This window comes from Staurois parvus, unplaced genomic scaffold (assembly GCF_062004578.1).
Source record: "Staurois parvus isolate SC_StPar_1 unplaced genomic scaffold, SC_StPar_1.0 ptg000229l, whole genome shotgun sequence".
NCBI classification, from domain to species: domain Eukaryota; kingdom Metazoa; phylum Chordata; class Amphibia; order Anura; family Ranidae; genus Staurois; species Staurois parvus.
The window spans coordinates 3,832,194-3,976,372 of NW_028318025.1; the positions used below are offsets into that span (position 1 = coordinate 3,832,194).

At 41.4% G+C, this 144,179-nt stretch overlaps 1 protein-coding gene and 1 long non-coding RNA gene across 2 annotated transcripts; one reads left to right on the forward strand and one right to left on the reverse strand.

The window, feature by feature from the left end:
* Positions 1–39,901: 39,901 nt before the first annotated feature.
* Positions 39,902–91,090, reverse strand: TMEM161B (transmembrane protein 161B). Its single transcript, XM_089679639.1, has 13 exons — positions 90,974–91,090; positions 83,039–83,114; positions 67,283–67,386; positions 67,036–67,122; positions 64,514–64,611; positions 64,277–64,433; positions 60,429–60,580; positions 57,426–57,486; positions 57,022–57,162; positions 55,831–55,944; positions 50,954–51,128; positions 50,461–50,557; positions 39,902–47,903 (listed from the first exon to the last, which is right to left on the reverse strand). The coding sequence occupies exons 2-13, from the start codon at positions 83,039–83,041 to the stop codon at positions 47,641–47,643; spliced, it is 1,452 nt and encodes a 483-aa protein (XP_089535765.1). The 5' UTR covers positions 83,042–83,114; positions 90,974–91,090; the 3' UTR covers positions 39,902–47,640.
* A 368-nt stretch (positions 91,091–91,458) lies between these two features.
* On the forward strand, positions 91,459–109,884 carry LOC149460469 (uncharacterized). The gene is made up of 3 exons (XR_016313064.1): positions 91,459–91,767; positions 106,437–106,524; positions 109,665–109,884. It is a non-coding gene; the product is annotated as an uncharacterized LOC149460469 (long non-coding RNA).
* Positions 109,885–144,179: the final 34,295 nt, after the last annotated feature.

Below are 144,179 nucleotides of genomic sequence, written 5' to 3' on the forward strand. Positions count from 1 at the left end.
CCTGCACGGGCCTACCACAGAGTGAACCTAGCCTTAAACTACAGAAAATGTAATATTCTTTTTTATATTTGTAATAATTAAAGTAATTGAACAAACAATTTCAAACACTTCCAGAACAGTAATAATAAGTAAACTATTCATAGAACCATGGACACAAGCAACACACCGATGTGCTAATTAGTTTAAGTCCAATAAGTGTATTTATTAAGTTAAGTTTATTAAATGCTCTCATTACTGTGAAAGATTGATCCCAGAATATAATATGAAGCCTTTTCAGTTATTTAGGCAAAAGCCATTATGACAATTGCAACATTTATATTGACATATGTGTCATGGAGTACAATATGTTATGATAGAAGCAAGTGATAGTGGCATGCTTCTAGCTGAGAGACTGCAAAGAGTGGGCAACATCTGGTGGTGTCACTAAAGGATGGTTTAGTTCAGGACCTGCATCACAATACCTGTCTTAACAGCATTGCTTATTATTCGAACCTTTTCGGCAGCTGCTCAGTGTAGTCCTGTCATCCTGTCCTACAGCACTATCTGACAGAAACGGTGATACCTAGAGCATGTCAAGCAACCAACACAGACTCCTAGACCAACAGAGAAAATAAAAGTACATTCATCTAATGTTTCCTTGTGAAAAATGTCCGCTCAAAATTCATGACCAATTATTACAAACAGTCATATTATTGTGCATATCATTTATAATAATATCAGGAATACTAGTAAAGCAGATTTTACTTTATTCATTGAGTTATCGATGGCTTCAAATTGGTTGCTAAGGGTTACTGCACTTTGCACATCCAATTGCTGTTTGCACTACTTTTTAAAGTATGTTAGTCTGTACACCACATAATCATGCTCATAAAATCCAGGTGGTGGTAAATTATATCAATGCGATCTAAAAAAAAAAAAAAAGGTCCATATCTTCAATAGGGCCAGACTTTTTACATTTTTAAATAAAATTGCAGATGTGGTCTTCAAGAGATTAAAAGTCAAAAGTCATGAATCGTATATTATGTTTTTATAAACTGATTTTCCCTTGGGGATACTTTAAATGTCACCCCTATGAGTGCTGCCCACCCTTAGTCCTCATCCATTGATCTTCACTGTGTGGTCCCTCTCTGAGATGCATATATTTTCCTCTAAAAGTGGATGCTTTGTGCTGCGCATGTGCAGGGCTGCTGTTAGAAACCACGGGGCCCCATACAGCCTACCCGACAGGTCCTCCCCCCCCCAAAAAAAAAATAACACAGTTTATTATGCTTCAGTTATGAATGAACACAGTGAGTGATTGATACTGATCACTCATTATGATCATTTAGAAAAAGAAGGGGCTGGCATATTTACCGAACCCTTCCCCAACTCTCCATCCTGAAGGATCCTGTTGTGTGCTTGTAGCTGCCAGTGGTAAGGAGAGGAGGGAAGCTGGCAGCACTGAGGGGATGGGGACACACAGGGGGGCATTGGCAGCAGAGGAAAATGTATGGTGTAAAGGGGGGGGGGTGATGGCTGAGGTGCGGGGGGGATACCGATACGCTGTATGGTTCTCTCTGAAGCAGCTGAAATCCAGGGGGAGGGAGAGGAGAAGCCGCCAGTTTTCAGCTATTGCAGAGGGATCCATACAGGTCAACAGTTCCAGTAATTGCCCCCCCACTGTGCCAGTCACCTTTCCTGCCCACATACTGTACAATTCACCCAGTTGCCTGGGCCCCCCAGCTGGCCTAGGCCCCGTACAAGAGGACTAGTAGTTCCCCCTTATCCACGGCCCTGCGCACGTGCACAAGACCCCCATTCATTCCTATGAGAAAGCCATGCTTCGATCAGAGTGCCTGCTGAGGCTACCACCCTCTCCACCTATCACTGGTTGCTAAGGACCCTGCTGGCTTTACAGTAGATAGTAGAGAGCAGTGACACTGGCAGTGAGTGGAGTTTGATGGGGAAGCTGGAGGACAAGTTCCTCATCAGGTCCGCTCTCTCCTTGCAATTGACAGCAGTCAGTGGACGGATTCTATAGACAATACAATCTGTCTATTGGCTATTAAATCTTCCCACTGCCTGCTCTCAGTCAGAAGGGGAGTGGACCTATTGGGAAACTAGCATCTCTGAATGTGTGGGAGCTCAGCTGCACTGAGGACCGAGTGTCCATATGAACATCATTGCACCTCAGGATGCAGTACTTGTCCCAAATGTAGCTCCCTGTTTCCAACAGGTGCATGAATCTTTCACCCAGATCCACATTTGTCATGGAGAGGCACAAAGGAATTAGACACTCTTTATGAAGTTCCCTAATTATATATTAATAACTTAAAATTACATTCCAGTCAGATTTCACATTTTAAGACAGAAATATGTATGTAAGACACAGGTAGCCAAATTGCCGAGGATGTTTATTCCACAATGTAAAATCCTCTGGTCTGTCTGTTTCAATGTTTTTATTAAAGGTTTTAAGGCCCTTTCACATGGGCGGACTGATCAGGTACACCTGCATGTTTCCCTCTTTAGAGCAGTACATGTAAATGGATATGTGTTCTTTTACACCCACCTGCATCCGATCCAATCCTATTTGCTAAAAACAGATGGATGGGGATCATTCCCCACCCACCTGGTGGATGGGATGACAGTCAGATGTAAACGGGCAGAAAGTCTGTTTATATCCAACTGCTCCATAGAGAACCATGGGCTGTGTCTGTGTCCATATCTGCTCTGAAGAAGCGGAGCGGACACAGACCTGTCATCCACCTGCTTAGCAGGATCAGTGGACAGATCCCATGCTGAGCAAGTGGATTCACTTGGCGGAGTCCACCCATGTGAAAGGGCCCTAACAGAGAAAGTAGTCATCTTTTGAAGGAAAATACAGGTAATAGTCCCACTACACAGGCAGTAAAAATAACAGAGATGGCACATCGGTAAGGCACTGATGATAGGTGCTACATACATCCATAGGTCAAGTTATATGAGGTAGTAACAGAAAGCCTATCAATATGAAAATATAAAATGTGGGCACTCAAGCATGTAAGTAGAACACTTATGGGCTAATACAAAGCATGTGCACAGCTCAAAACAGGCAGGTAATATTGGAAACTGTCTTAGTCATTATTGTGCAATACGACCCATGTCAGTCTATAAAGTGTCATTTTGCCATCAGTGAAGAAAAAGAGAGGGAAAAAAAAAGAACAGTGAAGAAACCATGACCTGTCTGACCAACCTTACCAACACAACATCAGCTTTTAGGATGTGGCTTGCAGACAGTGTATCCAGGGACTCCAAACTTTCTCAAATCAAAGGTGTCTTTCAAAATACTGACCATCTTCTCATTAGTTATTTTCCACATTAATTTCCATTTCATCACCTCCAGATCCACCACTGGACTCTTCCAGGTGGTTGCAAATGCAATTAATCCTCTAGTCTTTCATGTATCTAAAGCAAACCTATAATCTTGCGGGCTGTAAATTCCAGCCTTCGCCCAGTACAGACTTTCTAAATTGTCATTATGTACCATCTGCTCCCGTTTCAGTGTATTTTATAACTTTTGGCAAAGACTATAGCTGTACCCCACTATGCTCAAAATGAATTTGCCATTTTTTGGACCATAATCCTGTATAGTTATGTAGCCCTTAGGCTAGGTTCACATTTTTGTGTTGCGAGAACGCACACAAAATCGTACATTTTCCTGCAACACACAAAAATTAACCCTTTTGAAATTGTTGATGGCAATCCATGTATGATGACACAGTTCCATGCATTTTGATGTGGCACTATTTTTCCAAAGAGTCATGCACTTCTTTAGTGCATTTTAAAATGAATGAACTGGCCTAAATGCAATGCTTGGAAATGAGCAAAAATGCATGTATTCTCCATTGCACCTGGATTGGTGTGAACTGAGCCTGATCATGTGAAGAAATCCCAGGTCTTATGAGATGACAATATATTGCACAAGGAAGTTTACAGTACACTACAAACACAAGAAAAGCAATTGAATGTTAAGTAATATTACAAATATCCAATGCAGCACAGTCCTATACCTTTAACAATGAATCGATGCTGCAAGTCCAGCAACTCATCCCAGCATGCTAAGCTTTGGGACCACACAAGATCCCCTTAATCAAAGTCATAGATGACTTGATGGTGGTGTTGATTCCAATAATGAAATTTTGAAAGAAGAGCAAAAGAGTGATATTGACATATACTACCTGTATGCTTCAGGATAGCATTGTCCATCTTGCCACTTCATCATGCATGATTATGTTTTATATCATATTTCTGACTGTTGTGGATAGGGGAAGGAGGAAGAAAAGAGGTAAACAATTGAAACACTCTCAGTACTGCTAAGGAAATGGGGCACAATGAAGGAAACTTTACGTACTGGCCATTGATGTGAGAACACAAGTTTTTTGACCCAGAGACAGGAAATGTAAACACAAGCACATACCTTGGTCGTAACAACTTAGATTGCAGGCTTGCTAGAGAACCAGCCTCTTGATACTTTTATCCAGAAAGCTCTGATCTTTAGCAGATAAAAGGCTAGTACACAGTTTTTTGCAAACACGTTGCTTTCTCTAGTAGCTGAAAGGTTTGGTAAAGCAGTCATGCTGCCTGGCCTAAAGAAATTGCATACAATAACATGTTCACTTAGTGGGTTTGAATTTTTGAATGCTTTACAATATCAAAAATCAACATATTTGTTTTATATTTAACATCGTAAAACATGGGCAGTACATACATATAACACTTGTCAAAGGTTACAAAAGACATGACTATAAGGAAAACAGTTGTGTAAAATAAATGGGATTAAAACAAAATACTAAAAAAATACTAAATAACTCTTGGGGACAGCAGAGGAGATGTGCAATAAATCCATAGTTAGCAACTGTACTCCAAGCATAAAGAGAATAATTTATTTGTTGTTATCAGATTATATGCTGTTAGAAATCAAAGTGAAGATGTACATAAGGGTCTGTTGCATTCTAAGCTCATTTCTATAGTTATGCTTAGACTTATGTGATACAGATATATTATTATGTCTAGTGACTATGGAACTCATTTATCTATATTTAGAAATCAAACACAGTTATTGAAAACTGTAATGATCCCAGAAAGACCAGAAAGATTATTAACAACTCCCCCATGTCCCAAAAGCATGTTCAAACTCTTTATAAACTTCTTGGTAACCACTCTTGTGAACACTCTTATGATGGTGTAATTGGCATTATGACTTTTTACCTTGTAACTACAATCTTGATATTGTGGTAAAGAAATGCATATAAAATGATATGATGAAAGCCCTACAAGGTGAATAACATAGTTGAACTTGTCAACCTAGCTCTGTCCAATGCATTTAAATCTTTTATAGATCTCCTCAGGGAAAACCCTGAAGAAGTCCATAACAGAGAAAATGTGTGGAACTGAGCTACATGTGATGTTTTTATGTCTTCTAGTGACGCAGGGGTCAGCATGAGAACCCACTGAGTGCAGTGGAGGAGCAGGAGCTAAACAAGACTGCAAATGATCATGCAAATGATCAGGTTAGAGGCTGAAGTGATTAGAGGACTTGCCTTACAGCTGTAGTCCAAACACCCCTGGAGCATGAGAAGCTCATTTTTATTTTGGAAGATACACATGCCCAGTACCTTAAGGTCTGAGGCCCTTGGCTAGTCTATAACACTTAGGTGAACATAGATTGCACTCTGCTCTCCTTGTGAGTTTCTCCAGGTATGGATATTGAGCCCCTCTGGTTGGACCACTTGGGTTCCCTTCTTATTCTGTCCCTCCCTCTTCTCATAAAGCCTCCAAACCTTTCTCTGCCTCTCTTTCATAGCCCCCCCTCCCCATGAGGAGTTGGGCCACATCTGTCTCTCCCTTAATCCTTTTCCACCTCCTATGACTTGGCACTTGTCAGGAGTTGGTGGACCCCCTTTGCCTCTCTTTTCTTCTGCTGCTACTCAGCGAGGCCTTCCCTTTCGCTAGTGAAGAACAATCTCCCTGTTGGCTAAAGTATTACTCTTGATCCTTAAATAATCTCTGAACTAGCTTTTTTGCTGTTTCCTATGGCTCATTTATGCTTGTGCTTCCCACTTTGGAGGCCTCGTTCTGATCTGTTAATTAACCTGCATTATTGTATTACTGCCTGCTGTTCGCAATTTATTTGTGATCGCATGAAAAAGTAGAATAAATCCTTTGTGAAACAAACACCCCTAGAACTGGTGACACAAAGTTGCATGGATACCTAGAGTCCACAGACACACACTTCTGCTAAGTTACTTGGCAGAGAGGCGCTCTTTTAGATCACTGAGGAGATCACTGGTTAAAGATACAGCAGAGGAAAAGACTAGAACAATGGCTGACAGGTGCAGCAGAACCCATCAACCCATCTGAAGGCAGAGGGTGAGGTGGCCAGTGGCTGACCACCAGGAAGGCAGAGGTGTGGTCAAGAGGCAAGCTGAACTGGAGAATGGATAGACAGCAGTATCATGGTCAGGAAGTAAGCCAAGCTCAGCAATAAGCAATCGGTAGAAGCGTGGTCAGGTAGTAAGCCAATGTCAACAATGAAAAGACAGGTAAGCCAAACTCAGAATCAAGTAGTGTCACAAGAAGAAGAATCCAGAAGAAAGTCAGGTCAGCCATGGGAAATCAAAAATAAACGCAGATTTAGGGCACAGAAGTTTATAGAGCAACCTTTTTGCTTCAGCAGTCTTCTTTAAATAGGCTGTCTGGTGCCAAATCTGGCATTAGACATTCATGACCATTTTCCAGCACATACTGTACAGATGTTTGCACAACAGTTCCTCACGCAAACAAGTGTGCCCACATAACCTGCTGGCAAAGATCCTGGCTCTGCGTATTGGTGCACATGCACATCTTCTCCTGAAGGCATCCTGACAGAAATAATGGTAGGTGATTTTCCATCAGTGTTGCAGGGTTAGGCAGTCTGGGAAGTGGGAAGGGTAAATATCCACTATATTCTTTACAGGTACAGACACTATTTACATGTTCAGTTTAATGACAGAGACTTTTAAAGCTGAGCTCCAGGCAAAGAGATAAAAAACACATTTGAATTTTATATATGTGATCATTCCTTTCTACCAGGAAATTTTTTTTTACCACTTTTTTTTGGTCCTGACAAAGCTGAGTGAGATACGCCCATCGGCAAAACGCATTGACGTCATACATCAGATACGTCACTTCCGGTAATGCGCATTGGCGATATGCACGCCGACCTACAAGGAGGCAGCCATTTTCACATGCCATGAGTCATGCAAAGCTGTACAGGCACCATGGAGAGGTTGGAAATCCACGAAATGTCGGCTGATGTAAGCGGTAGTTCCCTGGATCAATACGGCAGTACATGTGAAGGATATTTCCATTTTTTACTACCCATGGCACAGGTGGTGAGTGGACTGTTACAAGAATAATGAAGAAGGCTTCTTGTTACTTATATTATATATACATCAGAGTGAGAGTACCCAGAGTGACTATCCTCATATTATTTGTCTTATTTCAGGATGGGGACATTATGATGCATTATCTAGATGCAAAGCATACAACATATATTGCAACAAACGGAAGAGCTATTGGGCCTCATTCTATTACGAATATCAAAGTGGTTTATAGTCCACATGTTGTGGTGAAGAAACCATATAAAGCAGGGCTCTGCTATTTACATTCATTTTTCCATCAAGACATCAACAGGGACTTTTTCATCTATAAGAATCTTTGCAACTATTTGCGTCTACCACGGGTAGATGGGCCCCAACCACTTGTGCCTTTATAGGGCTGTACTGCATGAATTCATAATCATATCACTGGGGTATATCCCCTTTCTTTATCCAATTTTTTACCCACATTGCCTTGTATAGGCCTAGGGTTATGTTTCTCTCCACGTGGTAACTGTATTTGCCAATATGCATAGCATGTGATATTATATACCTATGGTACAATTTTTTGAAAACACCTCCTATAGGGAGTGTAACCAATGTGCGGTGCTGCAAATGCTCTAGACTAAGTTTGTCACTGCCTTTGCAGCACATATATATCCAGACCAGTCTTGGTGTGATTTTAAATGGTTTTAGGTCTGTGTGTATTGTCTCATACTGAGGTGATGGTAAACCAGGGTGACTGCCCGATTGTCAATCATTAATGTGTAATAAAGCATACTTTTTTGGAATTTTTTCTGAGTATCGCATTCTGTCCATAATGTAGCCGCTTTTTTGTGAATCTCTTTTCACAAATTTCTTTGTTGGTCTGCATATTTTTTGGCTACTGGATGGAAGCCATATATTGGGTGATACAGTAATTTATATTTGAACCTCTAAATCTATTTTTTACTAACCTGTTTATGTTTGTACCTTAATGGATACCTTGGATGGGGCCCTGCTTCCAGAAAGTGTGTGTATGCATTCCCTTTCCCTCCAAGGACTCCCATGACGGGTATTAAGTAAGCTAGATAACACCATCCATGGGCTTCCAAGGGTATCCAGGGATAACAGATCTTTCAACAGCATATGTAAGGGTTGTTCCCAAGTGACATAGATCGAATACCAACAAGCTTTTGTGCAGTATCCGAGTATCCTGCAATGGCCAGGAAAGCAAGAATTCTAGTTAAAGCAGGATTCTTATAATTAACCATAACATCTACAAAAGTTTCATTAAACACTGGAACCTCAGTGTAATATACAGAAGACAAATCTGAACTAAGAGAGAAATTCAACTTTGACCCACTGCAAGCTCTCCTCTTCTCACTTGAGATACCCAACTTAAAACACCAGTCTGGAGAATGTGTTTTACTAACTATGTGAAAGGATATAGTGTTGTTTTCATACGTGGCTGATATATTAGTCAGGGTTACAGGAGATGACCCTTTAAGAAACAGTAGAAATCCTAGAGGGGAGGCTATCAGGGGCATTCTAGCAGTGCTGGGGTTCAATTTGCTAAATATCCAACATTTTTCCTGACCTTTGTGCATCAGTGTATTTAAACATGAGCAATGACAGTGTAAGTTCCCACATCATTAAAAGCAATTTCCCTTTTCTGTCTATCACGGCCATACTGTGAACCACAGATAGAACTTATCACACACAAGTCATCTGGATGATATACTGTATACAGTTAGAAACAATCCACGCTGGCATGCCTTGTACCGGTATTGGAACTACTTTGGAAAAGAAGGCTACAGGTCTTAGCTTGCCACCCTGCTCGAACCCCTGCCATGGTTTTACAGTTGTCCCTTGCAAACAAATGAAACATTTTACAGTAATCAGGAAGTCGTAAACCAGGAGCTGTCACCATTGCAGTTTTAAGATACACAAAAGCATCAACCATTTCATCAGACCATTTTAGAAGATCAGAGTTTTCAGGTGAGGTTGCTTGTCTCAGGATGTTGTCATAGAATGAACAGTCAGGTATCCATTGGTGGCAGTAACCAATCCTACCCAAGAAGGTTAGCATTTCCTTCTTTGTTTGTGGGCGTGGCATACCCACTAGAGCAACAGCTCTCTTGTGACTGATCTTTCTTTCTCCATCAGACAATGTGAAACCCAGGTATTCCACAGTTTCCTTACACCATTGCAATTTCTTTCTAGACACTTTGTGACCTGTCTGTGCTAAATGTTCAAGCAATGAGATGGAATCTTTCTCACGTGACATTTTGTTAGAGTTACAGAGCAATAAATCATCACAATACTGAATTAGGACGGAACCATGACAGGGTGCCCAACTCTGTAAGGTAGCCTGGAGTGCTATAGAGTAGACCGCTGGCGAATCTACATAACCCTGAGAGAGACGACACCAGGTTAACTGGCGCCCCATGTTGTAGGTCCAAGCCAGAAGTACCTGTGTCTCTTCGTCAACTGGGATGGAAAAAAAGGCGTTTGCTAAATCAACAACTGTAAAAAACCCTGTGTCTGCAGAAATGGAGGTAATGAGAGATGGAACATCAGGTACAATTGGGGCAATGGGGACTACCAAATTATTGATGGCCCTGAGGTCTTGTACAAACCTATAGGTTCCATCACTCTTCCTCACTGGATTGATGGGCGTGTTGTAAGGTGATATGATTGGTTTCAATATCCCTTGCTTCAAAAAGTGCTCAACCATTGGGACTATGCCTTCTTCCTTTTCTTTTGACAGTGGGTACTGTTTATGATAAACTAGGGTTGCTCCGGGTTTCAATTTGGCCCTGTAAGGGGTGCACTGTATGTGGCCTACATCCAGACTATCACGGGCCCACAAAGGGTGTTCTGGTGGGAATGTCAACAGGACCTCATCTGAATAACAGTATCCAGGAATCAGAGTCCCCTGACCGGTGAACAGAGCAGTTTCCTCTGGGATTTCCATGGATAACCCAAAATGAGGTGATTTAACAAAAACAACTCCTTCTCTTGTGAGGACCATTTCTATCTGCAACATTCCTATCAGGTCCCTACCCAACAAATTTACGGGACAGGAAGGAATGACCCGGAAAGAATGATGCAGCAATGTCTGGCCTATTATGAAGTCTGCAACTGGGGGGGATGGTGTTTTATATGTTTTAGTCAGTATCCCATTTATTCCCATGGAAGGTTCAGCATCCTGTTTCTCACCCGTGTATAGCTCCTCACCATGGGTACTTTTTGTTGCTCCTGTGTCGAGAAAAAATGGATAGATTTGTCCATCTACCATGAGGGGCACCAGGGGGGCTTCAGTGTGATCATCAGTGAGAAGTGGGAATGCTGGGACACTACCTTCCGGGCCTCCTCAGGCCTGGTGTTGGTTCCAAGGTAGAGGATAGCGCACAGTGGCTTGGGAAGGGGGGCAGGGGCTGTGTGTTTGCTGTGTCTGTTGTAGATGTTGTGGCTTTGGTGGATGTGGATATTGATTCCTCCAGTGGCTCTCCTGGCCACAGTTGAAACAATGAGTGCGCCTAACTCCTCCTTCCTGTCGTCCTTGTCTCTCTCCTTTCCATTTTGATCTTTCTCCTCTCTCTCTCCCCCATTTCCTATATTCTCCAGTATTATCACAGGGTCTGGCATTCACTGGGTTGTAGTGCTGCAAGCTTCCCTGATAATGCATTGCTGTAACTCCCTTTAAATCAAAACAACTTGCTGCATCCTTCTCCATAATCTTACTAGTAAAATCCTTCACTGTTAAATTTGGCCATTCAGAAATCATTTGCTTCACCATGAGCCCAGATTCATTCTTCAAACCAGAAATGAATGTTTGAATGAATAAGGGACCCATTGATCCTTCTGTAGACAAACCTGCTTCTTCCTTCCACATTTTCATAAACCTCTTAAAAAACTCCACAACTACCTCCTTACTCTTCTGTTTACATGCCACAGCTGTGGGGAGAGAAGACCTTTCACTAAAAACTCTCTTCATCTCTGTTGTTAATTGAGTCCACATCTCCTCCCGTCCTACCTCAGTTTTGAGTCTATAATCACTAGCTGCTGTACCTGGGCCTTGAATAGTGCTTATGGTTGGGACCTTGGTCCAATCCCAAGCACTCTCCTGATCATAACCCATGACCCCATCTATGATTAACCTCATATCTTCCTGTGTGAACTGTCTGCCTTTGCATGCACGCTTGAGAAACATTATGCAAGCAGCAGGTTTGTGCTGGGGCTTTGGGGCTCTGTTAATAATATCAATTCTCCAAACTCCAATGGCTTGAGAATCATCTGATTTCCCATAATTAAGTAGGGTAGTGTACTACTAACTTGTGGTTCTGTTTCCCCAGTTGCTCCTTCAGGGATCTCTGGGCAGGTTTTAACTTTACCTTTACCAGCAAGTTCTTTAAGTCTTCCTACTGCTACCATTTTGGCATGTCTGGTGGCTTCAAGTGTTTCTTCTCCCTCCTGCATTGCCTCTTCATATTGTTCCTTCAATGTATCCATTACCCGTTCCAGCGCCGCCTTCGAGACAGTTACCACTTCTTCATCATCTGCATCCCTTGACTCCTTGACCACACTTGGTAAGGGGGCAGATGCCTGGGCCTGAGCCTGAGCAGCAGGAGCTTGAGGGGCTTGGGGCTTCAGGGCCAGTGCAGCTATTTGGATGAGATCCTCATCCTTTGCCCTTGTGTTTCCAGTTGGAAGAACTGGGTATAAGGGGCAGTATGCTGGTGGGGTGTAAGTAACACCGGAAAGCATAGTAGCTGGACGCTTTACTTTTGCCTCTATTGCATGTAGTTGCTTAGGAATAAAAGTAGGTACATTAACTTTCTTTTTCCTCTTTGGTTTCAGTGTGGGCAATACTATCCTTCCTTTTGGCTTCTTCGCTTCTCCATTATCTTCATTGCCGGTCACTTTGCTCCCTGTATTCTCAACCTCATGCCAGAAGGGGGCCCACCTTGAGCCAATTTTCTCCCCCCTCTTTCATCTAAGACTGATCCCAGCCTGGGCCACCTGAATACCACGGGAAGGCAGTTCTATCCTCCAAACAAAGTCCCTTTACCATATCCATATGGAATGAATCATTTGCCCCCTCCCGAGGAAATGGGGAGGAGCTTCCCATTAGCTCAATCCACCCTGCCAGATTATCTACAAAGGGGTTAACAAGAAATCTGTCCCACAGACCCAGGTTACATAAGTTTTACATGTTTCTCCAGGATTGGGAGGAGGGTACTCTTTACTACCTTTTGATCCCATTCTGCAAGTGTGTAAAGTGTGTAAAAACAGTCAGTTATAATTATGGTTCACTGTTAGCCTTGTCTCACCTTACAAGGCCTTCAGCAATCTTACAACTCTATGAATGGCAATCCTTTATTCTATATCATGCAGCGATAGAAAGGGTAAAGTAAAAAAAGAGGTTAGAAGTTCCTCAGATCATCCACTTCCCTTGGTCTTTCCCAAAAAGACCCATTTTACTTAGTCTACCAAAGACAATTTTCTGTACTTCCCAAAAGTACTTCTGTTGTGTCCCAAGCACAACTATTGCGTGCCAAACGCAATCTCAGCTGCTAAAAGCTGTTACTAATGTTAACTTATTAGAGAAATGCAGTGTAGTCAGAGCCGAGGCAAGAAGACACAAAATCACTTACCCAGATGATCACTGCATCCCACCGCTGCCACCATCTGTAGGGAAGGGGTTAATTTAGCCCCTAGGATGATATGAGAGACCCCTCAGAATTCTGGGAGCATACAGAAAGGACCACAGAGGCAGGTTGATTCCAAGTATGCTCGTTTATTGGTAGCATGAAGATCAATTACATACAAAACAGTTAAGGAGGGAGGATGCCCCCCCATCCAATCAGATTATTACAACTGGTACCAATTCAACCAATCAGAACATCATTAGCTAAGCATATTTTATAACATGGTTATATAAAAGTGTTGTGGTCTGCAAAAATCCAAAGTTCATTGTCTGTAAATAGGGTGATTTTAACAAATTTCGGGCAGGTTGACATGACATATTAGAATTAGAATAAACAGTAGCCGAGTAAACATGCAGTATTCATTTTTGTTCAAAGTTCTCTATCTGTGGAGGAGAATACAATGTTAGTATTTTTCAGATTTATTAAAGTAGATTTTAGACAGGCATAAAAGATTAACCCTTTCTCCCACAAGCCATAACATCTGCAAAGGGTTCCTGAGCCTTTAAATGGTCTCTCAGTCTGGTTCAGTAGGAATCACAATCATGGGAAAGACTGCTGACCTGACAGTTGTGCAGAAAACCACCATTGACACCCTTCATAAGGAGGGAAAGCCTCAAAAGGTAATTGCAAAAGAAGTTGGATGTTCCCAAAGTGCTGTATCAAAGCACATTAATAGAAAGTTATGTGGAAGGGAAAAGTGTGGAAGAAAAAGGTGCACAAGCAGCAGGGATGACCGCAGCCTGGAGAGGATTGTCAGGAAAAGGCCATTCAAAAGTGTTGGGGACTTTCACAAGGAATGGACTGAGGCTGGAATCAGTGCATCAAGAGCCACCACACAGAGACGGATCCTGGACATGGGCTTCAAATGTCATATTCCTCTTGTCAAGCCGCTCCTGAACAACAAACAACGTCAGAAGCGTCTTACCTGGGCTAAAGAAAAACAGGTCTGTTGCTCAGTGGTCCAAAGTCCTCTTTTCTGATGAGAGCAACTATTGCATCTCATTTGGAAACCAAGGACCCAGAGTATGGAGGAAGAAGGGAGAGGCACACACTGCAAGATTCTTGAAGTCCAGTGTGAAGTTTCCACAGTCTGTGTTGATTTGGGGAGCCATATCATGTGCTGGTGTTGGTCCACTGTGCTTCATTAAGTCCAGGGTCAACGTAGCCGTCTACCAGGAGATTTTGGAGCACTTCATGCTTCCTTCCACAGACGAGCTTTATGGGGATGCTGACTTCATTTTCCAGCAGGACTTGGCACCTGCCCACACTGCCAAAAGCACCAAAACCTGGTTCAATGACTGTGGGATTACAGTGCTTAATTGGCCAGCAAACTCTCCTGACCTGAACCCCATAGAGAATCTATGGGGCATTGCCAAGAGAAAGATGAGAGACATGAGACCGAACAATGCAGAAGAGCTGAAGGCCACTATTGAAGCATCCTGGTCTTCCATAACACCTCAGCAGTGCCACAGGCTGATAGCTTCCATGCCACGTCGCATTGAGGCAGTAATTGCTGCAAAAGGGGCCCAAACCAAGTACTGAGCACATATGCATGCTTATACTTTTCAGAGGTCCAATATTGTTCTATGTACAATCCTTGTTTTATTGATTGCATGTAATATTCTAATTTTCTGAGATTGTAGATTTGGGGTTTTCATGCGCTGTAAGCCATAATCATCACAATTATGACAAATCGCGGCTTGAACTATCTTACTTTGCATGTAATGAGTCTATCTCATATATTAGTTTCACCTTTTAAGTTGCATTACTGAAATAAATGAACTTTTGCACGATATTCTAATTTTTAGAGTTTCACCTGTATATCACATCCACAGGTTGACACATTTCACTGAGTTTACCAAACATTGGTGGATTCTTGCTGGGGGATTTATTCCCACAATCAGAAATAATCACTTTAAACAATCAGAAATAAGGCAGTTTAAAATAATTCATAACTACTACCTAAGGCAGTTCATGGACTGCATGGTCTATGTTTCACTTGACAGAAGGAAATTCATGTATAATGTGTTAACTTTATTATATAATTTACAAAGCAGCAGACCATATAAATTACATACAGTCATGGCCGAAATTGTTGGCACCCTTGATATTTCTCCAGGAAATCATGTATTTCTCACGAAACGTATTGCATTAACACATGTTTTGCTATACACATGTTTATTCCCTTTGTGTGTATTGGGACAAAACAAAAAAAGGGAGGAAAGAAAGCAAATTCGACATAATGTCACACAAACCTCCAAAAATGGGCTGGACAAAAGTATTGGCACCCTTTCACAACTGCGGATAAATAAGAATGTTACAAGCATGTGATGCTCCTGTAAACTCACCTGGGGCAAGTAACAGGTGTGGGCAATATAGAAATCACACCTGAAAGCAGATAAAAAGGAGAGACGTTCACTTAACCTTTGCATTGTGTGTCTGTCTGTGCCACACTAAGCATGGACAACAGAAAGAGGAGACGAGAACTGTCTGAGGACCTGAGAACCAAAATTGTGGCAAAATATCAACAATCTCAAGGTTACAAGTCCATCTCCAGAGAACTAGATTTGCCTTTGTCCACAGTGCGCAACATTATCAAGAAGTTTGCAACCCATGGCACTGTAGCTAATCTCCCTGGTCGTGGACGGATGAGGAAAATTGATGAAAGATTGCAACGCAGAATAGTCCGGATGGTGGATAAGCAGCCCCAAACATGTTCCAAAGACATTCAAGCTGTCCTGCAGGCTCAGGGAGCATCAGTGTCAGCGCGAACTATCCGTCGACATTTAAATGAAATGAAACGCTATGGCAGGAGACCCAGGAGGACCCCACTGCTGACACAGAGACATAAAAAAGCAAGACTACAGTTTGCCAAAATGTACTTGAGTAAGCCAAAAGCCTTCTGGGAAAACGTCTTGTGGACAGATGAGACCAAGATAGAGCTTTTCGGTAAAGCACATCATTCTACTGTTTACCGAAAACGGAATGAGGCCTACAAAGAACAAAACACAGTACCTACGGTAAAATATGGTGGAGGTTCAATGATGTTTTGGGGTTGTTTTGCTGCCTCTGGCACTGGGTGCCTTGACTGTGTGCAAGGCATCATGAAATCTGAGGATTACCAAAGGATTTTGGGTCGCACTGTAGGGCCCAGTGTCAGAAAGCTGGGTTTGCGTCCAAGATCCTGGGTCTTCCAGCAGGACAATGACCCCAAACATACGTCAAAAAGCACTCAGAAATGGATGGCAAAGAAGCGCTGGAGAGTTCTGAAGTGGCCAGCAATGAGCCCAGATCTAAATCCCATTGAACACCTGTGGAGAGATCTTAAAATTGCTGTTGGGAAAAGGTGTCCTTCCAATAAGAGAGACCTGGAGCTGTTTGCAAAGGAAGAGTGGTCCAAAATTCCGGGTGAGAGGTGTCAGAAGCTTATTGATGGTTATAGGAAGCGACTGATTTCAGTTATGTTTTCCAAAGGGTGTGCAACCAAATATTAAGTTAAGGGTGCCAATACTTTTGTCCAGCCCATTTTTGGGGTTTTGTGTGACATTATGTCATATTTGCTTTTCTGCCTCTGTTTTATATTTGTTCCAATACATACAAAGGGAATAAACATGTGTATAGCAAAACATGTGTTAATGCAATACCTTTTTTGTGTGAAATACTTGATTTTCAGGAAAAATATCAAGGGTGCCAACAATTTCGGCCATGACTGTATGTCAATGAATATTGTCCATATTGGTCCTGAAGAAGCAGATAACATTTGTGAAATGTGTCAACTTCTGGATATGATATACTGAATACCTCCCAACTTTTTGAGATGGGAATGAGGGACACCTATTAGCAAAAGTATGTAGCTATAGGAAACGCCCCCTGCCACACACCCTTAAAGGAGAATTATACAATAAAAGATTGGTTGAAACCACAAGTGCTTTTACTTTTACACTACAATTCCTTTATACTGGCTTTTGACTTTAACAAATGCAGCTATTTAGAAATTGAATGAAAGGTTTAGCACTCGTAAACACTTTTTGAAAGATAAAAAGTGCATTTTATATACAACTATAGAGATCAGACCAAAATAAAGGCTAAATGAGAAAGAAAGAGGGACAGAGGGACTTTGTTCGTCCAAATCAGGGACAGTACCTCAAAATCAGGAACAGTTGGGAGCTATGTATACTGAAATACACTGGAAATTGACATGGTCTTATGTATGGTGTGCATACGTATTTGTGTGTGTATATGTGTGTGATAAATATGAAAAATTTATATTTTTTATATGTATACTGTATTTTTTTTTTATTTCTTATTGTATAAAATATTTGTTTATGGGTGCTATAAAAGTTCCATTTTTCTATACTAATGGTTAGAGTTAAGGAGTACAGTGGTCTCATGCCCCCCCCCCCCCCCCCCCCAGCAGACTGATGATTGAGCGCTGAAATAGAAACAGAGAAAAGTGATGGCAGAAAAAAGTCCAAGTGGTCCATCGAGTCTGACTTTTTTTTTTTTTCAACACATGTATTTTTTGTTTTTTCTTCATTAACTTTTTTTGTCTGAGTATAGAACTATGTTTGTCCCAAGCATGTTTGAAACCACTTACTGTTGACTGACTGACTACCTCTGCTGGAAGTCTATTACAAACACTAACTACCCGTTTAATAAAATAATACTTTCTTAAATTGGTATAGAAATTTCCTTTATTTGGCTTGAGGTCATGCAACAAAAGCAACAACACATTGATATGTCATCAGTTCTGCTCCATCTGCTTTACCCTACTGTCTGTGTGTTCACTGTCAGCACATGTGCATCCAGCAGAGTCTGATTAACTCCATATCCTGCCCCTCCCTCTCCCAGTCAGAGTGCTGCTCTGCAGGGAATTTTAGAGGCTGGCACCAAGATAAAATACATTTAGTTATATTAAAAGAAATTCCCAACTGCATTAACTGTTTACTATATTTGCCCAAGATTAGCTTTAATAAAAAGTTGTTGTTAATGCTTCTAAAGGCAATACTCAAGACATTTAATTACTATTTATTGCCATACTGAAATACAAAAATGATCTTCAAGTATGAGATGTATACATTTTGCCTTTTTTGACTCGCATGTGTTCTGCAATAATAATGTGTGTCAAGGATTGGCTATTTCACTCTATTTTAAGTTCTTCTTTAGCTTAGATGTATTTTTTCCCAGTTAAACAGTGTTAAAAGAAGACATTGTTAAAGTGTGTTCTGGTTTAGATATGAGGGTAGTGAATAGATCACAGAGAATGTCACCTTTTATTTCCAAGAAGAGGAAAATAAAGACATTTTGCATTATATCTCAGTTTTAGTATATGCCCACCAAATATCTAAGATTATCTTTAAGTATGTCCAGCAAGATAAAGATATTTGGATATAAAACATTGTGATTCAATTTGATTCTTTTGGAGCTTTGCTACCTGAGAGATAATTTATCCCTTTTATGTACCTAGAGAGCTAAGAATTGCCCCTTCCCTTTTTCAGCATCTATAGATCTAAGATGCAGGAAAAACTTCCCCTGTAACATAGACTTTCTGATTAGCATAATAGGTCATATGTATCTACTACAGTCTAACAGAACTGAGTAAACCAAATTGAATGAACAGGTTTCCTGGTTATCAACATCAATAAACAGAATATATTAAAACAATTCTATACATTTTCTTTGAATGGCATATGTCAGGAGAAATATATGCAATTGTTAAATTGGCTAATGAAGAAGCAGAAACCCTGCCCTGAAACAAGTATGCCTAATCCTTGGAAACCAGTTATAGAATTTTTATTGGTTCTTGGTGGACAACCTGTGCTGTGGAACAATGCTCTTATGGTCCAGTGCATGCTGGCAATACTGCAGTTGGCTCATAGAAAAGAGGTATCTAGTACTAGGGAACACTTGCCCTGTATTTTCTCATGTTCATATGCAGGGATTTTCAGAAAATAGACAGCAGAAATTACATGGATTTAGTAAGCAGCACAGAGGAACAAGAGAATAGTAAGATGTAAATATGAGAGACTCAGAAATGTCTGGTTCTTAGGGCTGGCAATACCACTAGGCAAACTAGGCAGCCGCCTAGGGTGCAACCACAGCCACTGGTTTCCCTGTTCTCCTGCTTGCTAAGAATTGCATCACATAGACTGTTTTGTACCTCTGGTTTTCTGTTCACTTTGCATTTTATACTTTATTTAATTGAATTGTTGCAAAAAACATCAAGCTGGTACTGTATCTGTAGACCGCCTAGCCGCTGCTCTATCCACGGCTACAGACCCACAATGACTGATCCTTAGGACAAGAAGGACTGATAGTGACCATTATCAATAACAAGCGACTTTTCTTTTTCTTTCTTGTGAGTGTAACAATGCTTGTTTATTAAATTTATATTTTAATACTGCGCTAAGTGGTGTCTCCCTCTGTTTTTTTTTGTCTTCCACATACAGAACTGGCATATTCTGATGATAGCTGCCACTGATGTTGTTGTTTTTTATTGGACTTATGAGAACAATTTTGAGGGTAGCAAGTAGTTGGTTTTGCCTAGGGTGCAAAATAGTCTAGCACTGACCTTGCTTTTCCCCTAACTCATTTTAATGCAAAATCTACTCTTTGACCCAAACGTACCACTAATTCTATCTTTTTGATTGTTTCCCATCAATAACTTTATAAGATTGACAATATAGTGCGACTCATGTTATTTTTTCACAGCAGCAATAATAACTTTCCAGGGAGCAGAGTATTCAAGCAGAACCTACAAACTGACATAGCTGAAGGCTACCTGTGACAATTACAGACAGCTAAAAAGCTTTGCTGATTGGTAACTGTGCTGTGCATGTATTAACAATCAAAATTACTACAAATATAGTATTTTATACTTACTGTAAAATCTTTTTCTCTGAGTTAATTAAAGCGGAGTTCCAGTTGAATAAATAAAAATAAAATTCAGCAGCTACAAAACTGTAGCTGTCGACATTTAAATTACAGACACTTACCTGTCTCTCGGTCCAGCAGTGTCCTCACCACGGCTGGCTTTACCGGCTGTCTTCTCTCCCTGGTGCCAACATCTTCAGTGTGGGCACCCAGCTGTGACAACTTGCGGCTTCACAGCTGAGTGCCCACTGCGCATGTACAAACAGCGCTGCTCTTTGTGAATGGTCCTGCAGTCTTCTGGGACCTGTTACGTGCCTCAGAAGACTATGGGGAGGGAGGAGGACACCTTGTCAAATTTGGGTACCCGCTCCCCCCCTGCTCCCCAAAGGTGTCAATCCTTAACGGGGAGCGGGGACAAGAGCTTAAAGCAAAACTTCCCCTTTTGGGTGGAGCTCTGCTTTAAGGAACACAGGATTCAGAGACAATTAGGTTATACAGCCACCTACAGAAGGATTGGACACTGGCAGTGAAAAAACAGTTACCAGTCTGGTAGAACCCTTCCCACTCTCAGAATGCCTCTGTTTGTAGTGAAGACATAAAAGGATTTGGTATTCAATTAAGACTTCCAAAAGCAGTTCAACTGAGGGGTGATCAACAGTAACAAAACACTAACAACAAAACTAGGGGTTCCCTGCAGCTCAGAGGAACCTAAGGTGCCATTATATGAGGCTTGGACATCACTTGGTAAAACTTAGAGAAAGTGTTAAAAGAAGACCAGGTGGCAGCCTTGCACATTCGGGGAACAGTTGCCTGATGCCAAAAAGCAAGAAGCACTCACAAATCTAGTAGAGTGACTTTTAACAGGAAAGGGTGAAACCTGATCCTTAAGACCATAAACTTGAACAATGATCTTTCTTAACCACTGAGGAATGGTGAAACAAGAGGTTGGTTCCCCTTTTATGGGGATCATTGAGGATTACAATAAGAGAGTCAGCCTTTCTAATAGAAGCAGTGGTTGCAAGGTAAACCTGCACAGCACAAACAACACCCAGACAGTGAAGAGGATTTGCTCTCTGATGTACTGAAGTTAGGCTCTCTGATGTACTGAAGGACACAACTATCTTTTTGTAGGATCAGAAAGGCATCTTTACAAGACAAAAGCATTGAAGAGGTAAGTAAGAGTGGAAAGGAATATCTTTGATAGGTTCAAAAGGCAGTCTTTGAAGAGCCAAAGGAATCAAATTTGAATGCCAATGAGTAACAAGCAGTTGCACATGAGTAGATATATGAGAAACACCCATCAGAGACTAGTTATCTTTAGAATCAGATTGCAAAGGCTGAGATTTTTCCTTTCATGGTACTAGGGGCCAAATACTGATCCATACATCACTGGAAAAAGGTCAGCATACATCCCATGGAATGTTTTTTGGGGCAAAGTCTTCCTCCCTACCTGTGAAAAAAAAAAACTTCCTCCCAGTATGCCTTTCACATGCAATGTGGGAAGCAGACAACCTAGTTTTTAACAGCAGGAAAGTTACTGAATCAGAGGCCCCTGTATCTCAAATCATGCCTTGCCATTAAATTCAATTACCTTAAAGCAGGGCAGTAAATCAGACCTTAAGATGGATGATCCAGTTGATCTGGAAAAGCCCATGGGGTGCCTGCCAACAGTCTGACCAAACCGAAGTAACACTTCCACCTGGCCTAATTTTGAGCTATGAGTATCATCAGAATGCCTTCCATTGCAAACCGTAAAGGTAGACAAAAAAAGGAGTTTCAGGACAGGATATGTAGATCAGGTCATACTTATCCCACAGAGTCACCAGAGCATCCACTGCTGCCCAAGAGAGGATCTCTGCATTTGAAGACAAACCTATCCAGGTGTTGTTGCGTGAATGCCAATTGTCCATGCCTGGGATGTGAACTGCTGACAAGGCTGTAAAGTTCTGCCCAGGACAAAATGTTTCCACTTCTCTTACAGTGGCAAGACTTCTGGTTTCTCTCCAATGATTGATATATGCCACTGAATTTGGATTGGGTTGACCTCCTGGTCAAGAGGTCTAGAATTGTAGGGACAACCAGATTTCCCAGCGTTCCAGATTATTGATTTGGAGGCAGGATTACTGCAGTGGCCAAGTGCCCTTCACTGACAAGGTGTCTAGGATTCCTCTCCAGCTATTTGGGCTGGTATCAGTTTTTAGTATCTTCCAGACATCGAGAGGAAGGATTTTCTCAATCAAAGTTGGATTCACGAGCCTCCACGGCAGTGATTATTATTATTATACAGTATTTATAAAGCGCCAATAGTTTGCTCAGCGCTGTACATTACAAAGGGGGACAGAACATGTGACAGAACAATAACAATACAATGCAAAACATGAGGGGATTGAGGGCCCTGCTCTTTTGAGCTTACAATCTAGGAGCAATGACATATTTTTTGGTGTCAGGTGAATTGGTTTGTCTATGGACTGAATGGAAAACAGAATGTTGAGTGGAAGAGGTCTGGATTGTAACTCAGCAAATGGAACTGCCTCAAAAAGCTACCACCAATGCCAAAAGTCTAATACAGAATCAGAGAGCCAGGTGGCTCCTGGAATATAGAGTCTGCATCTGAAAAGCAGAGTCAGAAGTTTGATAAGATGACTCCTAGATATGCCAAGCAAGGGGTTGTTTCCGGTGAGAACATCTTAAGGTTTAGGATACACTCAAACCTTTTTAAAGTCTGTATCACATTGTTGTTTGGCATCCCTCAAATAGGAGGTCATCCAGATTTCCCACAAAAGGCATGAGAGTGTAGCAAGGGTAGCATGGGGGCCAGTACCTTGATAAACTCTCAATGTACAGAAGATAGACCTAATGGTAGAGTCACAAACTGGTTGTGATGATTGCCCACAGCAAAATGCAGGTAGCATTGATGTACTGGAAAGATGTCTACATAAAAGTATGCCCACCTAATGTCCACAGAGGCTCAAAAGTTACCCTGATAAAGGTGGATTCTATGTGGAACTTTGGAACTCAAATTGGACAATTAGGGCCTTTAGATCCAAGAGGATGCAGATATCCCATATTGGTTTGGGAATGGTGAAAAGATTGAGGCAAAAACCCTGAACAATGGTGATAACACATTGATTTAAAATATTTGCAAGTACAGTATGCAGGTCTGCTAGTCTGTGCAAAGACTTAGGCAGGTTTAATAACATGGAGCAAGGAAAGGGCAGAAAGCAGCCCTTGGCAAGTTTGATAACATAAAGCAAGGATAGATCAGAAAGCAGACCTTAAGCTTGGAGCCCCTGGAAACCCAGGCATTCAAGATATTTTCTGACCAGGTAACCCAGGGCTTGTAGCTGAACTGGGCTTGGAGTATGAAACCTGAGAGTAACAAAATAAACTTTTATTGGCTTCAGAAAGGGAAGGAGTCTTCCCAGCATGAGGTTTATGCTTCTTCAGCTGGGGCAAATGATTACTTCTAACCCCAATGATGTCTTTTATTAGCATGGTTGAGGCAGCTCCATGAAGATATTTACGTTCAAAAAGGTATGCGCAGCAAACCCTTTTTACATTGCTGTTCCACCAACCAACATTTCAACCAAAGAGGCCTCTGCGTATTCCCTAATAGGAAACTCATTCAGGAAATAAGACAGGTTATATCAATTAACCTGTCAAGGCAATAGTGTATAACTGTTGGCATGAGCGCCATGTTCTTTACAATATGAATAGATGCTTGATCCTTTACCATACAGTGCATTCATAAAGTATTCAGACCCCCCTTCACCTGTTTCAATTTTGTTATATTGCAGCCTGATATTACAGTTGTTTAAATTCATTTTTTTCCTCAATGAACTACACTCAGTACCCTATAATGACAAAGTGAAAACAGAATTTTAGAAATGGTTGTAAAGGTATGAAAAAAGGAAAAATTGAAATATCACATTGCATAAGTATAAAAAATGAAAACTGAAATATCACATGGCATAAGTAATCACACCCTCAACAACACTTGAAATACAGCTCAGGTGCCTCCCATTTCTCTTGATCATTGCTGAGATGATTCTGCACCTTGATTGCAGTCCATGTGTGGTAAATTAAATTGATTGGACATATTTAGAAAGGCACACATCTCTCTATAAAAGGCCTCACAGCCGACAATGCATACTGTATTAGAGCAAAAGCCATGAGGTCAAAGGAACTGGCTGCAAAGCTCAGAGACATGATTATTGCAGGGCACAGATCTGGGGAACGCTACAAAAATATCCTACTGTACTGAAGTTTCCCAAGACCACAGTGGCCTCCATAATTCTCAAATGGAAGAAGTTCGGTACAATCAGGACTCTTCCAAGAGCTGGTCACCTGGCTAAACTGAGCAATCGGGGAAGAAAAGTCTTAGTAAGAGAGGTGACCAGGAACCCAATGGTCACTCTGACTGAGCTCAAAAGATCCTGTATGGAGATGGGATAAAGTTCCGAAAGGACAACCATCACTGCAGCCCTCCACCAATCTGGGCTTTATGACAGAGTGGCTAGACGGAAGCCTCTCCTCACACATGAAAGCCTGCTTGGGGTTTGCAACAATGCACCTGAAGTACTCTCAAACTGTGAGGAACAAGATTCTCTGGTCTGATGAAACGAAGATTGAACTGTTTGGACTCAATTCTAAACATTATGTCTGCTGAAAACCAGTCACCGCTCATTACCTGCCCAATAGCATCCCAGCAGTGAAGCATGGTGGCGACAGCATCATGGGAGTGTTTTTTAGCAGCAAGGACTGGAAGACTGGTCAGGGTTGAGGGAATGCTGAGTGGACTAAAGTATAGAGCTATTGACAGCGCTATATAAGTTCCTGAAATAAATAAAGTTATCCTCAACGAAAACCTGTTCCACAGCACTCAGGACCTCAGATTGGTCAGAAGGTTCACCTTCCAACATGACAATGATCCTAAGCACACTGACAAAACAGGAGTGGCTTAGGGACAACTCTGTGAACATCATAGGGTGGTCCAACAATGACTTGAACCCTTTTGAACATCACTGAAGAAACCTGAAAATAGCTGACAGTCTCCATCCAACATGACTGAGCTTGAGAGGATTTTCAAAGAAGAATGGTAAAAAATCCCCCAATCCAGGTGTTCAAAGCTTGTCATGTCATACCCATAAGACTTAAGGCTATAATTACTGCCAAAAGGTGCTTCAACAAATTACTGAGTAAAGGGTCTGAATATTTAAAACTGAACTACACTATATCTGAAGTCCACAAATCAAAAACACTATTTAATTAATCTTTATTATTCAAATCAAACTCCCCCATCCATCCATGTGTCCATACTTTATTCTGTTGAGAAATCCCTTTGGAAAACACCCCCTAGGATTTCTGGCCATGAACATCTTGAGAAAGGGAAGATGGTTTATGTAGCATTTACTTCCTGGAATCCATCTGCCCTTACCTCAGGAAGGCAGACAGGAAGGTGTGCTTAGCTGGGAAAACCACTCCTCTCCTCCTGAAGACTCCTGGGATGTATAACATCATTTGTCTACTAGGAAATAATTGAAGAAATATAAAACAAGTTTAAAACATATAAATATGATATTTTTTCCTATTTACTAATGCTAGCAGCAAAAGGATTAAAAATAGTCAATGCTGATTGAGAGAGTAAAGTTCTGCTTTAAGTATATGTGATATTTAAATGTTTTTCTTTTTAATAAATTCACAGACATTTCTAATTTTCTGTTTTCACTTTTTCATTATGGGGTACTGAGTGTAGATTAAAGAGAAAGAAAAATTAATTTAAACAACTGTGGTATCGGCTGCAACATAACCAAATTGAAAAAAGTGAAGGGGGTTTAAATACTTTATGAATGCACTGTAAGTCTAGGCCATACCCCTAAGGTTTGACAGACTAGCTTAATGGTTAACATGTCTGGAGCACTAGGGTTGCCAGTTCAAATCCCGACCACAACACTACCTGCATGAAGTTTGAATGTTTTCCCTATGCTTGCGTGGGTTTTCTCCTGGTACTTCAGTTTCCTCCTACAATCCAAAGACACGCAGATTTATTAGCTCCTCTCTAAATTAGCCCTCGTACATTATGAATGTGAGTTAGTGACCTTAGATTGTAAGTTCCTTGAGGGCAGAGACTTGTGTGACTGTACAATGTACAGTATATGTAAATTGTTGGCACTATGTAAATACATGTAATAAATACAATAAATAGTTATTAGCCTGTAAATAATTTTGGAGGTGTAAATGGTATCATATTTGGGGAGTTTCATTCACAAGCCAGCAGTATTTGTAAAAGCAGTCTTTATTTTCCAAAAGGCAAACAAAACAGCTTTCACCAGGAAACCCAAACAAAACAGTTCATAAACTTCTGGTATACAAAACAAAACTTCAGCTCACTGCCATAATAAACTAGTCCCACAACAGGGTTTAGAGTTTCTGCTTGCTCCAGGGATCCAGAAAAGTTGCAAATGCCCAGCAGCCTCTAAACTGATCAACAGCCCACAGCCTTTCACAACTATGTTCAGGTGCAATATTCTAGCTAGTGACATGGCACTTAATTGCTCAGCATAATAACTCATTCTGTGGAGGCCACCAAAAAACAGATTTAATAATTGCACCCAATGGTTCTAATACATGAAATCACTCCATATGCATAGCTCTGACTCTTCAGAGACTGGTACATGGCTGTGCCATGGCTCTGGACCTGGAGAGCACTCTGTGGCTAACACAGTACACAAAAGTCTGGAAAGTTTATTTATAAATGAAACAGCGCAAAATAGACCTTCATACAAATTTAGTGAATCACAAAACATAAATGTCCAATAATCATTGGTGCATATCACTGTCAAAAAATCTTCAGGTAAGACACCCCAAAACCACTTGTGATGAAAGCTGAGGATTCCAAACGCTTTTAAGAAACTTCCACCTATCACCCGTGCACACCAACATCAAATACACTCACCAGATTTTGGTGAATGAAAAGCCTTTAAGGATTTTTGGGAAATCCTAAACCCTCTTTGCATCAGATCAATAGTAGCCTGCCCCACCAGGTATGTATCTTCTCCCAGGTCCTCACCGTAATATCCTTGTTTACTCCACCGTATTGGAGAAAAAAAACTTATATAGTGTAATATTGCCAGATAGATATTATAACAGAAGACAGAATCCAGGTCACTCACATTTTTCCAACTTGTAAAAGGCGCATTTATTTAGGCCAACACCAGCCTGATATTAAGAACCAGCAAACAGCCACAAAATCCAGGATTCTCACATCAATAAAAGCCAGTAAGAGCAGAGGAACAGCAGAAGACCAGTCTAAATCCCTCACAAATGGCCGCTGGAATGCACCGCCTGGCGTGCGCTCCACTCACCGGAAGTGACGTCAGACGTCGGATGTGTGGACCAGAATTGCGTCAACGCGTTTCGCCCCTCCCACAGGGCGTTCTCAAGACCTGTCTGGAAAAAGTCTGGAAAGCACCACAGGCAGAGCCACAGTGCTGGAAGGCCACATTCCAGGCAGACCCTACAATCGTATAGTTAAGGTCTGTGTGCAAACTCCAAAGCCATTGCTGAGGATACGCTAATCTGTATAGCTGCATAAAGAAAACATTGCAAGCAGCGTGCAGATGAAGTTTTGATTGAAGCAAACATTATCTTGAAAAAAAAAAAGAAAGGAAATGACTAGTAAAATAGTTAAGCTTTTCTCAGTAAAAAAAAAAAAAAAAAAGACATTCATCCTCTTAGGACACTAGCAAAAAACAAAGGCAGGCTGGGAGTGGGAGGGGTGATAACAGATTGATAGCTGTTTTTTTGTTGGCTGTCCAAATGGCTCCTGTAGGTATACCCCAATTGTCTCTGAATCATGTGTCCTTTCTTATGAACAAAGGACACTTTTCTTTCTTAATTTGGATAGCACAAGGGAGGGTTATAACTCATGTCAGGGTTTCTTTTTGCCATCTGTGTCCCATTGGGAAAGATTTCCCTTCACATCCTATCCCATAGCCAAAACAGAGGGAAATCCTTCCAAACTAGGGCAATCCCTAGTTGTCATTAGTGTTCACATTGGAAGATTTCCCCATTATTCCTGTCCTGGGGATTACCCTAAATTTGGGATTTTCTTTTACTTTTCAATAATGATACTAAATAGGACAAATAGAGAGGGTCACAGGACACAAACAGAAATAAACACCTGACAACTATTCTAATGCCTCCCCACTCTATCCCAAACTACAAAAAAAACCTTTGCCTTTAGTTATACTATGTACAGCTGGTAAAATAAGTAACCATTTTTCTCAGTAAATATATTTCTAAAGGTGCTATTGACATGAAATTTTTCACCACATGTCAGTAACAACCTATGCAATCCATACATACAAAGAAACCAAATCAAATAAGTTCAGAAATTAAGTTATGTGTAATAAAATGGAATGACACAGGGAAAAAGTATTGAACACATAAAGAAAGGGAGGTGCAAAAAGGCATGGAAAGCCAACACACTGGTTGAAATATATCAGTAATTAGAAATCAATGCTGCCCCTTGTCAGTGAAAATTAGTATCAGCTGGTTCAGTTTCAACTGATGGCCTATAAAAAGGTGTCACAGAAAAAGCAAAGCGCTCTCTCAAGACCTTTGCAACCTTATTTTTGCAAAACATACTGATGGCATTGGTTACAGAAGAATTTATAAACTTCTGAATGTTCCAGTGAGCACTGTTGGGGCCATAATCCGGAAGTGGAAAGAACATAATTTCACCATAAACCAGCCACGAACAGGTGCTCATTACAAGATTTCTGACAGAGGAGTGAAAAGAATTATCAGAAGAGTTGTTCAAGAGCCAAGGACCACTTGAGGAGAGCATCAGAAAGACCTGAAATTTGCAGGCACAATTGTTTCAAAGAAAACAATAAGTAATGCACTCAACTGCTATGGTCTGCATGCACGCTCACCACACAAGACTCAATTGTTGAAGAAAAAACATGTTGAAGCTCGTTTAAAGTTTGCTGCACAACATTTAGACAAGCCTGTGAAATACTGGGAGCATATAGTCTGGTCAGGTGAGACCAAAATTGAACTCTTTGGATGCCATAATACACACCATGTTTGGAGGTCAAATGGCACTGCACATCACCCCAAAAACACCATACCAACAGTGAAACTTGGAGGTGAGAACATCATGGTATAGGGCTGTTTTTTTTAGCATACGGTACTAGCAAACTTCATGTGTTTGAAGGAAGAATGAATAGAAAAATTTACCATGGCATTCTTGATAAAAATCTGCTGCCGTCTACTAGGATGATGAAGATGAAACAAGGGTGGACATTTCAGCAAGAAAATGATCCCAAACACAAAGCCAAGGAAACTCTCAATTGGTTTCAAAGAGAGAAAATAAAGCTACTAGAATGGCCCAGCCAATCACCTGACTTGAATGTAATAGAAAATCTATGGAAAGAACTAAAGATCAGAGTTCCTAGAAGGGGCCCACGGAACCTTCAAGATTTGAAGACTTTTGGTGTGGAAGAATGGGCCAAAATCACACCTGAGCAATGCATGTGATTAGTTTCTCCATACAGGAGGCGCCTTGAAGCTGTCACTACCAACAAAGGATTTTGTATGAAGTATTAAATAGATTGAATTTATTTTCTGAACTGTAAACTTAATTTCTGAACATATATATATATATATATATATATATATAAAAAATACTATAATTTTGCAACATACATACAGTTGCAAGAAAAAGTATGTGAACCCCTTGGAATTACATGGAGTTTTGCACGAATTGGGCATAAAATGTGCTCTGAACGTCATCTAAGTCGCAATAATAGAACACAGTCTGCTGAACATAATACTGCACAAACATTAGATGTTGCCATGGTTTAATTACACATAACATGTAAACATTCACAGTGCAGGGAGGAAAAAGTATGTGAACCTTTGGACTTAATAACTGGTTGACCCTCCTTTGGCAGCAATAACCTCAACCAAACGTTTCCTGTAGTTGCAGATCAGACCTGCACAACGATCTGGAGTAATTTTTAACCACTCCTCTTCAGTGTAGCAATATTCTTGGGATGTCTGGTGTGAATCGCTCTCTTAAGGTCATGCCACAGCATTTCAATCGGGTTGAGGTCAGGACTCTGACTGGGCCACTCCAGAAGACGTATTCTGTGCTGTTGCAGGCATTGTTTTGTTGAATTACTTGTATGCTTTGGGTCATTGTCCTGTAGCATCACCCATCCTCTGCGGAGACTCTGGGATTCTTCTTTACCTCATGAAGCATTCTGCGCTGTGCTCTTGCAGTCATTTTACAGGACGACCACGCCTAGGGAGAGTAGCAACAGTGCTAAACTTTCTCCATTTGTAGACAGTCTGTCTTACCGTGGACACATGAACATCAAGGATTTTGGAGAAACTTTTGTAACCCTTTCCAGCTTCATGCAAGTCAACAATTCTTGATCGTAGGTCTTCTGAGAGCTCTTTTCTGCGAGGCATGGTTCACATCAGACAGTGCTTCTTGAAACCAGTAAACCCAAAACAGGTGTGTTTTTTAAGGTCAGGACAGCTGTCAGCAACACATCCAATATCATCACACTAATTGGAGTCAAGGTTGGCTCACTCCTGGCTCCAATTAGCTCTGGGAGAAGTCATTAAGCTAGGGCCTCACATACTTTTTCCTCCCTGCACAGTGAATGTTTACATGTTATGTGCAATTAAACCATGGCAACATCTAATGTTTGTGTAGTATTATGTTCAGCAGACTGTGTTCTTCTATTGTTGTGACTTAGATGACGTTCAGAGCACATTTTATGCCCCATTCATGCAAAATTCCATGTAATCCCAAGGGGTTCACATACTTTTTCTTGCAACTGTACAATCTGAATGTGTAAACATACTAAATCTGAGCTACTGTAGGTTAGGGGCTGCTTTTTGTTTAAGTTTCCTTTAAGCTCTAAAAAGTGACATTAGAATAATTGACAACAAATAGTGAGCACTTTGAAGCTTGGATTCTCAGTAAATCTGGTCAATTCGCTTGTAAAGTGGTCCTTATGGCTCTTTCACCTACACTCACTTATCAAGTAGAGCAAATTACCAGTAACCAGAGCAATATAGGCAAGGTTCCCCCAGGCTGGACAAGGGACCAGTGCTCTAAATCAAAATGCAGAATATGGCATTGACGTGGCAAAGGGTTAGTTTACATCTACTTACTTTTCCAAAAAACATCCTTATACATGACAGTGTTTTAAAAATACTAATATGCTGTGGTCCATTTTGAAAATACAGAGTACATATATGCTTACTTTTTCAGATACTCTCATAATTGTCTTCCCCTCTCCATCCTGCAGATGGCAGAACTTACCCAGCATCGGATGCACTGCCCTGGAAATCCACAAACAACTACTCTTGGTTTTGACCCTACCCACATAAGAGCAGGCCACTCTCATTGCTCATTCATTATTTTTCAGGGGACACACATTCAATGCTGATAAGTTCTGCCATCTACAGGACAGAGAGGGGAGAACAATATGAGCATCTGAAAAAGTAAGCATGTATTTGTAAAACATAGCACAGTACTTTAAAGTATTATTCACTTAATGCCCACATAGTGCATATGTGGCAAAGAGAGTGGGCTTTAATGGCCACACACTGCACATTTATGTCTATGGGTGGCAGAGATTTATGTCTTGAGAGCGCGCTTACTATAGCAAATATCGCTGCAAAAAAGGTATATATCTTACACTATCCAGTTTCAGAAATGTGGACCTACCCTTTACTGGAACAAATTTAAAGAGCCCATCAGTGAACAAGTACCTCCCAGAGTCTCCCAAGCAGTTGAACAGACCACCACCGACCCCTGGCATACTCTGTTCAAAAATTCAAGAGAATGGCCAGTGCTTCAGGAACAAATGTATAAAAGGTGAGTGAGTATTATCCTGGAGATGACTTTCCAAGCCTCTTATCAGATTTCCAATCTACTTATGCCAAATGGCATAAAAAACTGTCAAAATCATCAAATGTGTGTCATCTCATTAAGCAAGCTTTAACCAGGAACTCAATGGCTGTGCAGCAAAGAATGGTCTTGGGAGTACCACCCAACATGTGTTTAACACTCACTGTAAATGAATTCCAGCCTTGTTAACAAAATCAGCATTTTGAATACTTTTCCCATCAGAGGATTCAAATACAAAATGCTATTGTAAACCACCTTCTGAAAATGCCAGTTGCCTGACTCACATGCTAAACCACTGAAGTCAGTGCTTTTTAGCCACTGACGTGAAGTAAGCCTGTTGCCAATGAGGCCAAAAAAAAAAGATAACTCCTTATTCGCAATTTTTTTCCATATTTGCAGGTTGGGAAAATAATGAAGCATGATATCCAGGCAACTTGCATTTGCAGAAGGGGCCAGCAATGACAGCCTCTATATTTCATTGGTTTAAGATCCCAATTAAATAATTTGAGTGTTGGTTTTACTGTAATTCAATGTGCTTAGAAAATTTACTAAGATTAAATACTTCAACTGCCAAATTTGTGAGTATAACTTCAATAACTCTAAAAGCCTGCCCCAAATAACCAGGGATCGTAAAGGCTATTTTTGAAAAAAAATTAAAATAATAAACATTTATACTTACCTGCTCTGTGCAATGATATTGCACAGAGTAGCTTTGAATCTCCTCTTTTTGGGTCCTCTGCAAGCACTGTCCGCTCTTCCTCTCCTCTGAGTGCCCCAATAGCAAGCTGTTTGCTATGCAGGCACTTGTACGGGTCCTCTCCTGAGCCAGGCTGTGTGTGTGCATAGACACAGCACGGCATACCCCACCCCCTCCTCACTTGATTTTATTGACAGTAGCAGGACGGCTCCCACCTCTGTGTCCTGTGAATACAGGAGGAGAGAGCAACACTGCTGCAGATGGGCACAGCATTGGATCAAAGAAAGAGCCAGGTAAATATTTAAGGGGGGGGGGGGCGGGGGAGCCCATTATGCCTTTGGAATTACGTTAATTCACAAGCTGCCTTTTATAAAAGTGCTAGAGCCAAGCCCCTGATTATTGGGGGAGCAGTTTGTTCTCAGAGTTATTATTAATATTATTATTATTATACAGTATTTATAAAGCGCCAATAGTTCGCTCAGTGCTGTACATTACAAAGGGGACAGAACATGTGACAGAACAATACCAATACAATGTGATACACGAGGGGTTCGAGGGCCCTGCTCTTTCGAGCTTACAATCTAGGAGGGAGGGGTCAAAATTGAACTTATTTTACCCAAGTAGTTATGCTTACCTCTTTTCCAGCCCAGGCCAATTTTCAGCTTTCAGCATTGTCACACTTTGAATGCCAATTACTCGGTCATGCAACACTGTATTATAAATTCGGTATCCAAAATAAATCAAATAAATAATGATACAACCCTGTCACACCATCAGAGCATCGTGGAGTTCCGGCGGCCATTTCCTTTTAGGGACGGTTAGTCCTTCCTTTTCCTTTCATACACGTTTGCTTTACTTGGATGCATCCTTAACTCTTTGCTTTGAATAAATTAATTTAATTTTACTACACTATGGGCATTCTTCTGTTGTGACCCCATGCGGGGAGTATCATTTTTCTTAGACGCCCAGTATCCAGTGTTTCTTAAGAGGGAGCCTCCTGCCTTATTCTCAGAGAGCTGCATCCATCCCTATAGGGGAACACTGGACACCCCAGGAGCATCAGCACTTAAGTCCCTGGACCCCAACCATCCTGAGAGGGAGTTTATTCCATCTACTGGCCCAGACGATTATCTGCCGACACCAGGATATTAAATATAATGCACTTAATTAGTGCACGTCCGGTGAGTGCGCACTTCTCATATTAATACAACGCACAAGCCACGGTTTGAAGTTCTGGTGAACTTTTTGCACAACTTAGTCACCTCTGTGGATAGTTGTATATTTACCCTTATTTTATACGTACTTTTATCATTCTAATATATCTGTGATTTACATATACCTATCATTCCATATGTGATTACTCTTCTTGACATAATAGGTTTTTTATATACATCAGTTTTATATTCATATTTTATTGCCTATATGTTAATATTTATCATCTATCTAGATCACTTTACATGATTTTAATACCACTACTAGCGCTGCACTGTTTTGTGATGGGGATACCTGATGTAAAGGGGCACTCTGATGGTGACACCTAATGAAAGGGGGCACACCGATAGGCACACCCAATTCAGACCTCGGCCAGAAGAAAAATTTAGTGACTGGACCTCCTTGAATTTTAATTCAATACCCCTGGTGTATACAGTAGATATGAAAGTTGATCAATCCTGATGTACTGACTAAGTATCTCATTTCCTAAGACCCTAAAATGCCAGGACAGTATAAATACCCACAAAATACTCCTTTTTTGAAAGTTGACACCCCGAGGGATTTAATAAGAGACACGGTGGAATTTTTGAAGTTGTATTTTTTTCCCACATTTCTTTGGAAAATGAAAAAATTAAATAATTGGGGTTTTTTTTTACAAAATTGTCAATTTAACAATATATTTTGTACAAACGGCATAGGAATACTTCCAATTACACTCCAAAATACATTCTGCTACTCCATAGGTGTGAGATTTTTTTTACAGCCTAGCCACGTAGAGGGATACCCAAATCCAAGGAGCATTCATAATATGAAATTCATAATATGACCAATTCAATTAAGTGATAATTCTGCAATATAAAGGGTTGCTGAATACACTGTGAAAAAAAACCCAAATATGTGCAAACTAGAAAATATCAAAAAACAAAAATAAAGTGAATACAATCTTATTGTTAACCAGCTGCAAAAATTACTGTACAAAATATGCAATGATGAATCATTCCCACTACACAGTGCAATACATCATATAAATGTGCAAGTTACACATTAACCAATAATCAAAATAAATACAGTTTATATTAATGATATAAACTCCATCCAAGTGCTCTCGGATAGGTGCCAGGTGCTCATATGCATAAAAAGTGCTCCAGTGCTTGTGCGTGTTTCACCAGAAAACAAAGCCTCTTACCAGACCAAAATGATCTCAAATAAAACAGAGATCAGAAGCACTTAAAATGGCTCAGGATAAGAGAGCCGATGCTCACACCAACAGACCTTTATGCCCTCAAGTGACTCCTTCAGCCATATACAGCAGCTGTGTCCCCTTCACAGGGCTACGTGCTTCAGTCTATCCTCCCCTGGACACTCCTCAGCAATGATGTACATTAGATGCAAAGAAGAAGTCTCATAGCACAATATGTGCGACCTTTAGGTTTTATTAAAAAGTAATATCACTTACAAACACCAGAGGATTCAAGCGGTATATTAAAACCATAGCGCGGCCGCGTGACCTGCCTGTACGTGATGATGTCTCAGTCTCAACTCCGCCCAACAATTTCTCCATACCAGGTATCCTCTGGGATAGATTGGTTGACAATAAGATCGTATGCACTTTATTTTTTGGTATTGCCTATTTTGCACTTATTTGTTTTTTTGCACAGTATATTTAACAACCCTATATATTGCAGGATTATCACTTAATTGAATTGGTATTGGTTTGAATGATCAGGATTTCTTTAAAGAGACAGCCCACTTGTTCATATTATTTTCACGTTTAAGAATCTAATATTCAGGGTTCTCAAGTGCAGCACTCTGGCACTACATAAAATTCAGTGCAAGCTTTTTTCTTTATTATAAATCTTTCAAGGAGCATAAATTACACATCTAATTTCCTGACTACCTATCACACTTTTGAAGACCCTGGAAGCTTCCTGAAAATGACCAATCAGGTTGAAACGCGACAAGGCTTGGTGACGCAACTTCCGCTGACACCATCTCCAGGTAGTGGAACACAACCTGCTTTCGGCGTTGATAGTGGCAATCTTTTTCTCCATCACACGAGCTGATTACCCTAGGAGCTGGTTCCAAAGGCAGTAAAATATTGGATTCATGATGTATGCTGCATATTTTCTGGATAAATGGAACGGTGATTGCACAGGTAAATGCCCCACAAGCGCTGTTGTCCATACCAGGGATAATTGTTCACCTACATACGGTGAGTGTTAGTTTATGTGAGGCACTAACAGCACAGTGAAGTGAAACACAATATTACCATTATAAGGTAATGGCAGTTTTTACACATTGGGACTATATTTGGACTTTTATCATTTGTATCATATTTGTTTTATTTTCTAAGTCACAACTTATGGAATGCTTACACAATGTTTGTGATATGCATGGTTTACTTTTGACTATTTATCATACTTAAAATTACACCTCAGAACACATTCTGCTACCCCTCCTGAGTATGGTGATACCACATGTGATAATTTCTTGTGGTAGACATGACACCCCACTCCAAGTACCTGGCCTGGGATGCTATGACAGATGTTGATGGTCCAGTGGGACACTGACCAAGGGAAGTGGTTAAATGGCAACTCTAGCATTGGGAGGAAACTAATCTCTATAGAAGACACGTGACCACACAATGAAGCTTGACAAGACGATGTTCAGTCTCAGACTAGACTGTGTAAGGGGTTCTTTAATGTTAGAGCTGTAAAGATGTGGCACTCCCTTCCACAGTTGGTGATATCAGCAGAGAGTGTAGATAAATTAAAAAAATTTTCTAGGTGTAAATCGTAGCAAAATAAAATACAGGAACATGGAAAATGGTAGCAACATGCATACAGTACACAGACCCACTCACAGAGGTTGAACTGGATGGACTGGTGTCTTTATTAAACCTTACCAACTATGTAAAGTTATACTCCTAAAAGGGGGAAGTCCCTCTTTGATTTAACCTTAAAGGGATACTTCACCTTTACCAAAAAACTGCATATGTTGATAAGAGATGCCTGTGGCTAAAAACAAACTGTGCAGCTCTGAATAAAGATGAATAATACCCTTAACTATAGGTGTAGGCCATTTACAAACCTAGTGAAGCCTGACTAGAATACTGCCAGGACATTGCTAAGTGAGGCCTAGTCATTAATGCTCACCTCCTCCAGCACAGGGCGTGAGGTCTGACACTGAGCTCAGAGCTACTACATCAGCAGAAAGAAAAAGCATGCGAGGTCTGAATCAGAGAAAAGGCTTACTGCTGTGATGGTGGGGGTAAGAAGTAATTACTAGGTCTCACTTAGCAACATCCTGTAAGTACTTAGCAATGTCCTGGGAGTAGTCAGGTCAGGTTTCACGAGGTACGTAAATGTACTACACCTATAGCAAGGACAATATTCAACTTTAGTCAGAGACACACAGTTTGTTTTTATTCACAGACACCCCTTACCTGCATAGGCAGCTCTAGGGTGAAGGTGAACTATCCCTTTAACCACTAGCCTACAGGGCACTTATACCCCCTTCCTGCCCAGGCCAATTTCCAGCTTTCAGCGCTGTCGCACTTTGAATGACAATTGCGCGGTCATGCAACACTGTACCCATATGAAGTTTTTATCATTTTTTTTGTGACAGCTAGAGCTTTATTTTGGTGGTATTTAATCACCTCTGTTTTTATTATTTTTTCTTAAACAAACCAAAAACCACTGAAAATTTTGAAAAAAAAAATGGGCACTGAAATGCAGCACTGATACATGGTACTGATAGACGGCACTGACTGGCACTGTTAGGCGGCACTGACTGGCAGCTCAGATGGGCACTATGTGGCATTGATGTGCACTGGTAGGCACTCATATGTGGCATTGATACGAGGCACTGACATAAGGCACTGATGGACACTGACAGGTGGCACTACTGGGGCTACACTGATCATCAGGGCACACTGATCATCAGTGCCCTGATGATCTGTGTACATGTCCCCTAGCGGAAAGCCGATTACCGGCTCTCCTCTCCTCACGAGCTGTCAGCATCACAGCTCGAGAAGAGAGAAATGCCGATAACCGGCATTTCCCTGTTTACATATGATCAGCTGTGATTGTACACAGCTGATCACATGACCGGGACGACATCTTCGGCTCTTTCCGTGATTGCCGATCGCCGCGCGCTCCCTGAGCCGCGCATGCGCAGTGAGACTGGGAGGACGTCATATGGCGTCCTCCCAGAACGAGAGAACCACCTTGCGCCCATCATATTACTATATGGCGGGTGGGAGGTGGTTAAAATGTTTTTCTAAACCCACTGAACAGTAAACACGCAACTTGTAGTTTGACCTTGTCACAAGACCCTGGTGTGCTATTCATTTCAACAATTTTCCCACAAGACTATGTTCGTATTTAATATATTTGGTACATTATTTACCTGTAAAATTCTCCTTGTATAGATATCCAGCAGGCCTAAGACTGTTGCTGGGTGCCTCCATCTTGAATGTGATGTCTGCTTCCCCAGCAGATTCAGAGCTGTCCCTCAAGAGACACTAACCTGTAATAAGCTACTTAAAACGAAGTTTAAAAATACAGCCAAAAAAATGGAACCAGAAAAGTGAAGGTCTTCTAGAGAATATTAAAGTAACCCTTTGTTCAGACAGTCATTGCTGACCCACTTCTGTGAATGCCAGCTTCCTGGCTATTATACTGACTCTCTTGCTTCATTACTTTGAGACACTGATCTGGAACAAGTATGGCAATAAGAAAAGTTAGAGTTGGGTCTACGTTTGTGAGTAACAGTATTTAAGCAACTGTATCAGAAAGACACCCAGGAAACTGGCATTGCTAATTCAAGTTCGTAATGGCAGCTTCCACATTTCTCTCAAGAAAGATTTCTTCTTAGTTGTCATTGTACTTACATTTTTATTACTCTTGTATTAGGTGCTGGGTTTATAAGCTCTGAACTTCTGTCGATGGCATCAGCTTGAGATGCTTCTGGGATCATTCAGAAATAATTCATTTAACCACTTGAGCTCCAGAAGGTTTTACCTCCTTCATGACCAAAGCATTTTTTGCTATTCAGTACTGCAATTTTAAATGGCAATTGCATGGACATGCAACGTTATACCCACATGAAATGTATGTCCTTTTTTTTTTACACACAAATAGAGATTTCTTTTGGTGGTATTTGATCACCACTAGGTTTTTTTTACTATATAAATAAAAAAAAAGATTGAATATTTTGAAAAAAAAAATATAAACCATATCCAATCAAAAATCAAATTTCTTTAAATGTAGGCCAAAATGCACGTCTTTGGTAAAATAAAATTCCAATAAGTATATATTGTTTTGTGTGAAAGTTATAGCGTATACAAACTATGGAATACTGTATATATACTGGAATTTACGCAGCTACAGACATGTAATGGCGGTGATCAGCAACTTACAGTGGGACTGTGACAGTGTGGAAGGCTAGATGATGCTGGTTAGGAGGTACACTAACTGATTAAAAGCGACACTAATACAGTCATTAGTGCTAATATTGTACACTGTCACTGTACTAATGACACTGGCTGGGAAAGGGTTAATATCTAGGGGCTATCAAGGGGTTGTGCGCCTAACAATGTATAATGTGTAATATGTGCTGCTTTTAACTTTACTATCTGGCTGTTTTTTCTCCCTACTTTACAGGGAGAAAAAACAGCCAGATGTCTTTTCCCTGTACATAGAGTTCTGTGTTTTGTAAACACGGAACTCTTTGTGTGATTGGACACAGACAATCAGCTAACTTCAACAAAAATCATTGGCTGAAATCAGCTGTCAAACTTGGGTTGTGCCCAACCACAGTACGGGTCAGCAGGGGGCATGCACCCACAGACCCGGAAGCAGGTAGTCAAGTGTGTATACGTGACTGTGTCTGCCTGGCCGCCCCGCTGAGGTAAATGTACTACGGCGGGCTGGGAGGGGGTTAACCTCCTTCTGACCTGCTTTAAGCATGTGTTGCATTTCCACAGACTTGTCTAGGAAAGCAAAACCCATCTGATGCAAACAAAAGCCCACACAGGCCCTACAAAATACCCAATTATTTTCTTTTGAGAGTAAACTTTTGTCTTGAAAAAATAACTCACCAGTTAAATGAACTCTTCTCTTTAATAAATATACTACATTTGTCAGTAACATGCATACAACAAACCTCAGACAATTTTCTTGCAATACTGTGATTCATAAAAAAATACAGCACATATTCTGCCACTGTAACATTTAAATATTTTTCAGCTAATAAACTATCCCATCACCTTGAAAAGCTCACATCAAGATTACTATCTTGTTTAAAATCAAAGATCAGTCTGTAATAAGTAAATTGATTATGTATCCCTTTCTAAAAAAGCATAGCTGACATCTTAAAATAGACCTGTAAAGGAAGAAATATAGGGGAATGCCATGCCTAACCTACTAAAAATGTCAAATACCTGGCTGTTACGATGGCCCACTATCTTAAATACTTTGATTCAGTAACCCAAAAGAAGTATCCAAATCAAGGATACAGTAAAGTCACAACCTCTTATTGGCAGGTCTGTTCCAGTTCAGTTGCACAATGTTTTAAAGTTAGAAGACCAGCATGACAACCAGGTAAGTAGAATTTTTAAGAAAGAGAGGTCAGAGATTGCAGACTCAAAGTTTACTTGAAAACTCCAACTAAAGTGGGTTAATTTGTTTTGGACAGAGCGGGGAAAGGTTTTATTGCTGTGTCCCTATTGCAGAGATTTCCCAACACAGGATGTAAAGGGAAATCTTTGCAATAGGCAAATGAGCAAAAACAAAGATGATTTTAAAAGAGTCTGAAATGGTTAGAACTTCTGAAAATGTTTTTATTGGTGGGTGCAGTTTTATCCTGGTGATAAAAATACTGGAAGTGAGGAAACATCTCCCCTAGCTATAGTAACTGCTGGATCAGCAATTTGTGGACAATGTGTCCCATTTTTCCGTCTGACAGGTATAGAGCTACAGTTGCTTATGTTAATGCAGCTGCTGCACAGGACTGGGAAAGATGCCCAATTGTATTCTTCAGAGCTCCATTTTCTCTGTGGATTGGCAGAATGTGGAATTGTTGAAGGCACTCAGAGCCAGTCAGATGCTGAATGATAACACATTTGTTTTACTATACCACTATCTCACTTAAAGACAGCTCACTAAAATATCTCCTTTTATTAACTAGGAATCCAACTCTCAGCCTACATTCTCCCTGGTTGCACTTGGCCCTCTCTATTTTTTTTCGATGTCTGTAAAGAATCAACACTGCCAGCAGGAAAAAAAATGGGTAGAATAGTAAGCTCAAAAGATTGAGAACCTCTTGGGTAATATTAAGAGATTCATTTTTTTATCTGATTAGAAAACTCTTGAACAGAAAGAGATAAATATAGTCTTGTTAACACCGATAGGTCTATTTATAAAGCAATGGATGTGACTTTGACCAAACATCCATGTGCTTTAAATGTTTGGTGAAAGTCACATTCCTCTACTTAATAAACCCATAAGGCTTTATATACATACTGCAACAATCTGATTGCTCATTAAGTTGCATTCAATCAGGATGATAATTTTGAATAAAAACCAAGAAATTTCCTTAGGGTTGGTACACACCAGATGCATTTAAATTTTTGTTTTAATCTTTAGCTCTGTAAAATGCATATACAAAAAGGAGGGTCTAAAGTATTTGCAGTTTGGGAAAGAAAATGTCCTGCATACTGCATTTTTGGTATATTGACCTGACCTGAGAATGAACCATAATATGTAACAAGAACTAAATAAATGTCTTGGCGCTTGGGTTGTAGTTGCTGTAATTTTTTTCTTTGAGTCAATTAAGAAACACAGGAATTCAGGCAAACAGACAAGTCTTAAGCCTGTACACAATATAACTCCTCTTCGCAGAATGCCTCAGTTTTGTGAGCAAGTAGTACACAAGGTCAGTAAAAACACAGAGGGGTAAGAACAAAAATTCTATTTTCTCCATCTTCCATTAAGGGACACAGGAATTCAGAAACAGATGAGGCTTCCAAAACCATTCAACTGAGAGGTAGGCAATAGCCACTGATGTGCCCTAGAAGAATCCTGTGTACTATTTACATTTTAGAGGTATTTTGAAGGACCAAACACCTGAATCAAGAGCAGATGTTGGCAAAGACTAAGCTTGTGTGGGTGATACATGTCAGAGAAGACCGGTTTCCAGATGGAGATGAACTGTGTTGCTTTAACAGCTGAACAAAGGTTTACTGAGCCAAGTGAAATTATTTGTGTGCAGATTCTTTTCTGTCAAGGCCAGATGAAGTGAAACCTTCTGCAAGGCAGACGACCTGCTAAAAAAAGGTTGCCAGGAAAAGGCAGGGAAGAGAGGGAAGCTTGAATGAACTAACAAGTCCAATAGAAAAAGACCAACAGCTCAACAAAGCAGGCCTAAGCCTCACTTTCCTAACCCTTAGGATTCGGGAATAATGAGGGTCCATAATGAGAAAAGAGGTTGCCTGATCGAAAAACAAATCTTGCAATGAGATAAGATTATGAGAGCTTCACAGCCTAATATCTAAATTGGGATAAACAATTGGCCCCCAAGATTGGTAGAACCCAGGCAACCAAGCCTGAAGTCAACATGAAGGAAGATATAGGGCAAAAAAGTGGCTAGCATATAAATGATAGGCAGGAACAGGGGTATACCATATCCCAGACTGGTGTGCCGATACATGAGAACCAAAAGGAAAGAGTAGGACTTCTTCCATTTAAACACACAGAGGTATTCCTGGGGTTTGAAAGGCCAATTTTTCTATAAATCATTCAACCTAACCAGGGTTAATGGAGCATTTTCTATTGAGGAGTGAAAAGTAAGATTAACACTACCAAGAGCACTAACCTAATTTAGGATAGGTATGAAGGAGGAATCTTAAGGAATTTCTTCAAGAGGTAGCAGATCAGATGCAAAAAAGAGGACCTATCACCAGATAACTGGGTTCTACAAGGGTCTCCGGACTACCGCTAACCCCTACAAGAATATCCACATCAAGTACCCAGCATGGGGGTTAGGGTTAGCACAGGACTACCCTGTGAAGAGAAATTCCTGAAAACCAGCAAAATATGAGTACTTAGGCCTTTTAATGTGAGGAGATCCAGAAAGCATATGGCCCAGGTCACTCAACCCATCACAGAGTTTACAAACCTTCCCGGAGGTGAAGTTCCTGAAGTGGTGATGTTCAATGGAATGCAGGTCAGAGTATCCACTCACAGAAGTATTCCCAGATGAAGCAGGAACTGTTCTGAAGAAACATATGAAGTCCTAATCTGAGACATCTGCAGGTTGCTTGAAAAAAGCTTCTTCAGAGGAACACCACTGGAATGCTAAACCAGAAGGTATGATTTAAAGGCTAACCATGGTCAGGCAGACTCTACCAAACACAGTGCTGGGCACACTTAGAGCAACTGTGGGTACACTGCTGTAGTGTTTAGACACCAATAAAGTCTGAAGTGGACAGGGAGGTCCCTGAAGATGTGGGTAGGCCTCAGCCACACTCTATAATGCTGCAGGAGTGTCCAATAATGACATTTCAACCAGAGAGGGCTCAAGTTCTAGATTAAAGGTATTGGTCTCTTCAGGGGTTACCAGATAAATACCCCCAGAACTACTAGGAGAGTATGGGCTGAGGTCACCCTGAAGCTTAATCCTCACTGCAGTAAAACTGGTGCTGACAAATTTGAATAGGTGCCTAGTGGTGCAATTGGAGAGGTAACTGCCAGCAATTCAGCCCAATCAGAGTATTCAGAAAAAGAGTCACACCTGAGGCTGTGCCACAGCTTTGGACCCTGGAAAAAGCTTGCTGGGTTGAGGAAGGATTATACGGGGACTAGCTCATGATGTTTGTCAGTGTCCCAACTTCCTGTAGGCAGCATTATAACCTGTTTTTGAATTAATTCCTTCAATGGACAGTACAGAGAAAAAAAAAAAAATTTTTAGATGTAAAACAGGTTTTGTAAACCATTGAGTATAGGAAATTGAGCTCAAATTTTAGTAAAATGTGTTTTTTTCACAGATACATTTTGTTAATTTTTCAAGTTATAGAACAAGTCTGCTACCAGAGGGAAAGGAGGACCTGTTGAGTTTAACTTGAGGAAGCTAATTTAAATTAAAATCAGGGCAATCTTTGTATCTGCAAGGTTTACTTTGATTAATAAAGACCAAAAATGTGTTGTTTATAGCAGCACTCGCATTTCACTTTGATTGGCAGGTCAACCTAGACATTTTAATTACAACCACATCCACAATGCCATAGACCACACAAGCGAGGTGGAAGGAAGAATCCCCCCTCCACTGTGTCATTGTATTCTGACAGTGGAGACTCCTCCGCTTTCAGAATACATTGATCAGCGATGCAGCCTACTGACTGATTTTTCTGTTTGTTAGTGTCCTACTGGCTGCAGAGCTGATCAAAGGAAAATTTTCCAAAAAGTCAGTTCGAGAGAAGTCAATCATTAAATCAACTTCTCTGGAAACAGGTACTGCCATAGATGTATTACAATTTGCCCAATCCCCGCTTGACCAGCTGAATTCTGATCAATCTATGGCCACCTTAACCATGGTCTAAGTAATGGCATTGCTGATATTAGAGCAATCAAACCACAGCTATACCAGTTGGCATGTAAAGAATAAGATTTAAAAAAAATTTGCATAGAAATATATGGGAATCTAAAAAATATCTTTTACAGCAGTGTGAAAGGACATTTGGCATAAAGCACTACAAAAAAAAAAATTTAAAAAATGGGATAAAAAACATCTTTGGGCTCATTCACACTGTGCAGAGTTCACTATGTGAAAACACAGATCTCTGTAAGGGCACACAGAAAACAACTGTTTTCTATGTGTTCTGGTCATACTACAACAAAGTGAAGAGGTGATGAAAAACACAGCATGTCTGCATTTTTCCTCACTGCACCACAACGCTCCATGTTGTGCATTTCTATGCATATAAATGATGGAAATTTCAACATGCAACATTTCAATAAAAAGTAGAAAACGTAAACTGTGTCCTGCATTGTAAAAATGCAGCCTCCCATGGCCCATACAGAAACTGCTAATTTTTCTGTGCGGGGTAATGTGAACGAGCCCTTATACATTTAATTCCCATGTAACACATCTCAGTGCTTAAAAATTCAAAATGTCTAAGGCAGGCCATGAAAGCAGCAATTCTGAATCTTGGCAACAAGATTATTCTCAGATTTGGCCAGAAAAGCAAGAACTGATCGTGAAGAACTAAAGCAAGATGAACAAAATCACCTCTATGCCACTAAGATCTTGAAATTGAACCTTGAACTGATCAAATTCTCAGTTTAGGTCTGATTTACCCAAAGAAATACACATAAAGCTAAATAATGCAAGGCCAAAGTGCAATCAATGCTCAAGTAAATAACTGATATGTTGACTTGTGGCAGAACCTTGCATTCGAGGTTTACCTGGATGAGAAATAAAAATGAATAGGACTGTAGAACCCAGCATTAACATTTATTTAAAGAAAAAAAAAACAATATCAAGCCAAGTTCAGACCTAGCTATTAAAAGTAGAATTCCAGCCTCAACCTAACTAGTTATAAAACTGTCACCTCCCCCCTCTTAATACCTATGCTGATTAATCTATGTAAAAAAGATGTATAACTTTCTGATCCCCTGTGTCAATCAGCAGAAGCTGCAGGGGAGAGGAGAGAGTGCTCGGCAATGGCTGGGAATGCATGGAAGCGGTAAAGTCACCCAAAGGCTTCCACGTTCTGCCCTTTGTCGGCACTCCCTCCTTTCCCCTGCAGCAGCTGGTGGCTGACACAGGGGAGCCAGACATCATGTGATCAGATCGGAGCAGGTTGAAAATAGGTAAGTATATCATTTCTTTGGCTAAATTAGTCAGCATAGGTATAGGGAGCTAGGGGAGATTTTTAAGACTAGTTAGGTTTAGGCTGGAATTTGACTTTAAGAAGTACTTTGTAGAAATCAGGAATATGCCCCAGCTCTATATTAAGATATCTGTGGGTACAGGACATAAAAAAACATCTGTTTACACCTCATGAAGTATATATTCTAAATTTCCTCCTAAGCTTACGTTATGGTGCAAGAGGGAATCCAACCAACTAAACTACATTAAAAAAAAAAAAAAAGTCTGTATAGAAGCCTTACCCTGCAAACTTTGCACTGGCTTTATACTGAGATTTGTAAAGCTTGCATTCAAGCCTTGGACAAATTCAAATTTAAAGCAGCAACTTTAAGCCCTGATGAAGAAAGGGGGCTTGACCCCTTGATGTTTTATGATGAAATAAATTCTTCAGGTGTCTCAAGATCTGGTCTGGTGCGCCTGTTTTTTTTCTTTATACTCTCTGGATTCAACTGAAGTGCCCCCTAGAGGCCCTAGTCTGTGAGCTGCCAAAGAGCACCCTTGTGCACCTCAGTACAGTCTCTCTATCTCTTACATGCTGATCTAATGACTTCAGTGCTTTGTTAGTAACATACCTGAAACAAATATGTAACAGGCAGCGCTAGATGCGAATCAGAACGCGCTTAACAAATGAAAGACCCACTTTCACATAAAAACAAATTAGCTTATGCGAGTTGCTAAGAGTCAAATTCTGACCAACTACAAGCACAGTAAATAGGTTTAGTAAAGTTTCCTAACAATAAGTCAAATGGTTCAAATAACCTCTAAGTCTAGGTTCACATTAGTGCGATTTGGTGTACCACGTTTATGTAGTCACAGCAGCCCATTCATTTGAATGGGCTGCTGTGCCTAAGTATTCCTACAGAAAAAAAGGTTGCACCTTTTTTAAAATGCAGTCAACACCGAAACTGCATGGTGCTTTGGCACCATGCGATTCTGTGTTTGGGAAATCGCACCACGTTTTTCAGTGTGAGGGGATGCTTTTAAGAGTTATTGGCACCCCTGCGCTTTCTTTATAGCACTGCACTTTTTGTGCGGCTACAGGAATGTATACAATTTACACTTATTCCTACACTAATGCAAACCTAGACTAAACACACTGCAATTGGACGGCATTTACCAAATATGTTATATGCAAATTTCTACAATTTTTTCATTTGTAATTTCTGGAGTAATATACAAATTGAATGTTAACAAAAGTGATGCATTTATTTATCGCAAGCTTAACCTCTACTCTTACACACAGTCTACGTGAGCCACTACTAGCACCATCACTTCTTGAGTGTTTATGTGTTCAGTGACGTAAAAAGCTTTGTACAGAACAGAATTAGATTTCAATATTTGCCCATACACACACACAAACAGACACACACACACATCCTCAGGCACATAAAGGTCACCAAATAATACACAGTTGTTGACATACATTTACTGTAATATACAGTAGTAATACATTCTGTCCTGCTGGACCTTGTCACTAAAAATGGACAGGTCCAGCAGAAATTTATTAGTCACCTTCAAGCCTCAAATTTTCTTCGTATGGCTCAGATCTCTAACGAAAGATTAAAAAAAGGATTTGCTATCCGTACTTGGTGAGAGGGAAAAAAAATTTAGAATGTGAAGTGCAAGAACCGCTAATCGAAGATGATGTCTTTATAAGAGCATCTCTTACAGTCAATCAAAACAAAAAATAAAAAATAAAAAACTATCTTTACGAGCAATCAGCAGTTAGGTCTTCTCCCTCTGAGGTAATGAAGATTAAGCTCACGACAGTGATTTGATACAATATTTACCCTGAGAATACAGAGAAAACATTGACACAAGACAGGGTGCTGCTGAACCGTGTGTGCTCTAGCTGTTGCAGCTTTCTGTCTCCAACTTGGTCCATGTTAAGGTTACAGATATAAAGTCACCAAATTATGCCACTATTAAATACTGATGATAAAACAAGCCAAAAAGGCTGGTGGAGAAAAGGCAAGCTGCGATCCACCATGTCAAAAATGATAAAAGTCCCCGGAAGAGGAGTGGAGTGAAAATGTTCTTTAAACCCCCTAATGCCACTGTAATTTGGGTGACTGTTGCCTTCATCTTTTCTTCAGGGTATGGCTGTTCAGTAAAACCTGAGTTCGACCCTTGTGATGCCTCCATAGGAGAGTCATAGATGCCCCATGAATGATTACCTAAAAAACATTTTAGAAACAGATAGAAGTATTGCTAAAGCAAACACCACCAAGAAAAAATGGCATTACATTTGTTACAATACTATCAATGACTGAATTTACATAAAGTGGATCTAAACTTAGAGTAAAGATATGCAATCCTATAGGGAAAATCTAGAATAGTTAACTGTGCTTAAGCAGTACCCTGCAAGATTTACCTTTTGTTCCGAATTCCTCTTCAAAGAACACTGCACTTTCTGTGCCTGTAGCCTCAACACTGTTTATCTTTGGTAAGAGATCACCATAGGCACTGTTGCCTCTGACTACTAGTCTCACAATATTTGAAAAGGTTGCTACTGTGCTTCTTGCTAGTGAGAAATCTGTAACAAAGGATCTACAGTGCAACGATCTACAATGCAGAGATCTCTCTGCTGCTTCTTCATTCATTCAGCGGAAATTTGGTTCCTTAACCTTTCCACATGTGTCTTTATTATTACTCCACCATCCTTTCCTAAGTCCTCTATATTAAATCACCAGTCATCAGGGGAAAGCTCTGACATTAAGCAAAGCCCTGCATCTACCATGCAGGACAAGAAGTACTAAGTCAGGAATGGAGAAAAGGTGAGCTACAGGAAGTGTATAGGCAATACTGGTTCTTTGCCCTCTCTTTAACCACTTCAAGTCTGGACACTTTTACCCCCTTCCTGTCCAGGCCAATTTTCAGCTTTTAGCGCTATCACACTTTGAATGACAATTGCGCGGTCGTGCAACACTGTACCCAGATGAAATTTTTAGCATTTTTTTTTTGACACAGATAAAACGTTATTTTGGTGGCATTTATTCACCGCTGGGATTTTTCTTTTTTTTTGCTATATAAATGAAAAAGTCCAAAATTTTGGAAAAAAAAGTGTTTTTCTTATAAAATTTAGCAAATAAATACTCTTTCTTCATAAATCTTGGCCAAAATGTATTCAGCTATCTTTTTAGTAAAAAAAAAAATAATCCAAATTAGTTTATAACCAAAAATTATAATTTTTAAAAATATTTTTTAACATTTTTTTTTATATATTATTATTTATGGGTTTTTTTAAACATACTGTCACCCTAGCAGTACAGTGTCACCGTAGTGACACTGTACTACTTGTGGGGGGTGATGAAGATTTTTTTTTTTTTACACCGATTGCTTTTACACCCATAAAGGCTGTAAAAGCAATCATTTCTCCTTCTCTCTGGCTGCATTCTTGAAGCCATTGAGAAATACTGTGTGAGCTGTGATTGGCCACAGCTTGTCACATGGTACAAGGCTGTTGTGAATAGCCTTGTACCATGTGACCTCTGTGATCATTCACAGATTTCACACGTAGTAAGCAATGATGTCAGAAGTGACATCTTGCTTATTACTATTCATGTGATCACTGATTGGCCAATCAGTGATCACATGATCAGGACCTCACACAGAGGTTCTGTACAGCTCCCAGGGTGCATGCACAGGCTAAAATGGCAGGCACCGTTTGTGAACGGCAACCCGCCCCTGCACTGCTCCCATCCGGCCGTTTATATACATGGGCCGTACGGGAAGTGGTTAAACGCAGAACTTAAAAACAACCTTTCAATTATGTATTAAATATAAATAATTTAAATGTAGAAGTTTCAAACTTTCTCCACTCTGTCCAATAATAAAACATTTTGAATGGAGATGCACTTTAGATTTAGTTTACAAAAATAATACACCTGGAACTGTATGAGAGGTTAGTGTTGTGCCAGTTTCAGTTTTAGTAGAAAAAAACAGTATAGAAACAAACAACTTTTTCTGGTTTTAACTGGCTCTGACACTCTCCCAGCTGACAATCACTAGCTGAAATACATACAGTCCTTCTATCGCAGATGCAGCACTTAAAGCTCAAGACTACACAGTCTTACAGTCCAAAACACAATTCTAGCTTATGGAAATGTGAACTGCCAGCATTGCAGAGGTTAACAGCTAAGAGATCAGATTTCCAGAATGAATATAGTTTAACACATTAAAGTTTATTTATTAACATTAGCCAGAATTGTGTTTGGACTGTAAGACTGTGTAGTCTTGAGCTTTAGTTGCAATTTGGCGATCACAATGTGGTCATACGGGCCCATTGCTAGTATGTATTAAATAATGAAATGTAAAAATCTGTGACCAATTACTAAAATATACTGCATCTTTTCTGTCATGCAACGACACCTAATTTACCTAATCCTGGATTTTACAAAATCATTGGAAGTCAGATTTAACAGACTACTGTATTTCTAAAAACAGATGAGTGAGACTGCATCCTGTTGTCATGAGATTTTGTGAAACCTCCCTTGTGCTAAAATGTGCAGGTAAGACTGCAGGGAGCTTACATGGCCACAGAACATACTAGCCTGTGAGGGTCCCACAGAGTCAGAATCTGGGCCATAGAAAAGATGAAAATTCTAGTAAATAAAAGTATCTAGCTAGCATGGCAACCATGTAATGAGTGTTTTGTAACCCGGTGTACACCAGTATGTGCCAATCTGTTACTGGACCTGTATAAATCAATATAATTTGTCAGGTGATGCCTACCTAGAGTTTTCAGAAGCAGAGTTGTGTGAAGGAGCATCACCAGAGGTGCCACGTACTGCAGTGCAATAACACAAAGGTAATAAAATACTCGAGCCACCTGAAATCAAAGCATTAGTTACTCAATAAGTTATCATAATTATTCAACAAGAAAAGGATACAGAAGCACACCTTTTTTGAAAAATGTGCATTAAATATGTTGTTACAATGAATGTTTTAAATTTAAAATGATCAGCACTTATGGGTAGATAGATATAGTTTTGTAGACTATATCGGTGTTCCAGAAAATGTTATCGCTACAGACAGGTTTACAGAAGATCTTCTTACATGCTGCCTACCAGATAGTTCCCTATTAGGAATGGTCAATATTGTACAGTATTCCAAATTAGTACCTGGAATTACTTCAAGATTGCAGCAACAAAATTTAGTTATTCAGACACAAATCATCAGATAGCACCCAATTATGTTCGGACGACGAGCAAATAAACATGCTCACCATCTTTTGTAATTCTTTGGTGCTTATTCTCCCAGCTTCCTTCTTCATTTGATCCACACATTTCTGGGCCAAATTTAAGTAAGCTTGTAGATGATGTCTCATCATTATCAACCTTAATCCGCAGAGAAGAATGATGATCCAAAGTCGAACCGTATCAAAGGTGTCCTCAGTCATTCTGTTAATACAAAAAGGATTGCATAGAAAAGCTAAATGAATAAAAGTATTTTTTTTTTTCTATTAACAAGTTTTATTGATTTTCACATATATACATATACAAAGAACACGTTGAAAGAGAACAAAATAAAAAGAAGGAGCACATCGATGGTAAAATCTGCATGGTTACAAACATAATAACGTCACATAGCTACAGTGGGGAGGCTCTCAGAACAACACAGTCGGAGAAAGGTGGGAAGGGGAGAAATTATCCCATAGGTGCCACACTGCCTCGAACACAGCTGTCGAGCCGGAATGTAAAGCAGTCAGGTATTCCATCTGTCGTACATCAGCAATAATTTTAAAAAAAGTGGATATCGAGGGCGGTATAGTGGATAACCAACACACAGGAACGTTTCTTCTGGCTGCAGTCAAAATATGTGAGGAAAGTTTCCCGGACACCTTGGGAAGACCTGGGAACGGCAAGCCCAATAAAACATATAGAGGCTCAAAAGGGAGAGAGGTATGCAATAACAATTGTAAAAAAGACAAACTCTTCCCAAAAAGGGACAAGTCCATAAAATGTGGAAGAGGGAGCCAAAGTCTTTCCCACAACGCCAGCAGGCAGAAGAAGCACTCGGGTTAAAAGCATGAATAACCTCAGGGGTTTTGTACCACAACATCAACATTTTGTATGTATTCTCTTTATAAACCACACAGACAGAGGATTTAGATGCGTTTTCCCAAATTTTCTTCCACTGTGGTAGATCGATGTCACATTGTAGAAACTGGGACCACTTGTGCATGTAATGGTGAGTGTCGTTAGAGAGGGGGGTAGCGTCCATTAAGAGTTTGTATGTTTTGGAAATTATACCCCTTTGATGTGGGCCCTGTATACATAGACGCTCAAAGGGCGAAGGTTTATCAAGAGTCAAAGTGGGGGACATGGTGGAGAAAAAATGGCGTAGCTGAAGATATATATAAAAATGCTGGGATGGCGGATCCTTTTTCTGGAGGTATAAGAATGGTTGCAACTTCCGAGTAATAAGGTTTACTAGATGGCGCAATTGGAAAAACCTGGACTTGACCCAAGGGAGCAACCGGGACACGACCAAACTATCTGGAAGATTGAGATTAAAGAGAATAATAGTCAGTGGAGAGCAGTCTGAGGTCAGTGCAAACCTGGTCTTAAATTTCCGCCAAATACTCATGGAAAATTGCATGGGGCCAAGGAAGAGACAAAGAAAGGGGGCAGGGTCCACCGCCGAGGATGACCAGAGAAGAGAGCAAGGGTGAGTCGGAGTCAATTGTAAGGACTCGATTTCAGTCCACAAGTTGGGAGGAAACTGGGTGGACAATGACGGAATAAAACGGAGGTGAGTAGCATAATAATAGGTCACGATATCCAGTGCCCCTAGGCCTGCTCTAGAGCGCAAAGACAGTAGCACACTGCGAGCAATTCTATGCCGCTTATTATGCCAGATAAAGTGTAGAAGGGATTTCTGGAGGGAATGTAGTTTGGACATGGGAACAGTAACAGATAGAGTCGCAAATAAATATAAAAGCTTGGGTAGTACAGTCATCTTTATGACGTTGATACGTCCCAAAAATGATAAGGGTAGAGTATCCCAAAACTTTAGGGAACGGGAAATAGCTATGAATAGTGGGGAGAAATTGGCATCATAAATAGAACTGTAGGAAGAGGTAAGATTAATACCCAAATATTTTAAAGAATGGGTGCACCATCGATATGGAAAAGAGTCTTGGAGGGATGAGAGGACAACCGGTGGAATGTGGAGTGGGAGCGCTTCAGTCTTGGATGTGTTAACCTTGTAACCCGAAAGAGTCCCGAATTGTCATAAAAGTTTATGTAATGCTGGGAGGGAGATTTGGGGGTTCGAGAGAGTGAGGAGAATATCATCCGCAAATAGGGATAGTTTGTATTCACGGCCATGAGACGATACCCCTTTTATATCAGGATGGGCCCAGATTGCAAAAGCCAATGTTTCCAAACAGAGGATAAATAATAGGGGATTAAGTGGGCATCCCTGCCGTGTACCATTCGACATCTGGAAAGGAGGTGAAAGAAAGGAGGCTAGTCTGACCTGTGAGGAAGGGTGAGAGTAGAGAGCTTTTAAAGCTGCCACGAAAGGGCCACTGAAGCTAAACTGATCCAAGACCATAAACATATAAGGCCAGCTGAGGCGGTCAAAAGCTTCTTGGGCATCTAAGCTGAATAAAATAGTGGGGATGGAGGACCGGTTAACCAAGTCAACCAGATCAATAGATTTTCTGGTATTACCCGCTGCATGTCTGGCAGGAACAAAGCCAACCTGGTCTCTTTGTATGAGCTTGGAGATGAGCCTAGATAACCGATTGGCGAGGATCTTAGTAAAAATCCTGTAATCAGAGTTCAACAGAGCAATAGGACGGTAGTTATCTAAGATGGAATGGTCCTTGCCAGGTTTGTGAATCACAGAGATATATGCTCTGGAAAAATCGGCTTGGGGAACAATACCTCTGAAAAAATCGTGATAAAGAGAAAGAAGATGGGGAGCTAGGATACCAATGAAGGTCTTGTAATAGGAGTAGGGAAGTCCGTCTGGTCCTGGGGCTTTGCGTGAGGGGAGATGTTTGACTGTATCAAATAGTTCCTCAGGTGTAATGTCAGCGTTAAGAGCCGCAATGTCAGAAGACGATAGCTTTGGTATTAGTAGGGGATTGAAAAACCAAATCAAAAGAAGTTTCTGTAAGAGGAGGGTGGAGGTCTGAGGTCAAACAGTTGTAAAGGGACTCATAATATGAGCCAAAAAGGGAGACCATCACACGAGGATCGTAAGTAGGGCTCCCATTCGGCTGGACAAGATGGTCCGGCAATGTAGAAGGGGACTGTGCTTTAAGTCTATTGACAAGCATACAGTGGGGTTTGTTAGAGAATTCGTAGAATTTCTGCCTAACCCAGAGGAAAGATTTTGTGAACTTACAAGCATCAAGGGTTTTGATTTGGTCACGTAGGGAGGTCACTTTATAAAGCCGAGGAATAGACGGCTTTGTGAGAAGTCTACCTTCAGCTAGTGTTAACTGGCGAACTAGGGTAATCCTGGCATGCTCTGAGGATTTCTTCAGGCGAGAACCCATGGAGATACAAAAGGCCTCGAAATACCGCCTTGTGGGCTTCCCATACGGTCGAGGTAGATGGAACAGAGCCTACATTGTGTTGAAAATACATATCAAGGCCCTGTGAGAGCTCAGCACGGAGATGTTCCGTGGTCAAAAAGGACTCATTGAGACACCAATGGCCTGATTTTGGCATAACATTGGGGAATAATAAATTTAAGGTCAGGGAGGCGTGGTCAGACTGTGTAATAGGATTGATGTCAGAAGAAACTAGGAGCGGAAGAAGAGGAGCGGAAATGAAAAAATGATCTAAGTGGGAGTAGCAGCAGTGAGGTGTGGCGTAGAAGGTGAACTGTTTGTGGGTAGGATGTTGAATCCGCCAGGCATCAAAGAGACGATGCTCCCTGATCAATTTATGAAAGGATTTCGAGAAGGAGCATTGCCGCTTCGAAGGAGCGGACTCGAGGAGGACCTTCCTATCCTTATGCGGTGAAAGGATTAAATTAAAGTCACCCCCTATAATCATGTGTGGAGCGGAAAAGGAGCCTAATTTGGCGAGAGTTTGTGTAAGGAATTGTAATTGACCTGAATTCGGAGCATAGAGATTCAGCAAAATAAGGGGAGTATCACCAAGCATACATTCTAGGAGAATGAAGCGACCATGATGATAGACCTTGGAAAAGACGACCCGAAGGGAGCAATGTGTCCGGATCAGTACTGCCACTCCAGCCTTACCAGATGGGTCAAAGGCCGAATAGGATTGAGAGAAAAAAACCTTGTGGCAAAACGAAAGGAACCTGCTGACTTAAAATGGGTCTCCTGGACAAAAATAATATCTGCTCCTGAGGATCGGAATTCCTTCAAAGCCATCCACCGCTTCTGAACGAATAAAAGTATTTTAATAACTTATACAAAGTATCCACTCTCTAAGGTGGGTAATTATGAAAATACAAAAGGGAACAACGGAATCTGTGCAGATAATCTTCTTCTTTTTAGCAATCATTTATAGTATTTACAAAGCCATTAAACTGGTTGTATTATAGCAAAAATATATCTACTACATATAATTTCATACACCAAATGTAGTTTTAGTGTTCTCCGTATGTATATCCTAAGGCAGCAGTCACATAGGTTGGCTAAATGTTATAAATTGAGAACGTTCAATCTGGCTAATCAACATTTTGTTTTCAACAATATGTTCACAATACTCCAATTATTAAATAGTAATTGTTAGTTTTGGGCAACATATCTATGCAGATCTGAAGAGTACATCAAGAAATATTCCAGTTTCAGTTTTCATAGTGTTGTCCTTTTTTGTATGCTACATCCTAAAATAATAGAATTTGGGCAGAAACCCCCAACAGCAATAGAGGTGCACAGAGTATATTTGCTGTGAGCATAAAATATCTCCCATCATGCCAAAAATGGCAGGCTTTGACTTTGTAGTCACTGCAGCTACCACATTACTAATGTCAAGCAACTTAAATATATAGCATGAATTGCTGAAGCAAAAAAATCAATACCACAACTATTTTTTTTATTTTTTTTAGATTTAATATATATACACCATAAAGCATATTATCAAGCTTAATACAAACTTCACTCACAGTGGTACACTTTCCTTGCCCAAGGGCGGATTCAGAATGTAATCTTTGGTTATAGGTTTCACCCACAGCAAAACCATTAGAAGAGGGGACAAGAAGTTTATATGTAGCAAAAATCTAAAAAAACAAAAACACACAAAACATATACATTATAAAGTAAAATAACAGGTATAATATAATTTTAGTGTAGTTATGCTTTGTGGTTCCCCATACCCATGGTGAGTATTTTACTAACAGTCTAAACTACAAGTCTCTAGTCATTTTTGTTGTGTGACCTGCCTGCTATTACACAAATATTCTCACCCAACCAGTTCAACAGAAGACCTACCAACTGGATGGCAGGCTTTTCAGTGAAATGAAGACCATGGTACGCACACATGTCTGGTGGGGAGAGGGGCAGCACTGATAAGAAAGATCACCAGAGCGCAGCTGTTTAAGTGAATATATGCTAGTAGCAAAATGGTTGACATCTGAGGGGGAGCCCTGAAAGAGTTGGCGTGAAAAACTGAATCTGTTTCGATAATAGCCTCCAATCATACTCTGCACATGCTTTTTTTGTTTAAAGTAATTACCCATTAGACAAAGGAACATTACTATGACTTCACGATAGAAGGATGCTGAACTGTGCACATGGAGGATGCTGCCAGCTAACAGTATTGGGATATGCATGCTGGAAATGAAATGGAAACCCTGAGACAATATCTGACTTGATATTTGCTTCAACCACTTGACTACCAGGCTGTGTATGCCCTTCATTGCCAACCCGTTTTTCAATTTTCAGTGTTGTGATAGTTTGACAACTAATCTGTCAAGTAACACTGTATCCAAATGAATTTTAATTAATTTTCTTTAGACATATAAAATTCTCTTGGTGGTATTTGTTCTACACAGAGGTGTTTTAAATTTTTTCTAAATCAAAAAAACACACAAAAAATGTCAGTTTTCTTACATTCAACTTCTAATTCTTTACATTTAAAAAGCAATGATCCCACAACCATTGGTTGTCAGTGGCACTATAAACTTCCTCAAACCTTTAACAAAAACAATCCCGCAGTCATTGGTGATCAGCAGCACTTTACCCACTTGATCCACAGGCCCATGTCATTCATTCACAGAGTTCTGTGAATGAATGAACAACTACCGTTGGCTATTGCAACAGACGGCTTGTAGCTTTCAAATGTTTGCAGTTCTTACTGTGTCATGGTTTCTTTTGTATAGTTTAGGGCATCAAGGTGCATCTGAGCCAGTCGCAAACCAGGGAATGTCAGGAAAGCTCCAATGAGAGAACACAAAACTGCCAGAAATAACTTAAATGTAAGTTTTGACACTGGACCTCTGGAAGAAAAAACATCAAAAACAATTAGAACGTTAAATCACTAAGTATGTGCGTGTGCGTGTGTATGTGTATGTGTATATATATATATATATATATATACACACACATACATATATATACACACACACGCTAAGCAAACTATATCCAAGTGTGGTTTACCAAGACACATAGAAAGAATGAAATTGCCTGTAGACTGTGTAACAAAACATTGCCAGTACTTATGACAAAATTAAACCACTGTGTGTTTTCTTAGGAAACTTACTGAGACTCCAATCCCTGTTTCTGCAGGAACTGAACAGCACTTTCAGAAAAATTTGAAAAGCCTACAGAGAAAAGTGTTTAAGAAACAAAGTTAAAACATATTTTCTTTTTGGAGATACAAAATATTATATATTTTGTTTTATTTTATATATTAGGTCCACTTAAATTTTCAGATTAAATCATAATCATAAATAAATCCAAGGCGTATCTTAACAAGATTATGCAACATCAAACTGATCCCTCTTTCAAAAAGAAGCTACAGCCTGAGTAGAAAAGCCTGTCCTCCACCACCCTCTGCTGTGTCAGAACTAGGTGCCTTTATTTAGCTGAACTCATGATGTTCAGAAAAACACAGGAAGGGAGAGTGGGGGGATTTATTAAAAACTAGAGCAGACAAAATCTGAAGCAGCTTTGTATTGGTAATCAATAAGCCTCTAGCTTTCATTTTCAAAGCTTGAAGCTTAACTATGAGATAAGCAAATATTGTCTACATACAACAGTCATGTGTATTGTTGGTGTGTTTTGTATATTATTTCCAGATCTGTGAAGTAATTCAGTGTGTGAAACTTTACATCTGTACAGGAGCTTCCTGTAATAAAGACCGGTCACTTCTGCTCTCAATCCTTGTCCAGTGTGACTGGTCTTGTCACTATACCCTCCTGCAATTTTCTGCAGGCAGCCTGTAGTGGGTGGAGGCTGCTGGGCCCCTCAGCCCACTCAACAACCAGAATCACATCCTTTTTAATTGTCCCTGTTCACATACAGTATGTACACTCAGTCGCCCTTTGCTCTACACTCAAAAAAGAGCTTTTTTTGAGTGTATTTAGGAATTGTGGTCCTCTAGACTTCAATAGGAGCTCCTGCAAATGTGTGATGTGTTTATTTTTACACCTGAAGAATTCCTCTTATCGAGCTGCTTTCCTCTCCTTTCCCAGCACAGGAAACATGCTGGATACACGTGCAAACACACGCCTAAAACATTTATTAAATAATGAAAATTTTTTTCCAAAAATGGGAACATAGCAAAAAATAAAAACAAAAACAAAACAAATCAACAGCTTCTAAGCTTTGTTCATAATACCCAACACATGAAAAAAACAAAAACGGCTGGAGTTTGTTTTTCACAGTTCATCTCATGAACAATCTACAATTGTATACTAAATTCAATCATTTACTAAATTCAGCAAATGCTGCAAGAATCTAAAATAACAAAGCTGAGAGTCATGTTACTAATTTATTTTCGTATGTAGTGCTTTTATTTTTTATATATATATATATATATATATATATACAGTCAGGTCCATAAATATTGGGACATCGACACAATTCTAACATTTTTGGCTCTATACACCACCACAATGGATTTGAAATGAAATGAACAAGATGTGCTTTAACTGCAGACTGTCAGCTTTAATTTGAGGGTGTTTACATCCAAATCAGGTGAATGGTGTAGGAATTACAACAGTTTGCATATGTGCCTCCCACTTGTTAGGAGACCAAAAGTAATGGGACAGAATAATAATCATAAATCAAACTTTCACTTTTTAATACTTGGTTGCAAATCCTTTGCAGTCAATTACAGCCTGAAGTCTGGAACACATAGACATCACCAGACGCTGGGTTCCATCCCTGGTGATGCTCTGCCAGGCCTCTACTGCAACTGTCTTCAGTTCCTGCTTGTTCTTGGGGCATTTTCCCTTCAGTTTTGTCTTCAGCAAGTGAAATGCATGCTCAATCGGATTCAGGTCAGGTGATTGACTTGGCCATTGGATAGCATTCCACTTCTTTCCTTTAAAAAACTCTTTGGTTGCTTTTGCAGTATGCTTTGGGTCATTGTCCATCTGCACTGTGAAGCGGCGTCCAATGAGTTGTGAAGCATTTGGCTGAATATGAGCAGATAATATTGCCCGAAACACTTCAGAATTCATCCTGCTGCTTTTGTCAGCAGTCACATCATCAACAAATACAAGAGAACCAGTTCCATTGGCAGCCATACATGCCCACGCCATGACACTACCACCACCATGCTTCACTGATGAGGTGGTATGCTTAGGATCATGAGCAGTTCCTTTCCTTCTCCATACTCTTCTCTTCCCATCACTCTGGTACAAGTTGATCTTGGTCTCATCTGTCCGTAGGATGTTGTTCCAGAACTGTGAAGGCTTTTTTAGATGTCGTTTGGCAAACTCTAATCTGGCCTTCCTGTTTTCGAGGCTCACCAATGGTTTACATCTTGTGGTGAACCCTCTGTATTCACTCTGGTGAAGTCTCCTCTTGATTGTTGACTTTGACACACATACACCTACCTCCTGGAGATTGTTCTTGATCTGGCCAACTGTTGTAAAGGGTGTTTTCTTCACCATGGAAAGAATTCTTCGTCTTCCACCACAGTTGTTTTCCGTGGTCTTCCGGGTCTTTTGGTGTTGCTGAGCTCACCGGTGCGTTCCTTCTTTTTAAGAATGTTCCAAACAGTTGTTTTGGCCACGCCTAATGGCTTTGCTATCTCTCTGATGGGTTTGTTTTGTTTTTTCAGCCTAATGATGGCTTGCTTCACTGATAGTGACAGCTCTTTGGATCTCATCTTGAGAGTTGACAGCAAAACATTCCAAATGCAAATAGCACACTTGAAATGAACTCTGGACCTTTTATCTGCTCATTGTAATTGGGATAATGAGGGATTAACACACACCCGGCCATAGAACAGCTGAGAAGCCAATTGTCCCATTACTTTTGGTCCCTTAATAAGTGGGAGGCACATATGCAAACTGTTGTAATTCCTACACCGTTCACCTGATTTGGATGTAAATACCCTCAAATTAAAGCTGACAGTCTGCAGTTAAAGCACATCTTGTTCGTTTCATTTAAAATCCATTGTGGTGGTGTATAGAGCCAAAAACGTTAGAATTGTGTCGATGTCCCAATATTTATGGACCTGACTGTATATATATATATATATATATATATATATATAAAAATAAAAACATAGCAAGATTGAATTCCTCACCAGTCTCTAGGCCGAATTCCAAGTAGTTCTCTGTCACAATTAGAATTGCCATGGCCTTGACAAAGAAAAAGAATCCAAATGTAACACAGACAGATCTCTCGCCACCATCTTCCACTTTAAAGTAATGGGTTGTCAGGGAGAACAACACTTTGCTGGACATGACAGTCAAGGAGAACAAAGTATTTCCGCTCTTGGCATTTCACATATTTATCTTTACACAGTCCAGACAAAAAGGGTCAATTCACAAAGCATTTTTTTCTTAATTTCACCCGTTTACTTCATTGTTATCACACATTATGTGCTTGCTGTGTAAAGGCAGTCAATTTAGGAAACTCACGAACACTTTTTTCAAACTATTTTTAAACTAGCAGTATAACAACACGTTAGACATTACTTTACGACTCAGTTGTTATTTTAAGTGGAACTTTACTCATAACAACTTGATAAATAATAATGTTCTCTAGCAAGAAGCATACATTTCACATTAAATAATTATGCTACCAAAATGAGTGTGCTGTAAATTGCCTCCAGCATTGTTCCTGTTTCTTTCTCATGGAGGCTGCCATTTTGCTGAAGCCCATAGCCACTGAACAGCAGTAAATCTTTAGGCTGTCAGTAGATTGGCCTCTACAATTTGGCACAGTACCTAAAAAGAGACAGCAACTGAGTATGCGTAGAGAAGGATGAAACAATATATCACTGGATATTAAAAATAAGTGCCTATACTGTTTAATGCTTTACAGAGCTGTACCTGCAAGATGATCTAGCAGGACTTAATTTTCTGTCTACAGTTCCACTTTAATCATTTGTTATTTTAAAAATTGGAGTAACTGATATGCAATTCAAAAATAGAATTATTTTTATCACACATCATTGAGGTGCAGAATTATCTCCTTCTTCCGGGTGGCATTATGACAGATCTCAGATGTTATCTGATACCTGTTGCCTTGCATCAGTTATGTAAATGTAATGGAACCTTTTTTTTGCTCACTTTCAAATGAAGGTGTTGCTACTGCATGATGCAGAAGGAGACTGCTTGTAGTTGTCATTTTTACAAAAGTTCTATAAAATCTCTTCGAAACCCCCCCAACACAAATTTATCTCATGTGTTGGGAAAACTTGTCACCAGAGAGAAAACGACACTAAAGCCCCATACACATGATCAGAAAATCATACGAAAAATGCAGCTTTCAAAGCAATTGTACGATAATCTGTTTGTTAGTACACAGCAATTGTTTGAAATTACTTGAAGGTACAAGCACAAAAATATTGGTTGCACGATACCAGACCGTACGATTGTCGTTCAAAAATTCAATACAAAACACATTATATATTTTCCGAAATTTTATTTTGTCGTACGAGAATTTTTGTAACTTTAGTAACCTCCTCACATTCGATAAGAGACTAGCATGCAACAAAAAAACAAAACAGACGATCATTCTCAACGTGTATACGGGGCTTTACAGCTTTGCAAAGAGACAAGTAAACACTACAATATCTGTGCTTTGTTCAGATTTCATGACTGAGGTTTACAACCACTTTAAAGTAAAGAATCCTTCAACCCGCAGGTGGTATTGTAGACACAAGAGCACACTGTAGAATAGGGCCATGGGGGGGGGGGGGGGGGGGGGGGCAGATCAGATTTACACCCTAGTCTCTCCCCATGCTCTCTTCCTAAACACATTTTTCTTTCAGATATTTGAAAAGCATGTGCTTCATAGCTTTTCATATCTTCACTGAGCAAAAAGCAACATCTACAATGAAACAAAAGGGGACAACACACTTAAAAAGTGAGATGTTAGTTACAATGGAATCTGATGGTCCCTTAGGAATATATATCTTAACTAATCCAACAGTGAGATTTCTCTCTTCCATCATTCCCAAATGTAAGCCTATAAACTTGGGAGTTTTGGGTGTTTCTACCCTTGTGTGCTCCAGCATTTCCTGTTGCGTTTTTCATAATAAATTATAAATAAAAGAGAGCAAGCATGCCTTATAACAGCCAGAAGAAGAACACAAAGTGAGAAACTTAGGTTTAGAAAGTTCTTAAGAGATACATGTCACCATTAAAGTAGAAGTTCAGTCAAAAATCTAAACTTGAACCCGCTCCCACCCCCATTCTAAGCCCTATAATAACTACCCTGTACAGAAAAGATGCTTATACTTACCTTATTCCCTGGGCGCTTTGGTCTGGTCATGTGATCTCCCCAGTGGCTGGCTTCAGTGAAGAGAAGAGATCGCCAACAATGGCTGCAATGCCTGCGTGGTGATGTCTCCCATAGTCTTATTATGGGGCATTCTTTGTCGGCTGTTCTTCCTCTACACTGAAGCCAGCGCTGGGAGCCAGTTGTGTGAACGAGCTGGAGAACCCAGGGAATAAGCAAATATACACTTCTTTCCTTTACAGGGTAGTTAGAATAGGGCTTAGAATAAGGATGGGAGCAGATTTAAGCTTAGTCTCCTACTTTAACTGTGATATATATCTCTTACTAACTCTCTAAATTTAAGTTTCTCAGTTTGTGTACCAGTTGTGGCTGCTATAAGGCATCTTTGCTCTCTTTTAAATTATAGTTTATTCTATATTATGAAAAATGCAACAGGAAATGCTGGAGCACACAAGGGTAGGAACCTCCAAATCTCCCAAGTAAGAATAGAGCTTAGAATGATGGTAGGAGCAGGTTTAAGCTTAGATAGGCTTTGACTGGACTTCTACTTTAATTGGTTTAACTCTCCAGCATCTACCAAACAAAGAAATATAAATTTAGGAGTGGACTGACCCATTAATTGTCTTATTCACTGATAATATTTCAAGTAATCTTAAATTGTATAACTCTTGTGCCTACCTATAAAAAACAGAGTATAGGACTCCTGGGGGCTGTTCTGTGCTCTGGCTTCTCAAGCAAAATGTACAGTGACCTCTAAACAAGTTAAAGGCTAAGTTCACCTTTATTAAAAAAAAAAAAAGCACTGCATCAGCAAACACTGGATCAAAACTCTTTAGCTGCCTACCCGTACGGGCTGTCAGCTAGAGAGCTAGGGGAAGACTGAATGAACTAGGAGCGTGCCGATTACAGCACGCATAGTCCACTGAGAGCTACACGTCAGTTTGCCGCAGTGGCAAAGGGAACTTGTAGTTTATTTATTTGCAGATTCCTGTGAATAAACGACAGCTGTGCAGGTGAAGCCCCGATTTTAAAATATGATAGCAACTGCAGGGGAGAAAAATCCCGGCCTGCTGTCATTGGGGAGCATTTTCATCAGGTTACATGTTACACCCTAAACGCGAATGTAAAATGTAACATGGTGCAAAAGGTGCACTTAGCCTTTAAGTAATGAAGGGTTTTTTGGCCTTGTAAAACTACATTACAATGTTTTACAATGGCCTTGTAAAACTACAATGACAGAAAATCTTATATTACACTAATACCTAATGACTTTATTTTCTTCTTTCTAGCCCCTTTTCTTGTTTAGATTTTACATATTGTATTTAAAATGGACCACTCTAGCTTGTGTTTTGAGTATTCCTACTCTTGTTTTATATTCTAAGAACTACAAGTAAATCTGAGGGAGCAACTTGCGAATGGCATTGGTAGGTATCCAAGGTTTGCAGACCTTAGAACTCACATGTGGAATGAAGAGATTTCACTAACAAAGCCTCTCGGAGGAAAAACTTAGCTTGTAAACTGTCGATTATCTATTTAAAATGGACATATCTATTTTGAACAAACTTACTAAACAGTATAGTACTTTTCTAGCCAATTAAACAATTTCAACCAACATAAAAAGGTGCTACCATAATTGTATTCTATACCAATAATTACCAGTTATGATCCATTAAAAAAGGATACATTGCAAATGCCAGAACGAGCATACACCAAACTATGCTGATATTCATCTCTTGTGATGGTATTACAAAGGTGTAATAGGCTTCAGTTATCAAGTAAACCACAGTAGCAGCAACAGTGAAGTCTACTAACCATTGATACTCAGGAAAATAATGGAGTGCTGAATATATGAAGAAAGCATGTTATTAAGTATCACGTTATTTCTAAGCTGATAACTTAAAATATATATTGCGTACTCACCTAAAGTGTCAACTTCGGTAACAGTCCTAGTTTCCAAATGAAGGTCAATGTCTTTGGGAATGGTAAGTGGTTTATTTTCAATATGACCATTATATTTTCTAAAGAATAATAATAATAATAATAATAATCACAAGCTTCTTTATATAAAAGAAAAAAGCAAGCAAGCTACAGTCTCCCATTTTGCAGCATAAGGCCTTGTCTACTTGGGCGCCTGCAAAAATAGGTAGTGGCACTCCATGACCTCCCAGCCACAAGTTGACATGGCCATGTCAGTACTGCCACCAAACATAACCCATTTAAGTGAATGGGGCTTCCCTGCAAAGCATATAATGCATGCAGTTGCAGCATGGTACTGTGCGCTTTCAAGTGCTAAAATGAAAATATCTCCCTTTTTGACCCACAGAGGTATCACCATATGCTTAAAATACTGCACATTTATTCTACTAACCAACTATGGCAGTAGGAATTATGCAATGTATCCGTAAATCAGCTCATTTAGGCTACGTTCACACTAGCCTTGTTTTCAAGCAGCAGAAAGGCGTTTGAGAAGCGTTTTTACCGCTTCCCAAACGCCTCGGACAATTCTGCCCATTGCGCGACGTTCCAGTTCTAACGGAACGTCACGGTGCGGCAAAACGGACGCCTCTGGTCGAGTCAGGAGGCGTTGAAGCCTCCTATTCTAGTCTATGGCCGACGTTTGCGGTGCGATTGCGACACAGTTGCGGGGCATTTGCGGAGCGGTAACACCATCTGAACTTCATTATAGGCGGTTGCGGAGCGTTTGCGGAGCGTTAAAAAACACTCCACAAATGCCGGACCAACGCTTGCCAAACGCTATAGGGGCGTTTGGCAAGAGTTGGTAAAATAGTCAAGTGTGAACGAGCCCTTAAATGCAACTTTCACGCACCATGGCCAATTATTTTACGGTCTCCCTGAATGTTTGTTAGTGTACAAAAGGCTGCTAATTAAACAGCTTCTCTTCCAAATAAAACAGAGAGGTAAGAGGATACTAGCAACAATTGTATAACTATTTTCAAGAAAAACAGCATTCAAAAAAACAAACAAACAAACAGCTTAAAGCAAATCTCCACCCTCAAGAGAGACTTCCCTCCTCTCCACCCCCTCCCCCCCCCCCCTGCTGCCATAATAGGGGATGTCTTTTTTTTGTCCCCCAAAATTAAAAGTGTGTCCCTGCTCCCCCTTGCACGTCATTTTCCCCCCGTGCATGGTCTTCCCTTTGCCTCCAGGGAAAGCAGAATGGGGGGGGGGTCGGGTTTAGTGTTGTATCATCAGGAGGCATGCCAGCTGAAAAGAAGACTTTATACTTACCTGCTTTGTGCAATAGTTTTGCACAGAGATGCCCTAATCCTCTTTTCGACTCCCCTGCTGACGTTCCTGGCCCCCTCCCCCTGCTGAGTGCCCCCAGAGCAATCTGCTTGCTCTGGGGGCACTAGTGCATGCTTGCTCTCGAGCAAGACCTGAAGGTCCATAAGACGTGGCTCAGCTCTGCCCCTACTCCCTCCTCACTGACTGTAATTGACAGCAGCAGGAACCAATGGCTCCCGCTGCTGTGTCTCAGCCAATGAGGAGAGGGAGACCTGGGAGAGTCGAATCCCTTGTGCACATCACTGGATTGGGATCTGGCTCAGATATGTATTGGGGGGGTCGCAGTGGGCGCTACACCCTGAAGGTTGTTCACCTTCAGCCTTAAGGAGCACTTTAAGGCCATATTGTAAGCTTAAAGATTTTTTTTTTCTCCCAGAGGAGTCTGCAGTAACAAAAACGCAGTAAAAAGACATGTTTTTGTATGTGCATTGCCGCATTTGGTGTTAATGCATTCTATTGCCCAGAATTCTAGCCATTAGAATGCATTAATGCAGGAACGTGCATTAACATACATTAAGGCGCTTTTGGGCATTTTTTATGCTCAAAAGCTCCTCTCCTGAACGCCCCAGTGATATTTTATCTGCCTGTAAACCCCCCTGCCACTAAACTCCTGAAAAGGCCTATAAACATATAGGCTAACATGGAGAAGAGTTTACAGGCAGAGAAAAGGCAGCTTTTTTGAACTGCAGTGTGCATGAGCCTCAAAATGTAAAAAAACACATATCATCATATAACTATAGTGAAAGCAGCTGTAACACTGTACAAATTATTTTGTTAGTATTGAAGGGGCTGGTTTATTTGATCCTATTAGAGGCCTCACTCTGAATCACCTGAGAGTCAAACAATCCCTGCCCAGGAAACCAGCTGGACTGTCAGAGGAAGGCCTCTGATTAGTATAGGCTGGCTGCCCCTCTATCTTCTGGAATACAGCTAAAACATTCAGCATGGGGCTGGTGGAGGGTATGGAACTAATTATATTTGCTACTTTATTAAAAACTGTAAAACATTTCTTTGTGCCAAACTTATGTTGTCAGTTTTTGTCCAACACGTTTCAGTGACCCATTCATCGTCTGGTTCCCCAAGTTGATCCTAATGAATGTCTCAGTACATTCCTATGCAGACATGAAAAATCCCACCTGTCTTTTTTACCCTTTCCTTTAAGCTGTTGCTTTCCAGCAAGTGTTCGTAACTCTTCTTCTGTGGGATGCTGATACCAATATAAGCTGTAAAATAAACATTTAATTTTATAGCATTATAACAAGAGCATAATGAGCTTTGTTCAATTGCATGCATACAGAAAAAAAGATGTACAAATCAAAAACACATGATCGCTTTAGTTAATTTTCAGCATAGCTCTGATGCACCACAGAAATGTTGCATTACCTGCCATTGCAGAGAAGCCAACGAGCCAAAGAATAATGCGGTATGATCTTCTGCAATACACTGGCCATTACCATTGTAACAACCAGCTGTACACCTATCACACCCTACAAAAAAAGGAAGGGACAAACTACATTAGTATTACAGTGTGGCAAAAAAAAATTAATTACGCAGTTTGGCATAGATATAGTATGTTTCATATGTGGTCAACAAAACAAATCTGACTGTTCAAGTCATCCAATCATTTTTATTCTTATTTGCATAGAACTATTTGAAAGCTTCCAATGTCACCTCCAGGACAAAAAAAAAAATAGTATCATCTCCTCTGTTCAATGAGCAGGAAGCTAATCCAAAAAGCATTAAAACTGACCCAGAAACCAACAATACTAACCAAGGAAGTAGCAATGTGACCTTGTTGAATTTCAGAGCTGTGTGTTCCACAAGAATGGCTGGCCAAAATTACAAATCTTTTGGGAAGTATAAAAAAAAAAAAAAAAACACACAACCACAACATTTCTGCATTTAGAGGATTGCCTGTGGTCAAACTCAAATGTGAAATTACATGTTTTTTTTCCTGCTTTGCAAATTTTAAAAACATAAAAAGCAGCTCTTGCTGAAATACTCACTTTTGCCCGCAAACTTACTTGCTTTGGAGTTCCAGCCTCACAAGTCTTTTCTGGTTGAATGACTGTCATCCAACCTGCTTCCTGTGAGCCACCTAGAGGTGTGTTATCACCTAGAATGGGCTCATGGAACTCCTGAACGGAGTTGTGCTAACTTGTTCAATCTGAGACAAGGAACCATCCACCTCTACTGAAGAAGAGGAAGGACCTCTGAAATCAAAGGATCAGCCTTAAAGCGGTTATAAAGCCTAAACATGCGTTCCTTTTGGTTTAGCATGATTAACGCCCCCTTATACTTACATAAACCCTCATTCGATCCACAACTGTGCATGTCTACAGCTCTTCTCTCCCCTCACTTCCTGGTCTCACTGGCTTTGCTGAGGCAGCTGGTGTCATTGGCTTGTGCTGCCATCAATCAAAGCCAGTGATGGGGGAGCGAAGGGCGGGGCCAAGTCCTGATGTCTATGTCTATGACTATGTCTATGTCTATGACACAGACAGCAGGGCTCGGAAGCGAGAAGGCAGATGGAAGCGTTTTCCAATGCAGTACCGCTGAGAACAGTAGGAGCCAGGAGCGCCGGCAGGGGACCTGAGAAGATGAGGTTCAGGGCCACTGAGTGCATATCCACTGCATAGAGCAGGTAAGTAGAAACCTGTTTGTTAGCGGAGCTCCTGCCAAAAAATTAAAGTCAGCAGCTGCAAATACTGAAGCTGATGACTTTTTATATAATTACACTTACCTATCCAGGGGTCCATCAATGTCCTCACCAGAGCCGATTCTTCAATCGGCTTCGGGTGTAGGTGCCAGCATCTTCAGTAAGGGAAACCTGCAGTAAAGCCTTTTCATACTGCACATGCGTTTTGTGAATGTGGCTGTGGGGGAAAGGGGAGGTCTGAACATCCAGCTCAGGATTCACAGACAATTGATACAGTAGTTGTTCAGTGGTTGATGTCAGGTTTACATCAGATTCAGGATAGGATTAGCTCAGGATCTTATCCTGTTCACACATATGCAGTTTAGAAACGGTTCCCATAGAAGTCAATAGCCTGTAATCAGCACCTAAACCGAACTGCCCTGCTCAGAAATCAAATCCGCACTACCAGTGCACCGGACATATGTGAACATGCACCATAGGAAGCAATGTTTTTTCATATGTCATGCGGATTGGATGCGGTTGAAATCACATCAAATCTGCATATATGTGAACGGACACTTAAGGCATGTATAGCTTTGTATTAAAAATACATAAACAAAAAAGTGGCAGAAGGTGCAGAGAAGGGATTGTATGAGGGGGACAAAAAACCACCTACAGTCATGCTTTACAGTTTGTGGTGCAGCTAACATGCTTTTTCCCTGATTTGATCTCTTTGTTTTTTTTTTTATTAAACCACCTGTGCTCAGGAAGGTTTTATGTCCTTCATGACCAGGCCATTTGTTGCCATTTGGCACCGTGCTACTTTAACTGAGAATTGTGTGGCCATGTATCACTGTACAAAACTGAACTTTATTTTTTTTTTCACACAAATAGAGCTTTCTTTTGGGTTCATTTGATTATCACTGGATTTTTTATTTTTTGAGAAATAAAAATTAAAAATTATAAAAAAAAAACAACAAAAAAACTAACAATATTTTCTACTTGGTTATATAAAACATGTACAATAAAATCAAATTTCTTCATAAATTTAGGCCAAAATGTATTCGGCTACATGTTTTTGGTAAAAATAATCCCCAAAAAGTATATATAAAAATTGGCTTGTGTGAAACTTATAGTGTCTACAAACTATGGTATATATATTTAAAAATTGATCAATCCTGATGTACCGACAGTCCATCTCATTTCTTCTACAAATGCCCCCAAATTACCCCTTTATGGAAAGTAGACAGTCTTGAGTTATTTAGTAAGAGGCATTGTGGGTTTTTTAAATTTACAATTTTTTGTCACAATTTTTTGGAAAATGAATAAAAAAAGTTTAGTTTCACTTTTTTTTTGTTACAAACTGTCACCAGTAGAACAGCATCATCATATGTCTGTTGGGGCGGTGATCAGATTTACTGACTGGTGACAATATGTAAAAACAAAACAAAAAACAACACTTTTAAACATTTGTTTTCAACTTTTCTTTTTTTACATCCTGTCATCAGAGTAACTCAGTGTCACCATAGTAACACTAAACTACGCTTGTGGGGGGGAATAGGATCTCTGTATAAGCAATAGCTTTAGCTGTCATGAATGGGTTAACCATTCACAGACAGCTTGCTTTTGATTGTGATCTGCGATTGGCTAAGCTAATAATATGGTACAGGTAGCCAGGTACCTTGTGATTGCTTTGGGCCAATCACAGATCCTAATATAAGCAAGTGGTTCATGAATGGAACCCCATTCATGACAGGTTGTTTACACTGTTGTCATGTGACCACTATGACCAATCATAGCGATCACATGATACCCAGTTACCGATTAATGGTAACAGTGATGAGCTGTGTCTGGTGGACACAGGAGGAGCACGCTGTGTGCTCCTACACAGCTTCAATCATGTATATATATGTGACTGAGCCTGCATGTGCCACCTTGCTGCAGTATATCTACTGTGTGGGAGGGGAAAGCAGTGAAAGCCAAGGTTGATGGAATAGTAATCTAAAGTTTTCAACACAATCCATTGCTCTTTCTCTACCAACTAAACAAAACCAAACCATAAAAGCTTACATAACATAAAACAACAACAACCTGAATGTAACTTCAAGCTTGTACACTGAAAAGTCTCTCAGTGCTGGTTACCAAGGGCTCAATCTGCAACAACTGCCAGATCAAAAGAAGTGACCATTCCTCCAAGTACCAAATGTCCATATTGTGCAAAGGACAACACAAACAGATATTTATCACATTTTTCACCCTAACTGTTCAGTATTAAAGCAAATATTTATTCTTTGAAACTTGGAGGACACCCATACACAGCTCAGTGTGTGAGCATATACACAGGTCATTTCAATACAAAAAAAATCTGTCAGATTATCAGCTGCAAACTTTTGCACCTAAAGCAAACATTATATTTACATAAGCGCAGAACAATTATCCTAAAAAGTGTGCGCAATATCATGAAAGTGTGTTACTGTTGAAGGTTATATGTTGTATCCAGGTAACAAGTGACAAGATTGCCATATGAAAAAAAAACAAAAAAAATTATCAGCAAGGTGAAAGCATTAACACACAGATGGAAATTACAAGGTCATCAACTCACAATATTAATACTGCTAGAGCACAGTAGACTCAACGCCACATTTCTGGTGTTTTCCCACACCAAAAAAATAAGAAAAAAAAAAAAAAAAAAAACATTCAATCCCCTGGTTAGGCAAATAAATCACATCACTAGATATGTGGGCAAAATATTAATCATTTACTTTTATTTAAAAAAATATATATTCTACTTAAATGTAGTTATAAAGGTTCAGTTTAAAAAAAACAAACAAACAAACAAAAAAGAAATAAAAAAATACATCATACTTACCTGTTCAGCCCAAATCCTCTTCTCAGGTCCCCTGCAAGCGCTTCTGGTTCATCCCCCTTCCCGAATGCTCCCAGAACAAGCTGCTTGCTCTGGGGACACTTGTGCGTGCTTGCTTCCAAGCCGCCTATGTGCGTCTATGGGACACACAGACCGTGTCACAGCCCTGCCCCCCACACCCACGATTTTTTCATCGCAATTCAATCTTATTAATACCATACAGAAATGTAGTTATTAGACCAGTACTATTGTGTGCATGCACATGTCCATATAGGTGTGTAGATGTGTTAATGCTTGTGTGTGCATATGAGTATGTGCACCATCCCTTCCTTATAATGTCCCCCAACTCATCCATTCAGCTACAATATACACAAGTCCATCCATTTAATTATTGTATTACATTTCACAATTCATGTCCATCATGTACTCTATTTTCTCTCAGACATGTCATGGTTGACAGCTCGTTCAGACTTGCTGGTCACCCTTTGTGACCATTGCGGAGAGCTTTCCCAATCTATAGGAGTCCCTGCTCCTGAGGCTCGGCTGTCACCGCTGGTGGTTGGGAGTCTGGTGACTTCCTGCATCAAAGTGGAGCGCACATCGCACCCTCCCTCCTCTGGAGGGAGCAGCAGTCACCTGTCCTGCCAGCGTGTGCCCATTGGCTCCTGGCGCAGCGCACACACATCCACTCTTCCTGGTTGTAGAAGGCGGTTTTTCATTTGGTGGAGCGCACTGGCCAGCATGTCAGCAGCAAGTCTATGGACCGCACACGCTGGCGTGCGTTCCAGCCATTACCATGTGCAGACTGACGTCCTAGTACTGCACCTCACACTCAGCGGTCAACATATTCTGGGACAAGTCATCCTTACATACACAGTATTGCAATGTTGATGTTGCTACACTCGACAATAAGATGTAAATTCACTGACATATTGTTAATCTCCTCTATATATATATGACAGCTAGTCCTGTATATATGACAGCTGTTTTCCCCTCCTACTCCATATTCATCATGTGTTACCAATTACTACTAGTAATATTATTACTTCTATACCTTGAACTGCAGGTGCAGATAGATGGGCTACTATGGACTTGTGCATATGCATTACACATTATGATAGAGTGGAATCGAACATATATAATACTCTATGAGAAAAGATCTTTTATGCATTTTATTATATTTGTGGTCAATTTATTACTTATCAAACCATGGCACTGTTTATTAGGTGGTTGTGTTAATATTTATGATGCTTTGTAAGAAAAGCTCATATGATGCTCATCTCTGCCCCAGGGCGAGTCAGAGACGGCCCACATGCAGTTTTAGAAACAGCATTTAGAGAACATATATAAGAGAGGTACAGGCATTTTGTTTGTTGGCTCTGAGGAAGAGGCAAGTCTTCGAAACGCGTTAGCCTGTTGGAAGTCCAGGGTTCCCACTGCGGATGGACATGTGTGGATTGAACAGTGCTGTTCTTTATGATGTGCCTTTGACATTTATGTCATTTGTGAGGGAGTATGATACCTGTTTTTATTACTTCAATAAATGCACTAGGCCGAAGCGCCCTGTTTGTTTTCTTTATAACCCCAGTGTCTGTGACTGACCGCAGCAAGAAACAATGGTTTCCACGGCTGTGCCTCAGTCAATGAGGAGAGAGAGACTGGGGGGAGCCTGGGCTCTCGTGCACAGTGCTGGATCATGCTCAGGTAAGTATTGGAGAGGCTGAGAGAGAAGCTGTACACAAAGTTTTTTTACATTCATGCATTATAAAAAACCTTCAGCCTTTACAGTACAACCTCTTTAATTAGAGTGTATTACCTAGCTCCTAAATTATAGTACATAACTATTTTAATTTGTGCGTCCTCAGTACACCGGAATGGTTTTATGCCGAGACTTCCAATAAGGGTTAGGCCTCTTGCACATGGGAGAAAAAAAAACAAAACACCCAAATCTGGTGCAGCTCTGCATAGAAACCAATCAGCTTCTAGGTTTTGCTGTCAAAGTTTAGTTGAACAAGCTGCAGTTAGAAATTGATTGGCTACCATATACAGCTGCACTAGATTTTGTACTTTCCAGGTTTAGTAAATCAACCCCATTGCTGTCTATAAACAATGCACATAGCTGCATTAAGATCAGTAATACAAAGATGAGTACAGAGCCGCAAAACGTAAATAGAAAATTTTACCTTTGAGGGCTCGTTGAAACCAGAATGTGATGCGGCAAACCCACGTTCTGTGCGTATTTCCTGCACCATATTCAGAATGCACAGGATGTGTGATCTACTGCAGGTGTCAATGTATTCCTAACCACACCCCAAACAGACTGCAAACTCAGTGCATTTGCCTGCACTGGATCGTGTGGCACCACAGTATCATGAGATCCAGTGCAGTGCATTTTTGACAAGTAGTGCATACACTACTTTTCATGTAATCCACTATGATTTCAGCTCATTCAAATGAATGTGCTGAAAATTGCACAACACTGAATTCATACAGGAATCGCACAGGAACATGGACCACGGGTTGCCAGGTGTTCGGCCTGCTGATTGGCCGGTGGGGGGATGATGTGCACATGTACCTCACATGTGCATGGGTGGTAGTTATTATGGCACAGTCAGAGTGTACCGGGAACACATGCTGAGCTGTGCAACTCCTGATTATTCAATTAAAAACTTTCAGTGGGTAGATAAGTCTGCATTATTGAAAAAAGGACATAGCATATATCTTCTACAATAAGGACCTGCCTGCTTGCCGTTTTCTAAAATTTAGGTTTTGTACTGCTGTAATGTTATTAGGCTATTTTCTCTTCAGGTCGAATATCTTTCATTCATATAGAAAACAGTGTATCTGGAAAATACCGCAATATGGCCACTATATGTGGCTGATGATCATTTACTTTTCTTTAAAAAAAATATATCCTACTTAAATGTAGTTATAAAGGTTCAGTTTAAAAAAAAAAACAAATACATCATACTTACCTGTTCTGTGTAATGCTTTGCACAGAGCAGCCCCAATCCATCTCTTCTCAGGTCCCCTGGACTTAGCTTCTAACTCATGAAGTATATGCATACAACAACTCATGGGCTTTTTTAAATTTGAGGTATTTAGGCATATGGTGAAAATGTATGCATCACCTACATATCTGTACAGTCACATCAGAACCTGCTCTCAGGGAGCAGAAAACCTAAGGTCCCTATCTCACGTGTATACACACACGCACACACATACTAGGACCAATTTAGCCAGGAGCCAATTAATGTACCAGAACATTTCTGGAACGAGTGTGGAATAACAGCACAGTACTGAAGAGAGTGCGGGAGCTGTCATAACATTTCTGGATCGGATGCAGGAAGCACAGCACAGCATTGAATAGAGTGCGGGACCAGCTGCTGATTGGAAGCAGGGCAGTCCTAGCAGTTAACCACCTGCTGGTTAATACAAAAACTTAACCCCTGCAGCTCCCGTGTTCAATTCAATGCTGTGCTTCTCGCATCCGATCCAGATTGTTACGACAGCTTCCGCGATCTTTTCAATACTGTGCTGTTACTCCACGCTCACACCAGAAATGTTCTGTCTCCTGCTGTCCGCTCTGCTGGGGTGCAAAATGTGAAGAGGGGCAGTGCTGTGTGGTGGTGGTGGTGGTGGGTTACGTGAGGAGGGCAGAGAACACTACTGTTGGGGGGGGGCGATGTAAAGGGGGTAGTGTTGTGTGGGGGGTATGTGAAGGATCAGAGGACAGTACTGTGAGTTAGGAATGTGACGTGGGGGGGGGGGGGTTGATGTCAGGAGGGGAGAGAACAGTACTGGGGGGGGTGGGGGTGATGGGGGCAGTGCTGTGAGTGCGTGTGCGGGGGGGGGGGGTTTGATGTTAAAAGGGCTACTGTTGAAGGGGGGATTTGTGTTGTGGGGGGGATGTGAAGGGGGCACAGTTCTGCTGGGCCTTATGTGAAGAGGACAGTAGTGGGGGAGAGATGTGAATGGGGCAGAGGACAGTAGTGTGGGATGGGGGTGATGATTTGAAGGGGGGTTGAGGACTGCTGAAAATAAGGTGGTTGTACTGTAAAGAGGTGGGTGGGAATGAAGTGCAGAGGGCCTGAGAACACCACTGTAAAGGTGAAACTGATGTGAAGTGGGGGACTATGACACGTGTGTGTGTGGTTACTGAGGACACTGCAGTATAGGGATTGTGATATACAGTAGGAGAGGGCTCAAAAGAGAAAGTGGTTCGGACTTCTGTTGGAAGAAAATTTTACTGGTCGGACCTTCATGAGTTTTAATTCAGTACCCCTGCACTAAGCCATAGGGCATTCTGGGCACTTGAAGGGAAAACAGGTTTGATATACCAGCACCAGGACGGTCTGTATTAGGCAAGTATTTTTAATTTCAGGTTTACATTACATGTGAGCATAAATGATGTGCTAAAATGCTATTTGCACATCAGATCTGACTCCTTCGGTTGGCACTTAGGATCACCTGCAGTCCCCAGCAGTCCTGAATAATGGGCTGATTGGATTTGCACATTTCTGTGAATGTTGGTTGTGTTGTGCCCCCTACACACACACACACCTACCTTTTGGTTAGGAATGTCACCTCCAGTGGATATAAAAGTCTGCACACCCCTGTTAAAATGAAATAATTTCAGAACTTTTTATACCTTTAATGTGACCTATAAACTGTACAACTCAATTGAAAAACAAACTGAAATCTTTGGGGGGGGGGTAAACAAACTAAATGATGTGGTTGCATAGTTGTGTATACTCTCTTATAACTGGGGATGTAGTTGTGTTCAGAATTAAGCAATCATTCAAAATCATGTTAAATAGGAGTCAGTACACACCTGCAATCATTTAAAGTGCCTCTAATTAACCCCAAATAAAGTTCAGCTGTTTTAGTAGGTCTTTCCTGGCATTTTCTTAGTCGCATCCTTTAGCAAAAGCCATGGTCCGCAGAGAGCTTCCAAAGCATCAGACGGACCTCATTGTAAAAAAAGTATCAGTCAGGAGAAGGGTACAAAAGAATTTCCAAGGAATTAGATATACCATGGAACACAGTGAAGACAGTCATCATCAAGTGGAGAAAATATGGTGCAACAGTGACATTACCAAGAATCAGACCTCCCTCCAAAATTGATGAAAATACGATAAGAAAACTGGTCTGGGAGGCTGCCAAGGGGCTTACAGCATCATTAAAGGAGCTGCAGGAATATCTGGCAAGTTCTGGCTGTGTGGTTCATGTGACAACAATCTCCCATATTCTTCATATGTCTGGGCTATGGGGTAGAGTGGTAAGACAGAAGCATTTTCTTACGAAGAAAAACATCCAAGCCCGGCTAAATTTTGAAAAAACACATCTGAAGTCTCCCAAAAGCATGTGGGAAAATGTGTTATGATCTGATGAAAACAAGGTTGAACGTTTTGGCCATAATTCCAATAGATATGTTTGGCGCAAAAACAACACTGCACATCACCAAAAGAACACCATACCCACAGTGAAGCATGGTGGTGGCAGCATCATGCTTTGGGGCTGTTTTCTTCAGCTGGAACTGGGGCCTTTGTCAAGGTAGAGTTAATTATGAACAGTTCCAAATACCAGTCAGTATCAGCACAAAACATTCAGGCTTCTGCTAGAAAGCTGAACATGAAGAGGAACTTCATCTTTCAGCATGACAACAACCCAAAACATAAATCCAAATCACCAAAGAAATGGCTTCACCAGAAGATTAAAGTTTTGGAATGGCCCAGCCAGAGCCCAGACCTGAATCCAATCGAAAATCTGTGCGGTGATCTGCAGAGGGCTGTGCACAGGAGATGCCCTCACAATCTGACAGATTTGGAGTGTTTTTGCAATGAAGAGTGGGCAAATATTGCCAAGTCAAGATGTGCAATGCTGATAGACTCATACCCAAAAAGACTGAGTGCTGATATAAAATCAAAAGGTGCTTCAACAAAGTATTAGTTTAAGGGTGTGCACACTTATGCAACCATATTATTTTAGTTTTTTATTTTTACTTTCCTCCATCTAAAAGATTGCAGTTTGTTTTTCAATTGAGTTGTACAGTTTATATGTCACATTAAAGGTTGAAAAAGTTCTGAAATTAATTATCTTTGTCTCATTTATTTACATCCCAGAAACCTGACATTTTAACAGGGGTGTGTAGACTTGTTCTATCCACTGTATAACAGTAATGAAGTGATAGCGAGGTGCAGATGGCAGAAAGGAGTGGGCCAAGCCCAAGAAGTACAGAAATGAAAGGCACCTGAAATGACAGGCAAGAATCTGAAGGTAGCGATTTGATACTTTATAAAAGTCTATAGGTTTGGCACCACATAGATTGCAAATGGTAATATTTGTTGTATCAAAAAAAAATAAAAATTGTATGAGCTAGAATTCTTTTTTTTTTTTTAATTAAACCTGCGTGTCCCCAAATCATGGGCAAAAATCACACTAGGGCAGGCCATAGACAGTGCTAATTTCCTTACTGTAACCATGGGTTGCAGGAAAGAAATACTCATAATTCCCCCATCAACACAGACAGTGCTGACAGGGGAACTCCTCCTGCTGTTGTCATCTCCCTGCAAGAAGGGGGGCGGGGGGAGCTGTCCCCCCCAGGAGAAGACAGTGATTATTGCTAGCAGCCGCTAGCAATAATCGCAAGTGAATCTTGCAGGCTAATTGTACATTCATGATCAATCAACTTATTATATTCAGCCTGCCCACATATGGCTGAAATCGCGGCCAGTTCAGCAGGAACCATCTATGGCTGGCTTTAGCAGACCTTGTAAATAAGGTTAGTTTTGAATGCAGAAAACAAAGGTTTAACAGGAAAACAGGTTAAAAAGAATCAGCTAGAAACCTTTTACCTGTATAAACACACACTGCGAGAACCTTGTAAGCATCTAGAAGGGCTGCATTTTATGTTAATGCAAGCTTTACTTATCAAGCTCCAAAGTCAAAACAAAAGCAGCCAACAATGGGAGATCCATTTCTTAGATAGGTAATCTACCCTGCCTCTGATTACATATGAGATCCCCAGCAGGGACACTCGTGATCAAGTATGAGATGCAGCCTCATTGAAAGCAACGGGAGGCTGTCGGTTCACAGAGCTAATTGAACCCAATTGGATATAATCTCTCATGTAGCGATCACATGCGAGTGATCGGCCCTGGATGCAGACTGCCTGAATCCAGGGCTGATCACTCGCATGTGATCGCTGTATGAGAGATTACTTGTGGGCACAATAAACTGTGGGAGCCAGCAGCCTCCAATTGCTTTCACTGTTGGTCACAGGAACCCCCCTTCAGGGATCACACATGTAAGAGGAGGCAAGGTGCATTCACAAGTGTGAATGAACCCTAAAGTTGACCACACCCTACACAAATTTCGGCTGGTTCCTGATCTGATGAACTTGCTGAAATTTGCTAAGTAGATGCTTATCTTGCCACAAAGGCTTAATGAAAATAAAAAAAACTAATAGTCTATGGCCAGTTTAAGGTAAGCAAGTCTGCATCTCACCAATATTTAAAAGGAAACAATGTAAAAGCAGGGACAGATTACTCAGCAAGGAAGGAACAAGAAAATAATCAGACAAGGTATAATAATTGCCAAAAAATGTCAACTGTAACAATACTACGCCAATAACCTGCTTTGCTGACTTATACCTATAGTGACTGAAAAAACAATACATAAATGTGAAACTTTACAGTGACTAGCTGCCCCAACAAAAGTGTACAGACTTATGATACAATGGGGTCATTTCACTAAAGGATTCCGCATGAGATATGAAGTTCACGTGACTCAATTTTCAGAAATATCACATGAGGAAATGAAAGTGTCATACATCAAAGTAAAATATCAAATGTGACGTATATACCACACATTTGTTAAAAATCTGGCATACATACCGCATTAAAAAAAAAAAAAAAAAAGGAGAAAGAAAAACATTAAAGTAAATTCACCATAAACACAAATTCGTAATTTCTCACCTGGTGTGGCAGCAGGCATTTCAGTAATGAACAAAATAACAATGAGGGGAACGCAGCACTGGCCAGTAAGCTAAAAGTATACAAAGTATCAGTGTGGGAATGTTCTACCCTGGGTTTAGCAATGAAAACCAATTGTAACATTTCACCAGCAAGAGATCAGTCTGTGAATAAAAGCACACTAGTGTTTTCACGGTCTCATAATATTCCTGTGTGCATTGATTTAGGCTAGGGTCAAAATACACTTTGGTGCGAGAAACCCGCGATCCATGCATGTTTCCAACACCACGTTTGAAAACACACTGCAGTTGTGTCTGCAGGGAGTGTCAATGTTTGGTTAAGGACACCTCAAACGCAGGTAACACAATCATAAATATATCATGCGATCCGGTTGCAGTGCATTTCCAAAAGTAGTGCATTCACTACTTTGTGTAGGATACAGTACTATTCGAGCCTATTCAAAATAAATGGGCTCAAATGGCACCGCACTGAATCACATGTGAATCAAACAGGAATGTGCACCGCATTCCTGTGTGGCTCATAATGTGGATCGGGGCTTACAACACTATCATCCTCTGGTGCAGTGTTAACATATAAAAAAAATCATGAAAAATATAAAAAGAATGGTAAATTTAAGTGCTAAATATCTCAAGACATATGTGTTTAATGCATATGTTAAATAATGCATTTTTTTTCAGTGAATTGCCTAGTTTTGAGATAAATACCGCATGAATTATTGTAGATCACAAATTCATGCAGTATTGATCTCTTAGTAAATTGATCCCAATGAAACTTACTAAAATGCTACTAAACCCAGGAACCTGCATTCACTATATGAGATCTCCCACAGTACACAGAACATAGAAATGCAATTATTGCAGTAAATATAAACTGCTAAATGCATTTTCTCATCAGCAGTATATAGCGGTCTTGTGACTTCTAACAGTGTCTGGCCAAGCACTGGCTAAAGCCCGTAGGAGGAGTTTTCTTTCTACTCTGACTGTCCTATTATTGACTGTCCTATGAGGCTACATGATCCCTGATCCTCTGTTTGGACAGTGCTGATTGGCCCTGTGCTGATCTCACATGCACCCCACCCCCCCACCAAATGGAGCATTTCTAGCAATATGCACCAAATGGAGCATTTGCACATTGGCTCCCAGGGCTCTGTACTATCACCAGATGGATTGGGGACAGTAGATGAAGGGGAGGATTAGAGAAGACAGGATCAAGCATCCTATTTACACAATGCAAAGCACAAACCCCTTAGGTTCCACAGTGAGTATAACAACCATGCTTTACTGCATATACAGACTGATTTTACTGCTGTGCGTTTAGTAAAACGTAAGATAATACAATGGGTCATCCACTATAAGCAATAAAGTCTGCAATTTTATTCTTCTAGGATAGTGGTCTCCAAACTGCGGCCCTTTGCATGCCTTTATCCATCCCTTGAGGCATTATTCCTGCCATCGACACCAGCAGTGGGGTACTATTCTATCCACTGACACCAATAATAGGGCACTACTCTCCCGACTGGTACCAACTATTTCACCCCCTAATACCAAAGATTGAGCATCGTTTACTCCCACAGGGCACAGCCGCCCCCCCTAAAATCTGAAGAACAGTAAACTGGCTATCTTTGGAAACCCCTGTTCTAGGATAATGATATCAAAGCAGAGCTTGCAGTCCAGAGTAAATATTATTATTATTATTATTATTATTAACCCCCTATTAAATCTTAATTCATTCTAATCAACCCCTTAGCTACTATTTTCTGCTTATTTAGGCTCAAAAAAAAAAAAAAAAAAACAGGAAAAAAAAAAAAGAAAAAAAAAGCTTGCTCCTAGAGGAGTTTAGCATTTTGCCTGTAAAAGCAACTGTTATCTTATGTGTCCACGCACATTAGATAGTGACTCTAGAGGCATTTTTTACGCTCAGTGTTTGGACGCAGAAAATAAAAACCCTTTTGAAAACGTTTTTTTTTTGGTAGAAAAAAAGCCAAACACTTCTACAAACATACTCAAAATTAGTGGGGTTTCTTCTGCCACAGAGCACTGGTGTTTTGTAAGCGAGTATGCATGGAGCCTTATTCTTGATTTTTTTTTAATCCAGTTTCTTCCTTTTTTTTTTTTTTTTAAAATACATAAACAGATCTTCACCCTAAATTAACATTTTGCCTTGCCATTAGAGTATTAATCTTAAATATATTTCTTTTAACTTAACTGATTTGTTGTGCTGCAATGCAGCACTTTCATCTTTCTCCCAGAAGAGCCCTGCAGCGTATTTGTGCATGCACGAGTTTCCCACACATGCCCTAAAATGGGACAATTGTGGAAGCCTCAAAGCTTGGTCTGCACATGCATGGAAATTCGCTCACACATACACAGATGTTGTGAAGGGCTCTGCCAGGACTCAAAGGCCAGGCAGGGCCCTTTGTTACATCTGCACATGTGCCAGGAAAAAAAAAGTGGTGCTGGAAAGAAGGGGGCGGGGCCAAATGAAAAACTGAAGTTCCTCGCTAATTTCTTTTTTTTTAATTTTTATTCTTTCATGCATTTTTTGTTTTTTACATGAAAAAGTACAAAATTGAAGAAAAAAAAATATTTATTTACAACAGAGCCTGTGAGTGCTAACCCCCCCCCCCACATATATAAGAACTTGCACTTCTGCCTACATTTCTGAATACAACATTTGTCATTTTATACAATATTTATGTATTATGAAAATAATACACAACACTAGTTATGATTGAAAAATAAAAAAAAGAAACCTATGTTGTACAACAACTAGATATGGATCTGAATTCATGAAAGTATATTCCTATGTAATATGAATAAAAATGTGGGTCCAAACATAAAATCAAAGAAATTAAAAAAGAAATGTATCAATTTTACATAGCCAGGCCCCATTCACACTTGTGGCAATATGGAAAGAATTTTGCTGGTACGATTTTGATGAGATTGTTGCATGGTAAAATGCACATGTAAAAAGCAAAATTTGGTCCTCGAGCTTCTTTGGTGCGACAAACATTCATAGGGCAGCCCATTCAAGTGAATGGCCCACCCTATGTGCGACACATGGAGAACACGTCTGAAACATACTTTTCAAATTGCTAGCAAGAATCTGTGTTCCTGCTAAGCGATATGTGAATGGGGCCTCAATGGGCTGTCCTATGTGCTACATGTGGAAATTCAAGTGAATCAAGCTTTTCAAACGGCTAGTGGGAGCCCACATTCCAACTAAGCAATATGTGAAAGGGGCGTATGTATAAAAGTGCACGTTTTTTTTCCCAGTAAATCTTTTTTATTTTGCCTAACAAAACAGAAATATTTCCCACAGTTTAAAAAGAAAACTAAAAACAAAAAATGTCTGTAATCTTTGGCAGCCACCAGGAAAGTTACATGTGCAAAAGGTTAACACTCAGAAAACTAGTGAAAACTTACATAGTAATCATTCCTTAAGAGTGAGGAAAGGACACAGATCTGACATTGAAATTCCAAGACACACTTCAATGACGTCAGTGTATTTCCTTTCAAAGAAAATCCTCAAAGACACCTTTCAACCCATATTTTATGTGTAATTAACTGCAAACACACTGCAGGACCCTTAAAGAAATGTAACATACATGCTTCAACTTAAGATGAATGTTAACTCACCATTTTTCCAGTAACGGCTTTTGTGATCCTCAACTCCTGACAACGTGGCTTTGTGTTCCGATATCATAAATAGGCACTAAAATGTTAAGAAGTGAAATTCTTAATGTCTAGCATGGTATTACGTGGCATGTCAATTCAATAAACTATACACTTCCAAGGAACTCATACACTAACACAAGAGTTTATGGAGACTTCTTTCGATAGAGCTCAGGACTTGAAGCAGAAATACCTGAAACAGCAGCTACAAGGTGTATTCTTACAAGACAAGGAACTCCCAGGCTGCATATATGCATATGTTAGCATACAATAAGAACAGAGTGAATGAGTACAATGGGGACAGAATGCCTTTGGATTTCAATTTACATAGAATCCAAAAGCATACTTTAATATTTTACTTTACAGCCATGTGAAAGTTAACAATGTAATATCATTTGGTAAAATGGTACATTGGTAAATATTTTAATTAGGATAGTAAAGAAGTAGCATTAAAAAAAAAATTAAAAGTATAACAAAAGACATACCACCCCAACAGGGACACTTAAAGGTAGACTCCCTCTACACTCTATTCAGATTTGAAATAACATTTTCGCTTTAGATATACTTTAACCACTTGACCTCTGGAAGGTTTTACCCTCTTTATGACCACAGCATTTTGTGCATCTCAGCAGCACGCAAATTTAACTGGCAATAACGCAGTCATGCAACACTTACCCACATTACATTTTTATCATTTTTTTCACACAAATAGAGCTTTCTTTTAGGCTGAGAAGTGCTCCCGACTTCTCACCGCTGTTCCCAGGCTCTCCTGTTCCACTGGGGAGCCCCAGGACCGCTGCAGACAGAAGACAGGGAGGAACATCCATTCCTCCCCATCCTCTGTGATGGTTAAAGTCAAAAGCAACGAGGATTCTGTCACTTCCAGATTTAATTCTCTGTTTACTGGCCAGTGATGCAGCCGATCCAACCAATCTTAGCTTGATTTGGCTGCTTTGAAGGGTAGAGGAGGAATCTGGGACTAACAGACCCCAGGTCTCCCACAGAGTACCGGTCACTGCCCCAGCTATCACAAGGGATGTTTTTCATCCCTTCTGATAGCAATAAAGTTGAATAAAAAAATTAAAGACAGTGTAAAAAAAATGTAAATAAATAATACGTTTTAAAAAAATGTACAGCGCCCCTGTGGTCACGCACATAGATCCTGCACATATATATAAATGGTGATTGCCCCACACATGTGAGGTACAGATGCGAACGTCAGAGAGCAAGCATTCCAGTCCCAGAGCTCCTATTTAACTCTACACTGGTAACCTGTAAAGGCTTTTAAAGCATCACTTATGAAGATTTTTAGGTATTGTTTGATGCCATTTCATGGCAATGTTTCATGTTTAGTATCTATTTACTTGTAGCAACATCATATTTTATATTTTACTAAAAATCTGGTATTATATAGTGTGTGCAGTAAAATACATTTAAGTGTATTTTTTCCTGAAAGTTTGTGTTTGATAAATGCCTGCGGAAATGATATGGGATATACAAAATTGCAGCAACAACTGCTTTATTCTTCAGGGCCTGCGCTTTCCAAAAATATGTAAATATTTGGGGTTTTTAAGTAAGTCTTGTGGGATGTTCCTGGACTGCAGTGGTCACGTCCTACCAAAGTGGTTCAAGAAATGAACGCCAGCGAACTGTCAACAGGCCAAGCCTCAATGATGCAGGTCAGGAGCAAAGGCTTGCCCATATAGTCTGATCCAATAGAAGAGTTAAAATTGCTCAAATTGCTGAAAAAAGTTAATGTTGGTTCTGATAGAAAGGTGTCAGAACATACAGTGCACCACAGTTTGTTGTGTATGGGGCTGCACAGCCGCAGACCGGTCAGGGTGCCCACGCTGACCCATATCCACAGACAAAAGTGCCTACAATGGGCACATTGGACCACAGAGCAAAGAAAGATCTTATGGTCTGATGAATTGAAGAATGGTTTGAGGAACACAAGTTTGAGGTGATGGCATGGGCTCCAAATTCTCCAGATTTCAATCCATCGGGCATCTGTGGCATGTGCTGGAAAAACTAGCTCAATCCATGAATGCCCCAACTTATAGGACTTAAAGGATCTTCTACTGACGGCTTGTTGCCCGATACCACAGCATACCTACAGAGGTCTAGTGAAGTCCATACCTCAATGGGTTATGGTGGGTGGTCATAATGTTATGGCTAAATGGTGTACACATCCTGGACAGTAAGTGGTTGCAGCTGCATCCATGATCCTGGTATGTATTTTGTTTTTTAAAGCTGGCAATCGGCTTTCTTGTAAAAGTGATCACTCAGAAGGACTCTCCACAGAGGAGTAGGCCAGTAAAGCAGCTGATCAAATATGATCTATGTTTGATCAGCTGCCTTGGAGAGCAGGGATGACATCAAGGGTTTACTAGTCCCCTGATGTCACAATAAAGAGTACCGGTCACTGCCCAAAGCTATCACAAAGGGGCTTGCTCATACCTTGTGATAGCAATAAGGTTAAATGAAAACAATTAAACCGTTTTTAAAATGTTGGACGAAAAATAAATTTTAATAATATAAATAAAAATAAATTTAGTTTTAAAGTACCCCATATGCAAATAAGTCCAAAATGATGATTGCACCACACGTGAGGTAACACAGAGAACATATGAGTGAGAGCAATAATTCTAGGGCCATAGCTCACATTTAATAATTTTATAATATGGTTGTCAAAAAAAATAAAAAAGGGGGATTTTTTTTTCCAAAGGCATACACTTGTTCTGGTGACAACTATCAAAGATGGAATTGACCCCCAGTCTGATGACAGACAGTACTAAAAACCTGAAAAAGTTTCCTAAACTAAAAAGCTAATTCTTTTTTTCTTACAGTTTCACTTTAACACTGACCCAGCCTCAGTTTCATACACCAATAGCGATGCACAGAATGTAACACTGGCAGTAATAGCTTACAAAAATTAAAGTGGACCTTCTCCCTCCAGTCCCCAACCTCTTTTTGTCATTTCACTTCTATCCTCTTCCACTCTCAAACTCAGACATTTTTTCCTCCATACATTTTTGGGGAACCCTCCCCACACTTCCTGGACTCTTGCCTAGACAGCAATAACATATTCAGTTGCCTGTAGCCTCCAGACATATCCACATCACGAATCTCAGGAGGCCTTGGGGTATTATATGGAGCATGTGCCATGTCATTAGGGAGTCAAATATCTCTTCCTGGCTCTTGCAGCCAGCCCCCTGATGATGCACTGCAGTGTGGGCACCATCCAGAGGCTGGTTGCAAGAGAAAGACAGCTTCCACTGATGTCAGAGAAGATGGCAGCTTGAGATGGAGTGGAAAGACAGTGGAGAGTTGGATCCCTAAAAAATACAGGATGTCTATGTTTTTTGTGGATGACCTGGGGAAAAAAATAAGGGAGGGAGTGAAGCAGCTCACAAACATCTCAGACAGCCCTGTTGCTTCAGTGGATTCTATCCAGATACTTTATAATAATCAGCAACTACAAGTAGCTAAGGGGCGGTACAACTCCTGCTCCCCACTATAAGGAGCTGTGTTTGAGCTGTCTTTACCCGCCAGATCCTGGAAAACCTCAAGTCCAAGTATACCCAGCAGAATACAGAGATGGCACTCTAACCTGCAGCACACAAGAGTCCATAACTTGCAAACAATGAAGTAAAGTTGTCAAAGAAAGCTCCCTATAATGCTGAGCACAGGAACACCAGATATACAGGAGTCCTCTACAAAACTGAGCACAGGAACACCGGGCATATGGGGCTCCCCTATTATACTGAGCTCAGGAACACCAGATATACAGGAGCCCTCTACAATACTGAGCACAGGAACACCGGGCATATGGGGCTCCCCTATAATACTGAGCTCAGGAACACCAGATATACAGGAGCCCTCTACAATACTGAGCACAGGAACACCGGGCATATGGGGCTCCCCTATTATACTGAGCTCAGGAACACCGAGCATATGGGGCTCCCCTATAATGCTGAGCACAGGAACACCGGGCATATGGGGCTCCCCTATAATACTGAGCTCAGGAACACCGAGCATATGGGGCTCCCCTATAATGCTGAGCACAGAAACACCAGATATACAGGAGCCCTCTACAATACTGAGCACAGGAACACCGGGCATATGGGGCTCCCCTATAATACTGAGCTCAGGAACACCGAGGACTTGCCTCTTCCGCGTCAGCCTATTGGATGTCTACACTCCCTATTGCGGACTGTTACTCAGCGCGGTGTTGACCCAGCTGTTCTTTTATGATGTGCCTTGACTTTATTGTCGTTTGTGAGTACAACACCTATTTTATTTCTTATTAAACATTTTTTATGGTAATGCACTAGGCCTGTGCGCCCTCTCTTTGTTCTTTTCTCATTCAGTATATTTGGATTCCCCAGTCCATTTGAGGGCAGCAAGGTGTGCATGTTCCAGGACATTCTTAATGTGGTTGTAGCCTGCATCGAGTCCATCCCCAAGCGCAGGAGCATTTGTGTTTGCTGGTTCACTGGATATATAGGGCTGCCCCATAATACTGAGCACAGGATATAGGGGCTCCCCTAGAATACCAAGCACACAACATTGGACGTGTAGGGCTCCCCGATAATACTGAGCACAGAACACAGGGCATATGGGGCTCTCTTATAGTACTGAGCAAAGGACATATGGGGCTCCCCTAAAATACTGAGCACATTACAATGGACATGCAGGGCTCCCCTATAATACTGAGCACAGGACATATGGAGCTCTCCTATTATACTGAGCACAGGACATATGGGGCTCCCCTATAATACTGCGCACAGGACATATGGGGCTCCCCTATATTACTGCGCACAGGACATATGGGGCTCCCCTATATTACTGCGCACAGGACATATGGGGCTCCCCTATAATACTGCGCACAGGACATATGGGGCTCCCCTATAATACTGCGCACAGGACATATGGGGCTCCCCTATAATACTGCGCACAGGACATATGGGGCTCCCCTATAATACTGCGCACAGGACATATGGAGCTCTCCTATAATACTGAGCACAGGACATATGGGGCTCCCCTATAATACTGCGCACAGGACATATGGAGCTCTCCTATAATACTGAGCACAGGACATATGGGGCTCCCCTATAATACTGCGCACAGGACATATGGGGCTCCCCTATAATACTGCGCACAGGACATATGGGGCTCCCCTATATTACTGCGCACAGGACATATGGGGCTCCCCTATATTACTGCGCACAGGACATATGGGGCTCCCTTATAATACTGAGCACAGGACATATGGGGCTCCCCTATAATACTGCGCACAGGAGATATGGGGCTCCCCTATAATACTGCGCACAGGACATATGGGGCTCCCCTATAATACTGCGCACAGGACATATGGGGCTCCCCTATAATACTGCGCACAGGACATATGGGGCTCCCCTATAATACTGCGCACAGGACATATGGGGATCCCCTATAATACTGAGCACAGGACATATGGGGATCCCCTATAATACTGAGCACAGGACATATGGGGATCCCCTATAATACTGAGTACAGGACATATGGGGCTCCCCTATAATACTGAGTACAGGACATATGGGGCTCCCCTATAATACTGCACACAGGACATATGGGGCTCCCCTAAAATACTGAGCACATTACAATGGACATGCAGGGCTCCCCTATAATACTGAGCACAGGACATATGGAGCTCGCCTATAATACTGAGCACAGGACATATGGGGCTCCCCTATAATACTGCGCACAGGACATATGGGGCTCCCCTATAATACTGCGCACAGGACATATGGAGCTCTCCTATAATACTGAGCACAGGACATATGGGGCTCCCCTATAATACTGCGCACAGGACATATGGAGCTCTCCTATAATACTGAGCACAGGACATATGGGGCTCCCCTATAATACTGCGCACAGGACATATGGGGCTCCCCTATAATACTGCGCACAGGACATATGGGGCTCCCCTATATTACTGCGCACAGGACATATGGGGCTCCCCTATATTACTGCGCACAGGACATATGGGGATCCCCTATAATACTGAGCACAGGACATATGGGGATCCCCTATAATACTGAGCACAGGACATATGGGGATCCCCTATAATACTGAGTACAGGACATATGGGGCTCCCCTATAATACTGAGTACAGGACATATGGGGCTCCCCTATAATACTGCACACAGGACATATGGGGCTCCCCTAAAATACTGCGCACAGGACATATGGGGCTCCCCTATATTACTGCGCACAGGACATATGGGGCTCCCCTATAATACTGCGCACAGGACATATGGGGCTCCCCTATAATACTGCGCACAGGACATATGGGGCTCCCCTATATTACTGCGCACAGGACATATGGGGCTCCCCTATATTACTGCGCACAGGACATATGGGGCTCCCTTATAATACTGAGCACAGGACATATGGGGCTCCCCTATAATACTGCGCACAGGACATATGGGGCTCCCCTATATTACTGCGCACAGGACATATGGGGCTCCCCTATAATACTGCGCACAGGACATATGGGGCTCCCCTATAATACTGCGCACAGGACATATGGGGCTCCCCTATAATACTGCGCACAGGACATATGGGGCTCCCCTATAATACTGCGCACAGAACATATGGGGCTCCCCTATAATACTGCGCACAGGACATATGGGGCTCCCCTATAATACTGCGCACAGGACATATGGGGATCCCCTATAATACTGAGTACAGGACATATGGGGCTCCCCTATAATACTGCACACAGGACATATGGGGCTCCCCTATAATACTGCGCACAGGACATATGGGGCTCCCCTATAATACTGAGCACAGGACATATGGGGCTCCCTTATAATACCGAGCACAGGACATATGGGGCTCCCCTATAATACCGAGCACAGGACATATGGGGCTCCCCTATAATACCGAGCACAGGACATATGGGGCTCCCCTATAATACCGAGCACAGGACATATGGGGCTCCCCTATAATACCGAGCACAGGACATATGGGGCTCCCCTATAATACCGCGCACAGGACATATGGGGCTCCCCTATAATACCGCGCACAGGACATATGGGGCTCCCCTATAATACCGCGCACAGGACATATGGGGCTCCCCTATAATACCGCGCACAGGACATATGGGGCTCCCCTATAATACCGCGCACAGGACATATGGGGCTCCCCTATAATACCGCGCACAGGACATATGGGGCTCCCCTATAATACTGCGCACAGGACATATGGGGCTCCCCTATAATACCGCGCACAGGACATATGGGGATCCCCTATAATACTGCGCACAGGACATATGGGGATCCCCTATAATACTGAGCACAGGACATATGGGGATCCCCTAAAATACTGCACACAGGACATATGGGGATCCCCTATAATACTGAGCACAGGACATATGGGGATCCCCTAAAATACTGCACACAGGACATATGGGGCTCTCCTATAATACTGCGCACAGGACATATGGGGCTCCCCTATAATACTGAGCACAGGACATATGGGGCTCCCCTATAATACTGAGCACAGGACATATGGGGCTCCCCTATAATACTGAGCACAGGACATATGGGGCTCCCCTATAATACTGAGCACAGGACATATGGGGCTCCCCTATAATGCTGAGCACAGGACATATGGGGCTCCCTTATAATACTGAGCACAGGACATATGGGGCTCCCTTATAATGCTGAGCACAGGACATATGGGGCTCCCCTATAATGCTGAGCACAGGACATATGGGGCTCCCCTATAATACTGAGTACAGAACACTGCACATACATGACAATAGACCAGGTGCAATGTGCAGTCATGCCTCCACCATGTGTGCCCCCCATTCCCAGCAGCCCCCTGACACCTGTCCCCAATACACACCGTTCTCTGCAGTCACCGGCACCACAACACTTCTTGTGCTGGAGGTCACGCTAGGACCCCTCCACACACCAACATGGCGGCGCTCGCTTCTCCTACCCGGCTACGGTTACCTAAAACACTGCTAACAGATGCTTCCTGCTCACCAGACTCAAAACCCGCGTTCAGAAGAATTAGACGGCGCTTCGAATAACAAAATAGTCTTTATCAGTGCTACTTTTTACACCATATCTGAATCAGGCGCCTACCGGACAGCCTAGTGGGTGAAAGGCCCCGTTTCATTGCCCGCATGCGCATTGAGCCGATCGATCCAATGCTTTAACTGAGTGAAGGGGGGAGGGTAGTAGGAAGCATTTGTGATGGTAAATTGTGGTATATTCCGCCCGGCTCTGTTATGGGTTCGTAACTCCAGCGCATCACGTGGTTGTATGTGAGCTCCCGAGCGGCCATGATTTGTGTGGGCAAATAGGGGTTATACGTTCTCGGTTTGAGTGTGTATTTTCGCCTATTGGGTTAGATTATAAGGAGGCTGGAGAGACGTGTCATGAATGCTGAGCTCGTGAAGCTGAACAGTGTACAGAAAGGAAGGAGGAATTTTATTCTGAGCTTGTCTGTATAAGGCCCTCTATAGCATCTCACAGCCCTAGCTGTTGGTATTGGGAAGTGGGAGCGATGCAGCAAAGAGGACCTGTTATCTAAACAATACTTGACAGATGATGCAAACTGTGACTAGCATGAAAGCAGAATCAGGCACCCTTCACATGGAATGGAGTCTCAGCTGAGCAGGCGGATGACAGGTCTGTGTCTGAAGGAGCCGCTTGGTAACCTTGGGTTCTCTGTTCTGTGCCTCAACTCCAAGAACATCCTCGCCTCTCTGACACACCTGGTTGAATAAATATACATGAATACGTTTATCCTGTGTGGGTTCAATAGACTTTAGTCCTGACTCTTCAGCTAAATGTTGGGCCTGTTGGTGCACGTTATGGCCATCAGTAAGGCCTGCAGTCAGTATTAGGGGTGTGGTCTCTCTGATCGGGTATCTGTGCTAAGTAGCTTCGTCCCTCAGTACTCGGGTCACTCTCTGTACCCTCTGATTCTCCCTCACGTGGCTGTGGGCTCCGCTGACCAGGCTCTCTCTCTCTTTTATTATTATTATACAGGAATTATATAGCGCCAACAATGTGCGCAGCGCTTTACAAAATGAAGGGAGACATTACAGTTACAATACAAAATGGTACAAGAGGAAACAGAGGGCCCTGCTCGTTAGAGCTTACAATCTAGGAGGAAGGGTTGAGAGATACAAAAGGTAATAGCTGTGGGGGGATGAGCTGATGGAGGAAATAAAAGGCAGTTTACTAGATAGAAGCAGGATAGGCTTCTTTAAAGAGAAAGGTTTTCAGGGATTGTTTAAAGGGGGATAGATTAAGAGATAGCCAAACAGATTGGGGTAGGGAGTTCCATAGGATAGGAGAAGTCCTGGAGGCGAGCATGGGAGAAGGTGACACAGAAACTAGAGAGTAGGAGGTCTTGGTAGGATCAAAGAGAGCGGTTTGGTTGATATTTTGAGACCAAGTTGGTTATGTAGCTGGGGGCAGAGTTGTGGATGGCTTCGTAAGTAGTTGTTAGTATTTTGAATGTTATTCGTTGGGCAAGTGGAAGCCAGTGGAGGGATTGGCAGAGAGGGGTAGCAGACACTGAACGGTTGGTAATGTGGATGAGCCTGGTAGCAGTATTCATGATGGACTGGAGGGGGATAGCCTATGTAATGGTAAGCCAATGAGGAGGAAGTTGCAGTAGTTGAGGCAAGAGATAGCCAGGGAGTGAATTAGGAGCTTTGTGGTATTAGATAAAAGGGCGTATTCTGGAGATGTTGTGGAGGTTGAGGCGGCATGATTTGGACAGGGATTGGATGTGGGCCTGAAAGGATAGTTCAGAATCCAGGGTTACCCCTAGCACACTGGCATGCAGGGATGGGTTGATAGTGGTGCTATTGATCCTGGCCAAAAAATCAGGGGAAAAGGCACGTGGGGGAGGAAATATTATGAGCTCAGTTTTAGATAGATTGAGTAGATGGAGTTTTCATGACACAATCCTGTCACACTCCTGTCACATCACTCTCCTGTCACACTCTAAGGAGAATCCTTTTTCCTGAAACATCTGGTCCTCTCCTCCTCATTGCTGATTGGTCCATTGCTGTTGCTAGGGAAGAGGGGGTAGAGAGTCCACACGCACAGTCCTCTCTAGTAGCGCTGCTGGGGGGGATGGGGGGTGGAATAGGATCGGTTGTCCAACTACATCTGCTTACACCCACCTCTCAATAAAGGAGAATGGAGGTTCCTATCAGGTCCGCCTAAAAATGGACAGGCGACCTCGATCAGAACATTAGTGTGAAAGGAACTTCAAGCTCTAAAAAAAAAAAACACTTAACAAGTAGGATTTTAATGACAGGAGATCCTATTGGTCTCTTCTGTCATAAACCCTTCTCCCTGCCTGTTAGTGGTTATGTACACTGAGCCATGCATGCGCAGCTCAGAACACATTTTGTCTTGGAAATTCGCTTTAACGAATTTCTCCTTACCGTGAGTACTCGCAGTTGGATGCGCAGAAATCCCCCATAAAGCTGTGTGAATCTCGCTTACCACGACTGCAGCCAAACTACACGATTCCTGCCCATCCAAATACTTTGGTTCTGTTGAATTTGTGGGTGATTGGAGCTCCGTTACCCTAGAATGATCACACGACACTCTAAGGCTGGTTGCAATCCACATAAGGGCCGGCTTTAGGCTCAGCTCTCTGTTTTATTAAGAATACACACATGCCCCCCACATGAATAAAGTCAATCCCTCCCACCGAACAATGCAATGGGGATTGCCTATACAGAGGATGTACATTCCAATTGGAGCATAGCCTTTGCTATTATCTATCACTGGTCCTCCCCCATGAGTCTTCTGAGGTCAGCAGACTTCCTCCCCTTCCCCCCTATGAGCCATCTGAGGTCATATTTCCTGTCCTACTAGCTTCTATTGGTATGTAAAATTCTCTGCACAAGCATCTCCCTAAAAATATCAGTCTGTACCTGGATGGGCCCGATACGATCTTTATTAAAACACATCCATCCCAGATACAGTTCAGATTAGTAATGGGTTGTAAGATATGCACAAGCCTACACGTGGAGTTCACACCGCTTGCGCCTTGCGTTATGAAGCCCACGTGGTACCATGCTGCTGATATGTGGATACAGGCCCACGGTCTACTGACAGCAGCATTCGCATGGAATGCCGTGGTGGTATACACGCCGGTCTATAAGCGCAGATCTGCCATCTCATCCATTACCAAGCTGAGTACTGTAATACATACATTGTACATGCGCATGGCCCAATTGCAGCCTTCAGAGCTTTAATTAAGCCACACGAGAGACATATGAATAACACGAATATATGACACATTTAAAGTTCGACCAACAATACAAAATTTCCATGACATTCCCTCCTGTTTTATCATATTCTCCTCGTGTCCCTTCTTGATCTTCTTCAGCTTGATGGGTGTAGTCTCAAACTTCAAAGAGTTCCTGTAGTTGTCCCTGAGAATAAAGCTCCACGGGGTACCTGAAACAACAAGACCCGATGCAGACTCGACGCAAACAGGCTTGATTGAAGCGATGATCCTCAAGAGCGTTGGAACCTTCACTACAGGAAGGCTCTTGCAAAAACCACAAACAGACTTGTGGTATGAATAAAGCTTGTGATCCCACGGTGGTCTGGGGAGATCCAGCAATAGATTCTCAAATTGCCCCTGCAGACGGGGCCACACAAGGCTGGTCTCGACCCAGACAGTTTTCCAAATCGCAGACACAAACAATGATGAGGCTTGAAGCTTGCTTGAAGGTCTTGGAGAATGTGGTCTTCAGAGAGATAAATTAGAGGGAAGCCAGGACGTAATCTGTAGAGAAGGTGGTTGGTTGGTGAGGTCTTCCCCCGATCAGTGGTTGGAGTGGGATCCCCGGAGCGGGCATGGAGATGTGGTCGTCTGCCCGAGCTTGGCTTACACGGTCGATGAGGCAACAGGAACATCTCACCGCGGCATATAAAAGGCAGATGAAAAAGAGAAGCATCAGGATATACACTCCCACTTCCTTCAACCAAGATCCGATGGAGAACAGGAAATCTCCCAATCCTCCCAAACCCTTGAACGGATTCCAACTCTCACTAGCTATAGCTCTAGCTTTTCCCTGTAGTTCACTAACTTTGTCCATATGGGCCTGGACCTTGTCATCGGTGTCTTCTATCCAAGTACAACAATCCTCTCCGATGAACTCACAGAACCCCCCTTTGGCGGCTAAAAGATAATCAAGGGCCATCTTCTCCTGAAGCACTAAAATTCCCATCTGCCGTTGTTCTTGGGCAATTTCTCTGACAGCCTCTACGGTCTCGTTAAACATACTATCCACGATGACAGAAAAATTGTTCAGGCGCTTCATAAGTTCTATTCCCCATCCTGTCCATGAGGGGAACCAAGCCCATGCCTGGTCGCCCTCAGAGAACAGTTCCCTGCGAACTCTCCCTGCCATCCTTACCTTCTTGTGGACCATCAACTCTTCATGGTCCATCACTACATAGGATGCGGGGACTAGCTTTATGAGGGCACACGAACCTTTCGCGTTCTGGGGAAATGTTCTATAGGCTGCCGAACCACACAGAAAATAGTATGGACCTGTCATAGCAGAGCAGGAGGAGTTCCTCGTTCGGCCTCTGGCACTGAGCAACAGTTGCACAGACTGGGGGATTGCTCCCTCAGTCTGCACACCACATCCGTCCTTCCAACACACGTGGTCTGGTCGGTCAGTGTGGTTACTCAGAAAGGAAGTCTGGTTAGTCAGATTGACAGTTATACCTCCCTCGCAGGTGGTAGTCCCAACAAACTTGTTACCTGTGCCAAAGCTGATGTTAAAGCACACCTGAGGGCTGCCTAGCTGCCCAGTTACCCATAATGGACTGACGAGGGCCCTACAGGAGCTAGAGCTAATATTGGTGCTGAAACTGATGTTACCTGCTAAAAATGTGTCATTAAGTTCTACAGACAAATGTCTACGTGGGGGCTGACCAGGGGTCCCTTGCTTTTTCATGCCGACGCGGATGTCATATAGGGCATGAACAGCGGCCATTGCGGACATGTGATGACTGGGTGGGGGCTTTGAGCATACCCAACAGTTGGTTTTGTTGGCGGTTCTGGCTAAACGCAGGTGCATTTTAAATAAAAGGTTGGGGTATCTGCCATCTTTTCCTCCGTTCACACACATGTATGACATACAAACAAAAAGAAAAAGGAAAATGACACCCCTCATTCTCTGGTGTAGCTGAGAAGCTTCTTGCAGTGGCTTGCGTGCACCCAGTTGTCTCGTCCCTCGAGCTTGAGTGAGGTAGGTGTCGTCAGCTGGACTTGGTATGGTCCGGTGAACCGTGGCTCGAGTCCGGTTCTTTGATGTTTCTTTAGGACGACCCAATCACCTGGCTCAATAGAAAGAACACCTGTTATTGTATTTGGATCGGGGAGCGATTCGCGAACCCGATGGTGTATCTTCTGCAGCTCCCGTTGCAGAGATTGCACATAACCTGTAAGCTGTGAATGCAAAGACGACAACTGTTGAGGAAAGTACAACCCTGTTTTGGGAGGTCCCCCAAACAACACCTCGTAGGGTGACAGCCCATGTGGTTGCCGAGGGGCATTCCGGATGGAATAGAGGGCAATGGGGAGACACTCAGGCCAAGGTTTTTGGGTATCGGAAGACGTTCAACCTTACCGCTACTCTCGGGGTGATATGGGGTGTGTCGCCGCTGACTCCAGTTCCACCAAAGAAATGCAGTCGTGTCCTTTGGAAGAGAGATTAGTAGTGGACAAAGAAGACATGTTAGCAGAAGAGGTGTTAGTATTGTTAGTCGTGTTGCAAAATTCAGCACTGTCATTGCTGTCCTCCCCCCCCTTCTCATCTTCCGACACAGGAAGAAGAGAAGCTGGGTTAAGAATAGTGCATCGTTTGATAGTGAGGTTAGTAGGGGTTAGGAGGGCTTTCCCCTGAGAGGGGTACCTTGCCTTGGATGTCCTGTTTTCGCAGGACCGTTCTTGCTGCACCGGTGTCAGTGAGGCAAGGGAGGGGATATTTTAATTCCTCTAGAAAAAGATGGATCTGGGCCGACACCGATTTGTCAACTTCCTATGAGAATTCATAGGAGTTACTTACCATGGTGGTCATAGGGGCGGAGGACTCATCAGGAATTAACTGCCACCGACCTTTAGGTAATTGGGGACAGCTCCTCCTCATGTGCCCCGTTTGGTGGCACTGGAAGCACCTGGGTGGGGGCCTATCCTTCCTGTGACCCAGATCCCTTGGTTTTTCGTGTGGGGTCTGGGACATAAGAACTTTGGCCTTGTCTTGTTTTCTTCTATCCATTTCCCTCTCTATTGCCGCAAGAGTGGAAAGGATAGCAGGGATAGACATCTCATTATATTCGGGTCGGGCCAGAACCAGCCTTTCCCGAATTTTAGTATCGATGCCTTCCAAAAATTTGGCCCGCAACAGAATGTGCGTCGCGGTCACCTTTACCCCTTCAGTTGGAGCATCAGGTCCAACTTCCAGATCCGCATCCAGTGCCGTCTGCTTGAGACGGCGCCAGAAGCAGGCGCTTTCCTCATTAGGACCCTGGGTGAGCTTCATCATGTCCGTAGTAGAGGTAGCACCATACATTTCTGGAAGCTTTGCCTTTAGCTGTGTACAGAACTCTTTGCCCCCTGAAGTCATCTCCTCATGCGTGGTTATAGAGCACCCTGCAATCACTGTACTGGCCACTTCCATGCCCACCTTTGCCCGTAGGATCTGTGCACAATCTGACCCGCTCATACCATAGCTGAACTGGTTTTGTCCAAACATTCGAGCAAATCCTCTCGGATTGACTCGATAGTCCGGGAGCTCAGCCAGAATAGTGCGGATCTCTGCCGGGGTGAAGGGGACATGCCAAACTACCCGTTCCCCTAAAGTCCGTTCCCCCCGTGCATTGGGAGGACCTTCAAATTGCTGCACCCTGACTGGATAGGCCTCGGTCCGGGAAGAGTGCAAGGGCTGACCCAGCATCATCGGTGGGCTTAGATTAACCACCTCGCTTACTGCACCTTCAGGTTTGAGGTCCCTCAGATCAGGGTATAGCTGGGGGGCAGGGGTCTGATCAGTGGTTCATAGCGCTTTGATGCAATCCGCCCTGTTTTTTTAACCTGGTATCTATTCCTCTTGATTCACAGATAGTCTGCAAATCGGTTGTTGAGTAGGCTTCATAGTTGGAAACAGAAGGAGCTGGGGTGAAGCAGGGAGAAGGGAGAGGTAGAGGTAGAGGCTGAGGCATAGAGACAGAAGACACAGAAGGTATGTCAAGAGTGACGTCACTAACAGAAGAGACAGGTGCAGTTATACTTATCTCAGCCACTGTTGGTTGTTGGGGGACCCCAGTAGACCCTGATCCTACCTGCCTTAGTAGAGTCAGCCCTGAAAGAGCTTCCTCCACCTCTGACACTGGATCCTCCTGTTTTATTCCCTCTGGAGGCCAGGTATACATCACCTGGTTCTTCCGGACAGACACCAGTTTATGTATGCCCTGCTTCCCTAATCGGATTGACCTGTGAAGCCATAGCTGTGCGATCTCTAGTTCTGACGCCTGCATCCGTGGTTCAAATTCAGAGATGAATTTTTCCCACCTCCATGCGTCAAATGTACCTTCCCGGGGAATTTCCCATCTGGTACCCTTCGACCATTTATTCCACCTTTTGAGGGGTTCTGTAGACTTCCCCCCCAAACTCACCTTCATCAGTTGTGCAGCTGTCCTTACCCTGAAGAGGGCTGGTTCCCCCTCTCTCTTCATGGACTGACTACTGCCCATCGTGACTAGTCACTGGTATATATCCCGCGTCCGGGTACCTGTTTACCCCCTGGAGCACTCGGTGGGATCCTACCGAGAGGCCTGATTCCACCACTTTCCCAGCACAGCGTAATTTATGTGATACTTATCGATCACCCGAAGCGCATCAAGTGGCGGTCAGACTGAGAGCACACCTCCCACTCCCACAGCGCAATTTGTGTGATCCTGACCACCCGAAGTGTTTGTGGTGACCAGGACTTCCCTGGACCGCCCACTCGCACAGCGTAATTTATGTGGTTCTCATCACCCACTGTGTTTGGCAGGCCACACCGCACAATGATGAAAGTGGCTTTTCTCTCCCTGCACACAGTAGCTAACACAAGTCAAAACAAAAAGAGGGGTTCTTGGATGTTACTTAGGGGTCACTGGTTGGGCAGAAACCTGCTAACTGACCTTTAGGAAATTTGTGTAAAGAAAAAAACTTTCCTAATACACACAGAAAAACCCTTTTTCAACCTGAAAAACTGTTAAAAAGGACAAAGTGGATCCTTATGAAAAACACGGGACGTTTCACAGTAAAACAATTACACAGAGGTAAACCGAAAAACTGCGCCAAAAGTAACCTTGTTGCTGACGCAAAAATCACTCCTATCAGCACCGCTAAACGATCCACGTTATACACGCAATCTTTACTGCAACCACCTAGAACCGTTTACACAAAAAGTCTGCTGGACGTGAAACACGCGACACAGCAGCTTAAAACAAACCCGCTTTACAATAAGGAACTACTTTTAACAGGAAAAACACAAGAAAAACATAATCACTATACAAGAAATCTATGTGCAAAAACCCAGACTACACCGCGCTCAAAACTCGCTTAATACACTTTAAATTGGCTGGCAATACGCAAATTTAAAGCTAAAAGCAAACAAATGAAACTGTAATATGGGTCAAATGCATATAGGAAACTTCATGCACATTGCATAGAGATTACTGCACATTTGGTAGCCAACAAAATGGCCACCAAACAAAAGGAGTCCATGTGGTTTAGTCAAGAAAATGACCCCCCACAGGGAAGCACATGGTAATACTAGAATGACCCCCCACAGGGAAACACACGGCAGACTCTAGCCTCAAAATTGCCTCTTACATAAAACAGACTTTTAGACAGAACATACACTGGACAATTACACAACAATATGAAGTCAATCACAGAACGGACATAAAACACCAACATATCACACTAACATGCACATGTAACAGAAAGGACCCCCTGCTGCATGCTTGCTGGGAGCAGTAGTACCACAAAACATTGTACAGACTACATACACACAGATCTTACAACAGTTAACAATTAACCTAAGCCTTTCAGCACTGTAATAATTACCTCACGTGGAGGGGGGTAGAGCAATCACCACAGTACCTACAGCCCACAAATACTTACCTAACACTATGCAACAACTTTTACCCACTAAAACATATACCCGTTTAATTTTTGGTTGGAAGATTTTTAAACTTGACCAAATCCAGCCAACCAAAACCCACCCCTCTGCTGCTCTCCGCAGAGACAAACCCTCGTCTTTCACCCACAAATCAAGAGTTTAGGACAAAAAACGAGGTCCTTGTTAAGCGGTATTTCTTGTTAGCTAACAGAGAGCGAAATCAGCCACACGAACACGCAAAAAGCGATCCTCTTAATGGCAGAGAGACCTGAAATGTGCCGGCATACTTTTTGCTAGTTCATGATGGCCATTCCCCCCTCGTTCTAGGTTAGCTACGCAAGAATACGCGTTAGTATCCACCAGGCTCGCCAAACTGTCTTGGAAATTCGCTTTAACGAATTTCTCCTTACCGTGAGTACTCGCAGTTGGATGCGCAGAAATCCCCCATAAAGCTGTGTGAATCTCGCTTACCACGACTGCAGCCAAACTACACGATTCCTGCCCATCCAAATACTTTGGTTCTGTTGAATTTGTGGGTGATTGGAGCTCCGTTACCCTAGAATGATCACACGACACTCTAAGGCTGGTTGCAATCCACATAAGGGCCGGCTTTAGGCTCAGCTCTCTGTTTTATTAAGAATACACACATGCCCCCCACATGAATAAAGTCAATCCCTCCCACCGAACAATGCAATGGGGATTGCCTATACAGAGGATGTACATTCCAATTGGAGCATAGCCTTTGCTATTATCTATCACTGGTCCTCCCCCATGAGTCTTCTGAGGTCAGCAGACTTCCTCCCCTTCCCCCCTATGAGCCATCTGAGGTCATATTTCCTGTCCTACTAGCTTCTATTGGTATGTAAAATTCTCTGCACAAGCATCTCCCTAAAAATATCAGTCTGTACCTGGATGGGCCCGATACGATCTTTATTAAAACACATCCATCCCAGATACAGTTCAGATTAGTAATGGGTTGTAAGATATGCACAAGCCTACACGTGGAGTTCACACCGCTTGCGCCTTGCGTTATGAAGCCCACGTGGTACCATGCTGCTGATATGTGGATACAGGCCCACGGTCTACTGACAGCAGCATTCGCATGGAATGCCGTGGTGGTATACACGCCGGTCTATAAGCGCAGATCTGCCATCTCATCCATTACCAAGCTGAGTACTGTAATACATACATTGTACATGCGCATGGCCCAATTGCAGCCTTCAGAGCTTTAATTAAGCCACACGAGAGACATATGAATAACACGAATATATGACACATTTAAAGTTCGACCAACAATACAAAATTTCCATGACAATTTGCAGCACTGTTCTGTGCCATGATGATGTGACTTCTGTGTGCATGCGCAGGAGTGATGTTATTGCTGTCCGGCCATTTCAGCGGCCAAAGAATCAATTGGAAGGGATTATTTGGCAGTTAAGTCTGCCATGATGTGGCACTATGCTGTGCATACTAGTAAATTGCGGCCTAAAGCTCTTCGGGGCCATTTTGATTTTTTTGATTTTTTACAACAGAGTTTAATTCTGCTTTAAATGGGTGGGTTTAAAGCTGATCTTCGCCCAACCCCTCCAACCCATTTTTTTACCCCCCACTTACCAGGTGGCGTGCCATGCACATTTCACATACTCATTCAGAGAATCCAAAGTTGTCCCACTTAGATCCTTTTGTCTTCTGCCATCATTCTCTCCCAGTCCCAGGTCATCTCCCTTTCTATTTAAGCCAGGCCCATTCCCTCAGGCAGTGCCCAAGCAACAGCTAATTTTCTTAGTGCCAGGTCCCAAGAAGATGCCTAGCAACTCCCCCCCAAGTGCTTCCTTGTGTCCATTGAGTACTGAGTGAGAAGATCCCTAGTGTACAGTGCCTTGAAAAACAATTCATACACCTTGAAATTTTCCACATTTTGTCATGTTACAACCAAAAACGTAAATGTATTTTATTGGGCTTTTATGTGATAGACCAACACAAAATGGCACATAATTGTGAAGTGGAAGAAAAATGATAAATGGTTTTCAAATTTGTTTACAAATAAATATGTGAAACGTGTGGTGTGCATTTGTATTCAGCCCCCTCGAGTCAATACTTTGTAGAACCACTTTTCACTGCAATTACAGCTGCAAGTCTTTTTGGGGATGTCTCTACCAGCTTTGTACATCTAGAGAGTGAAATTGTTACCTATCTTATTTGCAAAATAGCTCAAGCTCTGTCAGGTTGGATGGAGAGCATCTGTGAACAGCAATTTTCAAGCCTTGCCACAAATTCTCAATTGGATTTAGGTCTGGAGTTTGACTGGGCCATTCTAACACATGAATATGCTTTGATCTAAACCATTCCATTGTAGCTCTGGCTGGATGTTTAGGGACGTCCTGCTGGAAGGTGAACCTCCACCCCAGCCTCATGTCTTTTGCAGACTCTAACAGGTTTTCTTCTAAGATTGCCCTGTATTTGGCTCCATCCATCTTTCCATAAACTCTGACCAGCTTCCCTGTCCCTGCTGAAGAAAAGCATCCCCACAACATAATGCTGCCACCACCATGCTTCACGGTGGGGATGGTGTGTTCAGGGTTGTGCAGTGTTAGTTTTCCACCACACATAGCATTTTGCTTTTAAGCCAAAAAGTTAAATTTTGGTCTTGTCTAACTAGTGCACCTTCTTCCACATGTTTGCTGTGTCCTCCACATGGCTTCTCGCAAACTGCAAAAGGGATGTTTTATGGCTTTCTTTCAACAATGGCTTTCTTCTTGCCACTCTTCTATAAAGGCCAGATTTGTGGAGTGCACAACTAATAGTTGTCCTGTGGACAGATTCACCCACCTAAGCTGTTGATCTTTGCAGCTCCTCCACAGTTACCTCTTGGCTACTTCTCTGTTTAATGCTCTCCTTGCCCAGTCTGTCAGTTTAGGTGGACGGCCATGTTTTGGTAGGTTTGCAGTTATGCCATAATCTTTCCATTTTCAGATGATGGATTGAACAGTGCTCTGTGAGATGTTTAAAGCTTGGGATATTTTCTTTGTAACCTAACTCTGCTTTAAAAATATCCACAACTTTATCCCTAACCTGTCTGGTGTGTTCCTTGATCTTCATGATGCTGTTTGTTCACTAATCAGCTGTATTTATACTGAGATAAACCACTTGCCCTCCTGAGGATTTACCCCCCTTCCTGACCAGGCCATTTTTTTGCATTACGGCGCTGCATTACTTTAACAATTCCGCGGTCATGCAACGCTGCACCCAAATTAAATTTACATCCTTTTTTCCCACTAATTTATCTTTCTTTTGGTGGTATTTGATCGCCTGTGCATTTTTATTTTTTTGCGCTATAAAAAAAAAAGACTGACAATTTTGAGAAAAAAATATATATTTTTGACTTTTTGCTATTAAACATGTCTAGTAAAAAAAATTAAAAATCAAATTTCGTCATAAATTTAGGCCAAAGTGTATTCTGCGACATATCTTTGCTAAAACAAATCCCAATACGTGTAAATTAATTTGTTTACGTGAAAGTTATAGCGTTTACAAATGGCGGTATATATACTGGGATTTTTCTTTTTAATTTAAAATTTTTACTAGTAATGGCAAGGATCAGCGACTTATAGTGGGACTGCGGCAGGCATTCTGAAACTGCGGGGAACTGACTTGGTGTCACTGACATCCCCAGTGACACCAATACAGTGATCAGTGCTAAAATAAAAGCACTGACACTGTACTAATGGCACTGGGCAGGAAGGGGTTAACATGAGGGGTGATCAAAGGGTTAACTATGTGCTGTGTGCTGTTTTACTATGTGTTGTGTCTGTATGCTTCACTGTAAGCACACTGCTTTGCATGGCTGTGCAGTTTGTTTTCAAATCGTGGGCAGAATTTCTGCGATTCCACCCACATTTTGAAAAGCCCTTGTGTGAATGGAGCTTAAAATATATGTTCAACAATAAATCAAAATAAATTCCAGAAATCAACTAAAGTTCACACATTGTGAATATTCCCGCACAATGAAAATGTGCATGCAAATGTCTGATATCCAGATGAAGTGAACCACCACCATCTTGTGAGCACAGCAAAAGGCTTACCAGAAATATATCAGAAATATATGACTCCCAAGTTATATAGAAGTCATATAATGCAAGAAGTCATTGCAGACACTAATAGGAAGGACTAAGGCTTCAATCTAGGGACCTCCAGCAAGGAACATTGCTAATCTCTTTACTCAGTTTGCCATACACTGTGTCAGGAAAAAAAGGAGACCAAACGCTCCACATAGTATAAAACCCATAGACTCTGCACATCAGCCTTTCCAAGAGCCCTCACCTTCATTGTAGAGGCAGGCTGAGTTCTCCCCAGACAGTAGCAATATCTAACCCTCTTGTCCTAGATTCTTTGTGTACACCAACTGTATGTTCAGTGGATATTAAAAATGTACACACCGCTGTCAAAATGTCAGGTTTCTGTGATGTAAAAAAATTAGACAAAGATAAATAATTTCAGAACTTTTTCCACCTTTAATGTAACCTATAAACTGTACAACTCAATTGAAAAACAAACTGAAATCTTTTATGGGGGAAGTAAACATAAAAACCTAAAATAATGTGGTTGCATAAGTGTGCACACCCTCTTATAACTGGGGATGTACAGTGGGGCAAAAAAGTATTTAGTCAGCCACCAATTTTGCAAGTTCTCCCACTTAAAAAGATGAGAGAGGCCTGTAATTGGCAATGTTTTTGTCCAATATTGACTGGTATTTGGAACTGTTCATAATTCCCTTGACTAAGGCCCCAGTTCCAGCTGAAGAAAAACAGCCCCAAAGCATGTAGCTGCCACCACCATGCTTCACTGTTGGTATTGTGTTCTAGAAAGCTGAACATGAAGAGGAACTTCATCTTTCAGCATGACAACGGCCAAAAGCATACATCCAAATCAACAAAGGAATGGCTTCACCAGAAAAAGATTAAAGTTTTGGAATGGCCCAGCCAGAGCCCAGACCTGAATCCGATTGAAAATCTGTGCGGTGATCTGAAGAGGGCTGTGCATAGGAGATACCCTCACAATGTGACAGATTTGGAGTGTTTTTGCAAGGAAGAATGGGCAAATATTGGCAAGTCAAGATGTGCCATGCTAATAGCCTCATACCCAAAAAGACTGAGTGCTGTAATCAAATTAAAATGTTCTTCAACAAAGTATTAGTTTGGGGTGTGCACACTTATGCAACCATATTATTTTGTTTTTTAATTTTTACTTCCCTCCACCAAAGGATTTTAGTTTTTTTTTCAGTTGAGATGTACAGTTTATAGGTAACATTAAAAAGGTGGAAAAAGTTCTGAAATGATTTACCTTTGTCTCATTTTTTTACATCACAGAAACCTGACATTTTAACAGGGGTGCGTAGACTTTTTATATCCACTGTATGTACATGCATTCCCTGAGACTTCCTGTGAGCCCTGTGCATCAGGGCATTAAAGTGTTACTAAACCCACATCAGTAAAATCAGTCTGTATATGCAGTAAAGCATGCTTGTTATACTCACTGTGGAACCTAAGGGGTTAGTCATCCGCATTGTGTAAAAAGGCTGTTTGATCCTGTCTTCTCTGATCCTCCTCTTCTTTTATTGTCCCCAATCCATCTGCTGATAATACAGAGCTCTCGGAGTCATTCTACTCATGCTCAGTTTAGTGTGTATTGCTACAGTTTTTATTTTCTCTGGAAAGGTGCATGTGATCAGCACAGGGCCAATTAGCACTGTCCAGACAGAGGGTCAAGGGTCATGCAGACTCATAGGACAATCAGAGGAGAATGAAAACTCCTCCTACAAGCTTTAACCTGTGATTGGCTGGACACTGATAGAAATCACAGGACTGCTCTAACTGCTGAAAGAAAAGGTATTTAGCAGTTTATATTTACTAAAATAATTGCACTTCCATGTTCTGTTACTGTGGGAGACCGGATATAGTGAATGCAGGGTCCTGGATTTAGTAACATTTTATGTGTCTCTTACTAGTATTCCATGTCCTTCTTTCCTGTAAGACCAGTGCCCCACTGCTGTACTAGACTCCTACCATTCCTGTGAGTCCTGTATTTCACGTTTTTAAAGATTCTTATCTCTGTGCTCCCCTGCTCCAGGTTAGCTGTATCTTGCATGGGTATGTTCTCCATGCACACCGCCATCCAGCATGCAGGCTCCATGGAAGGTCCAGGATCCCAACCATAGGTAACTTTCTTGTTCATGACAGTTGTCTTATAATTTGATCGATCAAAGTAGGCATATTCATGAACAAAGTACCTTAGTGCTGCCAATTGATGCAAAACCATCATTAATAGTCCTCTCTGGCTGATCGACTTAGTTTGATCAAAACTGAGTTTAAATTGTTAGGAAGGAAAATCATGGTCATTCAATTGTTTGCCGATTCAATCACTTTGATCAAATCATAAAGTGATCGGATTGAAAAATCAAAGTGTATATGGCCACCATGAGGTCCTTATATTTCATTGACATACATACTAGCACCACTTTAGACAGAATCCAATTAACCTGTCAACTTATCTTGGAGTTAAATAAATGTTAAATAATGTGTTTATTGCAAAGAAAAGAAATACCTCTACCTTAGCCCACACCACCATTCAGCACTGTATTCCAGAGAAACCGCCACTGGAAGAATCCCACACGGGGCAGATCTGCCACTGATCCCCTGCAGAGCAGAGTGGGCAGATAACAGGCCTGCTCTGCTCTATGGGCAGCTTTGTGTAAAGGGACAGGTTATTCGTTTACACCTGACTGTCCTCTGCCTAGAGGGAAGGTGATGGATCCCCTTCCATTTTTTTTTTAAGCAGACTGGATCAGATTGAAAGTAGGTAGGAAGGACACAAGTGTGTTTCCACCCACTGGTCCATAAGGATACATGTATCTTCTGATCAGGTCCACCTGAAAAACTGAAAGGCGGACCTGATCAGATCACCCGTGTTAAAGGGGCCTTAGAATCGTTTTGTGGTTCCTTCTGCTGGTTGTAGATTACTGCTGTGTCCTGTAGTAATGGAGGGTCTGCAGTAGAAACCATTGAGTGAAGCAGTGAATCTGTTAACTAACATTCCATGAAGTGTCAGGATCTGAAGATTCTTCAAGCACTGGTTTCTCTACAATACAACAATTAGCAGGGCAGCTGAGTATTCTCTACTTTGAGGAGGACACATCATTTAGCATTTTTATTTTACCATCAGAGAAGCTTTAAAGGTTAAGTTTGCCTTTGGAATATGTTACATGTTCCACTGTATTTAGGATGGAACATATAACATGTTCCAGCTCCTGCCTCCTCTCCCCCCTGATCCCCCCAACTCCCTGTGACAGAGGGTGGGGGATTTTCTCCCTGCACCCGCTATCACAGGTGTATCACATGGCTCCACCTACAGAACTGCATCATTCATTTTCAAAGTCCTATGAATGAATGAACTAAATCTACTGTTGGCCACCATGGCCGCCAGAAGTTACTTCTCAATGAAAAGCGAGGGCACTGGCGAGCAGTCTCTGAGGTCATTGATTCTTCTAGCAATTCAGTAACTCCCTGTCTGTACAAGGTATAAGCAGACAGCTTACTGAGTGTTTGCAGGAGTTTGGCATGACACCCATGTTCTGCTGATCCTGGGTGCAATGCCTTACTGGCTACAGTTTGAAAAAATAATACATTTACATTTTTTTTACATGCAAAAAGAAGTGCATTTATTATTTTTTGTAAAGGGTGAACTTAGCCTTTAGGTAAGCAACAAACAAACTGAAGCCCAATGACAGCTAACACACCGTTATAGCAACAGGTTTTTTTTTTTGGAAAAAGGTTTAAGACTGTATGATAAAATCTGACAATTGTAGTACCGCCCCCCACAGCGTTGTATGATTTGTCAACCCCTGTAACTGTTGGACTTGCTGGACTGCTTGATCTGCATTTATTGTAAAGCCAATACAGTCACCCACCTCTTTAAATGTTACCTTTGCTCTTTTATTTTCTGCACACAGTACTCAATGTTGTTAATGTAAATTCTTCTTTTTATAAATTTTCAGGGTATGCAGTAAAAACAGATGGTTGCTGTGCAGTTTTACTACCCCCAACCACCAACCTAAACAAAGAAATGCAGCTGGTCAGGGCTGTACCCATGCAGTGGCAAAAGTTAAACAGCATGTTGAATTTGGCTAGGGGTACTGCTGCCAAACACAACTCAAGTGCATAGGACTGCCCTGCAGAGTGGTTGCAGCCCAGTGGTTTGGCATTTTGAGGGTTAGACATATCACCTCTTCACTGCCTGTCAAACGATCTCTAAAAAGTGATCTAATGCAGATTGCTTCTTAGAGGGACAGTACTATAGCCACACTTGCAAACAAGCCCTTAAAGTCCTACAGTGCACTACAAAGGCTGAAAAAAGTCACAATAAATTATTGCAGCATCCACACTGAGCTGGATCAATCCTTTACAATCCTCCACTTATTCAGAGAAGTATCATTACTGGACATTGGCATCTGCAGAGGAAGGACGATACTTTGGCCTCTAAACTCTAATTGAGACCCAGGTTTATTTTAAAAATGCTGAAAACCTAGGATTAGAGATTGATCTGACTGTTCAAGTGAAAAGGAATACAAAGACTGTTCTAATGTCCAATGCAAAAGAACACCTGAGGTGTTTTGCAAGATGTGAATCATGCATAGCTTGTAAGGACACTTATAAAAAGAGAAAAAAAAGAAGAAAGTTTGATACTATTTCTCCTGTTGGGCTCAATCATGATATGGGATTGTTTGCTTTTGATCAACGATTATGCATACAATATTTTTTATATATTTGTAACAAGGCTCAATGTAACTGAAATGTGCATGTTTATTAATGCATTATCATAGTCAATACTTCTTGCAAGAAGTTCCCTTTTTCTGCCACTAGATGGAGCTCTGTGGACTCTGATTCATCTTCAGTTAAAGCGGAGCTCCGCCCAAAAGGGGAAGTTCTGCTTTAAATTTTTGTCCCCCCCCCGCTCCCAATTAAGGATTGGCACCTTTGGGGGGGGTACCCAAATTTGACAGGTACCCGCTCCCACCTCCACTGTGATCGCCTAGGCAATCAGAAGCAGAAGTTCTCCCCCCCCCCCCCTCCTTGTAGTCTTCTGGGACACGTGACAGGTCCCAGAAGACTACAGGGCCATTCACAAAGTGTAGCGCTTCTCGCGCATGCACAGTGGGCACCTGGCAAGCTGTCACAGCCGGGTGCCCACACTGAAGTTGAGATGAGGACACCACTGGACCGAGGGACAGGTAAGTGGCTGTATTTTAAGAGTCAGCATATACAGTTTTTGTAGCTGCTGACTTTTATTTATTTTTTGCAGGTGGAACGCTTTAAGAGCATTGCACTTTGGGAATTGTGGTCCCATCCAGAAGGAACTCCATTACTACAGTTTATGCTAACCTTACCAGAACCTAAAGTGGCACTCCTACTACATTGTTTGAAATTTGAAACTGTATAAGTAAAAAAAGTGTTCTGTATTGTAATCTTCTGTCATTTTTTGAGTACTCGGATTCTCAATATACTTTGTCATTATACTCCAAGGTCTTGAGTCTCATTTCAGGGTGACCCTGATGCACTAGCCAAAAGTTATCAGTTTATGTCTACTGACCTGTATACCCGAGGTGCCAGAAGTACAGAGGTCTTTGTAGAGGTCAAGGTAAGAACAGAGGACCCAATACAACCAGCGGCTCCTGCAGGGGTGGCAATACATATTTTATCATTTTCATTTTATTTTTGTTTTTATTACATTAAATATTTTAAGAAGACCATAAAGGTATTTATAATTTTAAGACACTTTCTCCTGGAATACATGTTGTAACTGAGTAGTTAAGAGACTGACTAACATTCAAGTCACTGTGATGTAATTTAATCCAGCACCATAGGGGTTAACAATTAGAAGGAGGAATGCCTGAAAAAGAAATGCTCAGTATGTTCGGAGCATTCCTTGACTAAGGTAGAGTTTTCTATTGAAACGCGTAGGAATGAAGGCTGTGAACATAATGTGAAGTCACGAAGCGGAGCAGCTTTTGAATTGTTTGAGGCTTTGCCACAGTACCACCCGCTGCCCATTGTGCCCTGACAGGTAAAGAAAGTGTACTCTGCTAGTCTGCCTTGTAACCTACCATCTCAAGGCTGGGTTCTATCATCTGTCCCACTAAAGCAGAGAGATTGTAAACAGCGGGTGAGAAACGATGCTGAAACCCCTCCAACTGGAGCAGAGTACTGTGCGTATTCATGAATGAAAGCAATTTGCAAGTAGATACATACAGTACTTTGATGTAATTGTCATCATCTATGCTTATAGAAGTGACAGCTACTATGGAAACACTTTGATGTGCTGGATGTGCGATACATTGTTCCATGAATAGTCCATATGTGGATATAAATGAAACAGAGATACTTTGGCTCTAAGCAAGCGCTGACACAATATTGTCAGATTAAAGTGAAAGTTTATAAATTCCAAAGTTTTTGTTAATTCTATTTTTTCCCCACAACACGTCTTTTTGTTCAGGTGTAGCAACACTTTTTTGCATTTTGTTAACATACGCTTTTGTAACTTAAAGCCCACCTGTTAGAAACTTGAAAATGATCTTTTGCAGCAGGACTGCAGTTAATTGCTCATTTATTCTGGGGGAGAGTAAAACCGCTTTTACTTACCTGATCTTTTGCGTCCACGGCAGGTGGCGGTGGACTCTGGCAGTGAAATGTTCCTTGGTATCATAATGTCCAGTGAAAGGCTATAGACCCTGCAGCAGTCTTTATGCCATGAGGACCTTAGACAGCTGAATTGTAGGGGAGAAGACGCTGCAGGGACCAGTCTAACAGCACAAAGGAGCAGAGGGCTGGGTATGTAAATCCACTTTAACAAGTCCCCTTTAACAAAACCTAAACAAACAAATAGCCACTGTAGTGTGGGTGCAGGCCCATTGCAAGGGACGACTTAAAGTTCCCTGGCTTTGGGCTTTAACCACAAGCCTACAGGGCACTTATACCCCTTCCTGCCCAGGTCAATTTCCAGCTTTCAGCGCTGTCACACTTTGAATGCAAATTGCGCGGTCATGCAACACTGTACCCATATGAAATTTTTATCATTTCTTTGTGACAGACAGAGATTTATTTTGATGGTATTTAGTCACCTGTTGGTTTTTTACTTTTTCTTAAACAAACCAAAAACCACTGAAAATTTAGAAAAAAAAATGTTTTTTCTTAGTTTTTGTTATAAAATTTTGTAAATAAGTGATTTTTCTCTTTCAATGATATGCGCTAATGAGGCTGCAGTGGTGGGCACTGATAGGCTGCACTGATGTGCACTGATGAGGAGGCACTGTAGGTGGCACTGATGGACATTGACAGGCATCACTGATGGGCACTGAAAGGCAGCACTGATACATGGCACTGATAGGCGACACTGACTGGCACTGATAGGCGGCACTGAATGGCACTGATAGGGGGCACTGACTGGCAGCACTGATTGGCATTGGTCGGTGGCACTGACTGGCACTGATGGGTGACAATGAAAGGCAGCTCAGATGGGCACTGATATGTGGCATTGATGTGCACTGGTAGGCACTGACATGTGGCATTGATGTGGCACTGATGGGCACTGGCACGAGGGACTGATGAGCACTGACACAAGGCACTGATGGACACTGACAGGTGGTGCTGCTAGGGCTACACTGATCATCAGGGCACACTGTTCATCAGTGCCCTGATGATCAGTGTACATGTCCCCTCTGCGGAAAGCCGATTACCGGCTCTCCTCTCAAGCTGTCAGCGCGATAACCGACATTTCCCTATTTACATGCGATCAGCTGTGATTGGACACAGCTGATCACATGACCGAGCCAAAATCTTCGGCTCTTTCCGTGATCGGTGATCCGCTGTGTCCGAGGGACACAGCGCACCGCCGATTGCCGCGCTGCGCGCTCCCAGAGCCGCGCATGCGTGGTGAGAATGGGAGGACGTCATATGACGTCCTCCCAGAACGAGAGAATCACCTTGTGTCAGTCATATTACTATATGGCGGGCGGGGGGTGGTTAAAATAATATTCCATAACTAAGAAACATTTATTGGCTGGTCAGTGTTGGCAAAATCTCACTTTCCATCCAAATGGAGTATATTTTTTTTTTTTGAAACATGCATGTAAAAGTATTTGTTAATGTTTTCGTTTACATGGGGATCACATAACTAGCAACTTTGCAGGTAAAAAAAAGGTGCATTTACTATTTTTTGTTGAAGGAGCCTGTAAAGCATTGCATCAGTGATCAGCAGATTGCTGGTGCCATGCAGGTCTCCTGCAGATCTGTTAGTATATCTTCTTGCCTGTACGGGATGTACGGGCAAGAAGATATACTGGCAGGAAGACTCAATGAACTACCACGGCGTTCCACAGAACTACAAGCTGACAGCCACTAAGGCTGTTGGGACTTGTAGTTTCTCATTTACAGAACACAGTGATGAAAAAGTGATGCAGCTGGGCGCGAGGGAGCGGGGACCGATCTGATCATATGGGTGTAACATGTAACATGCTATGGAAGGTGAACTTATCCTTTAACAACTAAGGAAAGATTTACCTTAATTCTGAAGTCTCATGCACACAGGACATTTTCCTAACTCCTAGAAGTCTTTCCTCCTGGCAGTAGTATTTTGGCAGAAGAAAACACAACGTTTGTAAAAGTGTTTAACGCATGTGTTTAGCTGTGTCAAACATTTGGCCATTAATTAATTTCATTGACCAGAATAAATAATTTATTCTGTCCATTGAAATGAATTAGTCGCGTTTAGATTCATTTACACGCATTTACAAGTGTCAAGTGTTTTTTCTGTCCAAACTTTGATGCTCCTGAAAGCACTGGCAGTGGTTTTTTTTCCTGCCTCTAACCGCCTAAACTCCTCTAAAAGTTTATGTGTAACATAATGCTGACACGTATGGCAGTTTAGAGGCAGGAAAAAAGAAAGGCCCTAGGTGCAGCTGTAAAAATGTCAAGTGTGAATGAAGCCTAATAATGAACATCTCTTATTTTCTCCTTTTTTCCAGTAAATATACTATTGAAAGTGTTTTGGTACATCTATTTGATATTTTATCCTGTTTATCCTGCCAGAAATCAAAGTAAGCTAATAACTTCTTTCCCAACTCTTTCCCTGTGCTGCACTCTAATAATTTGCCATGTTCTGAGCTTTCTCTTTGAACTACAGAACATCTCCCACCTATTTTTTGGCAAAAGGGAGAGGGAGTTCGGTAGCTTTGCCCTTGGGTTCAGATACATTTTTAGTTTTCTTTCTATTTGTATAATTAATTCAACAGACAAGATAGACATTGATGACTATTAAATGGGTTTATTTGATGAATTATATCAGAAACTGTTGTTGTTGTGTACATTGGGGTGGGAGATATCCTAGAAAAGTAATATGAAGGAATTATAACTAAAAGCATATTCAGGTTTTTCATGGTAACACATCCAGTGGTATCAATTATGTATGTCTCATATAATACCTAAAACTCAACATTTCCTCCAGGATGACCTTGTCAAATATTTTTTATTGATTGCTACCTTTTTGAACGAGATGCTGGCTCCAGCTAGTACAAAGAACAGGGATGTACCTGAGGGACAAAACTGATTTTTAGGCAGGCTACAGAGACGTAATATGCCAAATGAATTCGTTTGCTTGGTGTCATGGCCTGTATTGTGTTTGTACACCTACATTGACCAATAAGAATGTGTAAAGGCAGCCATTATATTCATTGAATCAAGCAAAGCCCAGATAGAGCGATTTGAAAAGTTGATTTTGAAGAACAACAATGTCATGTTCAAAGATCCTTATTCAGTGTAAGGAGTAACCATGAGCTGCAACAAGGTCAAGTGCTCCACTGAAGCATATATGAAATACTTTGAAAGGCATCACAATTTTACCATTGTAACATGGTGACCTCTAATCTCCTACTGACTTTGATGATTATTTGAATTCTTGTGTTACATCAATAAAATGTAATATTACCAAGGATTGTAAACAGGTTTTGTTTTTTGGACTGTTGGGTGATCTTAAAAAAATGGGTCCCCACTCTGAGGCTGTGCAGCAAAGAATCTTTTTGTCGCATTTCCTGATGATAGAAATAACTGAAGGGGGGAAACCTGGTAAAAAAAATGGCTTGCCACCCTCCCACAAGGTGACTTTGGTTTGACACTTGTGTACAACAGTGGTGTACTCCAAAACACCCCCTTTTTTTGTTCTCTTGTTTGCCATAGCTGCTATTACATTTATTAAATCTGGCTCCACTGAACTGGTGGCATACGATCAAGGGGAGAATTTTAAGAGGGAGAGACCTCAGGTTTTAATAAAGAAATCTAATTTCTTAAGTCATTTTCCCAGACAGCATATGAGAGATGACTCCACCCACTTGCAAACAGGAAACACATCATCCACCATTATAGAAAAAAAAAACAATTCACCCTTGTACCTCAGTTATTTGTGTTTTCAGAGGAGCATCAGTAGTTTGGTATTTTACCTATGTTCTTAGGCTAGGTTCACACCTCTGTGGCCGTGTGGGATGAGATTTGCGCAGGAAAGCCGATACACTTAAATCGCTGCCGTGCCCTGGGACATGCAGGAAAGAAGTCCTTGCATTAATTTTGAAATCGCAGCCTGCATGGGAATCGCGGTTCCATGTATGGTTATGATTTCCAGTGCGGGCGGTGTGTCATTAGGAATAATGGCACCCAGCTGTGAGTCCTGCATTTCTCTGTGTGGGTGGTTGTGGCTGCCGGTATTTGTGTGGGTCCTGCAGCAGCACCACCCACACCAATGTGAACCAAGCCTAAGACTGTTGTGCTAGTTGCAGGGACCTCCTAGTATATGCTCCACCTTGATTCCAGGTACAGTGCCCTTGGAGGGATTGCAAATCTGGGTTTTTCCTAAGCTACTTTTGTTATTCTAGTTGTCTGACCTTATCATCTTCTCTTACCTGAGGAGAAGCACCTATCCCTGTGGGCGCAGAGGCTCTAGTGGAGCCTTCCCTTAAGCTGGCCATAGATTGGTAGAATTTTGAATGAAAATTCTTTGGAAAAGAGCGTTCTAAGAAAGTTTGTTTTTCTAGTCATTAGTGGGGTCACACAGATGTTCCTGTTCACCTGCAGTGACAAGAAAATTCAAAGGAGAAGGATGGAAAATTTTTCTTGAACTTAAAAAGTTCTAACAGTGAATGTGGTTTTTGTTTGGTAAAGTCCATTTATTCCAAACTAAATATTAAAATGAAACAAAATCTTTTGAATGACATTTGGGAACATGGGAATGTTTTGAGAATTTTCATATGAATTTTCCTAAAAAGTTTGGTTCAAAATTCTATCCTTCTTTGGCCAGGTTTACCCACATTTGATTAGGCTCCAGGTCCTCCCCTGTGTTGCCCTGGGTAGATTGTAGCTTGGTATGTCGTGGTTCCCCCTGAACAGACAGCAATATGGTGGGTGTGTGGATATACCCTTGTTCCAGCATCCACAGACACCAGGGTAGGCAGACCTGGATCTTATAAAATAATATGCTTTCTATCCAAAATGAACAGTACCCTAAATAATCAAAAATTCAAGTCCCAATATTTGAAATAAATTATAAAAAATTGTCCTTCAAAAATATAAAGTCATTCATAAAGTTCAAAAGATAAAAACCTCCAAGTTGAAAACAACTTCCAAATTGACTTCTGAGACCAAAACATTATATTTCATCTTTAAATTGCCATCAAAAAGGAACATTCGCAGCCAGACCTCTGGCGATCCTCAGAAGCACTGCTCCTGTATATTAGATAGACATTTCCAGGATCCAAAATGCTGTGCGTCTTGATGTCACTTCCCTTGGCGCGTTTCGTCATTGGACTTAATCATAAGGGATCTTTCTAGGAGTGTTACAACAAATTTCAACCTGTTAGCGATGCTACACGATACAGTCTGATTCCACCATGACAGCTGCTACAAATCTGGCAGATAGGTCCCAGATAGGTTGGTTGGAATTGTTTTGTTATAGCTCTCCTTCCTACTATACCATACTATAGTGAGACACAGTGTAAGGTATGCTTGGGAGGATATTCTTTCTTTGGGTGTTGGTTGCTATAGGTGTTTGCATGCCTCTTACAAGTGCAGGGTGAATGTACTTTATGTTTCTGTCCACCACTACTGTATTAAGTTGAAGGCAAAGGCTGCAGCCCTAATACCTCTCATGCTGCAGAGCAGAGTGCCAGCAGCTCAGAGCACAAGCTCCAACCTATGAACTCAATTTTACTCTCCTTTTTTTTGCAGCAAGGCAAGGTGCGGGGGTTTTATCAGAACTTTCTATGCTTGGTTTTGGGCAATAGCTTATCCCTAGGCTATATTAGAAAAATAAATTGTGGATCCTGCAACATTTAACTGACAGGCTACTGGGCTAAACCTCTATGAAAGGGATGCATAGACAAATCTGTGTTTACCCCTCGGTCACATCAAGCCCAACTTTGAAATCGTGCGACTTACAGTGAAGTTGCACGATTTAAAAGTTGGTTGAGATGCCAATTTCAGGTGCGATTTGCAAGACATCTGACACAGATGTCTATGCACATTGCACCAAAAATAGTACTTGTACTACTTTAGAAACCGGTGCAACTCCGACCAAGTTGGAACCACACCAATATGACTGCTCTAAATTTGGACAATAGAGTGCGAATTGGCATATGATTTTCAAGTCGCATGGCATGCAAATCACATGCCAGGTCGCACCCGAAGTGACCGGGGTGTTAATGATTACTTGTTAACGCTTGCAGGCAGTGGCGTCCTGAGGCAGGTGTGGGGGGGGGGGTGCGCGCCCCACCGGTTGACAACTACAGCACAGGGTGACACCGGACCCGCTTCACGAAAAGGTAAGTTGTAAAGCAAGCCGATCCATTATGCTCAATCCGCAGATCCGAACCATCCTGTGGGGATCGTCGGCATGCAACCTATACGGGGTGACACCGGACCCGCTCCACGGGTAAGTTGTAAAGAAAGCCTACGATCCCTGCAGGATGGATCGGATCTGCGGATTGGGGAGCATAATGGATCAGAGTCCGATCAATTATGCTCAATCCGCAGATCCGATCCACTCTGCGGGGATCGTCAGAGGGGGTGTCACCAAGTGTTATCGTACCAGGTAACATTAACCCTAGGGACGCCCCTGCCTGCAGGTGTTGGGCTTCTGATTGCTCCGGTAATACTTCCAGGCTCAGGATGTCAGCAGATTTACCACAAAGTGTGGACCTTAAGCTGGCCATACATTATATAATTTTCCTATTCAATTTCCTTTCGATTTACCTTCCAATAGGGCAGCACTAAATGGTTAGCACTTCCACCTGGCAGCACTAAGGTCATTAGTTTGAATCTCAACTACAGCACCACCTGCCTGGAGTTTGCATGTTCTCCCTGTGCTTGTGTGGGTTTCCTCTGGGTACTCCGGTTTCTTCCTACACTCCAAAGCCATGCTGGTAGGTTAATTGGATCCTGTCTAAATTGGCCCTTGTATGTGTATGTATGAATGCGAGTTAGGGACCTTAGATTGTAAACTCCTTGAGGGTTAGGGACTGATGTGAATGTACAAAAAATAAATAAATAAAAAATAATATATATATATATATATATCGCTGTGTAAATTGACAGTGCTATTTAAATACCTGTTATAAATAATACATAAATAAACTAGGTTGTACAAGGGCCTGCCTGATTACATAAAAATTGAATGTGTTTTTAGGTTTGACCTCATATTTTATATTGTGCAATAGAATTATATAATGTATGGCCAGCCTAAAATGCTAAGAGGCTTTGACTGTCTCCCACATTAATAAACTATACAGGTTTGCCAACTGTTTGTAAATTCAGGGACAATTTGTAAAAATCAGTGATTTTTACAGCTTTCCATGAATGTCCAATCGGCCTCCTCAGTTTATTGAAGAGGTTTGCGTTTATGCTGAAAGTATGTTGTTTAGCTTTGTGTGTTTGCTATAAGCTGTATGTTTGTGGACTCCTCGCCTATTGCCATGCTAGTTATGCTGATATACAGTGGAGAGAGAATTTAGCTCATTTAATAAAGCTGAACACTGAAGTCTATAAAATGTGAGTTACACAAAGGCCAGTCATTTGTTTGCAAAGAACAAGACAACACTTTCTGCTGTGACAAAACAGCTATAAGTGAATCTGCAACTAAGTTATGAGGGCTGGGCTGAGAGCAATATCTAAAGTGCCATTTCTGAGTTTCTTCTGAAAATCCAAGTTGCTTGGCAGTTCTGCTGATCCTACGGCTTCACAAATCTCAAAGAAAATTGTCTCCTATGGAACTGTAATGTAGCCAAAAACTACAACAATGTGTGATAAATACACATTTTATTTGTAAAAATATAATGTCCGTAAAATTAGTCAATAAAAACTCTGTTTTTTTAAAACATACATGCATGAAAAGTGTACCCCTAAGGGTACATAGTTGTAGTTTTTGGCTGCACTAAAGTCCCATGGGTGGACAGTCTTCTTTGTAATTTAACTAAGGAACGTGGCAGCCTTTGACTCATGGATGATTCACCTATTCCGATTGTATGGCTTCAAAAGCCTTGATTCAATACCCCAAAGCATGTATGCAGTCAGTAAAAATCATCGGTGGAGTTAGCACTTCTGAATTCAGGGTAAGTGACTTAATGTGATATTAGTCTCTCTTTTTTATCTAATATGGAAAAAGAGGTTTGTACTTACCTGCTCTGTGCAAGGATATTTCACAAAGCGCCCCTTTCCTCCTTTTCTGGGGTCCCCCTAAGGTGCTGTCTGCTTTCCTGAGTGTGCCCCCATAGCAAGCCACTTGAAATAGGGCACACGTGCAGACACACTCTAGAGCTGGGCTGTGTACGTCCAAAGACAAACACACAGAGTGTGGTTCTGCCATGCCCTCTGCTCCCTCCTTACGGGATTTGATTGACAGCAGCTAGAGTCAATGGCTCCTGTTGCTATCAGTCTGCCCTAAGAAAGCAGGGAGAGAGACCAGTGCTGCTGCAGACTTACACAGCATGGAGCTTGCCACAAGCAGAGCCCCACACGGCCACACTGTTGTCAAATACTGACAGCTAGTAAAGGGAACTTCTCCCCATACTGCTGTCAAAGAGAGAGGGAGGAAATTTTGCATCGGGTGCAGCGGTGGGAACATATTACATGTTCCACCCTAAAAACAGGTGGAACATGTAACATGTTCCCAAAGGTAAACTTATCCTTTAACTTATCCTTCTGGGGTCCCCCTAAGGTGCTGTCTGCTTTCCTGAGTGTGCCCCCATAGCAAGCCACTTGAAATAGGGCACACGTGCAGACACACTCTAGAGCTGGGCTGTGTACGTCCAAAGACAAACACACAGAGTGTGGTTCTGCCATGCCCTCTGCTCCCTCCTTACGGGATTTGATTGACAGCAGCTAGAGTCAATGGCTCCTGTTGCTATCAGTCTGCCCTAAGAAAGCAGGGAGAGAGACCAGTGCTGCTGCAGACTTACACAGCATGGAGCTTGCCACAAGCAGAGCCCCACACGGCCACACTGTTGTCAAATACTGACAGCTAGTAAAGGGAACTTCTCCCCATACTGCTGTCAAAGAGAGAGGGAGGAAATTTTGCATCGGGTGCAGCGGTGGGAACATATTACATGTTCCACCCTAAAAACAGGTGGAACATGTAACATGTTCCCAAAGGTAAACTTATCCTTTAAAGCTGAATGCTTGGTCCCTGAAAACACTGATGGATTTTTGCTATCAGTCATGAAGTACTATTAGCCTAGGTTCACATCTTTGTGGGTATAATTGTCTGCTTTGTGGTATAAACCTCAATTGCATATGTATTGTTGATTGGTATTTCTCAGATTACTACACAATGGCTCTGACCCATTCTTCTGCAGTATGCTAGTATTGCTTTGTATTTTGTCTATATTAATATTGTATTGCTTGATCATGAACACGCACATAAAATTTGGAACAGGATCTCTAGTTGGTGAAGTTCAACTAGGTTTTCTCTTAATTGCGGATCAGTACTTAAATGTGAAATTAACTACTATGTCTGTGATTTGTAGATGTGATATTTCTAATGGTGAGCTTTGTGCATAAGTCTTATTTCCATATGCGACCCCATAAATTGGAGGGTTCTTATATGAATACACCTTAACCCTGACATGCATTCTGCTTCCGTAATCTAAGCAATGAAAGTGATATAACTATAACTATAACTCTATAACTGATCCACTTTTGATCAGATACCTTATTTAATTTACAGTATTAGTAGCTTGAAAGACAGTGATTCAATCCAAATGACATCTTGCATATTGTAGAAAGCTTTAATCCAAAAACTTGTGCAGATCATAACAGATGAACTTCAGATAGGTAAAAAAAAATCATAGTGTGTTTAGCTCCAGCTGAATATAGTACATGTGGTAAATGGAGGCTAAAGCATGAAGAAGAAGGATGGGACTAGCTACACAGAGCATCCCCTAGCTACAGAATGAGGTAGGGACAAAATTATTAAAGGCAAACAAGCAGACAATGCACATGTAACATTATAGGCAGTATTGTTGTCTTTATGTATAAATGTACATAGACAACATGTGAGTGAATAGTTTAGGGATAAAACCTCTGGGCAGAGACCTAACCAAGGTTCCTGTTTGGGATGTGTCATGCCTTATATATGAAATGAACAACCTATCACTCTATATATTTAATATGTATTTTATATATATAACATTAGAGACAGTTTTTATACATATCTCACTTTGATTGTATTTAGGTTGTATTGGCTCTTGTACATGTACATGTACATGTATTACCCTGGAGGACTGGTTGCTGATGCTTCATCCAGCAGAAAATCAAATCACTCACTTTCAAGCATTACCAGATGCTTTCACTGTACCTAAAACTGATAGGTTTATAGGACATCATTTGAGTCATCTACAACTGTACTACTGGAAGATTGTTATAAATCACTCAGGAAGAGTTTTTCACCATCATATGTTATTGTATTTATGTAGTTTTTGATACTGTGCAGGTCTTCTTCGTGTGTTATAGCACAATACATGGAGCCATATCAATTACAACACAAGGTCCTTTAAATTAGAATGTGTGGTCATAATACTATTTTATAGAATCTATGTTCCATACAACAGGCAAAACCAAGCCAGGTTGCTGCAGAGGCAACCAGGTCAGTGCACGACTAATAGCTGTCCTGTGGACAGATTCTCCTATCTGAGCTGTCGCTCTCTGCAGCTCCTTCAGAGTTACCATGGGCCTCTTGGCTACTTCTCTGAATAATGCTCTCCTTGCCCAGCCTGTCAGTTTAGGTGGATGTCATATCTTGGTAGGTTTTCAGTTGTGCCATACTCTCTCCTTTTTCGGATGATGGATTGAACAGTGCTCCATGAGATGTTCAAAGCTTGGGATATTTTTTTATAACCTAACCCTGTTTTAAACTTCTCCATAACTTTATCCCTGACCAAGTGTGTTCCTTGGCCTTCATGATGCTGTTTGTTCACGAATGTTCTCTAATAAACCTCTGAGGGCTTCACAGAACAACTGTATTTATACTGAGATTAAATTACACACATATGGACTCTGTTTACTAATTAGGTGACTTCTGAAGGCAATTCGTTCCACTAGATTTTAGTTAGGGGTATCAGAGTAAAGTGGGCTGAATACAAATCCACGCCACACTTTCCAGATATTTATTTGTAAAAAAATTTTGAAAACCATTTATCATTTCACTTCCACTTCACAATCATGTGCCACTTTGTGTTGGTCTATCACATAAAATCCCAATAAAATACATTTACGTTTTTTGGTTGTAACATGAGAAAATGTGGAAAATTTCAAGGCATATGAATACTTTTTCAAGGCACTGTATATTTTTGTTTCTATGTATTCTGACGGTGGGGGAGGATTCCCACATCCACATCAAATGTGTGAATGGGGCAATTGGGTCAATTTGTTGTTCAACCCACTGGCTAAATTTAAAAAAAATGGACCCATGTATGGCTAGCTTAAATTGGAGCTCCACCCAAAAGGTGAAGTTCCGCTTTAAGGACTGCTCCCCCACTCCCCATTAAGGATTGGCACCTTTGGGGGTGGGGAATGAGTACCTGAATTTGACAGGCACCCGCTCCCATTTCCGGTCCGATCACCTAGGCGATCAGAAACGGAAGTTGTCCTCCCTCCCTGTAGTCTTTTGGGACTACAAGACCATTCACAAGGTGCAGCGCTTCTTGCGCATGCGCAGTGGGTACCCGGCTGTGAAGCAGTCACAGCTGGGTGCCCACACTGAAGATGCCGGCCTCCTGGAATACAGGACGGCCAGTGAAACGGACTGCGGGGGACACACCATGGGACCACAGGTAAGTGTCTGTTTTTTAAAAGTCAGCAGCTACAGCTTTTGGAGCTGCTGACTTTTATTTTTTGTCAGGGAGAGTGGAACTCCACTTTAAAGGATAAGTTCACCTTTTGGTAAAAACTAATAAATGCACATTTTTTTTGCAGGTAAAAAAATGTGCATATATTATTTTTTGCTGCAGGAACCTGTAAAGCATTAGCATATCAGTAGATCGCGGGTGCTATGCAGGTCTGCTTCAGATCTGTTAGTATATCTGCTTGCCCGTACGGTATGTAAGAGCAAGCAGATATACTGACAGGAAGATTCAATGAACTACCACTGCACTCCACAGAGAAATACAAGCCAACAGCTGCTAAGGCTGTCAGGACTTATAATTTCTCATTTACAGAGAAATGATGTGGCTGGGCGGAGCCCCGCATGGCCACATTTTTTTTAAATTTGACAGCTAGCTATCAAAACAGGGGATCGGCGGGGAGCAGGGGCCGGTGCTTTCATAATATATTACATGTTACACCCTGAATATAGATGTAACATGTTAGGAAAGGTGAACTTATCCTTTAAAAGAGATGTTATTTTTGTTCTACACTTTTCTTTGTCCTTTCTTCACCAGTTTTTTTATACTTATCTTTGCTTATCTTTACTCGATTATGGACTTTTCCTTTTGTTTCCTCTGTTCTCCTTATTTTCATTCACTTAACTTCTCATGTGATTTTCCTTAATTGTTTCCAATTAACTTCTCCCTGCATGTGTCTCCTACAAGTGTGTACACTTTCTGACTATAATGGTTATACAGGTGCATCTCAATAAATTAGAATATCATAAAAAAGTTAATTTATTTCAGCAATTCAATTAAAAAATTGAAACTCATATATTATATAGATTCATTACACACAGAGTGATATATTTCAAGCATTTCTTTCTTTTAATTTTGATGATTATGGCTTACAGCTAGTGAAAACCCAAAATTCAGTATCTCAGAAAACTAGAAGCTCACAATGTCACACTCTAATCAGCTAATTAACTCAAAACACCTATAAAGGTTTCCTGAGACTTTAAATGGTCTCTCAGTCTGGTTCAGTAGGTTACACAATCATGGGGAAGACTGCTGGCTTGACAGTTGTCCAGAAGACAGTCATTGACACCCTCCACAAGGAGGGTAAATCACAAAAGGTCATTGGCAAAGAAGCTGGCTGTTCACAGAGTGCTGTATCCAAGCATATTAATGGAAAGTTAAGTGGAAGGAAAAAGTGTGGTAGAAAAAGGTGCACAAGCAACAAGGATAACTGCAGCCTTGAGAGGATTGTGAAGCAAAGGCCATTCAAGATTTTGGGGGAGATTCACAAGGAGTAGACTACGGCTGGTGTCAGTGCTTCAAGAGCCACCACACACAGACGTATTCAGGACATGGACTGTTGCTCAGTGATCCAAGGTCCTCTTTTCGGATTAAAAGTACATTTTTCATTTCATTTGGAAACTGAGGTCCCAAAGTCTGGAGGAAGAGTGGAGAGACACAGAATCAAAGTTGCATGAGGTCCAGTGTGAAGTTTCCGCACTCACTGATTATTTGGGGAGCCATGTCATCTGCTGGTGTTGGTCCACTGTGTTTTATCAAGTCCAAAGTCAGTGCGTCCCTCTACCAGGAAATTCTAGAGCACTTCATGCTTCCCTCTGCTGACCATATTTCTGGAGATGCTGATTTCATTTTCCAGCAGGATGTGGCACCTGCCCGCCTCTGCCAAAAGAACCAATACCTGGTTTAATGATCATGGTATCACTGTGCTTGATTGGCCAGCAAACTCGCCTGACCTAAACCCCATAGAGAATCTGTGGGGTATTGTTGAAAGGAAGATGAGAGACACCAGACCAAACAATGCAGATGAGCTGAAGGCCGCTATCAAAGCAACCTGGGCCTCCATAACACCTCAGCAGTGTCACAGGCTGATCGCCTCCATGCCACACTGCATTGATGCTGTAATTCATGCAAAAGGAGCCCCAACCAAGTATTGAGTGCATACTATACTGTACATGGACATACTTTTCAGTAAGCCAACATTTCTGTATTAAAAATCCTTTTTTTATTGGTCTTATGCAATATTCTAATTTTCTGAGATGCTGAATTTTAGGTTTTCACTAGCTGTAAGCCATAATCATCAAAATTAAAAGAAAGAAATGTTTGAAATATATCACTCTGTGTGTAATGAATCTATATAATATATGAGTTTCACTTTTTGAATTGAATTACTGAAATAAATTAACTTTTTGATGATATTCTAATTTATTGAGATATACCTGTATGCTTCAGGGAAATATTTTGTTTGTTTAAAGGTAATTTGCACTTTTTGGTCTTCTTTGTGTCTTTGACATAAGCCATAGATGATGCCATTTTCTTTTCTGCAACCACAGGTTGTAGGAAAGAAAACCACTCAATGTCCCCATCAACACAGTGCAACCAACCTTCCCATAGATGGATTAAAGCTTGTCTAGGCCCTGTTGAACCAGCTGAGATTTGATCTACCTATGAACAGCTTTAGTCTTATTTTACAATCAGTATCTTGGCTTCAAAAGGCTTTAGTTTAAGGATTATTGGTCCTTAAAAACAATCTCCATAAGCTAGATTGCTATGATCCTGTTTTATCTAGGTGTGTGTTATACAAGGGGCTTTCAAGTCAAACTGAAACTTTTGAGTTTATATTATAAAAGAACAAATTTCAAGGAGTGAAAACTGCATTTATTTTTTGACATACTCCCCTGATACATTTATACAATTTTACTAATGGCTGGAAAGCTTTGACATAGAAATATTTGTCAGTACACCTGAACCATCCTACGACATCCTGCTTCACTTCGTCATCATTGTATTCACCATTTCCCACAGAAAGATTAGTCTCTTATGCAATTTACTACAGGTTATGCATCAGTTTTCTAGGATCAGACGTTCCATGCGCTGAATGTTCACAGGAATGCCTGCTGTGGCCTGGGAACCACCACGGCCAGGACCTTCGCTAATGGACGTACGGTCATCTTTGAAACAGTTACACCATTCAAATGTCTTACTGCAGCTGAGTGTCTCATTACTGTACTGTGCTTGAAGTCTTTTATAGATTTCTGCGGGTTTTACGCCTAAATTTACAAGAAGCTTCATCACCACACGCTGTTGTCTGCCATCTTGATTAACGGTCTATGGACTGGACCATGACATGTGCGCCACCTATAAGTAATAGGACATACTTGCCACTTACTACTGCATGTAGAACCGCCGTGCTAGCATCCCTTTTTTACCTGTAAAATTAAAATTCCCAGTTTGAATTGAACGCTCCTTGTATGATGCCACTGACCTACATTGCAGTATAATGAATGATGGCTATTGTTAAGCAGCAATACACCTGAACTACAGCTTCTTCTGCAGCTCAAATTTGGGCAGTTTCGGTTGCTCTTCGCTAATGTATAATGTTTTACCTCACATATTATTCTTTATGTGAAGTAAGTTTTTTTATTAATGTGAAGTTCAGTGTATATAACTTGGCTACATCTATAATATTTGTATGACCCAAATTGCTTATTTATTATGCTAGTCCACTTTTGTTCTGATCAGGTCTTTAGGCTGTACCAACAGTATATACCAAGGACCCAGCTGATGTGATTGATTGCAGCTTATTACAACTTGTATATTTAAGGGTTGAATTTTGTAGCTTAAAAGCCTGTAAGAGGAAATATGCCACTGCTAAAAATTAGACATAATTTACAAGGGCATTATCTGAATGCAATGGTCCTGTGTGCAAGATAATAAGTTGGGTTCCCTTCCTCAAAAACAAGAAACCCAGAGCAAAAAAAATAGATGGCATGTGCAGAAAGCAGTGGTGAATTGTGTTTGTGACATTAATTGCAGTAAGAGTGGTAAGGGCTTAAAGCAATTGTAAAGGTAACATTAAAAAGAAACATAACTAATATGTCTTTACTTACCTGCTATGTGCAATGGAATTGCACAGAGTGGCCACGAACCACCTCTTCTCGGGTCCCTCGCTGGTGGTCCTGGCCCCTCTGAACCCTGCTGCTGCTTCCATTGACACAGACAGGGTGACTCGGCCCTGCCCCTCACTTCTTCATCACTAGTTTTCATTGACAGGGCTAGGAGCCAATGGCTCCCTGTGCCCCAGCAAAGTCAGCAAGACACGGAAGTGAGGGGAGAGAAGAGCCGCAGATGTGCTTGGTGCTGGATCAAATGAGGGCTCAGGTAAGTAAAGGGGGGGGGTGGTGTTTAAAAACACACCGAAAATGCACCTCCCCATTGAAATCAATGGAAAACACAGCAAAAAACATCAAGAACACACCTGCATTGCATTTATGGAGTATTTTTTGAGTCATCTGTCCTTTAACAACGTGCCACAAATGCAGTAAAAGTGGCAAAAACATGATAAAAACTTTTGTTGCCATTTTTGCCATGGATCAGTGTTAAAATAGCCCTAAGGTGGGGAATTCAGAAGAGGTTATCCTGCCGAGGTTAGCCGTTCATTTAGAATTGCTTCCACCTTACCATGTTATGCACTACTTAAAGTGGTTCTAAAGGCTCAAGGTTTTTTACCTTCATGCATTCTATGCATGAAGGTAAAAAACCTTCTGTGTGCAGCACTGCCCCAGCCCCCATAATATTCACCTGAGCCTCATTGCGATTTAGTGATGTGCATGAGAGCTGGGGACTCTCCCTCCTCATTGACTGAGACAGCAATGGGAGCCATTGGCTCCCACTGCTCTCAGTCACAGGCAGTGAGTCAATGAGGAGAGACAGGGGGTGGGTCCAAGCTCTTGCTCCATGTGAGAATAGACACACAGAGGAGAAGCTTGGGAGCATGCATGCTCAGGTACCCCCATAGCAAGCTGTTTGCTCTGGGGACACCCAACAAAAGGGAGGGGCCAGGAGGTCCGGCGGGGGATAGCAGAAGATGAGGATTGGGGCTGCTCTGTGCAAAACCACTGCACAGAGCAGGTAAGTATAACACATTTGTTATTTAAAAAAAAAACAGCCTTTAGTATCCTTTTTGCTTTAAAGCAACTCATTCCTCTTCTGAAGTTTACAGAACTGCTAGCAAATATGGGCTAAGTATTCTTTAAACAGCTGACTTGTGCAAATTCAGGGTAGCAAAACACTTCTGCTGTTTATTGCCAGACATATTAATTTTACCAGTGGGCGTCACCATCTTTTTGTATTGCAGAAGAAACATAAAGTTAGGCAGTGAGTCATAGCCTAAATACTTTAGGATGCCTTTGCAATTTTGGGCGATAGTCATTTTGCTACCCTTTTTTATATCAGCAGCCAGGGAAATGATTAAATATGGGGATAAGCACTTTTTGGAGTTTGTATGCCTGTAACAAAGCTATCCAGTCTGCTTATGCAGCTTGATTGGCAGAAAACGTTATTATCAATTGATGGAGCTATGATGTTTGCATACCGAAACTAATGCAATGGTTCACTTGAACAAAGATAATCTGGCTAGGCTTTCAGAACTTAATATTTCTAAACATCCAATTCTTTTAACAAATTCTCTTAAGAGAAATGGTTATTAGAATGTCTGTGTCCTAATAAATCATTTTTTCTTCTTTGAAACCTTAAATTGGTCCTTGAAGCTCGGACTGAGTATCCATTTTGAACACTTAGCTGAACATACTGTAATAAGGTTTATTACAGTGTTTTTGGTAAACATAACATCGGTTAAGAAAATTGGAAGTCCTCTATTAGAGCTTCAAATATTAGAATTCTGGTGGACAAAGTAAAATTGAAATGTCTGCTATCTTGTTAAGCCTAAAGTAGTTTCAAAATGCTATAAGATTTAGAAATATTTATTTTGTTCTATTTTTGTCAAATTCCTACTAGTGAGCTGCAAGAGAATGGATACTTATTAGATGTATAAGGTTACATCCCGACCTCTTTGATCAGTTAGAGTTTCTCTAGAGGTCAAAGGTTCCAAAACTGCCTTCATTAAGCAATGCCATTTAAAACTGTTGGTGAACCAGAACTTCTCCTTTGAGCACAAGCTACTATTGGCTGTGGTACCACCATGAAGGATTTACTGCTGTGTCTTGGCTTCCTGTCCTGAAGTAGGATTGGGAAATCTAGAATTGGCCATACATTATACAATTTCCTTGTTCAATTTCCTTTAGATTTACCTTCAATGATGTAGTGTAAGGGCCTGTCTGATTGCATACAAATTGAAAGTGTTTAGGTTTGACCTCATACTATATGGTTTTGGCAAGTGTAAAGGAAAATTGTATATTGTATGGCCATTCTTACTGGTAATCTTGTTTCCACAACAGACAGTATCCCACCCAATGACTAAAGTATATTCTATTCAAACACTGAAAATGAGAAAGGGACTTTTAGACTTCTCTGTGTTTAAGGTCTTGATCAGATTGAAGGAGCAATCTCTTGGTTGGAAGTCACAGAGGAGTTGTGGAAACAAGATTACCCTTAAAGTGGTTGTAAAGGCTCAAGGATGTTTGTATTTCAATGGTTTTTATTAATTTGTAAACCGTTTAGCAAGACTAGAGCAACAAAACACGCCCATGCAGGGGCTTTCAATGGCACATAAAATACAAAAACAGTGATATAACACCGACAGTAACTCAAACCGAAGGCAGTTATCCACTGCAACACAAAAAGCAAACAAAAATAAAAAGGAAAAAAAGAGTAGAGAGGGAAGAAGAAGACAAGACCAGAAGCAGGGGCCCGGGAACACCAATATGCAGCAACATCACAAACCCAGACTAGCTGAGGGGAACGTGGGAAAAGCATATGTCAACCACGGCTCCCATATTTTCAAAAATTTCTGTTGGAAGTCATTACAGATACTCGACATCTGTTCATTGAGCATCAGAGTGGTCATATGGTCTCGCAACCCCCTGAAGAGGGACAGATGTACTTTTCCAGGCCTTAGCAATTGTTCTAGTGCCAACAGGAACAAATAGAAAGCCAACTTCTGCTGGTGAGCCAACAGGCCCAATATGGGACAATGAAGCAAAGCATACTGAGCATCCCACCGTATGGAGAGATGGAACAAAGTGTAAAGGAGGCCAAATACACGAGACCAAAAACAAATCAGTCTCGGGCAGAACCACCATATATGCAACACATCTTCATGATGATCACAACCCCGAAAGCAGCGATCATTACAGGCACTGTTCGCGTACCGAATCCCACACTTCTAGGCCATGGAGCAAAAGTAGACTCAGTGTCATTGAGTGTAGGGCAGAGGGAAGTCACCATGGTGACAGTGTACTGCTTGTGGGGGGTGATGAAGATTACACTGATTGCTTTTATACCCATAAAGGCTGTAAAAGCAATCATTTCTTCTTCTCTCTGGCTGCATTCTTGCAGCCATTAAGAAATACTGTGTGAGCTGTGATTGGTCACAGCTTGTCACATGGCACAAGGCTGCTGTGAATAGCCTTGTACCATGTGATCTCTGTGATCATTCACAGATTTCGCACATAGTAAGCAATGATGTCAGAAGTGACATCTTGCTTACTACTCTGCATGTGATCACTGATTGGCCAATCAGTGATCACATGATCGGGACCTCGCACAGAGGTCCCATACGATGATGTGTCCCAAGGACACAGCGGGCACCGGATCGTGGTGCTGCGTGCTCCCAGGGAGCGCGCACAAGCAGGAGGCGGGGAGGCCGTTTATAAATGGCCACTAGCCCCTGCACTGCCACCGTCTGGCCGTTTATATACAATGGCCGGACAGGAGGTGGTTAAGGGCTTATGTACACAGGGCATTTGGAAAACTCTTCTGAACAATGGCAACTGACTGCTGGAAAACATAGGTTTAAAAACATCAGTTTAGCCATTTTTGCATACCGCGTTTAGCCGCGTTTAAGCTCATTTGTGTTTAGAAGCGTTTTTAAAAGATAACCTCACGAGACCCTCCCAAATGCCCAGAATGCACTGAAAATTGTAAATTCACTAAAAAAGGCTACTAATTTTATACTTATTTAAGTATAAAATACTTATTTTATCAAGTCATGTGGTATTGTAATAGTGAAAAGCATGCATTAATGTTTCAACTGTCAGCAGGAGTCCCACTGACAGCTGAATGTAAAAGAAAGAATTGCCGACAATTAAAAAATTATAAAAAAACGGCGTGGGGTCCCCCCCTCCCATCCATACCAAGCCCTTTGGGTCTGGTATATATTTTGAGAGGAAGCCCCAAGCCAAAATTTAAAAAAAAATTGCATGGGGTTCCCCCCAAAATCCATAGCAGACCCTTATCCGAACATGCAATCCAGCAGGTCAGGAGAGGGGGGGAGAGAGAGTTCCCCCCCCTCCTGAACCATACCAGGCTACATGCCCTCATCATGGGGGGTGCTTTGGTCTCCCCCAAAGCACCTTGTCCCCATGTTGATGGGGACAAGGGCCTCTTCCCCACAACCCTGGGCTGTGGTTGTGGGGGTCTGCGGGCAGGGGGCTTATCGGAATCTGGAAGCCCCCTTTAACAAGTGGAAGCCCCCAGGTCTCGGCCCTCCCCACCCAGGTGAAGGAGTACGGGGTACATGGTACCGCTACCCATTCACAAAAAAAAATCTGTAGTGTGAAAAAAGACAGGAGTCATTCTTTGACAAGTCCTTTAATAAAAGAATGTCCCCCGAAGTAGATCCAACGTCAATCACAATGCCTGCCACCGCCACTCAAAAATATAAAAATAAAAAAAGGCTCTGCTTCCGATGCTGGTCTCCAGCCATCTGCCTATGAGCTGGTTTGACAGATTTTAAATATGTAAAGGGCGGGCCATTGCATATGTGACCCCACCCCGTGTGATGTCAGTGACCACCATGCCCCGGTCGATGTCACATGGGGTGTGTGGTCACATGGGTGATGTCACCGAGTGGCCCCGCCTCTTACATATTTAAGAACTGTCAGTCCAGCTCAGAGGCAGACGGCCGGATGCCTGCGTTGGAAGCGGAGTCTTTTTTTTTTTTTGGAGCGGCGGCTGCAGGCATCGTGATTGACATTGGATCTACTTCGGGGGACATTCTTTTATTAAAGGACTTGTCAAAGAATGACTCCTGTCTTTTTTCACACTACAGCTTTTTTTTGTGAATGGGTAGCGGTACCATGTACCCCATACTTATTCACGTGGGGGGGTGGTATCTGGCCAGGATCTCTAAAGGGGGCTTCCAGATTCCGATAAGCCCCCCGCCAGTAGACCCCTACAACCACAGCCCAGGGTTGTGAGGAAGAGGCATATACTAAAGGTAATTGTTAAGAGGTTATCAGTTAAGTTATCATGTCACCCAATATTCGGTTTCCATTCAGTAGCCAAAAAAGGCATTCAAAAAAGAGGGGTTTGTGAAAAGAGATTCACAGAAAAGCGGCTACATAGTGAATAGAACGTGACACTCAGAAAATTTCCAAAAATTATGCTTTATTACACATATATAGATATGACATATGGGCATATGCCCTGGTTTACCATCACCTCAGTATGAGACAATAACACACAGACCTAAAACCATATAAAATGACATCAAGACCGGTCTAAATGCATGTGCAACAGAAAGAATGACTTCAAAAGTCTAATACCTCTGCAGCGCAAGCACATAGGTGAACACTTCCATGGGGAGGTGTATCCAAAAATTGTACCATAAGTATACCATAATATTGAATATATAATAAGTGACCATATCAATCTGATGAATCCCAATAAGGGAATCCAAAAATTATACTATGGATATATATGTATATCACATGTATGCAAGGCAGCAGCACAAAAAGCGTGAAGAAGAGAACAATAGGCCTAGGGCCTGTATGGAAAAAGACATAAATGTCCAATATATGATACAATGCATTCCTGTGCCAGCACACGTGGTTGGGGCCCATTCATCTGTAATATGAACAGCTGTATCTCAGAGCTTGGTCCTGACGAAGCTGAGTGAGATACGCCCATCGGCGAAACGCGTTGACGTCATACGTCAGTTACGTCACTTCCGGTCATGCGCACTAGGTGGAACGCACGCTGGTCCATGAGGAGGAAGCCATCTTCACATGCCATGAGGCAAGTGTGAGCAGCACAAGCGCCAAGAGGGGGCTGGAGCCCGCGGTATATCGGTGGATGTCAGCGGTGGCTCCCTGGTCTCTGTGGCCGTGTATGGCAATACCCATGAAGGACATTTCTTTTATTCTCATTTTCCACAGCACAGGTGGTGAGTGGATTGTTGCGGGACATTAGATATATGATCCTTTGTGATCTATATGATCTATATATCTTACTGAGTGTAAGCTCTGTCAGTGACTTCCCACATTATTTGTTTTACTACAGGATGGGGACATCATGGTGCTTTATGTAGGACACAAGATATAACACCATATATATTTCTACAAGCAGAAGATACCTTGGGATATGTCTTGTTGTTTTTTCTACAAAAGGTGGTGTGTAGTCCACAAACAGTGGTGAAGACACCATTTCAAGCAGAATGTTGCCATTTGCATCTTTTCTCCCATCCTGGGAATAACTGGGGCTTATTTTCATTCAAAAGCTCTGAGATACAGCTGTTCATATTACAGATGAATGGGCCCCAACCACGTGTGCTGGCACAGGAATGCATTGTATCATATATTGGACATTTATGTCTTTTTCCATACAGGCCCTAGGCCTATTGTTCTCTTCTTCACGCTTTTTGTGCTGCTGCCTTGCATACATGTGATATACATATATATCCATAGTATAATTTTTGGATTCCCTTATTGGGATTCATCAGATTGATATGGTCACTTATTATATATTCAATATTATGGTATACTTATGGTACAATTTTTGGATACACCTCCCCATGGAAGTGTTCACCTATGTGCTTGCGCTGCAGAGGTATTAGACTTTTGAAGTCATTCTTTCTGTTGCACATGCATTTAGACCGGTCTTGATGTCATTTTATATGGTTTTAGGTCTGTGTGTGATTGTCTCATACTGAGGTGATGGTAAACCAGGACATATGCCCATATGTCATATCTATATATGTGTAATAAAGCATAATTTTTGGAAATTTTCTGAGTGTCACGTTCTATTCACTATGTAGCCGCTTTTCTGTGAATCTCTTTTCACAAACCCCTCTTTTTTGTGAGGAAGAGGCCCTTGTCCCCATCAACATGGGGACAAGGTGCTTTGGGGGGAGCTCACCCTACCCAAAGCACCCCCCCATGTTGAGGGCATGTGGCCTGGTATGGTTCAGGAGGGGGGGGGGTGCTCGCTCGCCCCCCTCTTTCCTGACCTGCCGGGCTGCATGCTCGGATAAGGGTCTGGTATGGATTTTGGGGGGACTTCCCCTCAAAATCCATACCAGACCCAAAGAGCATGGTATGGATGGGAATCCTTGGGGCTTATTTAAGTTGGGAAAACTACCAAAAAGGCAAAAGACTGGGTTTTCCAATACCAACAATCCAATAGACAGCTTTGTCAGTTCTTAGACACTTTACTGAATCAGGCAATTGGAACTCAGAATCATAATGCAATGCTTACCCTATATTTAATACAATAACGAAAATATGGAAGTGCAAACATGTGAGGTAAGGACTGCAATAATCATAGGACATATTTAAAAATAACAGCAAGTCACAAGATTGCAAGAGGAGGTTCATCAGTGTCAGACATTTGTGAACACAGACAGTTTACGGTGCCAAATGAACAAACATATTAAACTCTTCCTACCCACCAACTGTAGCATGTTCATAATCAGTGACATCCCTAGGTGGGTGCTGGGGGTGCGAGCCACACTGGGTGACACCAATCGCAGGGGGTGACACCCAGCGGTGTATCTGAAAGGAGGCAAACAAGGCGTTTGCCTAGGGTGGCAGTTTTCAGGGGGCGGCACCGCCCCCAGGCAGAAGGGACAAGGGACCAGGGCTTGGCAGGTCGGGAGAGCTTGGCATGGCTCAGGCGGGAGGAAGGGCTCAGGCGGAAGGCAGGGTTTAGGCAGGGGGGGGCGGGCTCAGCAAGTCTTGAGCAGGGAAGGTGGGATCGGCTTATGCCATCCTGAATTAATGGCAAGCCAGCTGTCTTACCCTCTTTGTGCCTTCCCGGAGCGCTGATTCCCTGCTGCACCCACTGACATCGTTAGGATCTGGCAGGAAGCTCAGACCCGGACTGACCATTGCAGCTATGCTCCACCCACCTGGTCTCTATGAAGCCAGCTGGCCGCCTATTCCATTCACTGCATAGGGCCGGAGGACGGAGCCTAGAGGTCAGCTGACCATGAAGAGGGGGTGCAGGAGAGGAGACCATCACTGCATGTCAGGTATCAGTGCAGCCGCTGACACCACAGACCCCAGATAAGTGCTCCATTACTTGTCAAATAGAGTCTCTGTCTCTCTCTCTCTCTGTCTCTCTCTCTCTCTCCCCCCCTCTCTTCTTCCCCCCCTTCTCTCTCTCTTCTTCACTCCCCTCTCTCTTTCCCCCCCCCCTCTCTTCTACCATTCTGGGACTCCGGGAGGTGCGACGGGGACACAGGGTGGGGAAGAGCCCAGCCAGACTGTGTGTGCACGACAGAGACCTCCCACCTCTGGAGGGGTGCCACCATGTGTTACCGCACTGGGTGACACCAACCCTAGGGACGCCTCTGTTCATAATAAATAGATTGTTTGCACTATGTGATGTTTTATCACGGAAAATTGATTATATTTATTTTTCATGTGTGTTTTCTGTATTTCAGCCAAACTATGGTTTCCTTGTAGATTCTCCATAATCCAGAATAAATACACAATGGTGGAATCCACTTGTGATAGAAAATACTCCAGAAAAGTCTTCATAGTGGAGTCTAAGATATAAAAAGCTTATGGCTGATTCAACCCACTGATTCCTTCTCAAAATAAACTGTGTAGAGTGGTCTTTAGTGCTTCTGAAAGAATGTTAAAAGTGGACCGTTCAGTAACTTTCCAGGTCTACACCAATAAATTTTTGATATTTCACCATATACTTTATACATTATCAGAAATGCTTTGCCTTTTATCATTAACGTTTACAAAAAAAAAAAAAAATGTAAATAATCAGCACAAAGGACATTACTTATCTTCAGTGAAATGTGTCCCTTGTGCTGCTGTGTTCTCCTTTTGATGAAATCTTCTTCCTCCATTGCTCCCCCACCCTACCCTCAGCTGCTATACTATATAGTGAAATAAATAGAATCTTGCATGCTGCTATGGATCACAAAACTAGTGCACATGATAAAAACTATGTAATACCCAAATTATAAAGTAGCCGCTAGGCACAAGTACCCTCTCTCTTATCAGGCAAAATAAAAAAATTGTGAAAAAAGTGCAGTGCTACATACAGTATCATAAAACTAAAAACAAAACATGATCATTGACAACACGATGAATAAATGTGAAAGTCTAAACACAATTCTTCTAAATAGAATTTTTCTTTCTGCCGTGATCACCAAGTGCTCCAACCAAAAAAGTACTCAATTCCTCCACCTGATATCTGCTCACCTCCAGCAGTGTGACCTCACATATAATATATTTGGTCTAACTGCACTTTTGGTCCCACAATGGACACTGAAGATCAACTTGATGAATAAATGGATGTAGCTATCTCATTCCGAGTACATCACTCTTCAGCAACATACCTCATAAATAAAAGAGCTCCACATAGTGCGTAAAAACTTTAAACTTTTATTAACAATATAGCATATTCAAATGCACACTCACATGAGCCAGGTGCCTGACCATACCAAGTGTAACAAGTCTCGACTAAACCTCCATGATCTAAAGAAGCTGTGCCGCTGGAGTTAGCTCAATACATTTAACATGTATCAGCGGTGTAACCTCCAATCATGGAATAATATGAAACAGAAAACGTGGGACACAACTGTCGCAAGGGCCCTCTGTGGGGAGGAGCTTTTGGATGATGTCACAACGCAACTAGGAGCCTGCATTATCACAGCGGTGGCATGCATCCTTTCAGTCGGACTCTGGTAATACACAGAGGGCCCTTGTGACTGTTGGTGCATGTGGAAGGGTGCATTCTGGGAGGACGTCCTATGACGCCCTCCCAGAACTGGACAACCGTTTTGTAGCCGTCATTCGGCTATAGCGCGTTTGGCAACTGGTTAAAGGGTGCCTCGGGACTGTCCATAATTTTAAAGAGTACCTTGACTGAAAAAAGGTTGAGAAACACTGCTCTAGGGTAGGTACAAAGTGTAAAATAAAAAAAATTTGCAAAAATGCAAGCCCCTGAATTTCAAGAGTATAATAAAGAAAACTTATGTAGATGCAAATAAAACATCTGAAAAACATTTTCAGAAAATAATAGATGAATATTTGCTAATTTTGTCAATGAAGCCTAAAATACATCTGGCTAGCAGTGACCATAACATGATTTAATTTATTGTTAGCTGTAAACAACAAGCACATACGGGAAAAATAAAAACGCTCAATTTTAAGAGAGCTAATTTTCCAAGGCTGAGAGCTGCTCTCCAAGACTTAGACTGGGAGGGAATATTGGCATCAATGAACACAACACAGAAATGGGAGTTCTTCAAAAATACTGTATGTGAACACACTGCAAAATATATTCCCATGGGCAACAAGTTTAAAAGGCTAAAAATCATACCTATGTGGCTTACGGCCAAAGTTAAAAAAGCTATAAATAATAAGAAAAGAGCTTTTATTAAATATAAAAATGAAGGAACGCTATCATTGTTTATACATTACAAAGAATATAACAGAACATTCAAAAAGGAAATAAAGGCCACAAAAATTGAAATCGAACAATAGATTGCAGGAGATAGCAGGATCAACCCCCAAAAAATCTTCAAATATATTAATAGTAAAAAGGTCCAGTCTGAGCATGTAGGTCCTTTACAAAATAATCTAGGGTGGGTGACTGGGGACAAAGAGAAGGCACATTTATTAAATACCTTCTTCCCTCTGTGTATACAAAGGAGCATGGGTGAGCTCCTCTCCTTAATGGGCATGGTATTGACACAATAAATAAATAATTTGCGCTAGTAAATGTGTATAAAAAGAAATCATCAAATCATAAGTCCAGAAAAAAATATATCCAGAAAAAAATATATATATGCCAATACCACAAAAAAAATAAAAAAACTTTTAAGTGCAAAAAACTTTTGTGCAAAAAAAGTGTCTAAATATGAAAAAATTTTTCACCAAAAAACCTTGATAATATAATGGCAGATCATCCATAAATATATCTTCAGAAACGGAAACTCTGCAACACACCGATCCTCATCGATCGAAATAACAGGATGAAAAACTTTGTAGTTAATCGAAAATCCACTTCTCCAATAGATAAAGGACCACCTTCAAACGTATCCATGGGGGGAAATGCCAAGCACTCGAGAGAAACAGAAAGACTTCATGGTGCAATATTATAAAAACCAATTCCTTTATTAGGTACTCATTGCACTTACTCAAGAGGTGTCCCAGCCGACACCAGCATCAACAGCATAACAGCAATCACATAAACGAGCCTGGCTACTCAGCACATGCCTTTGCCTTTGGCATGTGCTGAGTAGCCAGGCTCGTTTATGTGATTGCTGTTATGCTGTTGATGCTGGTGTCGGCTGGGACACCTCTTGAGTAAGTGCAATGAGTACCTAATAAAGGAATTGGTTTTTATAATATTGCACCATGAAGTCTTTCTGTTTCTCTCGAGTGCTTGGCATTTCCCCCCATGGATACGTTTGAAGGTGGTCCTTTATCTATTGGAGAAGTGGATTTTCGATTAACTACAAAGTTTTTCATCCTGTTATTTCGATCGATGAGGATCGGTGTGTTGCAGAGTTTCCGTTTCTGAAGATATATTTATGGATGATCTGCCATTATATTATCAAGGTTTTTTGGTGAAAAATTTTTTCATATTTAGACACTTTTTTTGCACAAAAGTTTTTTGCACTTAAAAGTTTTTTTATTTTTTTTGTGGTATTGGCATATATATATTTTTTTCTGGATATATTTTTTTCTGGACTTATGATTTGATGATTTCTTTTTATACACATTTACTAGCGCAAATTATTTATTTATTGGTACACTTTATATATGGTGATTTTTTGCAGCTGGTACACTATTAGTAAGTTATATAATTTTGACCATAGGCGCTATTATTAATTTTTCTTATGGTATTGACACAGCTCCAGATGATCCACAATTGATATGATCCACAAATATTTAGACAGAAGTGGAATAAAGCACCTGGACTGGATGGCATACACCCACGTGTTCTTAAAGAATTGAGCTCTGTCATTTCAAAGCCATTGTTTCTAATTTTTAGGGACTCTTTAATGACTGCCATAGTACCAATGGATTGGCGTAAGGCCAATGTGGTGCCAATATTTAAAAAGGGGTCAAAATCTTTACCAAGTAATTATAGACCTGTTAGTTTAACTTCTATAGTTGGGAAGATACTGGAGAGTTTAATAAAAGACCACATAGATGAGTTCTTGCTGGGAAAAAATATTTTAAGCAACAGACAGCATGGATTCACGAGAGACAGAAGTTGTCAAACAAATCTGACTTCTTTTTATGAGGAGGTGAGCAAAACCTTGGACAGAGGGGTGGCGGTGGACATGGTATACTTGGATTTTGCAAAAGCGTTTGACACACATGGCTAATGTGTAAGGTAAAGTCTACGTGTTTGGAAAAATCTGTATGTAAATGGATAGAAACTGGCTAAAAGTTCGTATTCAAAGAGTAGAGGTTATTTATTCATACTCTGAATGGTCTAGGGTTGTCAGTGGTGTACCCCAAGATTCTGAGTTGTGACCCTTACTTTTTAATATATTTATAAACAATATAGGGTCTGAGATTAAAAATCCCATTTCAGTCTTTGCAGATGACACCAAGCTGTGCAGTGGAATAACGTCTTTACAGGATGTCTTCAATTTACAAGGCGACCTCAATGCACTGTTTAATTGGGCAACTATGTGGCAAATGAGATTTAATGTTGATAAATGTAAGGTTATGCACTTGGGGACTAAGAATATGCATGCATCATACATACTAGGGGGAGTACAACTGGGGGAATCAATAGTGGAGAAGGATCTGGGAGTTCTGGTAGATCACAAGCTTAATAATGGCATGCAATGCCAAGCTGCGCTTCTAGAGTGAGCAAAATCTCTTGTATTAAAAGAGGTATGGACTCCAGAGAAAGAGATATCATATTACCCCTGTACAAATCATTAGTAATACCTCATCTGGAATATGCAGTTCAGTTTTCGGCACCAATTTACAAAAAGAACATTGGGGAACTGGAGAAAGTACTGAGAAGGGCAACCAAACTGAGAAGAGGCATGGAGGAGCTCAGCTATGAGGAAAGATTAGAGGAATTGAATTTATTCTCTCTCGAGAAGAGGAGATTAAGGGGGGATATGATCAACATGTATAAATACATCAGTGGTTCATATAGTGAACTCGGTGTGGAGCTATTCAGCCTGAGGTCATCACAGAGGGCAAGGGGGCACTCTTTACGTCTGGAGTAAAAGAAATGTAATCTCCAGACACAGAAAGGTTTCTTCACAGTGAGAGCTGTGAAAATGTGGATTGCTTTAAAAAAGGCCTGGATTATTTCCTAGATACACAGAATATATCTGGATACTAACATTTATAGGTAAAGTTGATCCAGGGAATATCCAATTTCCTCTGGAGGGATCAGGAAGGAATTCGTTCCCTGCAGGAACAAATTAGATCATGCTTTGCTGGGCTTTTTTTTGCCTTCCTCTGGATCAACTGTGGGTATAGGATAACTTTTTCTTTTTAAACAGTTGAACTGGATGGACTTTTGTCTTTTTCAGCCAGACTAACTATGTAACTATGAATGTCTGTGATCACACTACAGTATGTCTGTGAAGCCATCCATTAGCCACAAAGTTAAAGTAAATAACATGGAGAAATAAAGCCTCAGATAGAGGAGAGGTGTCTGAAAATAATATTTCCTCATACTCATTAAAACAATACAGCTGTTTAAATTATATGCATTTAACCTATGACACATGATGATCTGTAATAAACTCCTGGACCCCCACAGAGACGCATTCTGCAGATATTATATTTTAAAAGTGGGTTAAATACAGTGTGCCAAAAACTTTAATTCTCACCAGCATGTACTACATTATGACCTTGACTTCAGTTTAAAAATTTAAAAAATGTTTTAAAAGAAAAGCATTATTAAAAGAATATCATTAAAACCCCTGTCTGGGATAAAGAGGCCACTCCCCCTCTAACTGGTCGCTGTATAAAAAAAAATAAAGTCCCATCTAAATGCTCCTTTTTGCTTATCCTAAGCCACAGTCACGTGACACATCAGCTCCAAGCCTCCTGACATGGACACTTCCGCTTGGATGACTGACAGCGGGGTCCTTTCAGGGAAAAAGAAAAGAGGACTGATGTCATCACAGGGGGACAGCAGGAAAGCAGTGGTCTCAGCATGCCATCACAGTGCTGAATTAGCGGCCCCTGCATCAGAACAGGTTACAATGAGGAACCTGAAAGAGGGATTTAGGTGAATATTGCTGGCTCCACAATTTAAGGGGGGCAAAAGACTGTCAGGCTGAGTTAGAGGGTGTTGGGTGGAAGGGAGGGGTGGGCAAAAGATAGTTTTACCTAGAGTGGAGCTCGTCTGCAGTAGCATCCCCGACTTGTAGGTGTCTCAGATGCCTGTGTCCTCACTGCAAAATATGTTTTACCTGCTTGCCACTGCATCATTACTGTGGGAAAAACAAATAGCAGTTTACCATAGTTTGCTTTGTTATGCAGTGTTTTTTTCTCTTTTTTCAATTTCTTTTTATTGAAGTTTTGATATGCAATGAACATTCATTAAGACAACATTTGAAAAGACAAACAGATCCCAAAACCTGTGACAAATACAACAGAGAATCCTGCTGCCAGCTAAAAACTAATATAGCCAATCCCAGAGGACCCACAGAGCCCAGATTTGTTTGTTTATCATAACTTCTTTATAGTAGTAATTGCTTCTTAACTGGGTGTCTGGCTTTGTGTCCCCACTGGTCATTTTTGGGTTTATGACATTATTTCTTCTGATAAGACCATCATTCCTTGGCATAGTCTTTCTTTTTCTCCCGCAATGTTCTTTCCAAAAAGTGTACACATACCCTGTGTCTTGATACAGGTTCACAATCCTTGAAACACTTGATTTCTCCATGCCAACTGCATTTGCTATCTTCCAAACAGTTAATTCAGTATTTTCTCTCAAAGCAATTATTTTTGATTGTTTTCAGGGAGTGATATCCATCTACACTATGTGCACAATTATTAAGCAAGTTGTATTTTTGAGGATTAATTTCATTATTGAACAACTACAGTGCTCTCGGTCAATCCTAAATATTAATAAACCTCAAACCTGAATATTTAGGCAAGTAAAAGTGAGGTTTTGCTTTCTTAGGAGAAGATCTATGTGTGCACAACTATTAGAATTATTATGCAACTAAATGAAAAACAAAATTTTCGTTTATTTTCATCTGTTAAAGTGAGAATAATAAACAAACAACTCAAAATTTGCAAATAAACATTTCTTACATTTAAAAAAAAATCAGTGACCAATATAGCCACTCTTCTTTTCAATAACAGTCATAAGCCTTCCATTCATGGAGTATGTAAGTTTCTTGATCTATTGATGAACAACTTTTTGTGCAGCAGCAACCACAGCCTCCCAGACACTGTTCAGAGAGGTGTACTGTTTTCCTTCACCATAAATCTCCTTGTTAAGAAGGGCTTACAAGTTCTCAATAGGGTTTAGGTCAGGCAAGGAAGGGGGCCATGTTATTATTCTTTCATCTTTAAGGCCTTTACTGGCTAGCCATGCAGTGTAGTACTTCGATGCATGCAATGGAGAATTGTCCTGCATAAATATCATGGTCTTCTTGAAAGATGCAGACTTTTTCCAGTACTACTGCTCGAATAAAGTGTCTTGTAAAATCTGGCAGTAGGTTTGGGAGTTGATTTTGAGTCCATCTTCAACCAGAAAAGATCCAACTAGTTTATCTTTAATAATACCAGCCTATACCCAGTACCCCACCTCCACCTTGCTGGCGTCTGAGTCGAAATAGAGCTCTGTGCCCATTACTGATCCAGCCATGGACCCATCCATCTGGTCTGTCAATAGTCACTCTCATCTCATCAGTCCATAAAACCTTTGAAAAACCTGTCTTCAAATATTGCTTGGCTCAGTCTTGACGTTTTAGCTTATGTGTCTTGTTCAGTGGTGGTCGGGTTGCAGCCTTCCTTACCTTGGCCATGTCTCTGAGCACTGATCACCTTGTACTTCTGGGCACTCCAGGTAGTTTGCAGTTCTGGAATATGACAGCACTGCAGGATAATGGGTTCCTGGTAGCTTCACGTTTGATTCTTCTCAAATCTTTGGCAGTTCATTTGTCTTTTTTTTCTCAACATGTTTCTTGCGACCCTGTTGACTATTTGCAACAAAACATTTGATGGTTCTATGATCATGCCCCAATATCTTAGCAATTTCAACAGTGCTGCATCCCTCTGAAAGACTTTTTACAACTTCTTACTTTTCAGAGTCAGTTAAATCTCTTTTTTGAAGCATTTTGCCTGAGGAAAAGAAGCTGCCTAATAATTATGCACACCTTAAACTTGCATGAGTCCAATACAGAGTCTGGAAACAGTACTTGTATGTTTGTCCCAACTAATTTGCACAGTACTGTGTGTGTGTGTGTATATATATATATATATATATATATATATATATATATATATACAATCTTAATAATACAGAAAAAATTTACACATACTATCCCCCCCCAAAAAAAAACAAAAAACTGCCATAATCCCTGTGATACTATTCTCCTTCTGTGGCTCCAGTGTATGCCCTGGAAACCTGATCGCTCAAATATTCACAACACTGATGTATTATAATATATTTACATATTAACTTGCATGTGCAGCACTGTTCATAGTGATGTGCTGTAGCTTTCATTTCTGTATTGAAGATAACATACAGCAGGATAATTGTAATATACATTGTGAAGCTGTTCTGTAAACACTAATCTAGTTAGCATTGCTTCGTGAATGATTAAGAGGGGAGTGACTGTATATTTTCCATAAACGTAGGTTATCATTCCTAGTTTGAAGTACCCTGTGATGCTTTGTTATGTATATGGAGAAAGAAAGCCGATCAAAAACGATTATTTACATATAGAATGTAGTTGTTTGATGTAAATGGCATTATTTATTTATTTATTTTATTTTACGTTGTTTTGATCAAATACCATATGTAAAAAAATGTTTTGCAAATATCTCTTAGGCCTTTTTTTTCCATGGATCCAGCCTTTGATCTCAGTCTTTGATGCACAGTAGCTCATCTTGAGAACTATTGTGATTTGCATTTGAATGACCTTTATTTGAGACCATTACCTCAAGAGGAATCCTAAGCTACTAATATATAACTTCAAACCTTGCCTATATTATGTGCCAGTTGGGAGA

Coding starts and splice junctions, on each gene's coding strand:
- TMEM161B (XM_089679639.1), bottom strand. Junction 57,487..60,428: donor GGAATTCGGCCTAGAGACTG/GTGAGGAATTCA, acceptor TTTTCTCTGTAG/GCTTTTCAAATTTTTCTGAA. Junction 51,129..55,830: donor GGCAAGGAAAGTGTACCACT/GTGAGTGAAGTT, acceptor TTGTATTAACAG/AATGACTGAGGACACCTTTG.